Raw genomic sequence first — 111,360 nt, 5'->3', positions numbered from 1 at the left:
GTGGTTGAGTAGTTATTTAGCAATATATCTGGGTTGCGCGAAAAAATATCGTATTGATGGTAATATCGTATTGAGCGTCGGCACTCGCCTGCGGCGAGTGTCAGCGCAGCTGACTTAGCTTAATAAGCTAAGCCTTGGCACGGATATCTTCGAGGGCTGGCTCCCCAACATGACGGCAGCGGACATTTGCGCCTTGGGTCCTTCGACTCCCAAATCCTCCAAAAGAAAAAGCACTGACTGGTTCTTCTCAGACAGTCCTGCGACGTGGCCTGGTAGAATCGCTACATTGAACTGTCGCGGGTTGTCGCGCCTTGCTCGCTGACGTCGCTCGGCACACCTTTGGACTACCGGGGAACCGTGACCTTCTTGAAGCATCCATACCTTACTCACATTTCTTAACGAGTGGCTGTTTCCCTTTCATCTCACAATCCACAGTCTTCTTCTTGCTTCAATTCTTCTCCCTGTAGACTTTACCTATTTACAACTATGGACACCCTACTGTGAGTGCCATGACCCCACTTTCCGCGGCCATGCTCCAGCAGCAGCGCTGCACATGGCCCCAAGAAAACATTCACTCACCATGCATAGCACCGCTGAGATATACGCAAACTCACCCCGCTTCCGGCGGCGGTCGAGTACAGCCGTCGATGCAATCCACGACCTGCCTGCTAGGGAAGAAATGGCGCCTGCCCAACTCTATAGCACAGAGTCGGGCCGCCTCTTCCATTCGGGCAGGATAGTCATCGCCACCTGCGGACTCCCGGCTCGAGGAAAGACGCACACCTCTGTTGCCCTGGCCCGCTACCTGCGCTGGCTCGGAGTCAAGACTCACGTGTTTCATCTTGGCGACTACCGTCGCGCTACGCTAAGTCCGGGCATGGACGTACCTGAAGACTACTTCTTCCTCAACGCAGCACCACAGTCCGTCTTGCTTCGCAACAAGATTTTGAAAAAATGTCGCGACGATATCTATCATTTTCTGGAGAACGACAAAGGTCAGGTAGCCATTTACGATGCGGTCAACGCCATCAGCCAGGGCCGTCGGTCGTTAGCCAAGGAGTTCGCAAAGAATGGGATTCAAACAATCTTCATCGAATCACACTGCACAGACGAACGCATCATCCAGGAAAACGTTCGTCGTGTTAAGATTTCCTCACCAGATTACAAGGGTTGGAAGGACGAGGACGCAGTTCAAGACTATCTGGCACGTATTAATGCACGGATACCTCATTTCGAGACTATGGAGGAGACCGACCTACATTGGATCAAAATGATCAATGCTGGCGAGCGGGTTGTTGTAAACAACTGCGCATTTGGATACCTCTCACAGCGTATTGTCTTTTACCTGCTCAATCTGCACATCAAGTCACGGCAAACATACTTTGCACGTGCCGGAACAACGCGAGAGGAGGATTCATACAAAGCCGATGCCAATCTCTCACCAGAGGGTCACGAGTACGCAAGAAAGATGAGCGAAGTGTTGTTGAAGTACCGTGAGGAAGAAAAGCAGAAATTAATCGAGTCTGGAGCGACAGATGCGTCTCTAAAACCACTGACCATCTGGACTTCGACACGTCGAAGGACTGTCCAGACTTCAGAGGTTCTAGCTTCCATGGGATACCGGGTAAGGCAACGATCTCAAATGAGCCAGATGAACCCCGGTGTGTGTGAGAAGATGTCCGAAGCCAAGATTCGAGAAGAGTTCCCCGAGGAAGTCAAAAAGCACGAGGTAGATCCATACCATCACCGATACCCCCGCGCAGAGTCTTATCACGACCTTGCCGTACGCATGGAGCCCATCATTCTCGAGCTCGAGCGCGAAGAAAACGATCTTCTGATCATCGCCCACGAATCCGTGCTTCGTGTGCTTTATGGATACCTTATGGCATGCAATGCAGCAGACATTCCCAAACTCGAGTTTCCCCGTGATGAGATTATCGAGGTAAGTTTACCCCTTAACCCAAGCTCGTTTCTCATTCAAAACACTTACATTTTCTAGATCATACCCTCGTCCTACAACAACGTCGCAAAGCGCATCAAGATCCCCGACCTCCCCGAGTCAATGGTCCCCGGTAGTCCCGAAGATATTCAAATTCCCGTCCCACCAAGTGGCACCGTAAGTCCACTGTCTGGACTGGGAACTCCTCCTTCCAACGGTTCTGGCACTGCAACACCTTCGCAGCCGCAATAGCAGTATGGTCTTTAGCTCTTGAATTCAAAGTCATGTGTTAATTCTTGTTCGTGGTGGGAGGAGGAAATCGCAAAAAAAACGGATGTGAGGCAGGCCTTGATTCGTGGACATGGGCTATGTTCTGGCTATGATGACATGAATGGGTACTTGGCTATGGCGGCGTTGGGGCACTGGTGGGTACTGGTGGATGGAAGTGTAGACCTCGTTAGACCTATGTATATTCTTTTGGCATTCGTATGCAGTAGTATTCTTATTGAATCCTATTCTTCTGCTGGCCACTTATAATCATACAGTCCATGTCAAAAGAATCCGTAGGGATTCTTTGGGCCGACACATTTTGATCCTCGTATTCCATTGCAATCATTTTCCCTGTTCCAATCCCCTCATACAGATTCTACCAGTTGCATTGATAGCAAGGCAAACAGGTCCCAGGGCATAAAGCCCAAATAATACCAAGCACACTAGTAATCCCAACCTCAGGTCGGATCTATCCCAGTGTCAAACCGCGCCAAATCACCAGCGAACCTGGATGTTCGGATCACCACTCAAATCCGGACCCATCCACCTATCCCCTAGCCCGATACCATGAAACCGCATCCCATACCGCGATCCGTCAATCTGGCCCGGCGTCAACGGACGCGGATCACACTCCAGCTCCGGCACGTCGAGATCGAAAAGATGCGGGGTAGCCTTGAGCAAAGCATCGATGTCCGCGTCAGGGTCATGGATATCGGCATCAGTAGGATAGTAGTGATCTTTGAAGAGATCGAATTCCGGTTCAATGTCTTCTTTGGTGGAGGAACTGGGGTGAGTGGGACCTTGGACGGGTTTCTCGGAGTAGACTTCTGCGGGGGTGGGCCAGGATGTAGTGTCTTGGGGCTTGAAGCCGCGGTCGTGCGAGGTGTAGTCGTGGAATACGAGAGCAGGGTCTGGCACGTAGGATGGGCGGCGGATAGATGGGTAGGGTGCATCGTCTGGGTAGATATCTGCGGAGGAAGGCTCGGGACCTTGGTCGGAACGCTTGGTGCGGGTGGCTGCTCGGGGGCGAGTGGCTCTCTTAGGTGGCAGGCGGTTTGCATGGCTCCTCTGTTGCAGAGCTTGGACGGTGGACTGGAGGTCGCTGAATCGGCGGGGGCGTCTAAACGCTGAAGGTCCTGCAGTCACGAGTTGCGGCTCCAAGATATCCGCAAAGTTGGTGCCGCGCTTTTCAGCAAAGATCTCGCGGGAACTTTCTCCGATAAATCCAGGAGGTGGTTGTACAGTTCTAGTAGGCCGATCTTCTTCAACAATCTCACGGGGACGCTCTCCAGAAAATCCGGGAGGTGGCTGTACAGTTCTGGTAGGCGGATATTCTCCAACCTCCCGCTCTTGTTGTATGCCAAAGTCATAGCCATGAAGATTCTGAGGTCCTATAGCTGTATGATCTGAGACACCCTGCGCGTTAAGAAAGCGGGCTAGAGCGTTAGCAGTAAACGGCTTACCGAGAGCTCGACCCATGAGCTTACCATGAAGATTAGTGCTAGCAGGACTTTTGAAGTTGGGGAGATTGCTGGGGCGTGTCGTTGAGTCGTCGGCGCGCGCCTTTACCTTCCCCACTATGCCGGGAAGTCCAAGACTGGTGCTAAGCTCTTCGACTTCTGGGGCACTGAAGCTGGGCTCATAGCGTTGTGCAGGCCAAACCCATCGTGACTGATAGGGCGTTGCAGTGTGGATGGATTCCGTCGGAGTACCGGGGTTCTGTGCTGCTTGGTTTCCAGCTTGACCTAGGGCTACGCAGTGTTTGCATTAGCACTGCATGTTTGAGCGGTGCTGGGCCTAGTCTTACCATGCAGCATATCATGAAAATCGGCAAATGACATATCCAGCTGGTCCGACTGAGTGCGTGTAAGTTGCGGGACACTCGGTCCACTATACTCCTGGTAGTCAGGGCGCATCTCTCGGGAAGGCCGAAAGGGAGAATCTTCTATATTCAAGTCACTGGCTGATGGCTTGAACCCCGTGATGGAAAATAACCACCTTCGTACATTCCCGGGACGCTCAACCTCTGCAGAGAGTTCATGCGGGGAGTTAGCTTCGTATCAATATCTGCCGTCCCAATTTTGGCCGGCGTCGGACTGAAGGTGGCTGCTTCAGGGTTAAACGAGGCACGCCTGCGCGGGAGTTCTGGTCGTGTTTCTTCCATGCTGTCGATATTGCTGCTGGGTGCCAGTTGAGGGTAAGAGGAGGGACATTCAAACGGTTGTATAAAAACTATTTTTCAAGTCCATTGTGCTGCAGTGAATGCGGCAACCAATTAGATGGTCAATCACCATTCACTCTTGTTTCTAAATTGCACAGGCTGAGCTTGAGTGTTTGCTGCATATTGGCAGCAATTGGATGGGTTTGCATCGAGCAACCGGACTAGGAGATTTCTTTGTGTTCGAGGCCGGAGCATGACGATGGTAGCTTTGACGCCGGAGTGACTGGATCTTGTACATGGCATCATGTGGGGGTTGACACAGAGGTCTCGTGGTGAAGGTGAGGGTGAGGGTGAGGGTGATGTGGGAGGAAGGGCAGTCCTTCTCAGGCTAGTGTGGATGAGCGTGGCAAGGTCGGGCTTCGTAGTGGTTGCGGGAGGATGCCCAAGAGCATGGTGTCGGTGCCAAGTCAGAGGCGATGTGTTGTAGTAAGTCAATCTGCCCCCACGATATCCAGGCGGGCGGGTGGGCAGGCCACAGCCAATAGGCGCACGGGCAGGTGGCCATGACTGACGCGCGTGCGACTTTTTGTAGTAACAGGCCAATAGGGGGCCAGCACGATGACGCGCTTGCGCGCCTCGTTCAACAGGGCTGAAGGTCCATCTCACAGTTTAAAAAGTGCTGCCGTACGCACATCTTCTGCCCTGGCCTCGATCCGGATCGCTGTTGTCCTTGTCAAGTCTTTTCCTCTCTTGGTGGCTCCAATCCTTTCTTCCTGCTTAGTTTTTTTCCGAGTTCCCCTCGCCTGGCTGTGGTCCACCACATCACGCGACCCATACCTTAACCCACCAGCAATAATGCACATACGCTCCTTTACGACCCTCAACCACCAAATTCACCAACCAAACCATTGTCTCCATCATGCCGATGATGCTCACCCCAGAATACATGCCCGCCATCCTGGACAAAAAACAAACGCTTCCCGGCTCCTTTTACGGTCACCCAATACGGACAGCTAGTAAATGTGGCCATGCAATTCACCCTTCGAGTTCGACACATGTGCCATGGTGCCCTCGATGCGCTCTCTCCCGGGCCCGTGCAAGGTCCGACGCCGCGTTGAAGAAGCTGGCCAGCCAAGGGGGCTTGAAACCCCCCGAGCCCATGCGCAACCAGCGGTGGAACAAGGCCAGAAAGGGGTATTTCATTGCAAAGCAGCGCTTTGAGAAAACGAGGAGAGACGATCAACTCCGCTGGGAGCGGGAACAATTGTGGGACGACGCACACAGACGATCAGACCCGCGGTCGGCCCAGGCAGCAGTCCTATCCCAGAGCCCCTCGCTCTGCACCATCTGTGACTCCATGTCAGCCTCGTATCCAACCAGTGTACCCGAGGCGCAGGCTGCAGCGTACAATGTGGCTTGGTGGGAAAAGGCCGTCGCTGCCCCTATCACGTCACGGCCCCTCGACTCCAGCACACCGCCACGGCCTCCGCCTCGGCCAGCATGCACCACCACTCAGCACTGGCGGCCGCCAGCAAAACCACAACAAGGCAACCCCGAATTGCTCCAAATCATCAACAACCACCGCCACTATATGCAGCAGCAAAACGCCCTCCGCGAGGCCTGGAACGCCCGAAACAAGACAGAAGCAGCGGTGCGCCTCAAGCACGGCCTGAGCCCCGACTTTGAGATTGCCGCCACCTTCTGGGACTTGCCTATGCCCGGCTTCTTTAGCTGGCGCAACTACCGCAGCATCCAGGAACAGGGTCGCATGGCGGAGCGCCGAGCACGTGGAAACACGACGCGGCCTCGTCCTCCGCGCAGCTCTCTATCCTACTCGGAGTCGTCGGAGCAAGTGCAGGTCGAGCCGGAATTCATCGAGACGCTGAAACAGCGTGAGGAGCGCGAGGAACTGGAGCGCCAGACGGCAAAAGTCGCGGGCCAGGTCGGCTACTTGTACTTTGTTGGTGGCGGTGGTAGCGTCAATGGTTTGGAAATATGGCATGATGACGTCGAGCGCAGCGACAAGAACCTCGTTGTCCGCATGCGGCGATCCCCGTCTGATACATCTGGTAGTGAAGACTCGCAGGACACAGACGACGATGACGATGATCCCGATTGGATGGACATCGATGTCCCATAGATTCAAATAACTCTTTCTTTCCGCATTCAAGATTACCTCAGGTATCAAAGCAAATATAACAACAAATAAAAGTAAATAGCAAAATAAGCTATTCCATCACCCACCCACAACAGTGTAAACCAATTGAAAACAGAAAAAACTCTACTAAAGAGATACCAATGTAAAATTTTGTCACGAAATGATGAAGTGATGTCTTCCCGCTCCCAACCCCTCTCACCCCCCTCCCGCATTTTTTTTGCCTGTCCAAAATACCCGCGCATTAGCCCCGGACAACGGCAAATCTCCCGCTGCCGCTAAACCCTCGTTGCCGCGCAAGGCCGTTGATCAGCGATAAGGATGTAGCCTGTTTATAGAAAAATTGGGTTGGTGCTAAAATAAAGTGACACCCCCTTGCCCAGCTTATGCCTTATCTCATGGTCTCTCCCAAGAACAACAACAAAGCCGGGAGGTTGAGGAATCTAAGTATAGCAATTTTTTTGGAGTCAAGTTTCGAAGGACCTGGGTGGGAGACATTGAATTTATGTAGGTATAGGAGACTACTAGGTAGAGAAGTAAGACTAGTTCCATATGGACGTGCCGTCATGGCCGTCATCCAGTCATGATTGTGTGGGTACTTACAGATTCGACACCAAGCAGGGGGGGTATACCACACCGTGACTTGAACAATCACAACTCCGTCCTCTTCCTCGCCTCATCCTCCCACTCTGCAGCCTCAACCCCCCGCTTAAGGTGCACAAACTCTCCTTCCTCGTCCAGCCCATCCCCATCACCTTTACTCTTCGCCTTCTCTGCTTCCTTTGCATTCGCCTCTTTTTGCATCTGCTCATCCACCTCCTGACGCTCCACAATCTCTGCTTCTTCACCTACTTCCCCAATCAGGGGTCCCTCGCTTTCTTCATACCACTCTGTGTTCTCCGTCCACTCAATGATTTTCTCCTTGGCTGTCTCACTGAGCGTGTAGTAGCCCGGGTTATTGCGGGGATCGAACATGGACGTGTGCGCCCATGTCTCAGCCGTAGCTTTATCGTTTACAGCAGGAATGAAGAAGTTCTTTAGCTGGCCTTTTGGAAGGTTGCAAAAAGTGCGGTCTTTACCCGCGACTTTGCCTGTCCAGCCGTGCTCTTTGTTTTCGCTGTTGATAGCATGACCCAATGTGGTATACATATTGCAGAAGCCAAGCTCGTGCGTTGTAGTAAACTTTGCAATCTTCTCTAGTCGCTTACGCAATTCCTCAGGTCGCGCAAGGACGCCGACGAATTCCAGGTGCGACGTTGCCCATGCTACGCCCTGGCTGATCTGGTCTTTCTTCATGTATGCTGCGGCACCACCAGCTGCAATGGCTCCTGCGGCTCCTGCAAACATTGCCATTTTTCCGTAACGCTGCCATAAAGGCGCTGATGCTGCATCCGCGCTTGGAGAAGTCGCGGGCGCAGGGAGCATCTTGCTTGTATCGGCCGTGCTGGAGGCCGTGTCTTTGGCGCCCCATCCAAATGCACCGGCGAGGTTGGTGTACGCAGAGTATGCTGAGCTCGCCGTATTCCAGTGCTTTTCAGCGCCATGGGCTACCACGCCCGGCGCAATACCTAGATACGGCGTGTCGAAGGCGAGGATACCTTGTATGTATGGGAACATGAGTGTCGAGTGTTCCGACAGCGAGTCGGCGCCCGTTTGCGAATTCGACTGTGAATGGATCGGCTGTTCCGAGAGAATGGAGAGCAGTGTTTCTGCCGCTACAATGCCACCCATGGAATGGCCCACCAGGATGGTCCGCACCGAGGGGTCGACTGTGGGCGAGGGCGTCGAGTTGGCCACCTCGAGATCGATGATCTTGTCCTGGAGCCATTCCTTGAATCTCCCTACACACTCGTGCAAGTCGCCTCTTGTCTCAAATTGGGGATACGTGATTGTGAGGATGGTGACCTTGGGCAGGGCATGCTGGAGCAGCGCCTTCACGTGGCTCGGAAACGTTCTGAACGTCTCATCCCCGCCCTATTACTCGATTTGTCAGTACATGTTTTCAGTGCCCAGTTTCACTGCCTTCAAACCGCCTAGTGCTGTAATGGCGCTGCTGGTTGTTTATGCTGAGACTGGGCCTGGCCGCCACCTGACAATGACGTATGGCACTGGTCCCGCATGGGTCCGCGACGGAGGGAAGCAGACGTACCTTGAAGCCGTGGATAAAGCATAGCAATAAAGTCTTCCTCATCTTCCACGGCTGTGCTCCTGCATGGTGGGTCCAGAGTCAGCGGAAAGGCAGCCGACAATACGGCGAGCGGAGCGGGAATGGGCCATTACGTCTAGGGCGCAGGTGGTGGCCACCCCCACTCGCTTACTTACCACCTCGCATGGGTCGCCTGGGTTGGCCGGAGCAGTCTATTGCCGCGGGCTGAGAGTAGGACCGCAACGCATGAGCCAAGACGTCACAAATATACAAAATATGGCCTATAGTGTACGGAAAAGTATAGAAACTAAAGCATACAAGAGTGTCATCTGTCAACTGACGAGTCATGAGCTGGCGTGCTTCTGTTTGATTCATCGTTGCGTATAGTACTATGTCACTATGGCACGAGACCAGCTGCCTCTGCCTCTGCCTGGGTCTGTGGCGCTGCTCTACAGCCCATTCTGCTCTGCATCGTCGTACACATGTCCATTGCTTCCAATCTGCTGAAATTCCCAGCTAGCTGTAGTACTAATCGATCTTGCAATCCATCGGTACGGGTATATGGTACAAATCAAACATGCTAATGCCCCAAACGCCGTGTCGTGAGCCGTATATACAACGCTAAGAAATAAGAGAACAAAAAAAAGAGTGATATGCAACTATGCACAGATGATAAGGAGGAAGGCTGTCGCTAGGAGAGCTGCTGCGGCACCACCATATATATCTTGGTGACTTGATGAGCCTGTTGCGACAACATCAAATGGTGATCCGCCGCCTGAAAAGGCATTGGACAACTGCGTGCCTGGCGCGAGCGATGGGTCGGGAGCGTTTGTGTCTTCGGGCGGGACGGCTACCGTTGTAGTTGGGGTCGATCCCGTTGCATTTGGGTCCAGAACCAGGCCGTTTGTTGAAGAAATCGAGCTAGTGGTTTGTTCGCTTTGCGTGTCGGTCGATGAGCTTGACGGTGTCGGTCTTGCCTCAACTGTCGAGCTGACTGAGCTTGTCTCTAATGTTGATGACGACGACGATGATGATGATGCCCTTGTGCTTGTGGATGACCTAGACGACTGTGTGCTCGTCGTTGGAGAGTCTGACTTGATGGTCGTTACGGTAACGCCAGGACACAGACTCGCGATACCCAGTCCATTCTGGAAGACACCAATGAGACTCAGCTCGCCCACGTCAACGTCGGCGCATCTCTTTTTCACACTGTCTCCGATCTGGTTGAGACCCCGTACGCAGGAAGCGCTACATGTTGCGCCAGGCTGAAAGTCACCCGGTACGCATCCAGAAATGGCCGAATAGTAGACAGTGTTGCAAGCCGAGGGGAGGTTGTCGATCCGTGGAATAAAGGCTGAGAGTGAGACGGTCTGAGCAAGGGCGGTAGATGCGCAGAGCAATGCCAGTGCGGTTGCACGTAATGATATCGATATCATTGTGAGGTTTGTCGTGGTAGGTGAAGGGTCGGTGTGTAGATTGGCAGGTCTGGTGTGAGGAAGCAAACGTATACGAGCGGCGATATCTGGGCGCACGTTCAGGCGTCGTTTACCGAACGCAAAATGCCGATGGAAGAACGTCTTCCGGAGGGGATCTGAGACGACTGCCGTTTGAATATGGGCTATGACGTTCTTGAGACGGTGGCGCCTGTTCCTAGTCTAGTAGATAGTTTTGAAATATGCTACCAGTCCACTAGAGCCTGAGCGTCGGCGCAATGATCTGGCAACTGCGTCTTGCTGTAGACAAACTCTATTCGATTTTCTTGTTGGCCAATACGTCAGGGAGATAATGATGCCAGAGATTCGAGTTCTCGAACAAAGTTGGACTTGACACGGAGCAGACGATGGCCACGCTCGTTCTTGCGAGGAAATGGCAGTAAAGAATGTAGAAAGAAGCAAACGCGAATGCACAAATGAATGAGCAAACTCAAAGTTTGACCCCAGGCCTGCAAAGAGCGACTTTGTTCCCCAAACGGACTGATCAACATTGACGACGCACAGCGTCAATCAGGAATAGAAAGGAACGCGGGAAGGAAAAGAAGAGGAGGAAGAAGGAAAGAAAGAAGCAGCCAGTGGCGCGGGACGAGAACAAGGAAGGAAACCGAGGAGAGCCGCGATCTTCGTGATGTTCAGTCGCTCAATAACTCAGCTCAGGTCGCAGCTGACCTGAGCCCGGACCGGCCAACAACTTAAGGCAGATCTACAATAAGCCCGTCGAGATAGGCCTCGTCGCCCCAACCCCAGCTCCATCTACGCGTCGTGCATAGCAATTGGCGGAGCAGGCCCCCTGGAGGATTGTCGTGTACCTGAGTTTGGTGTTGCAAGTGGCCAAAACCCAGTCTTCTGAAACAACGGAGTTAGCGCACGTCGTTAATAGCCAGGGCAGCGCGGCCCCTAATAGGCCGACGCAGGCACTGCAGGCGTTACAAGTCGCGAGCGCGCTTCAGGTGCAGGTACCCGCAAGCACGAAAAGAACCGTTGGTGGGAAGCTTGTGTCGAGGCCAGCCTGGATTAAAATGCTCGGCGGCTGCTGAAGTGGCGAGCGGTCCGCACTCATCCGTCCATTGTGCCGCTTTGGGCGCTTGCAGTCAGTCGGGGCAAGGTGCGCGAGTGAGCGAGAGAGAGACGGAGAAAGATAAGCCATACTTGGCCTCAACGGACAGAGAGACGGAATTAGACACGGCTACCATTACTAGTCGACTATGCACTCGTGTATCAACAAGGAAACAGAGCCCAGCCCAGCGACATTCAGCTTAGCAGCCACTAACTACTAACCCAGAGCTTAGCTCTGCCTCACACCTGCCACCACCGGTGAGCGGCCTCGATCATCCCAGGACGCCAACCGCCAAACGAACAACGACAGAGGGACAAGATTCGACCAAAAATGTTTCGACGTTTCCATATAGCCTCGACTATAGTTCTCGAGTGCATTGCGCGATCCTGAATCTCGCAACACTTCCCAGCTTGATCCCGGTGGTACGACCTTTAGTCCATGACGATGACGCTCCGGAAGCGCACCTTGCCACTTTCCATATGCTTGACCGCGTCCTCCGCCTTATCAAATGGAAACTTCTCAATCATGCACTTGACCCCTTGACGCTCCGCAAAGTCAATCGCTTCCTCGCTGTCCAGTGCGTGGCCCGATGGCCAGCCGTGGACAGAGCGGCCCCCCAGAACAAGGCTCACAGTGTTGATCGGCACGTCGCCCACGGGCGCAAGAACAAGCATCTTGCCCAGCGGCCCGAGTCCGTCGACCAGAGGGCCTATGATTTGTGGATTTGGTGCTGTGACGACAATGAGGGATGCGCCGCCCATCTTCTCGAGTCCCTCTGCTGCCGACTCTTTGGACGTGTCGATGTAGTCCGTCGCTCCCAGTTGGAACGCAAAGTCCTTCTTGTCACTCGACGACGATAGCGCTACCGTCCTGTATCCCATCTTGCGAGAATACTGTAGAGCGAGGTGTCCCAGACCCCCCAAGCCCTGAATAACCACTGTATCGCCCTGCTGGATATTCATCTTGCGTATCCCATTGAACACCGTAACACCAGCGCATAGCAGCGGAGCATACTCAGCCGCATCCGCATCAGCAGGAATACGTACCGCGGCTTCGCTGCGAAGAGTACAATACTCGGCATCTAACAACACCCTCATGTGTCAGTTCCAAAACTCTTTACTCAAATAAATATGCAGAATGTACTGTCACATCAACGTAAGGGAAAACTCACATCCTCCATCCTTACTAACCCCATTTATATCCTTCTTATCGCATATCTGGAACAACCCCCGATTACACGCCTTGCACACGCCGTCATGCCCCCCATGCCATCCTCCTCCAACCCGATCCCCTACCTTCCACTTCTGCTCTCCTTCGCCAACTGCAACCACGGTGCCAATCACTTCGTGTCCCGGGACACGTGGGAAAATGTGATCGCCGAGGTGCCCTTGTTGAAGAAATACATCAGAGTGACATATACCGCAAGCCTGTACTTTGATGAGGACTTCACCCGCATTCGGCGAGGAAACAGGGACGTCTTTGATAGTCCAGGGTGCACCGACTTTGCCGATGACGACAGCGCGGCACGAGGTGGGGATGTCTGATGGCATTGCGTATGAACCTCGTCTTCCTACTATTTGAAATCGTAAAAGGGAATTCGAGATGTACAATTGAACGACAAGTGAGAATAGTATCCAAATCAGTGTCAAAAAGCAAAAAAAGGAGAAAAATATGTGACAGCCGTTGTCCCGTCTTTATCTATAACCTCCAGTCATGTAATCATGATTACATTGTACTAACCCCCGCTAAACCACGATACAGTGGAACTCCGCAATCAAGCAACATAGAGCGCGCTATCAAGCTACCATTCGAGCATTCCTGTCTCGCATGCAAGCAACCCACCCCCTCTCTCTATCAATGCAGGGCGTTAAACTCTCTCTCACACACACACACGTGTGACCCCACGATCGCCCGACAATACGCATTACATACTTCGGTTGCATTATGCAAAATCAGCCTTAGGCAACATAGAGCAAGTTCACATAACTGGGTGAAGATTGTCTTCCCCCGCGCCCCAAGTATGCAAAGTCAGCAGGTTGGTATAACAGGTAGTTTGTGTAGTCAGCGGCGTGCAGCAGGCGTAGTGCGCAATCATGCATGCATACATGCATACAACTTCCCGCTATGACATAACGAGCGCGGAGTTTGCGGACTTAGGATTGGTTAGTGAGTGTTGGGTAAGAAGCTTGTGTTTTTTTGAAAGAAGGAATGGTGGGGGGGTATCATTTGTTGCTGTGCTATGAATCAATCCTGATGCATGGAGAAAAAAAAAGGCTCGAGTTCGTGAGGTTTTTACCAGGCGTCAAAGTTGCCAAAACCAGTCTTGGCTTTCTTCTTGACAGGCGCTGCGTCCTCCTCTTCATCTACGAAGCCTATAATCTCGTCTTCGTCTTGGTTCTGCCTTTCTTGTTTTGCTGCTTGGAGGTACTTGCCTACGCCCATACCATGACTGCTGGCGTTATCTACAGTGCCGTCTGCGCGTATGCGCTTACCGGTCCAAGTAGTCTTGTCGTCGACGGTACCGCCTTGCCGTTTGATTTCCTCGGCCTCGAGTTCCTTGTTTTCCTTGTCTTTGCGCTCTTTTTGCCACTCTTCAAAGGGGTCGACGAAGACGACTACGTCTAGTATTTCAATGTCGTCCACAGGCTTATCTTTTTCGCCTACTTCGGCGGTTTCCATGGATCGTAGTGTCGTGTCCAGTCCTCCGACTACACGCGCAAAGATGGTGTGTTTCCGATCGAGATGCGGGACTGCTCGATAGGTGATGAAGAACTGGCTTGTGTTTGTGTTTTTGCCCTTGTTTGCCATGCTTAGCACGCCTCTGGTGCTATGCCTTTCGGGTCCCTCAAACTCATCTTCAAACGGCTTACCCCATACACTCTGTCCACCTCTTCCTGTACCTGTAGGATCTCCACCCTGTATCATGAAGCCCTTGATATTTCGGTGGAAAATGGTATGGTTGTAATACCCCTTCTGCGCCAGCTTGACAAAGTTCCATACTGCGCGTGGAGCAAACTCTGGCAAGAGCTCGATATTCAGCTCACCCAGAGTAGTCGATATCCGCGCATAGCCTTTTTGTTTTACACGCTTCGGCTTGAGCATGTAATCTTCGTCGGAGAGAAGAGCGCGCTCGCCTGACGTGTGCGGTGTGACGCCGGTGGATGTAAAGGATGCTGCAGCTTTACCAGAAGTGTATACTGCAGCGTTGTAGGCTGGCTTTTTGGGCTCTGCGCTGCTCGCGGCCGCCGAGCCATTTCGTGGGAGGTTGGCAATAGCCTTGGATGTTGTTCCGCCTTGCTCCTTGATCTTCCTGTTCTCGCGCGCTTTCGCAACGGCTTCTTTTGCCTTAAGGATCTTTGCTGCATTGCCTAATGCATCCCTGTTCACGCTGCTCTCATTCTCTGCCACTACCGTATCTCCATCCTTGACATGTTTGTATGAGCTAAAATCTCTTGACTCAATGCTCTGTGGGTCCTGTAGTGTGATGATGTCCTTGCGTGTGAAATCTTCGTCGCTGACTAGGTCCCGCCAGTTCTTTGCCTTGATGTTCAACCGCTCCACAGTATCCCAAGCAAACACATTACCGCTCTTCTTCAGCGCAACAACGTGCGTGTTGTCTGTCAAGACCTTGTATGTGACCGGGTCTACGTATTCGCCATCTTCGTTTTTCGTAAAGTGCAGTGTAATAAGATCAGCGCGCTTCAAAGGCGATCCGTCGATGGGGTTCGTGTTGGGGTGTTTCGACAACCAGGTGAGGATGTGTGTGAGGTCGAAGATCGTACCCGATGAAGTACAGACGGGGTCAGTAAAGGGCTGGAGCGAGACGGCGCAGTAGTTGAACGGAAGGCGCTTGAATGTGGAAGATAGGCCGGCAGCAGACGCTCGACTTGCGCTGTTCGCGCCGCGCGCGTTTCCAAACGAGTCGGCCGATGACCACTCCGAGTGGGTAATGTAAAGCTTGTCGGTTCCCTTTCCCATGTCGAAGATAAGTTATTTACAGGATTAAGAACTGAGTGGTGTTGAATGGGGCGCAAAACATGGAAGCGTTGGAGAGGCGACGCGCTGCTAACTTTTGGCCGATCCATCGTCGTTAGCGCGACTCCACATTTCCAGGGCTCTCTGACTTGCCATGGAACAACGTCATTCCCTGGCTTTGTCAACCTCAACTTCAAATGTCAATATCAACGTGCAATAGCATTATCCTTTTTCGTACGATAGCATGTAATCGATCCACTGGGAGCATGAAGCGCGGCATATATAGCGAGGTAGGTCGGACCTGCTCGAGCTTGGTCCCTCATGTTGAGCAAGCATGAGCACATTCGAGGTATGTTGACAAATTTGAAATATGATTCATCATAACCCTGCGGCCTCGCAGCCTGTATGCTGAGATTACCTCCATACCCGACAACATTTCATTACTACGCCTGCTTTATGCATTATTCATCATCACAAGTAGGGATAACGATATACTCCCTCATGTTGCTATGATTCGTTCTTGTCATATAATATGTGAAGTATGCGGATCCGCACAGTCGTAGGGCCTAACTTCTCCTCATATCCAATTTATTTAGCCTCTTATGCTTTGCGTCTAGAGGGCCTTGGCTGATTGGTGTAAATGATAATGGCGGAGGTGGCTGCTGTGGCTGGCTCGAAGGCTTCGGCGACTGTCAGATAGCAGGACGTTATTTAGTCGCCAGGATAACCTAGTACCGTATGAACCACGCTTTGTGCACATTTTGGAGGATTAAACCAAACTGTGTAGCCTCAGGTAACAAACACGGCCAGCATTGATGCTATTTTGATATCAGTTAGTATAGCGGTAGACAGCACGGCACGCGTTGTTTACAGAATAAGAAAATATAGGGACACAATAGGCTTGCAAACATGAAACAAAGATAATAGGGAAGCCTCAGAGAACACCAGGATCTGATTAATACTAGAATGTTGGGAGCTGAGACCTGTTGGATGTTGTCTTGGATGTGGCCAACTTGGTTGGGATGGGAGATGCATCCTTGCATGTTTTGTGACATGGAATTTTGGCACCGGTCGCCACAATTTGGTGTTGTGCGTCTACACCTAAGATGATTACAGTATATGTGGCAAAATGCATGTCAAACATATGATAGGGATCGACTAAGCTGCCAAGCCGTGCGCTGGAATGATCGGTCAAAGCAGAAGTGTTGGACGGTGAGCCTCGTCACGGGCTTCTTGTCGCTAGCTGGGCATTGGGCTTCCTTAACAAGAATCCGGCCGTCGGTAGGACGGAGCCGTAGCTTTCGTAGTTAAGAATAACAACGCAAACGGTTTGGATTACCCGAGAGATGTATCCATGTACATCGATGATGCAATCTTGATTCCCCATAATTGATCATCATCAACAAAGGTCGCAGCGACACGTGTAGATAGCATGTACTTATCTGCCGCGCCATCATATGCCCATGACCCATGCCGTGCGACTGCACAAAACACAGTGTCTGATGGCGTAGTACTTGGTGTGGCAGCGAGCGCCATCGCCTGAGGGCGGCAACAATGCCACGATGAAGGATGCAGATATCCGGAGAGTGGTTTATTTTTATCGCCTTGCTAGCGTCCGAACGGGGCGTTCGAAAGGAATCCTGTATGCTTTCCTTCTTTCTTCAGCAACGGAACGCACAGCCCCTTGCCATGTCGCCTATCTGGTGGGGTTCGTTGGTTTGTTTTTGGGGAATAGGGCAGGCTGCGGGTCAGGAACACAATGATAAGCTTTGTGGTCTTCAGCCACGTCAAGATTGCGTACGAAAAGGCCGTGTTAGTGTCTTGCGCTGATGATGAGTGTGGTTACAACGAGAAGTGAGCGGAAAAACGAACAAAGCGAGGCCCAAGAAAGCGCTAGTGCGTACGCTTTGGGCCTAGTGAATACATGTCCAGTGGGCAGGAAGGGTCCACGGGTCTGCGCAGCTTCCACTTCACCACAGCTGCACGGCAGCCACAGTGCAATTAAACACACACCCTCTTCCATCACGCTCTTCCGGATGGTTTCCATTGAAACCACAATAACATGTTTATCAACCCTGTCCGTTCTCAATCATCCATCATGGTGCTAGAGCCAGTTGCAATCTTATCACTTGCTTTTTCTCTCGTTAGCTCCATCATCTCTCGACAAAAGACCCGAAGCGTAAGCTGGCCATGAGAAAAACTCCCTTAGATCCCCCTTTCTCGACAATGTGGATCTCGATCGGTTCCAGGAAGCACCGCATTGTGATCACCACTGCTCGGGGCAAGCCACAGGTATCCCTGCGTTTGTCTTTGGATCTGCCGAGCTCCAAAGCCCATCAGCTGGCCATGTCTTGGTGAACGCCCGATTCTGTTATGATCTTTGAATAATGATGGTGTGGCTGCACGTGGTGCACTGCCTGGCTTGCTTAAAGCTTTCGTGATGCCTCTGCTTCTGTGTTCGACAGCTTGAAAGAGTTCTCCCGTATCAATATGTTTTCTTCATCAGTCACTCGCTCATATTTCTTCATCAACTGCTTAATTCTAGGCTCTCGTGCCGCGCCATTCGCTAACTACACCACACCCAACACCACTACGACATCGTATCTACCCTATCCAACTTCTCTAGACCCTATTTTAGACGAGTATCCAGTAGATGATCTGCTTCCCCCGAACGACAAGGAAGAAAGATGGATCAGCCCAGAGTACAAATGGATCTTTCAATACCCACTTCCCATACCCCCAGTGAAGGAATCAAAATTGTAGGATACTCACCAGTCAGATCATGATTGAAGACTAAGACAGAACAGCACCTACACCAACAATGTCACAGGCGCCATCATCGACTATTACGAAGTCGATGTCAAGGCCATCAAAAAACAAATATATCCTGACCTCCCACCTGCCGATATGTTCTCGTATGATGGGCACGTGCCTGGTCCAACTTTCAAGATGCGCAAGGGTCGAGGTAAGATTAGTCTTTAGCCTACTCGTACTAAGCTAATGCTCCATTTCAGAGGCTGTTGTACGGTTCAACAACGTCAGTCCAACAAATTCGTCCGTCCACGTGCATGGCCAATACAATCGTGCTCCCTTTGATGGATGGGCAGCAGACTATGCGCTGCCTGGCCAGTACAAAGACTACTACTATCCAAATGCACAAAATGCACGAACAATCTGGTACCATGTCAGTCAACTCTAAATTAGTTGCTACCAAGGACGAGCTGATATCCATAGGATCACACCGAACATGAAACCGGCGAGAACGTGTATTTCGGACTTAATGGTTTCTATCTATTGAGCGATGACGAAGAGCAAGCGCTTGACTTGCCAGATGGCGACCTTGATATTCCACTTGCTATTTCTGCAAAGCAATATACCACAAACGGATCCCTGATATACAACACCAACAACCACACTGGGCTTTGGGGTGATGTGATTGAAGTGTAAGAAAATCTTTACAGGTTATCCCATGGCGACTAATCATTTCGGCAGCAACGGACAGCCTTGGCCATACCTAGAAGTGAAGCCATGCAAATACCGTTTCCGCGTGCTCGATGGTGCTGTCAGTCGTGGTAAGTCAGATCATGTGATCTACATCGTAACCAGCGTGCTGATTCACAATAGCATTCGACGTTTACCTCAAGGAAGACGGAAGTAATGAAACACTGAGCTTTAATGTCATTGGTTCAGATTCCGGTATGTCGATTGATTGATATATTCGGGTTCTGCTGATTTTCTTCTCAGGTCTCTTCCAGCACCCAGTAGAAACCAAGAACCTTGCCCTGGCTGAAGGTGAACGTTATGAGATAATTGTCGACTTTGCCGACCACGCGGGCAAGAACATCACCATGTACAACGAGCGTGGTATGGCTGGAAACCTCGACTTTGCCGCAACTAATCGCATTATGAAATTCATTGTCAGCGACTCAGACGACAATTCCATAGTCAACGATCCTCTCCCGACTGAGATGCACTACATCCCCCCGCCACCAGAGGCCAATGTCACAAAGAACTTTACCTTTTCCCGTGTTAACGGTTCATGGGTCATCAACGGTATCGGTTGGGTAGACATCGAAAACCGCATCCTGACGCGACCAATCCTAGGCCAGGATGAAATCTGGGAGTTGAGGCACGGAGGTGGAAATGCCTCGCATCCAGTTCACATCCATCTCGTTGATTTCCAGATCCTGTCTCGCACTGGAGGAAGAAACACGGTTATGCCATACGAAGCAGCAGGCATGAAGGATGTTGTTTGGGTCGCTCCTGGTGAAGTTGTCAGAGTCGTGGCAAGATACGCACCATGGAAGGGTGTCTATATGTTCCACTGTCATAACCTCGTCCACGAGGACTACGAGTAAGTTCAGAGCCTTCACCTCTTGGATACATCAGGACTAATAGTTCAAAGCATGATGGGAGCATTCAATGTGACTCAACTCGAGAAATGGGGATACGACAAGGACACCATTTTCATTGATCCAATGCAGCCCGAATTCCGCCCCAAGAACATCAACTCGGCAGACTACACGGAGGAGGCTATTATGGAGAAACTGGATTGGTTCTACCACACGAACGCATACAATAGGACCATGGCTTGAGGAGACGGCATGTGTACATAGAGCCGCTCTCAAGTGGATGGTTGAGGAGTGACGATGCATATTCCCGTGCCCTTGTGCACCTCAACTTAGATCATAGAACGCATTACCACGACTCTCGCTTACACGTTTCTGTAATTATCAATCTTTTTTTCTTTGATAAAAATCACATTCTTTACAGCCTCATCCTCGAGTCTCATCACGTGCCAAGTGTTGCGACACCGAGTGTATTGACTTGACACTGTAAGATATTGGGCGGGAAAGCATTAGTGCAGTAAGTTTCTCATGAGTAATATGACACATTCCAGAATCTTCACCGACATCTGACAACTCGTATTCTACCCCTTGTACTCATGTCATGGCGGGAGTGAAAGCACCCGGGGCCGAGAGCCGATTAAGCCATTAATCTTTTCCTTCCTCTACGTCGCCGCCTCGATTCACAGTCGACTCATCTCCAAATATCAGGCTTGTTATTAAGCCCTCCGTGACCCGTAAACATGACACTTGTGTGTGTCGCAGCTTTATGAGCTGAAGTATACGCAAGCACAAACAACGATACCTGATGCCCAAAACCAGCTATTCTTATCAACAAGAATATGCTTACTACGAGAATATATTATTGCGCCCCCACTGCCAACTTAGGTTATTCCGAACTTTGACCAACAGGACGCATGCGAAACACTTGAACCTCACATCACGCCATGTAACGACATCGTCTCACCCTCTCCCCGCCAACGTACTTCCGCCTGGGCACTAAGAAAAAGAGACAGAGAAAAAAAAATCCAAAACAAGACTATTGCATGAAATTTCTGTCCAACATACTCAAAAGGCCTTATTACGGGGCATGGGGAAACGGGACGATTCCATAGTATATTGCGAAATGAGAAATAGAGGGATGACGGGGGCCAGGGTAGCGGACACCGCCCCCACAGAAAACCCATATTATCCCGAGACTTGAGCTTGAGGTCTCCACGATCTCGATAAGATAACGAGAAGAAGAAGGTGGCTGGGACTATGACTGGGAAAAGGGGACTGGGGGGACCCAGAGGGCCAGGAGGTATGATGACCACCATCCTTCCATTTTCCGTGTCCAACGATTAAACTAGGAACCCCCCAGATCGTCACCCCGAAAAAAAACTTCCACACGAGTCGCGATGTCAAGGGTTGCCTGTTTAGGCAGGATATTCGGGGGATCGGGGGGTTTACCGGGGGGAAAGAAAGTGCAGAGAGAAAGAGGGCTTGTCCATGTTTCACTTTCAACGTTTTTAACTAGCAAGGGGTGTGGGACTTGGTTAGTGTGTAAGTAAGTAATCCCCGGTAGTTAGTTACCGCCGTAACGAGAGAGAGAGAAAGAGAGCACGCCATACTTAATCTCTGCTGCGATCGGGCCCCCCTTGCGCTACTACTTACGCAAACAGTCTAAATGGATGTGAAGGGAAAAGTGCAGGGTTGTAACTTGACAAGTTTGACACCGATTGATGATGTAGATCAGGGTTTGTCATGTAAACCTTAGCTAGCTAGCTCAGCAGCCTAGCGTACGTAGTAACCCCGACTATCTTGTCCATCGCAATACCAACGATAAAGACCAAAAAAGGGGGTCCATCAAAGTGCCTGTCTATGTACATAGAGTTTCGAACTACTTACAAATTCCGCGCCTTGCAACGAGAACAAAGGTTACACCACCAGCAGCCTCCATCGCCCATCCCCCCCCCCCAAAACAGCACTAGCGCCATCCCGCCCTCATACTTACGCTTTAGGGCGAGTGTGCGGCGGGCATGCTACTCGAGAACTGTGATACGGTAGCCCTACGTCTACTTGAAACCCTCAACAAAAAAACTTTACCCATCCACAACAAATGTCATCATCAAACAAAAGAAATCCCAGAAACCGTAGCCACGGGTTCCAGAATTCCAGAACAATTCCTCAAATGAACGCCCGAAAAAAAAACCCCCGGCAGGCAGGTACATATACGTACATGGCTAATTTCCCACGCGAACACAGGGCCTGGATGATGTAGTAAGACGGGGAGAATACCGGTCCTCAGGCCCCATTCGCCCGTTGTTTCTACGCAACGTATCAACCGGAACGCAACGTCGTACCGTATACCCTTCTACTCAACTCTGGTCCTCAGCCCCATCCACCCGTCGCATCCTGCGCTCTACTCCGGTCTCCAGACCAACCTGCGTACGTACGTACGTACGTACGCTACTCTACCACGAACGCGTACCCGAGTCCTCTAATCTCAACTACTACTAACAAACGTACTGAACTCCCGCCTCCCCCCCCCTTTCTCCTACGTACACGCACATATTCATCCTCGACTCACATGACTCAAATCACCGTATCTACTTTACTCTGGTCCCGCCAGGCGACTTGCTCTGCCCATCACGACGCGTACACGCATCCTCTAATCTCTCGTGAAAAAAAACGCTCCCCCTCCCCCTCCTCTTCATACTTCTTCCACCCTTACTTCCACCCCCCACGTGACTTTCCCCCACCAACTCCACGTGCGTACCCATCCTACCATACACTTGCATCTGCCGTATGCCCCACTACTAGCACTACGTAGCTTACAAAATCCACGAGTAATGAAAAAAAAAGTGGGCGGGTTGTCAGTATGTCGGTCCGACTGTGAGGTTGTTGATCAGTGGATTCACATGTCGTTGGCGCCGACGGGGGGGCAGAGGAGGGGGGAGGGGTATTTTCAGCCGCTTAGCGCGGCGATGCTTGGAAGGGGGGGTGATGGGATTGTTAGAGGGATGGAGGTGTGGAGGGGTGGTGATGCTGGGGTGGTCTTGGGGGTCAACAGGTTTTTTCTTTTGTGGGAGTGCGGTTATTGAGAGGTGCAGAGTGATTGAGAGGTAGAAACATGTCGAGTTTTACAACTTGTTCATGGGGATGAGGAGGTAATAAAGAATACATCTGAATTGATGTTGGTTAATCACGAACACGTAGTCCATGTCATCTAAGAGGAATCTATCATCTACAGCGACAAACGCTATTCTTCTTAGTATTTGTAAAAGGAAAGAAAGAAACCAGGACCCCAATGCGCCATACACCTATGCTATGCTGTACAGGATTTAAAAAAAACATATCGAGAATCAAAAAGTCAACCATCTATTCCTCCAGCACACCTGTCGCCATCATGCTCTCCTTTAGAGCCTTCTTGTACTCGCGCTCCATGCCGTGCTTGACAGCGTCAAGGACAGTGTTTACTGTGGCCTTGGGCTCGAAGCGAGGCTTGGTACCGTCTTGGAAGACACCAGTCTTGACCAGGATCGAGTACCAGTTGGCGTCGGGGTTTTGCTCATTGTATTCATTTGTACCGCGAATGTCTGATTCTGGTGTGTCGCCTACAAAGTAGACAGTGGAAGGAGGCGAGTCGATACCGTGGGTGTCTTTGCGCCATTCCTGGAGCAGCCGAGTAGCGAACTGGAAGGTGCCGATTTGTGGCTTTCCAAATGCAGTTGTCTCAAGGGTACGGCCAGTGACTGCCTTGAACATGGCCTCCAAGGAAACGCGGAGAGCACCCATACCAATACGGGTAAGGTCGTGCGAAGCGCTCCAGACCACGTCGTTGTGCGAGAAGAAGACTGGCGGGCCTTCGTCGTAGTTCTCGGACCTGGTGCCAAGACGACCCTTCTTTGACATGAGTAGGTCAAGAATGATCTGCTGGTCCGACGCCCAATCACGTGAGTCGGCGAAAACGAAAATGGCCTCGATCTCAACCTCAGCAAAGTTGCGGGTTCGGGAGTTGTTGTACTCTTCCTCTGTAAGCTTGCGGAAAGGGGTAGTATCTTGGTTGTCCTTGATGATGTCACCAGGGGTTACACTGAGGTCGTGTTAGAAACAGGTATGCGGGCGGAACAGCGGACGAGACTTACACATCCTTGAATCCGTAACCTTCGGCGACAATGCGGCACTTCTCTCCCTCGCCACCGACGACCAGCACAGTACCATACTTCTCGGCCATCTCCCTCATTGGAGTATGTCCACAAATGAACTGGCCAGGCGAGACTTCAATCTCTAGCTGCTTGCTCAGTTGGATGCATCGCTCAGCTTCGGTCTTGCCGCCACCATTGGTGACGAAAATGTATGGGACTTGGATGCCATATTCATTGTCACCGTTGAGCATCTTCATGGCCTCAATGGCTTCTGGAATGGGACGGCCACCACGAATGAGGACACCGTCAATGTCTATGCATAGTTAGAACTATTTCGCTTCACATGGGACTTAGTCTAACGCACCAAAAGCAAATGCATATTTGTCCGTGACAGATGTTTCAGGAGGAGTCAGATCAGGTGATCCAGGGGCGACAGCATCAAGGTGACGTCTGGCAGTCTCGAAGCCGCTGGCAATTTCCGACTGTTTGGATGGGGCCATGAGATGTTGTGGGGGCACAACGACGGTCGGGCCCATGTTGATATTCTCGCGGGTAGCCTCTACTGCTGAGAGGCGACGCACGAAACCGCTTCCCGCTACGGGAACTGCAAGAGGTGCCGACATGGTGTAAGGTAGTTTTGTACAAAATTTGTTCCAATCACGAAGGTTTGCTAGAAAACGATCTCCTCTGGAAGGTGGAGTTTGGAGGCTGTGGCGAGTTGATAGCGGAGGAAGTTTGGTGGTCTTTATAGCGTGTGAGCCCGATAGTCAGGTCGATTCTCCAGAAAACCCCTCAAGTAAGCGGAGAGAATAGTGGGTATGTGGATATGTGGGAACGTGGAGGTGGGTTGTAATGCTACATGGTTGGTTTGCGCAAAGATACCGAGTGTTTTATACCAAAGACGAACGGTCAATCCAAGCTGAACCCTAGCATTGCTAGAGTGACAATCTTCATCATTAGTGGCATAATACTCTGCACGTCTACGTCGATTCACCAGACCTTGAACATGAGAACTACTAGTTTAGGACTTTGTCGGTGAGTATTGCGTAGAGTGATGGCGTCACCCGGTTGAAACAAGCGCAAGGGACGCTTTAGAACGTTGAGTTCGATGGCAGTACAATATCCCAGCCGTGTGCTTCTCGACATGTGCTTGGAGATTGTGGCACGTTTCTCGATGCTGATTCGATACATACGACAGTGATGTTGCAATAATTGTGGGTATACGGCCGAAGTTGTGCGGCTGCTTGAATTCCTGGCAATCTTGGATTACATACTTACAGCCGTCTCATGCGCGCCATGTGGCAGACGGCCGCGGTTGGTGTTGTCGCTGTGGAACGGTGTTGCAGAATTTTGAAGTTCTTCGGCGCTATGATGTCACTGATGATTAGGTTGCATGTCGCTACGCCGCATGAGAGCATACATCCTCACCGGCCGGAGGTGCCCGCGAATGAACGTTCGTCAGGGACTCAGGGACTCTGAGTCGCCGTGTCAAACACTTGCCAAGTGTGAAAATGGACACGAACGAAATGCCAGCCGCCCTGGTCTTTTGGCGAGGACAAGCCGGCCTGCGTTCTCGCCAAGCTTCGGGGACTTGATGAGGCAACTTGAGGCTCAACGGAGGCTGTCTCGGCAGACATGCCAAACGTTGAGCCGTCCTGTCAGGGTCTGGCGCGTCGCATCAAGGAACGGCATTAGCATCCGCCGTATAGTGCAATCGTTCGTGCTTGCGATATTGTGATAGCAACAGCAACAACAGTTTGCGATATCCTCGAATTGACGCCCGCACCATCGTCCCATCTCTTGCTCCGAGTAAAACCGCGCGCGCGCATCTACACAGCCTACACACAGTGGATCGCTAGTACCTAGAGTAGGACAGGTATCCACATCCAAGGCACAAGCATGGGTCACTTGACGTAACTGTACATGACCCTATAAGCCGCCCGGTGCTTTTTGCAGAGTGGATGACGGTTGTAGGTATGCGACTTGTACGTGAAACCGGGCCAGGTCGCAATAAAGGTAGCAATGAGGCATTTCTGCAAGACAGAAGTGACGCTGGCCATGTCAGTTCTCTCGGCCACGACAACAACGACAAGACCAAAGACTGCGTATGCTACCAGTAAGTGACATTGGCGCAACAGTGGAGGATGCAGGATTGTCAGGCAGCCTCCCAATAGGACTACGAGTACATTTAGTGGCTAGTCATCGTACGCATCCCTGGCGCATAAGGGCGTCTGCAAATGCCGAGAAGCCGTTTAAGACCGGAAGCAATCTGCAAGAAGTAATGATCGGACGACGTCGCTGTTGAAGGTGAAGGGATATTCGCTGCGCTGTTGCCGCTACCGCTGCTAGCGTTTGGTGTTTGGATGCTGAAGAGATGGAGAAAGGACCACCAGAGCAGAGAAGGCGGGGTGTGGTATCGAATCCACATCTCCACGCCTCCACGTCTCCACGAGTTTCCTGGAGCGGCTCCGGATTTGCAACCAGCGGGAATTAACCAGTATAAGTTCTATCTACACACCAAGTTCCGCGGACTCACCGCAATTTCTGGCACATCGGTCGATTGTCGCTAGGGCGGCGCTATGCCGTCCTAAAGTGCTTTGCTCTGCAGGTCTCGGGCATGATTGTGCGAGACTTGCTTCACGCACCAGGTTCCCGTCGCAGGGACTCGGTTCAGCTGCCGTGCTCCACTGTTTTTGCGGAGGGACGAAGTGGGAGTGCTGATCGGTTAGGGGAAGTGGGCCCTCTGGTCTTTGGCAGTGTCGCTGTCGGCACAGTACAGCCGAGTATGTCGCGGATATGGTGTTTCACCGATTGTGAGGGTAGACGGATGTGGATCGGTGCTTCGAGTATCAAGTGCTATGATAAGTGTGAGCTCTGAGGCGGAGAGAGAGAGAGAGAGAGATGGGTGGGGTTGTTGGTCATGGGAAGGAAGGAGCACCTTGCATCGAATAGGCAGGAGCAGGACCGAACCACATGCGTTGCGATTTGCATCGCTGCCCCGCGTTAAGCTCCCACATGCCTTATCCATCTCCACATTACGAGTAAGACTTATCCTCTGAAGCCATGAATTGGACAGGTGGTTCACTGCAGCGCACTAAGAAAGCCAACTCGGGCATGCTGCAACGGCAGAGAGCGTATTTTGCCAAGGCACGAACAAACCTTCAGAACATACCTCAAACGCCTGTTGCTCCCTTTATCCCGAGTTATCTTCGCGACAATAGCAAATCGGATTATCTAGCGGTTCCTTCATTTGAGTTGATCTCAGACCGACGTAGGGGGTGCTCTGTGAGAGGTCGAGAGGAGCCAGCACAGAGTGAGGGTATACCTGTACTAGACAAGTGGTGCGCGATCAGCAGGCATCAAGTATCTCCACACGAATCACCCATCAGGCGTGTCGCTCACCATGACATCCAATCGGAGACCTCACCTCAAGCTCAAGAAGGTAGTTGTGGCGAGCAGATCCATGATTACTTGCGTTGTGTTTACACAAAGAAACTGACGGCAGAGTAGACTTGAGTGGCCCGAAACGCAAGGCCCCAGACAAGAATGTGGAGATGCAACTGCTGGAGGCGAATAAGAAAAGGCTGTTAACACGGGCAGATTGGATCGGCATCGACGCTTCAAAGCCAGTGCAACTGCAATTTGTGTCGTGCAAGCAGAAAGAGAAGATTGGCAAGCGCAGAAGAACGAGTGGAAAATGCCGCGCGCAGAGAAGACAGTGTGTTGAGGGAGAATTAAAACCAAAAAAGCCTCATCTTCAGCACCGGTCCTTTGCTAAACTCTTGGAAAGTCGTGCTAACCAGGACGGACCCGAGAACATACACATTCGCATAGGCACAGAGGCATTGACAGATGAAGAGTCTGATCAGCTCGAAGAGTGTGCGCAATCAGAAGCTTGTTCAAGTCCGATGCTTTTTAAGCAAGACGATTTGGTTTCCCACGTCGCAGCGACATGTGAAGATGCTCGGCACCATGGCGATGCTTCAAGTTGTGCGGAGTCTGTTGCAGGTAGAGACAATTGCGACAAGTTGCACCAGCAGCAGCTGACAACAGTGAATGTGGACGAATGCAATAGGTCGACATGCAGCTTTGGGCCCGTTGACCGTGGTCACAATGACGAGCGCAATCTGCGTTTTGTGTTTAGGGGCCGGGCCTCTCCCATGGGTCTACGTACTCACCACGTAACGGGCAGGCAAAAGATGGATGAAACACAGCTACTCGAAGAACGAGCATCGGCATCCACATGCCAGGCCAAACATGTGCATCGGGTCACCAATGACAGCGAGGACCCAAGTGCATACGCAATCGTCGATCAAGAACCCTGGATGGCGTATCTCGCAATTTCCGACGTTTCTTCACGGGAAAACGATACGGGAGTTTGCACCAAAGACGAATTGCAGCTTGACGAGAGCATTGCGGGAAATGAGAGTGGGTGTGATACAAGATGGTCAAAGGGCGCCACTCAGGGCCTGGAAGAAGAGGATGGTGAAAGTTTTGGGGTAGCGTCAAAATGCGAGTGTTTGGCTTCGTTGGGGCGGGGTATAGTAGGGAGAGCGGCAACAGGGTATGTGCCGGAGATGAAAGGCATTCGCGCAGACCAACCAAATTGGAGCCATGTACAAACTTTGGGCGAAGATGAGAAGGAGTGGCAGGCGTTTGTCTTGGGTAGCGACCAGAGTCAATCCTTGCCAAGGGTGCAGCTGAATGCACGCCGACGTTTTGCGCAGACGGTAGTAGAGTATGCGCAAGAGGCATGTTCAGAGCAGCTGCCGCTATCCATTGCAGCGAGTTGCGCAAGCACCCCCGCCCGGAATGAAGCCGAAATTCCGTAGATTTGGTTCTTCCACACACACGACAGGGGACGAGATGCAGCAGATTGAATGCTACGGGTGAGGCCATGCAAGAGATATGTACGTATGTACAGAAGGAATTACTTTGGGGGAGATGTTGAGGAGACGAGAAGTGTTGGGCATTGTGAGTCAATGGTTAAAAGGTGAGGCGGTAGGTGGGCAGTGAGTGACTGATGCATGTGTACTGGCACATACTAGTACATCTATCTACTTGGCTGCCTAGGAAGCAAGGCATGTTTAGATGTGGCTTGTCCCTTTGAACGTTCAGATGCAACGTCCCGTAGCAGCACTTGGACATTCGGGGCGACTCAGATTGGCATAGACGAAAGAGCGCCGAGTAAGGAGCAGAGTAGTGTATACAGGTATTCGGGCCGGGCGGGTATGAAGAGTGAATGGGTGGGTAGTGTACTAGGACTAGTAGCAGTTGCGATACCCCAGTCAGGCGTGACGACGGAGTGTATCGTTGTAGATCCCAACAAGCGGTAGCTAAGTAGACACGGACGTATGTACTTATGCCTAATCATCGTTTCAGCGGGGACGTGGGATGAGGCGGGACTAAAGAAGTGGATTGGCCCGTTTTGGCCGAGGAGCAAATGGCAAGGCCCATGGTTTGACTTTTAAAGTGGTAGGCTAGCGTAGCTGGCGACGTACCGTCGTGTTGCATGTCAGCGAATGAAGATGGGCAAGTGGCATTGTCTTTGTGTGTCGCTGACGCGCTACGTGAATAGGGCCCGGATGGCGTCGAAGCGTTGGAGACGTTAGCTGGTGGGTGTTGGCAGCGTTGGCGCCTTTTGGCAAGGGCAATTTTACGAGTGCGTGCTCGGTGTTAGTGTGTTGATGTGTGTGCGCAGGACGGACGCATTGAGAAGGGGCGAGTGAGGGAGGTGTACTGTAGGAGGGAGTGTAATACATGGCTATGCTAAGAGTTTGACGAATGCAGCAACTTGAGTATGGATAGAGGGCACGCCAAGATGGGGAGCAATGCGAACACCTGCAGAGGATGCGTCAGAGTCGGATCAACATGCATGTCGTGGGTAGTAGCAATTGTTTGAAGAGGGAGGGGAGGGGGTGGCCCGGGGCAGGCCGAGTGACGTGCGGGGCTCTATTTCTGGGTGAGCCCTATGAGTTGAGAGGACGTGGTGACCGGGCATCCTTGTCTTTTGGCCCAAGTGGACTCGGACCGGGGCAAAGGATGGAAATGCCAGAGCCAAAGCCAATGCCGGTGGCGGTGCCAGAGTTACAGGCGGACAGGCGGACAGGCGGACAGACAGATGGACAGACACGGTGAAGCCCAAGGGCAGGCGGTGGTCATGTGAGGGCGCGGGGTGCGGTGATGATTCAGAGCAGCGTGCAGTTGGGGCGAGCAAGAAACGATTGGACCCAGAGGACGGAGAGGACAGAGGACAGCACACCGCCAGCCGGTCACATGGACTGGCTGAGTGGCAGGCAGGTCCGGATAAGGGCGAGAGGGCCACGACGGCAACAGCAGACAGTCCACAATTGATGTGCGGGGGGCGTTGTGGCATGATTGGCGCTCGGACGCCAGGGGTAAAAAAAATCCTTTGCCTTCTCGAAGCCGTGGAAAGATGACTAGCCGGGCGACCGTCACGCGACTCGGCGAGGCAGCAGTAGGTAGTAGCAACTAGATAACAGCACAAGCACAAGCACAAGCAGCCATGGGCCTGTCGTGGGCATGGCGAGTCATCGGGGGATTGCACAAGGGAGCCGTGAAGCAGCCGGGCGGGCAGGAAATTGGTGGCTCGAGGCAAACTTTGGCCATGACGACGGCGGATCCCTGGCCTCTGGTTGCGCCGTCGTTGGTGATCGAACCGTTGTGCCGGCTTCGCACTTTGTTTCACCCTGCCCGCGCGCCACGTGTGAGCCTATCGAGGCGCGCCCACAGCCACACATGGGGCGCCCCAGCCCGGCCAACAAGCGGCTTCCATGGCACTCGTCCTCCTCACCCACTACTCTACTCGGGGGAGTCATGGTAATCTACCATGGACAAGCAAGTACAGCACAGCACAGCACAGCAATAGCAAACTGAACCCTCACCGGTGGGTCAAGACACGAATGACCCACGCACTTCATGGCCATTGTCCTTTGTCGGGCCCGTGGACGCTGCTGCCCTACACCGACGTCTGCAGCTGCATACACACCCGACAATGATGATGTTGGTGGTGATGGGTGATGACGATGCAAGCAAGCACGCTGCCAGCCTTGCCAATGCTGCCTTCTCCTCTGCTTGCCTCAGTTTCCGGCATGGGATCCCCCTCTTTGGCCGGATGTAACGGCAGCGCTACAGTGGCTGTACGCACTTCTACGTGCATGGAAATACGTAGTAGCTGGATGCAACTCGCCCTCGGCCTCGCAGGTCGCCTGTCAGCGGGAAGCGGCAGCGTAGGCGCAGGCGGCCGCCATGGTCCTCCTTGGTGCACATGCCTGCACCTCTCTCTCTCTCTGCCTTGGCTCACCTGGCTGCACACTGGCATGCAGGCGGGCGTGATTGGCAGCGGTGCAGCTGGCGGTGCAGCAAATGGTGGATGGTGGATGGGACAACCTTGGGCTGCGTCATTGTCGACGCCGTTGCTCAGTGGGGCCTGACCAGTGTCGCGGCTCGCACTGGTTACCGCTAGCACACGAGACAAACAGGGAAGAGGGCTTTCGCAGCCCGAGTTACCATGTCTTGACGCGGACTTGGGCCCGACCGACAAGGAGGCACGGAGTCAAGGTCAAGGCATGCTGTCTGTGGCATAGGCGTGTCGTTTGCAAAGTTAGCTGAGAAAAATTCCGTCTGCGGCTTGTCTGTTCCTGGCCGCCGCCTTGCTGGCCCACTGCCCTGCCGCTGCCCGCTGCCCTGCCCACGGGCCTGCCCATATACATAGTAGTCCGAATACCTCCTAACAGAACACACACACGCACACACAAAGCCTGCCCGCTCCTTAGCTGTTAGCATTAGTCCGCCCTGCACTACCCGCTAGAGCTAGCAAAACAATTACACCCACACACGACATTACTCTACCACACACTCACCCACCCCCGACACTCCTCACTCGACCACCACTACCACCACCACCACCACCACCACCACCACCACCACATCACCCGCCTGCCACCGCTGCTGCTGCTGCCACCTATTACTTACTCCTCTTTCTCAACCCATCTCTCTCCACCCCGCCCAATCCCCTCTCGGCATCCGCTGCTGCAGTTGCCCGTCCTTCTCCGCACATCATCCCACTGCGTTTTTAACGAGCCTGGTGCGCCCGCCCTGGTCTGCCGAATCGCTTGCTGCAAAAAACCCCAACCGCCCCCCACGACTGCTCCGGAGTACTTCAGATCGCACAGTATCCATGCAACGTGCATGCAAGGCCGTCTCCCAGTAATCCCAGCTGACCTCCGCCTGCACCTCGCGCAGCGCGCGCTTCCTCGTCCAAACTCGTCATAGCCAAACGCATTCTGTCAGTCTCACGATGCGATCCAGTTCCTAGCCTGAGCTCTGCCAAAAAAAAGGACCCAGCAGGCTGTTGATCCTATCTGCTTTTATTCCCCAGTGGCGCCCGCCCGCCTTGACGCTCCTTCCACACATCCACATCCACACACACTCACATCCACTCACAACTCCCGCACACACCCCCTCCTACTCCAACTCGCCCTCATCCTCCTGCTCTCACCAATTGCCCGCGCCATGAAGATTTACTAGCACGCCCCGACATCAGCCTTTTGCTCTCTCAGACATCCCACCACCATGTCACTCCTCCACGACTCCTACGCGCGCCCGCGCATGCCCTCGCCCTCGCCTAGTTACGCTCGCGCCATTAGCATTTCCGCCCGTGGCAGCCCGGCCCTTACTGCCTCTTGCCTCAATGGTTCCCTCCAGTCAACCCCAGAAGGCATGGTGCCCATCTCGTCATCGCTACCCGCTATCCCTTCCTACACACTGCCAGAGTCGTTGCTCCCTCCTCCCGTTCAGTCGCAGCCAACTTCTTCGCCATCGGCCATGGCGGAAGCCCTAGGCAAGGGTCCAGGCCTGATTCGACGAGTTAGCCGGGGCGCCCAGGGTATCCCGCATCGCTTCCGTCGCGGCAATTCGACTGCTCAGCGCGACAAGAGCTCTGGTCCCGTCATTATGCGCCGCCGCAGCGACAGCAGGACTGCCGCCGACGGCGACACAGGCATCTCCGACTTTGACGCTTTCGAGGAAGAGGAGGCTATTGAAGATACATACGAGCCCATCCACGGGCTTGGCATCACCGGCCCTTCGCCCAGCTTCAGCTCAATACCCGACACCGCGGTCGTAGCCCCGGTACGCAACTCACGCCTCGAACAGGGCACTGTTTTGAAGAAGATTACCAAAAAGGAAAAGAAGGAAATCAACCTGCGTCTGGACCTGGAATCCGCAAAAGTCTTCTGGGACCCCTCCAGACCCTCAAAGGCCTTTTACATTGATGATGTAAAGGAAATCCGCTCCGGTCCAGAAGCAAAGCACTATCGCGAAGAGTGCGGACATTCAGAAAACTGGGCACCATACTGGTTCACCATTGTATACACCGACACAACACGATCAAAGGGCCGGATACGAACCATGCACCTCATCGCACCCGACGTTGGTGTCTTCAACATGTGGACCCAGACACTCGAATCCGTGTCACGTAACCGCATCGACCTGATGGCTGGCCTCATGGGCTTTGCCGACAAGAGTGCCAAGCTCGTGTGGCAAGGCGCAATGAAGAAGCGTGAAGGCGAAGAGTCCCTCGACTTCCCCAGCATTGTTGAGTTGTGCCGCAGCTTGCACATCAACTGCAGCGAAGCCACTCTTCGCATCTACTTCCAAAAGGCCGACACTCAGTCCACTGGAAAACTCAACCAACAACAATTCTTGTCTTTTGTCAGGCGCCTAAAAGAGCGCAAGGACATCAAGACAATCTACAAGTCCCTGACATCAGGCTCCAAAATCGAAATGGACAAGGTTACCTTCTTCTCCTTTCTCCAACAAGAACAGGGCGTCGATGTCAACGCAGACCTCGAATACTGGACCAACACATTTGAGCGCTTCGCACGTGCCACCAAGCCTCGAGCGCCTGCCACACCTGTCGAGGGCGGTGACATTCCTCTGCCCCTGGCCATGAACTTCTCGGGTTTCCAAACATTTCTCACGTCTGCCGCAAACTCTATTCTTCGCCCGGTTGGTCGCCAACAAAAACTCGATCGACCATTGAACGAGTACTACATCTCTAGCTCTCACAACACATACCTCTTGGGCCGCCAAGTAGCTGGTGAATCTAGTACAGAGGCATACATTACTGCACTTCAAAAGGGCTGCCGATGCCTTGAGATTGACTGCTGGGATGGAGCAGACAACGTCCCCGTCGTCATGCACGGCCGAACTCTAACCAAGAGCATTCTCTTCCAGGACACCATCAAGGTCATCAACAAGTACGCCTTTACCGAGTCGCCATACCCCGTCATCCTATCGCTCGAGGTTCACTGCTCGCCAGTCCAACAGTCGGCCATGGTCAAGATTATGATGCAAGAGTTTGGCGACAAGCTGGTGCTTCAACCCCTGGACTTTGAGTCGCAGAGCCTGCCTAGCCCTGAGGAGCTCAAGTACCGCATACTCATCAAGGTAAAGGGCGCTGCGGGTGACGAATTCGACACCAGAGCGCTCATTGGCGAAATCACGTCACGAAGGCAGCGCAGCTTCAGCTCACCATGGTCACGACCCATCATCATGAACGACAATGCTATCCCAAACTCGCCCCTTCTCTCAAGCCCGCCTTCGATGAGCCCGCCGGAGCGATCAGCTACCTTTTGGGCAACCCCTCGAACTTCAAACAATACGCTACCCACCTCAACAGCTGTAAGCTCGGCAGAAGACAGTGACAGCCCTAATGTAACTGCCGCAGAAGCTGCCGAGCTGGTTGACGACCGAAGCAAGCCCAAGAAAACCAAGACGAGCAACATCACCAAGGAGCTAGGAAGCCTCGGAGTCTACACCCGCGGTGTCAAGTTTACGGACTTTGGCAGCACGGAAGCCAACACCTTCAACCATGTCTTCTCCATCAATGAGCGCGCCTTCGACAAACTCACCAAGCCTGGAGCACGTGAGAAGCACCTACTCGAAGATCACAACATGCGCTGCCTCATGCGCGTATACCCGCACGCCTTCCGCATCAACTCGTCAAACTTTGACCCTCTCAAGTTCTGGCGTCGCGGTGTGCAGATGGCCGCTCTGAACTGGCAGACGTACGATCTTGGCCAGCAGCTGAATGAGGCCATGTTCGCTGGTGGAGACGACCGCACGGGCTACGTCCTCAAGCCGGCGGCACTTCGCCTCGAGTCACAGACACCAGTTGTTGGTCACCGCAAGGCGCCCAAGAAGCAAGTCAAGTTTACCGTACAAATCATCTCGGCTCAGCAGCTGCCTCGTCCGCGAGGTCTCGGGCAAGAGGCCAACATCAACCCATACGTCGAGTTTGAGATGTACTGTGCTGAAGACATGGGTGCAAATGCTACAGGTATTGGAGGCCAGGACGCATCAGCACGCAACGGTCACTCGGGTATTGGAAACCCTCTGCGCAAGCGGACGCGCATTGTTGAGGGCAACGGCTATAACCCCGAGTTCGGCAATGAAATCGACATGACAGTGACAACAAGATACCCCAGCCTCGTATTCGTACGCTGGACTGTCTGGAATTCGCTTGATGCACGGACCACGAATCACGCGCCACTTGCTACCTTCACAGCCAAATTAAGCAGCATCCAGCAAGGCTATCGTCACCTTCCTCTCTACGACAGCAACGGCGAGCAGTACTTGTTCTCGACCCTCTTCTGCAAGATCAAGAAGCAGGACATTATCGATGCACCTGAAGTCTCGAGCGGCACTTCGTGCGGGTCCTCGATTGACCCTGGCAGCCCCCTCCAGGAGCCTACCAACACCAAAGCGAGCCGCAGCTTCGTCAGACGCTTGATCAGCCGTGCACCTAGTGAACGCAGGAGGCGCAAAGAAGAGCTGCACCGCACAGGAAGCGAGTCACGCGAATCTGACCTAGACCCCATTAGTCGCTCAAGCACAATGGAGCGATAGTCCAAGCTCCAGATACCGCCTCACTCCTAGGTGTGCAGCTGACAGTGTCGCCACGCATATCTGTAAGCACGAGTTCCTCGGCCTGCAGGTGGTGCACCATACAACTAGCAGCATGTTGTTCACCCCACATGTACTCATATTTGGCCGTGCGCCGGTTTCTTACTCTTCTAAGAAACCTGACGCCATGACATGGGCCACGGCTATGTGTCCCGCACCTTGACCCCAAACACGGATATGCGGAACAAAGCTAAGAAAATCTCGGGCAACGGCACCATGCGTATGCTCCCGCTTCCGACAACTATCGGATATCCAACAGAATCGCAATTACTACTGCTCGGCCCAGCAAACACCGCTTTGCACAAAAAAAACAAAAAGTTATCCTTGATTCTCAGTCTGGTCCTGGGCGTCGATCGCTTTCATCCTTGCCGTGTGTATTCGATTCTAGCATATACCCTTTTTTTTCGCAACAACTTTTTTATTTCTTTTCATTGTTTTTTTCCCGGGACCGGAAACATTGGAGTAGGTGAACAATCATAGGGAAACTATCATGGTTTGCCGGCGAGCAACCGTTTTTGCATCTTGGCGATATCCCCATAGACTTTTTGTTTTCAACTTTTCTTTTTCTTTTTTGGAAGGGCTTCATTGCTCGAGTAACCAACCTCCTGTACAAACCTCTTCTTCTTCTCTTCTCTTCTCACTCTTCTTCTTACCAATACTTGTTTCATTTTTTCTCTGTAGCCATAGTGGGCTTGACGACTTTACGATGTAGCTTATTCTGGCATAGCCTAGTTAGCAATTCTGTAGGGCAGGATTCCACATTTTTTTCTTCATTTTTACAAGCGCTTCAACCGTTGATTCTTCGGTGCCCGCTTTTTTTTCCTTCTTCACTTTTTTTTCGTGCGCGTGGTTTTTTAATTGGAACCTCTTTTTTCTTCCTTTCTGTCCTTGTCGACTCACAACTCAACACATATGGGGCCGGGCCCAACAAAAAGATTTGGAGTCAAGGGCGGTGTGTAACCATTTGTTGAGAATTTTCCATTCTATTCTGGTTTGTCGTTCTATTGCTAATACTTGTGTATTTTTGCGCTCATCATTTTCTTTCCTTTGTCTGGTTGGGTATGTGTGTATAGAAGGATTCCGGAAGTGGGCCAGTGAGGCGGTGGTGGGGGGATAGGCGTAAACGGAAAGGATATTTGGCTGGCCTCAAGGGGTTTCTTCGGCATCGGTTCCAGTTACACCAAGGGGACCAGGGGGGCCGGAGCGGGGTTTACAAGCAAAGGAAAACACGGTGTTCGAAGTCGAACCATTAGGAACAAAAAAAGCTACCAGCTTTTTTTTCCTTTCCGAATTTTCCTAATAAACCCCCGAAGAAGGCATTAAAAAACTACACTCTGATAGAAATGACAAATACGACTTATTTTCAAGCGTCAAAGGAAATCAAACAAAGATTCCTACGCTGACCATGCATATACCGCCTCTCTCTCTTCCACTCATCGCGTGCGCTGTACCTTTTGCTACCCCATGTAACCCTTTCCCGCCTCGGACCTTTGCCAAACCAATAAAGCCGGAAGAGGGGAAGCGTCCGCCATAAAGCGGGGGGGGGAGGGGGTGAGCAGAAAAGGCCCCCCAAGAAATCCATACATCAATAATACTAGCAACATCGGGAATATCACACCAAAAAAAAGGCAATTGCATCACAACCTCACATATCCTCACCCCTCCATCCCCTTGGGAGTATCGTACCTGCAAGATCTACATTCTCCCAACGCAACGATTACACCTTCATCCACCACGTGGTTACACGTGTACGTGCGGGACCCAAAAAAATCCCGCTTCCATCGCCTCATTTTTTTTCCTTCCTGTGCATCAGGACCCAGATTTAAAACGTGTATTACGCACATACACAACTAAAAAAAACACGTCCATATATATAGCGCTTAATATACCAGAAAGAAAAAAACCCGGGAGAGACAGGGAGACCGGGAGACGAAATATAACGAGTGCGTATAACGACTATACGCATTATACGCGGGTAAAGATCGATAGTAGTAGTAGTAGTAGTAGTACCGCGTTCTTTACTACGCCCCCCGCAATTATTATTTTTTTGTTCTGTGCGGCAAATTTGATAGTAATGGTGTGATTGTGCGAAAAGGGAAAAAAAAAAGGCAAATGTGATATTGCAGTGGAGAGTAGAATAGAGTAGAAGTAAGCAGGTAGGCAGGGGAAGCGTATAGGACGCGCATACGCATACGCATACGCTTCATTCTTCTTTCCGCCTCGCATGGTTTACAAAGACAGAGAGAGGGGGGGGGGAACGTACCACGGCAAGGGGGAGCATCGGAAGGGCGAGATACTGAGTAGGGGAAAAACTACAAGGCTAGCGGACGGGAAGACACAGAGAAGGGGGGGGAGGGGATGCGAACGAGGTTCCCCGCATTTTTTAACCTTGTCAGGGCGAAAAAGGGCAAGGGCAAGGGGGGATGTGTGTTTGAGGGAATTTGGATTTGGGTCTGTATGCGAAGGGGAGGGGGGGCTCGAGCAACACGAAGGGTTGTCTGGGGGATGTTTTGACATGGGGCGGGGGGAAGTAAATTATGGCGCGTTTTTTTTGAGCTTTGAGGAATGTTGGATGCGGTATTTTTTTTGACACAAGGGGGGGGCGGGACGGGAGTGTGCGGGTAAGGGAAAGAGATAGAGAGAGAATGAATACGTATTTGATATATCGATGAATTGCATATTCTTCAAGCATGCATTCTTACGTTGCATGTCGGCAAAGGGGTATTGATGTAATCGTAATGTCAGTATCGGACACACAACCCTCCCTCCACAGAAAAGAAAAAAGTACTGAACCAGAAGACAGAGACAGGAAAGCCCACTACCACCTAATGCAATTCCTCCGGAATTCCCCTGTCCACAATATCGAAAAGTGAGCTGATTTCCCCAATTCCAATAACAAGATTTTTTCTTCTCCTCACCAAAAGAAGAAGAAGAGGTAGGCTGTCGGACGATCTGGGACCCATGCTTGTGTCCCGCGCGCGCGCCCGCGTTCCCGCGCAACGCAAGTTCGAGGTTGGGACTAGGCTGGGGCGCGGGAACGACCCGGACGGACACGGGGCGCAGCGGGTAAGGTTCAAGCACGCGCGTGCGCACGCGCGGGGGTGTGTGGCAAAGAGGAGAAAAGAGAATAGCAGCGCGACAGAAAAGTGAGGTAAGCTCGACTTCCTTTTCCAGCCCGTTCAATGGCGCGCATTCTAGGCTTGCGGAGGGCGAGTCGGACGGGCGCTGGCTGGACTGGGTTCTATTTGGAAAATTTCCCTCCCCCTTTTCCCAGTTTCTTTTTACCTCGTTCAACAGATTTTTTTGGATTTGGAGTTCTACTTCTTCAACTTCCGATAGTTTGTGGTGTGTCGTGTGTCGTGTGCTTTCTCAATGGTAGTCGCGGGCGCGTGGGATACTCCGAGAATGTGGAGAGGAGGAGACAACATGCTTGCGCGCGTTTCAAGCAACCCCATGTAAACACCACGACCTCAGCACATCCAAAAAGCCAATCCAATATTGCTCCTATGGTCTATGCTCAAACTCCGCCTTCACTGATGTCGTGCGACCATGCTCGGATATACCGCGGCTGTGCTTCATGTCCATGTTCTCACCAATCGCAACACCCTGGTCCGCCCGTCTCACGTCTTCGTGCTCCTCTTTTTTGGGGGGTTTGCTCTCACTAATACTGCACCTGAAGCGCGAGGACGTCTCATCCAATCGTGAATTACTACGGAGCAAACCGCATCTTTTTTTGTATGCATGTATCCTATATTTACCGAGTCATGGCCGGCAGCAGCCGATGTCAAAGCGAGATAATCACACTTGCTTGGTCTGCGCCTTGCAGCTGCATGCCCCGCTTTCTCAGCTTCTTGCTCGGCGGGAATATGTTACACAGCATGCGCGCAATACGGAGCGCACGGTGAGCGTTGCGTGAGCGGGCGGAGGCATTAGCCGTGTTGGTAGGGATAGCGATGCAATCACCCCCTCTTGCTCTCTATCTTTCTCTCTCTTTGCTACGCGCCAGAGTTGATACAATAGTCTTGTATCTTTTCCTTCTCATTTCAGCAATTAGGCAGCATTGGCAACAAGGTGATGCTCACTGCCCAGTCTGACTGTCAGGCTCCGACCAAAGATAAAGAGAAAGAAGAAGGCTGCCTGCAATGGCATGCAGCCTTTTCGGCAACAGGGCCGGACCTCTCACAAACGTGCATACTGTAGGAATAGGCAATACAGTCTTGTGCCTTGCGTCCTGCGTGCTGCGTGACATCGGAATAGGCCCGAATAGCCCCCCATCTATGGCTACGTGTTACCGCCTGCATGGCAGCAGAGGCTGAAAATGGATGTGGCTGCACAAGAACCTTCTAAGCTTTCGGATCGGACTTGTACTACTGACCTCGATCGGTAGAGAGCATGTCGTGATAGTATGCCATAAGCTGAATTTCCATTTTGATTGCTGCTCGCAGTAGTTTCAAAGCCAAGATGGCCATGTGGCTATCTCGCTTGATGTCTTTGTGTGCCGGTGGCTCCAAGGTGCGAGATATTGGCGCTACTGAAGTGTGAGGCTGCAACACATGTACAGTCCTATTCCTATATTAGACGTCATGCCGCGATGAATGGGGCTGGATATCCACCGGTATCCAGTTGTTCTGCATGGCCATGCCGATCCACCTGCCCAAACTGCGGAGATGGACATGTGCGACATACCAAGAGTTTCGCAGTACGACAACCGAGACAGGGTGCGCCATGCGAACCTGCATGGAATCAGACGCTGAGCAACGTGGTCCCAATTGTGGGGGTTGCATATGGGCTGATAGCCGATCGCATGTCAGCATCGTGGTCCTATGGTGAGAGATTCTGGCTTTTGCAAATGCGGTAGCCTGCATGGTGCTAAATGCACGGCGTTGTCGTCTGACATTTTGCAAATACGGCTCCAACTTCCCCCACACTCGCATCAAAGATGTATGCTGTGCTGTGGAATTATAGTGGAAGTGCATATGCACAGGCAAATGCACGCAAGTACAAACCTGCTTTGTGCAAGTCTGATCATCATGACGGGACAGCTGACAGACTGCACATTGTGAGCTGGACGCAATATATGGAATCACCGCTAGCAGTAGATGCACAAGGCAGCCGTTGACAAGTTGCATATGCAACAACGTGATCAAGTTGAACCGCACAATGTGTGTAGTGGACAGCTGGTGCTGGGACTTAGTTAGTCTTGCTCTCGCTGTGACAAGCAGGCAGACCAGTAGGCAGACCGGCAGGCAGCCCAAGGCGAGAGCGCTGGTGTCGACGGTATGGCACTGACAACAGAGATCTGGCCACTGCACTAGCTGCCAACACTTAGGAAGAGTATCAAAGATGAGCCATGTGATGACTTGGACCCTATCGATCACATGCTCTCATGGTATTGAAAGACTCGACCGCAGATGTATGGGGATTGGAATGAGTAGCTGAGACAATGTGCAGCCATATAGGAAATATAAAAATCGATCCTGATATGATGGGCAAATAGGAATACCCATCTGTCTTAGCTCGGTTATAGCCGTCTTGTTGTGTTAAATAAGTCGGATTATCAGGATGGGCCGAAGAGACATGGAAGCATTGGGTTGCCAACTGCATTTTCTTCCTTTGGTGGGAGACCGAACGCATTGTTTATGCTTACATAAGCCCTGATAAGAGGATGTGTAGAAGATGGCCTCTTACCCAAGCGTTCTTCCAAGGAAAGTGTCAAGGGCAGACGGTGCGAATAGCTTGTACCACAGGCCTGTAGATTATAGCGGGTAGACGAATGATGATAGATCCTAGATTTTGGCTAGTCCAGCATGTGCTTTGTGAGATTTTTCATTTACACCAATGGGCCTCGATGCATGGTTACAGCGGCTGTCAATGACGTGTGTGGGGCAATCGAACGGTTGTTGGCGATGGCGGTCTTTCTGCTGGGCTCTTGTAAGTTAACATGTCCTTAATTGCAGATTGATGACTGTGTAGAGGGATGTGGTCTGGTGTTTGCATATGCAGTGCTTGATGAAAAGAAGGTACGGTGTTGGGAGTGGGCATCAAGGCAAACGTGGGAGAGAGCACGCGCCAAGGGCAATATGCTCCGACATCCCGACCCCGCTGGACTTTGTTTCAACACAATCTTTGTCCGCCACAATCCATCTACACTCAGTCGCAAACCCACACGCGCAACGTCAAGGCCTTGTCGCGCTGGCAATGGTGTGAGCAGAAGAGACGGACATATTCTCAGCTCCTGCTGTCCATCAACGCCATCAACATCACCCACTACCACCACCTCGAAACTTTGCATTTGGCCCCACGAATTTCCAGGCCCAACCGGGGTTGAGTGAGGCCTTGAGCGCCACACGACTTAAATTCGACTCCGGCCGAGACTACGACGAAGACGACGAAACCAACGACCACGACCACGAATATGGAGGGCGCCTTCACGCACATGGGCAACCACCTGGTGTCGGACTCGGCGGCCACAATCAACGCCGGCGACGTGGATGAGGGCATTCTGGATGGCGACCTCTCCCGCGGCCAGCTTTCGCGCAGGCGCCGCGCCGATGATGACGAAGAGTATGACGATGATGACGCTGAGAGCATGGCCAGTATGCCGGTAGGCGGCCGAGAAGGCCAGTCGGCCATGCGTGCGGAGGATGCGGAGGTTGAGCTGCCGGCCCATGCGTGTACGTAGGAAGGAAGTGGGCGGGCACGACCAAAGGCTGTACTGACTGACCGGTTGCTTTAGGCGCGTACTGTGGCATCCACAACGCCGGGAGCGTCGTCAAGTGTCTGGCCTGCAGCAAGTGGTTCTGCAGTGCCCGTGGAAACTCGTCGTCATCGCACATCATCAACCATCTGGTCCGCGCCCGCCACAAGGAAGTCCAGTTGCATCCCGCCTCTTCGCTCGGCGATACGACACTCGAGTGCTATAATTGCGGCACCAAGAATGTCTTCCTGCTCGGTTTCATCCCCGCAAAGTCGGACACGGTCGTTGTGCTGCTCTGTCGCCAGCCATGCGCCGCAATGCCCTCGCAGAAAGACATGAACTGGGACACATCGCGCTGGCAGCCCCTCATTGAAGACCGTTCCTTCCTTCCCTGGCTTGTCCCTCCCCCAACCGACCAGGAGCAGCTCCGCGCCCGTCATCTGAGTCCCCAGACTATTGCAAAGCTCGAGGAACTGTGGAAGGACGACGCCAATGCTACAATCGCCGACCTCGAAAAGGGCGCCGGTCAGGAGGAGGTCATCGCCAAGGTCTTGCTTCGATACGACGACGCCTACCAGTACCAGAATGTCTTTGGCCCCCTGGTCAAGATTGAGGCCGATTACGACCGAAAACTTAAGGAATCCCAGTCGCAGGATAACTTGGTCGTGCGCTGGGACATGGCCCTGAACAACAAGCACACGGCTAGCTTCATCCTCCCTAAGCTTGAATTAGGCGACGTCAAGCTCGCCGTCGGTGACGAGATGCGATTGCGCTACACTGGAGAGCTCCGCCCACACTGGGAAGGTGTCGGCTATGTCATCAAGATCCCCAACAACCAGTCGGACGAGGTCACCATTGAACTGCGCACCAAGGGCGACCACAAGTCAGTTCCTACCGAATGCACTCACAACTTCAGTGCCGACTATGTCTGGAAAGCTACCTCCTTTGACCGCATGCAACATGCTATGAAGACGTTTGCTATTGATGAGATGAGTGTTTCTGGCTACATCTTCCACCGTCTGCTTGGTCACGAAGTGGCAGCAGCCCCTATGAAGGTTACGATTCCCCGCAAGTTCAGCGTTCCAGGCCTTCCGGAGCTCAACAACAGTCAAAACAATGCTGTAAAGAGCGTCCTCCAGAAGCCACTCAGTCTGATTCAAGGCCCTCCTGGTACTGGAAAGACAGTTACGTCCGCCACCATCATCTACCACCTTTGCAAGATCAGCGGTAGTCAGGTCCTGGTTTGCGCACCCTCCAACGTTGCCGTCGATCAGCTGTGCGAACGTATTCACCTTACTGGACTCAAGACAGTTCGTGTAACTGCAAAGTCCAGGGAGGATGTCGAGTCTCCGGTTGGTTTCTTGTCCCTTCATGAGCAAGTTCGCATGAACGACACCAACGTCGAGCTCAACAAGCTGAACCAGCTCAAGAACGACGTAGGCGAGCTCTCAAGTCAGGACGAAAAGAAGTTTAAGCAGCTCACTCGTGCGGCTGAGCGTGAGATTCTGAATGCAGCCGACGTCATCTGCTGCACCTGCGTTGGTGCCGGTGATCCTCGTCTGTCTAAGATGAAGTTTCGCACTGTGCTTATCGACGAGTCGACACAGTCTGCAGAGCCAGAGTGCATGATTCCATTGGTCCTGGGATGCAAGCAGGTTGTGTTGGTTGGTGACCACCAGCAACTTGGACCCGTCATCATGAACAAGAAGGCTGCAACAGCTGGTCTCAACCAATCTTTGTTTGAGCGTCTCGTCATTCTTGGATGCTCTCCCATCCGACTCCAGGTCCAGTACCGTATGCACCCGTGTCTTTCCGAGTTCCCATCCAACATGTTCTACGAAGGCTCTCTCCAGAATGGCGTCACGATGCAAGAACGTATCCGCCGCGATGTCGACTTCCCCTGGCCAGTTGTTGATAGTCCAATGATGTTCTGGTCAAACCTTGGTGCTGAGGAAATCTCGGCTTCTGGAACTTCCTACCTCAACCGGACCGAAGCCCAGAATGTCGAAAAGATTGTGACCCGCTTCTTTAAGGCAGGCGTTCAGCCTAGCGACATTGGTATCATCACTCCATACGAGGGCCAGCGCAGTTACGTTGTCAGCTCCATGCAGGCAACTGGCAGCTTCAAGAAGGAGAACTACAAGGAGGTTGAGGTTGCATCCGTCGACGCTTTCCAGGGTCGTGAGAAAGACTTCATCATCTTGTCCTGTGTACGTTCCAACGATCACCAGGGTATTGGTTTCTTGAGTGATCCTCGTCGTCTCAACGTCGCCCTCACTCGTGCCAAGTATGGTCTCGTCATTCTTGGTAACCCCAAGGTCTTATCCAAGCACCCACTGTGGCACTATCTTCTTCTTCATTTCAAGGAGCGCAACTGCCTCGTCGAAGGTCCCTTGACCAACCTACAGGTGTCGCTTCTCCAATTCAGCCGCCCCAAGCAGACATATCGCGGGCCTCAACGCTACCAGATGGCCTACCAGCACGCCAACGCCATGACCTCTGGTCGCCAGCCAGGCTTCAATGGCAACAAACCTCGTCAGGAGTACAATGACAATGGCTCCATTGTGGGCTACATCCCAGATGATGTCTCTTCTGTCCACTCTTCTGCACTTGGTGGTGTTGGTGTTCCTTCCAACTATCCCCCCATGTTCTCCAACTTCCAAGAGTCATGGCCCCTACCTGGCCGTCCTAACGGAAAGGGCAAGAATGGCGCGCCCCAAAGCGTTGCTGGTGAATCCATTGCAGCTAGCGAGCTCACAGACACCCGTAGCGATGCGCCTGGCGGTATCAGTCTTTCTGGTCTGAGTCTGAACGACTACAACAAGCCCACCTCACTCAGCCAGTCAGACCGACTTAACCGCTTTGTGGAATCAACTCGCCAGGGTCCGAACGTCGGTACTGGCTTTGGTGCTGGTCGTGGGTTGCGAGGTGCACTTGGCGGCTTTGAAGATGATGACGCTCGCAGTGTCTCCACTGCTTTTGCCAGTCAGATTGGCACCGGTAATGGCTATGACTGATCACGCCTTTCTGATATAGTGGTAACATACCCTACTACTCTTACACGTTTTGGCTGCGAGCCTCTCTCTTTCACCCGATTAAGCAACAGACCGGATTTATCACCGGCCGTCCGACCTAGGACATGCTCTGTCGGCAGAATCAGAGCAGGCGACCGCCAGTGCGTTGGCACTGATATTGATATTAGGTCCAGTCCGTACTGCAGCTTGTGTCGGCTCCTCCAGACAGCATACCGCCATACCTGCGGCAATCCGTCGCCAGCACGTAACCGCAACTCAACCACATGTGAGCTTGAAATCTGCCGTACCTCCCAGATTAAGCCCATATGGGTGATGCGTCAAGATGAAGTGCGCAAGGGAGTAAGCCCAACTGCAGCCTGGAAGAGCTGAGTATCAAGCACACAAGACTTGAGCATTTCTTTTTACCATTTCTCACATTCCTTGTTTTTATCACCTCCATGTAGGTGTGGTTGACTTTTTATACAAATGCTACGAAGAAAAAAGGTGAGGGGAAAATCATACTCCAGTTTAGTTTTTTAAGTTTGAGAAGAGAATTTAAACCATGCTTGTTTCGAAGTGTGTCTGGGGTTCCATCATTGATATACGTGACTGTGTTGGCTGTCGCGGTGAACTATTGCCCCTCTTCGACCCCCCTTTTTTTTACATCAGCACAAGGCTCGATAACTGTGGATTACCTTGTTGATCTGAAGTTTTGCATTTCTATCAATACGCCTACCACTAACCAAGCTCACTATTTTCCTTCTCACGTACACATATGTAAACTTTTCTAAAACAAAATCCCTCTAAAACAACGAAGTGGGAAGTTGAAACGAACGCCTCGTATGGACTAAGCCTATTCCATTTCTTCTCATCTTTCCAACTACATGGGATGTGAAGCATAATCAAATACGACTTCAATTTTCCTTGTCATCTCACAAAAGTTCACCCTAGTCTCCTTCTCACAAAGTGAGAAATATGGTCCTCCGCTGCACTCGTTAAGTAAATAAAGAGATTTGTACGAATTAGTTCTGTGCTTGCTATCGAAAAGAGAGAAAGATAGAAAGAAAATTGGAGGGAAATGGAAGCGAGAAAAGCGGAGAAAGAGTGTTGGGGCGTGTAGGTAAAACTTGTACACTACTCATACTTCACTATCCTTTTTTTTTCTCCTACGAGAAAAAGGGGAACAGAGTTGATTTGACGGAAGGAAGAAAAGACGAGAAAAGACGGGTTGTGTCATAATAGACAATGATCATGAATAATAATAATAATAATAAAAACTAACTCATATAAATACGGCGTGATATCCCATCCCTCATACCAAACCAACCAACTAAAAGAAAAAATAATTATATACGTGGAGAAAGAGTCCCCTAACAGGTCTCCGTCTGACATGAAAGCTTTACGCTACCCCTACCCACGTATGACAACGTCTTTTGGGTATCACACACTCTTTCTTTTCGCTTTATACAAATTCTCTCCAATTCCCGTTCTCTTATTCCAACTTTTTTTATCTTTCTCTTTATCTCTTCATTTTTCTGGATCATATACATCTTTGTAACAAATATGAAAACGTATATAGCTCCCAATCAGAAGCAACAAACCTCCGCCACACGCGTGCCTTACATAACAGTACAGCACTTGAGCATCTTGAGCAACTTGGGTAGCCCCTTCTTGACCATCTGCTCGATCTCGTCGTTTTGGTTTTGCTGCTGATCATGCTGTTGCTGGTGTTGACCGCCATGGTGTTGGGGCGGGGCACCACCGTGGTGCTGCTGGTGTCCGGGGTATCCAGCCGAGGGCGCATGCGGAGGCGGGGGCATTTCGTCGACGCTGCCGCCCTGGAGGTTGACGAAGATTCTACCTTCGTTTTCCTCGGTGCGGTACTGCAGCCCCAGCTCGCGGCATACTTGCTCGACTCGCGGTTTGATCTTTTGCACGTGGTTCTTGCTGTGGTTGCCCTTGCCGACGATGACGTGTAGGTGGGTCTGGCCTTGTTGTCTGGCGACCTTGATTCTTTCCTCGAGCACGTCCTCTGCTTCTTCTACGAAGAGACCGTGAAGGTCAATTGTGTCGCTGTCAACGCGCCCTTCGGCATTGTTTTCCCGGAAGATAAAGTCGCGTGCCTGGCGGTTGTATTGCTCCATCTTTTCCGCGTGCTTCTTTCCTTCCTGTGAGAGCTCGTGGGCGGCAGCGCCATCGCCGGACTCGTACGCTTGGTGCGCACGGTCGAAACATGAGGAGCGTTTGGCGGCTTCTTGACGGGCGAGGTCGCGAAGGCGGTCATATTCAGCTTCCGCATCCGCGGAGGAGTGGTTGAGAGCTGGGCGTGTTTGTTAGTTGTTGTCGCAATTGCGGATGGGCGCGATCAAGAACATGGGGGGTTGGGTACGTACAGCGTGAGCCCAAAGCGGTCATTTGTATGGCTGTCATCTTGTCGCGATACCGAATATGTCAACTGGAAAGGGATGCAATGGATTAACACTGAGTTATTGTTGTTCTTGAGCGATGCACTTGGCGGAATCAAGGTACATAATAAGACGGGGCTCAATGACGCTAAGCGGCTGCTTGCAGGATGCGAGATGGGCGCAGGGTCCAGTTCTGTGGCTCAGCGGTGAAGATGGATCAGGGCTGCCGTGTGAGCCACGTGGTGTGCACGTAAATACGTGTTCGGCGCAAAGTGCGTAGCGCCATGGATCTTGACTGAAATTTTGGCCAAGCTCATGCGTGACACGCTGTCATTGGTGCTGATGGTGATGTTGGCGCGCCCATGTGAGCTATGTGCCACGCCCACCGCCCCTCATCCTCGCGAAACATTCGTGACATGAATGGAAGTCCAATCGTTCTTTTCTGACAGCATCGCTACCCGCAAGGGCGGTTTCAGAAACGGACCTTGGGCCCTACGAATACAATTAGGAATGCGATCAACCATAGGCCAGCAATCATGCCATAGAGCCTCATTCTATCCCACCAACCCTTGCCTTCAGTCATCTTCCGTAGCGTGCCCATCCTCCTACTAGCAGCATCCATATTCAACGTGTTCTTGTCTAGCCCAGCCAATGCTCGATCTACCACACTCTTGTCGCCCTCGAGCGTGTTTGAAAAATTTATCGATTGTTGCTTCAACAGCTTGGCCATATCGAGGAGGCTTGTTGTGAGCGTTTCCTGTTCATTCCTTTGGTACGATAGGAGAGCCTCTGTCTGCGCATGGGTTGGGTCGCCTGTCGTCGTTGTGGGTTTCGAAGGGAAAAGAGAATTGCCAGATGCTGCTTGTGCCCCAGACTCGGCTCCGTCAGCCTCTGGCTTGCCTCTCCGCCGCAGTTCTGACGCCAATCCCTGCGCAGCATTTTGGAGTGCTTCGTTGTTTCCTCCTGACGTTGTGATATCCCGTCCAGCCTCTGTCTTCACTCTTGGCGCATATGAAGGAAATTCATCTGCGTCTTCTTGATCGGAATCTACAGACCCATCCGACTCTGTATCATCTAGCTGGTTCAATTCGTATATCCGCTGATTTAGTTGCTTTATGAGCTCGCGTTTTTGCTGCAGATCGGTTTGTAGCTCGGATTTCTTGGACTTGGAGGGTATTGTCGAGGCCGAGTGCTCAAGGTTGAGGAGTAACGTGCGCGCATGTTCGATATTCTGGGGAGTATCAGTAAGCCATTTCTATAGATGTGGTCCATGTGTTTTAACCTACTGCGCTTACGCGTGCCCGCTCATAACTGGACTTTCGTAGCTCTGGTGACGGATCTGCCAATACTATGCGCTCTAGCCTCGAGAGCAGACGATTAAGGTTGATACTGGTAACATCGCCAAATCCTGGAGAGCGAGGTCTGGCAGTCATCGCTTGCTTTGCTATAGCGTCGTTGGATTGCTGGCGCGACGCGACCTGGTATAAATGACGAAGTGATGTGCGTAGCGGGCACCGAGGCTAGGAAGTAGTAGTTGCGCAAGTTTTCAGGATTGCAGTTACGAATCCAGCGTACTATAGCAGCAGCGGAACAGATCAGGCAACAGCAAGTAGGACGAAAGGTGGTAATGAAGAAAGGTGTTCGTTCATGGATATTTGGTGCATGTAGCCACAACGTCACTTTCACAACAACCAATAGCAACTTGGTGGGCCTTCCCCGCACTGGCCCACGCTCGGCCGCAGCCCACATCTCAGATCTCACGTATCATCACATGTATCAATTCAATCCCTAGGCTCATTTGTATGTTGTTTGTCTTTGAATTTACATCATACTGGTATAATACATGTTTGCGAGAACGCTATGTCGCATCATTTTTGATCTTCTGCTCTTTGAGCAAACCATGTTTGCCTTCTGGCCCCTGGCTTCATAAACACTCATCTCATCTCGTTGCCATGTCACACACTGAAACAAGCAAAAACTTATGATGATCCGCCCTTCGATTGCTGCGACTGTGTAGTGGGTTGAAGAGGTCCACGGGTGAAGCTGAGAACAATTAGTATTGCATTTGGAAGCACTCGATGAGTTGAGAATCATACTTGTTCCACCAAGTACCGATGATGCCGGGCTTTCCATATGCATCATGGAAGGATTGTCTCCGAGCCAGGCTCTCCTCATCCTGACGACGCTTAAGAGCCTCTAGGTTTCCAAATCTCTGGGCTGCCGAAGACTACACAATGTCAGTCACGGCTGCTCAATCAGCCAAGTATTCAACGTACCCTTCGGCGTCCATTGTAGAAAGACTCAGATCCGACAGAGGCATCAGACGCTCGGCGGTCGTTGTTTTGCTTTGGGGCTTCAGGCATGGTTGGGGTGGCATCATTGCCAAAGACCTTGTTGATTGGAGAAGACATGTGTGATATTTGATATGAATAGAAATCGTATGTAGATTTGAAATTGGACTGGGATGTGGTGATTGAGAGTAGATTGCAAATATGAGTTATTTTGAAGATGGGAATGCAAACTGCTGATAAATACCCCCTCAGTTCCATACTGTCGAGCACACGATCGCATGTGGCATGACCATTACGCAGACGATACATGATCGTACCAATCAGTGAGGGTCTAGCCCTCCCCCGCATTTTGACAGTGCAGTTTGGACCCTGAACGTCTGTAACGATGACATGAATGGCAAGCAAACGGCGCTATGCTGCACTTGCTTCTGCTGGCCAAATCTAATCAGAGTTCTGCAGCGAATCATATTCTGCTGATTTATCCACACTTGACGCGGCTCGATGATCTAAAGCGTGGATGCTAGCCAGACCGTTTGTTTACACGTGACATCGATCTTGGACGATAGTCGAGGCGTCGAAGACGGCGTGCAGGGTCCATCAACCTCAATGACAGATTCGGCTCTGTCCATCCTAAGGGGTATTGAGGCGCAGTCGGGGAAGGGGTATCGATCGCACTAGTTTTTGTAAGCAGATCGCGCCGCTCGTCATGGACCGACCGCTATTAGGTACGCCTATCGATCTTTGGGTAGTACAACAACGGGGGATTCGACCATGTGTTTGAAGTAAAGCTACTGGGACCCTTTCCTGGATGCACAACGCTGTAGGCACGCTATGACACCATCGAGAAGCTTCCACCGACGGCATTCAGCCGAGCTTTGCACGGGCGCAGGTGCCGTATCTCGGTATCGTTGATGTCATGTGTTTGGAAATTGTCGTTGATTTCGTAGTAAGTATGGCCAGTGCCGGCGGACATGGCTTGTGGTTAAGGAATTGCAAGTCGGCGGCTGAGTGAAGAATAACGCCGTCTGCGTCTGTTGCTCTGAGAGCCCTGACGTCAGTGGCTGACAAATAAGCGCGCGTTACCGCTTTTGCTAAGCGAGGGACAATGTCTTTCGCGCTCGCACAGCAGAGCAATCTCTTCCTCAACCCTCAAGCAAGGTAACCTTGGGGCAGACTTCCGCGAATTCTGCCGGACTCGACACAGCGTTGAGCCGTCGACCTCGTATTTCTGGCATGTGCAGCGGTTGCCGCTTTTTAGAGTTTTGCCGCCTCCAGCCGTTAACAGGTTGCGTGCTGTCTCCTGAGAGAGACGCATTTGCAACGATAGCTACTGATGCAGATCTTTCGGATACACAACAGCCGGGCCGATGAGGAATATTTTTCTAGCCGCCGCACGTGTCACGACTTGCCCTCCGCCCTTTAATGCGCCATCCGACACATGCTGCGCAAACTGTCTTGGTGCGACTCAAATCACACTGCCTCGACATTGGCATCAGATCAAGTTTTGTGGTGCAGTCTCGCTGCAGCTTTGCAGCAACGATGGCATTGGCCAGCAAAGGTACGTGACACTTGTCAACAATTCCATCCCCTTGCATGATGATACCACATTTTTAAAGCATAGTTCATCTTAGTCCAAAGGACACTGAGGAACCAAATAGCATTGTCTTTCGCTCCTATCTGATCACAGCCACCATCCCAACTTGTGCCATTGGCCGCTTGCTGTTACAACATGTTCTGACTCTGAATAGACTTCTCTGCGAACGAGCCACGTTGCCTTGAGCACTGTGCTATAGGTCAAGGAGGGTGGCCGGCGTTTGCCAATGAGGGCGTGGTATGAAGAACTGACGGTATATCACGGCTGCATGCTGTTGTACGCTGGGCATGGTTTCCCTTGGACCAGTGGCCGCCGCCTACGTCTGCATCACATGATGATTTTGGTCGTTTGCTCAGGTCAGGCGGACGTAAGTGTGCATAGATATGTATGTACAGTGTGCGTACATACATATAGTATGACGGTAAGTATGCATGCAGGTGTTCAAGTAAGTATATGTGTGTGTGTGTGTATGTTGTGAAGCATGGCCAGTTGGCCGCTGTGTGCACAGAGTGCAATTGCAACTGCAATATCATGGACGGCCAGGGGAAATGAAATTTGGCGGACTGGTGTGCCGGGCCCTGCGGATGGGGCGGAATGAAGGGAGCACCCAGCCGGTATCCCGCAGGCCTGTGGCATATCAATAGAAAAACGACGGTTGGCATTATTGCGCCAGCGCTCGTGTTGCCGCATTTTCCGCAAAGCTCAGCCCGCCGATGCTTTGTTTTTCTTTCTTTCTGAAATGGTTCGCAAGCATGGCCTCGGCACAGTTCAGGCAGTTCAGGTTTTGTGGTTGTTGATCGCAGAGCTAGACGAGGGGTGCATCCACATTGTGTGCGCGTTCGGCTGGCGGGTTCCCTGAATTTGCAGGTGTGACGGTGGTATCGCGTCGTCCCTCCGGCCACGCGGTTGGCTGCCACCCGTGATGATCACTGCTCCCTCTGTAATCCCCGACGGGCCCCTGGCGGCATTTCAATTTACCATCCCCTATTGCGACCCGCGAGCGACAGGAGCAGAGTATTACGCCGACACGGAAGCCCGTCCAGCGCTTGTGAATCGCGAGAGCGGCCAAGGGTGACTCGTGAACCGAGCGCAAAGTCTGTGACGTTAGCGCTTGACTCGGAGTGATAAGAAGTGCATCTCTCCCAACCCGGCCACGCACGCAAATTCATCCCATTGGCTTCCAAACCGCCGAAGACATTTGCTCGCGGCACTTGTGTGTGGGGCCTTCTCCTATGCGTTGGCACTCAAACCAAGCCACCATCCCGTCAGCAACCCAAGTCCGCGCCTGCATATTCTCAGCTCTCTCGCTTCCTTCTTTCCTCCTCAACACCACAGCTTTTACTCTCAACCACTGCCATCGCGCTGCAAACAAGCTACATTAGCAATCTTTCTTTGCGACGTTTGCTTGATCTGTCCAATACGATACATACACCATCAAAAAAACAAGAGCCCTTGCTCAGGATGACAATTCGGAGCCCAGACGGAGCCCTATCCAGGTACTTACTGCCCAACGGTTTTCTCCCCCAACTTGTTTTGCTTTGACCTTCCCCTTTTTCCTTTCAGTCTTACCGTTTTGCTACCGCCTGTCTTGTTACAATCATGTGTTTCTTTCCTACTGTTTTGACTCTTCTTCTCTTTTTGTTCGCCGCCACTACAGCCCCAGATGGATCTCCCAAAGGATGCCACAGGATACCTTCCATAGGATTTACCGCCCCGGTAAAGGACAACCACAAGGCCACTTTTCTTCAGTTCTACCAGGACCACATTTTCCCCAAGGACAATCTTCCCAAGATACGAGACACGTAGCACACTGCCCTTGCAGTGTTTGTAGAAACGACAATCACGAGGCCTCGATGCCCCCGATTCAGAGCTAAAATGCAGAGCTCTCGAAACGGCGGTGAACATACGAGAGTGGATCCTCGCTATTGATGCCCAACACCACACTGGATCAAAATTCTTGTGCGACAAACGGCATGCAACCCTGCATCGCCGTCAGGATTACGTAGGCACCTTCCGACAATGTCGTTCTTCTCTGTTGCTGTTCAACTAGGCTAAACGACAGACTACTGGTAATAAGGAGTGTACGCTTTCCCAAAGGACGCCAAGCCATGGAACATGTACCAAGGATCGCCCCATGGAACACGTGACTTTTATGTAAGATCACGTGCCGGGCCATATCCTGGATGCGCTAGCCCAGACCGGCCACGGTCATGGGTATGGAGATTCTTTGGTCGGACATGAAGTACGTACATGGGCTAGAGTCTGCCTATCCTTACCGACCCATTAATCGAAAACCAACTTGAGTGTGGTCAAAGGAGCACCTGTTGTTCTGGATGAGCTGCCCTGTTTTTCTGTGAACTGCTTCTACTGGATCTGGACACCTGCTAAGTACTCGACCTGGGAATATCATGTTACTGGTCAAATCACTCTGGACCCAACATGGATACGTCAACCTGGACATGCTATGGCCAATGATGCTGACCCTACTGGCTCCTTGAGGTGCGTGCTCACCACCATGTCTCCCGTCTACTGATCTTTGCTAACGTGAAGCTTTGCACAGGTTTCCTTCTGGCTACTGTACTAACATGGCGTTTTCCTTTGTCTTCAATTGTTCTTTTATCATTCAGGTTTGCCGTGAACGTGTGTTTGGTACTGACTCTGGCGTCCAGCGACTCTTTCTTCGATTCACCACCGGAGCCCGCATTCTACATCTCAAACATCACTGAGTGGAGAAAGGAGATCCCTGCACCTGTTGTTTCCGCACCGGACTTTCCTTTCTCTTCAGATTTCCAGGACATGAGCACATCAGACTTCTTTGAACTGAAGGATACTGTTTCTGAGTGCAGCATGGACAGCGCATACCAGAGCCAGAGCGGCGCCAGCCGGCGCGGACCCAGGAAGCCAGAGATGAACCGCCAGGAGAGCCAGATGAGCAGTCACTTTGTTGGCAGCGACATTTACTCACCGACAATGAGCTCGGACAACTTCAGTGCTTTCCCGGACACCCTGGACATGAGCCACGTGCAACAAACATCCACTTCCGGATCATGGGAACCCACGGAGGGTCCCCTCGCTTATGCTAATTACTCTACTGCTCAGGACTACACCCAGTACACAACATCGAACATGACACGATTCACACCCTCCTCCATCAGCGGCTCGCCGCACTGGCCAAGTGCCGATGCCCAGTTCCAGAACAACACTTTCCCATTCTCGTCATGGCCATCACACAACACCAACGATGCCATGTTCAGCACCCCCACTTCTCAGCGCAACTGGCAGAATGCTTCCCTCGATGCCTCTGAGCGCCCTGCTGCTGCACGCTACTCATCATACGGCTTCCAGCAGGAGTCCAGGCGAGCATCTACACAGGACTCGACCTTTGGTGCATTCGTCGCTACCCCTACTAGCACCACCAGTGTACACTTCCCTACGGTCGACCTTGACCAGTCAAGACTTGCCGAGTCTCGGTAGATATCCTTTTCCTCTCATCAAGTATGTTCGCTAACGCCTTTGAAAGCAATGAGAACGAGGACATTAAGGCAGCATCTGCACCTCAGTCGCTCGACGGACATGAAGACACACTCTCTCAGTCTGAGGCCGCTGACACCAAGCTCGAGGAGGAGCGCACAAAGGTTGCCCGCAGCCACCCACTATACCAACAAACGCCAGACAAGGATGGCAAGTACCACTGCCCCGAGGAGGGCAAGGCCGGATGCAGCCACAAGCCAACTGCTTTGAAGTGCAACTACGAGTACGTTCCCTGCCATCTGTCCTACTATATGATATGTGTCTAAACTGTTTCTAGCAAGTACGTCGACTCTCACCTCAAGCCTTTCCGTTGCAACAAGAAGACCTGCGTTGGTGTGCAGTTCTCCTCTACTGCATGCCTTCTCCGCCACGAGCGCGAGGCACACGGTATGCACGGTCACGGCGCCCGGCCACACCTGTGCCACTTCAGGGACTGCGAGAGAGCTGTGCCTGGTCACGGCTTCCCTCGTCGCTACAACCTCTTTGACCACATGAAGCGAGTGCACCAGTACGATGGGCCCACCACTGAGCCCTCGCCACCTGTGCAGGGACAAGCTACTCGCAAGTCTTCGTCGCGCAAGCGCAAGGCGTCTGCCGAGGAGTCTGGAGAGAAGCGTGCCAAGGTTGTGAAGCTCACTGCTGAGCAACAGCGCCAGCAACGTCGCGAGGCGCTCTCTAAGGAGTTCCTTGCCAAGAAGCAGCACATCATCGAGGTGCTCACCAACCTGAGCAACCCAAGCGACCTCGGTGACGATATCCAGCTGACAAAGGAGGTTGTCGGCCTCCACGACATTTGCACTCAGTACCGAGATGTCTTCGGTGGCTGAAGGAAGGATACGTCTGGTAGAGTCGGTCTGCCGTGACGCACCCAAGTAGGTTTGTCGTTTACCCAAGGACCCCTCTGCTATTGCTCTTTTTTCAACACATGCACTTTTGCGTTTTTGCTTTTCCGCGTTCTTCAAAAGCCGGATGGGATTCCCGCATGCCTAGCGGATGAAGGATCAAGACTTGCCACAAGTCTCTGGATGCCCATGACCCTGGATGGATGAACATTGCCGGATACAAGCCGCAGGATGCATAAAGCCCAAGGATTTTGTCCCAGCCGTGGACTCGGAAGCCGAAGGATTGCTGGTCTGCCGTTAAGGTGACAGCTGAGAACCCCCTTGAGGGGAGATGGACTGTGGTCCTTACTCATTGCAATATGGTTGGCATGAGTCTTGGTCGATGTGCGAGATTTGATTAATCTGATGTTAACGGAGGAGCCTGTCATCAGGCTGTAGTTTTTTGTACTTTCTTGTTACTGTATTTACGGCGTCGAAATGGCATCTAGACTAGGATCGGGAAGGGAGGAGGCGACCATTCAGAGAGGTCAGTCTTGTATTGGCCATCATTGCCCGCTCTGCGGAAGTTGGTGGCCCCTCCTCCTCTTGTGCTCTGTATATTTAATAGAGGGGCGTTTGTTTGTTTAATCCTCATCCACTGCACATGAGTTGTGAGAGCGAAGCTTCAGTGTGCTGTATCCTAATGCGTGAACCTCAGTCTCTCACCGGATGAGTGTGCCCCTCCAGTGCCCCTCCCCTCTCCCCACATGCATGCAGCGCACGCAGTCGGACCGAATCCCAGCTTATCGCCCAGCAAGGTTTTTGTCCAAGGCTCGGCCCTAATGCAGCAATCAATCACCAGCCCTCCCTACGTCATTCACTCCGCGCCAGGATCAAAGTTGCACGACCAAATTATCACGCCTTCTTTTTAGTCCGTTACATGCATGCATACCGCTTGTTTACATAGCTTCCATACTACGCACGTAAAAACTATGTAGCCAGCCCTTGCAACCAGCAAGCCGAGTCAGCCAACATTGCGAGACTCGCACGTACGCACGTACTACATCGAGAGAGAGACGGAGAGTCAGTCAGGTCTGCTCCATTTTCCCTCTTCCCTAGCCGATAATACCTCGGCCGACTTATTCTTCTTTTTTTTGGACGGGGGGTAAGCGCCATCGCAGTGTTCCGTCACGCACACACCCCCAATACCGTGCGTGTTGCGTGCTTGTTTAAACCGTCCGAACGGGTCATTTGGAGGAATCACCCACCTTTTTTTTGTCAGCCCAGAAGGGTCCGGACCGCCGCCATCAGCAGTTCGATTCAGCTCCCTCCACCCCCGGAAGTCAGTGGTGATTACAGTGCAGGTTTTGGAATAGCGAAAAGTAACAGTATGGTGGTGTTGGGAAGGATGCCCGAGGGTGGTGCGGCTGGTATGGCGGCGACGGCGGCGGGGATGTCACATGTCCGGTGGATGTGGTGGTGCAGAGCGGCGGCGGCAGCGGGTGGAGTGGGATTAGGAATCCGGCGAGGGGCGAGAAGCTTGAGCACTGCCCCGCGTCGTGAGCTTGTTGCGAGCGAGCCCGGCTTATTAACCTTGCATCATCGGCCTGCTGCTACCTCTACAGCTAACTCTACTGCGACGACTTTTGCTGCACCACGTATCGGCGCTGTACGATTGCTTGAGATTTACGACAAGAGAAGTAGTATTGCTGCTAAGAGCTGGACGAGAAGAGAATACGCGACCATGGCTTCTGCGACGAGCTTTTACGAGTTTAAGCCCAAGGATAGTGAGTTGCCCTCTGTCTCTCCCTCTCTGCTATTTTACCTCGATGGAGATGAGAAATAGACCTCTTTCGTCACTGCGAAAATAGACACAATCTCCTCTTTCCTCCCTTGCCCTTCCGCCCTCTCCCCTCACGCTCACGCCACCCTCCCCCTCAAGGCTCTTCCCCTAAAAAAGAGACTAACAACGACAACCCACAGAAAAGGGCCAACCCTACGACCTCTCCCAACTCTCCAACAAAGTCGTCCTCGTTGTAAACACGGCCTCCAAGTGCGGCTTCACCCCTCAATTCGAAGGCCTCGAGAAACTCTACAAGGACATCAAGTCCAAATACCCGGATGACTTTGAGATTCTTGGTTTCCCTTGCAACCAGTTCGGCGGTCAGGATCCCGGAACAAATGAGGAGATTCAGGAGTTTTGCCAGGTGAATTATGGTGTTAGTTTTCCGGTGCTGGGAAAGATTGATGTATGTACTCCCCTCGTTCCTTCCCCTCTCCTTCATGGTGCCGCTACCGTATTTGCTTGTCACGCGTAGACATGGGAAAAACCGAATACGCTGGAGACGGTTTGGCTGATATTTATATGAATAGGTCAACGGCGCAACCGCAGACCCCGCCTTCGAATGGCTCAAGAACGAAAAGCCCGGCCTCATGGGCCTCAAGCGTGTCAAGTGGAACTTTGAAAAGTTCCTCATTGGCCGCGATGGAAAGGTCAAGGGACGCTGGGCGAGTACCAAGAAGCCCGAGGATCTCAAGGCCGAGATCGAGAAGGAGTTGAGTAAGAAATAAAGTCTTTTTTGTGGGTGATATGGAAGGGAAATGGTAGAGGAAGAAGAGAGAGAGAGAGAAGGAGGCATTGATACCACGAAATATGCAACATTAAAGGGAAATTAGAATGAATACTTAATTGTTGGATTTGGAGGTTTTTTGTTTTCATGAATATGTCTATGCTAAGGTGATATGCCGTCTGTATCTTTCTTTCTTTCTTTCTTTCTTTTGGGTATTCGTATCAACACAAAAAAAAACGCCAGTCTACTTGATGCCATATACAAGTCTCTCAATCAAACGGCACTCTCCTCAAGCCCCTCACACCACCTTTCCTTGCCTCGCCCTCTGCTCCTACAGCCGCTGGTACACGAATACCACAGCAGTCGCCCCAACCCACACTCGCATGCACATGTCTCTTGCCAGCCTCATCATCAAACACCTGTACCTCGCCTCCCTCGGCGCCCTCGTCTTCCTTCTCCTTATCCGCCTCATCCTCCACACTCATGCCCTCAACGGCAGGCACCAAGCTGCCAAACAAAAAATGCTGCATAACCGGCAACTTTTCGAGAATTTCCTTGCGAAACATTTTGCGCATGCCGGCCTCAATCTTAGCCCAATTCTTGGCCGAGGAAATATCGTCCAGCATAGGGGAATGCCAGCGCAGTCCCTCGACATTCTTGACGCTATTCACAAAGGCAATTTGGTCAAGGTACAGAAACTCCTTGCCTTCCTCCTCCAGCACCAGCGCGTTGTGGATGGATTTCGGCGTGATGTACGGATGGTGCAGGAGCTGTGCTGCGCCGAAGAGGAAGGGCAGGAATTGGTAGTCGTCGAGGCCCCAGACGCCGTGGGAGCCGGCGGGTTCGAGGTAGTATGCTTCTTGAACGCGGCGCATGAGGCGCAGGTATGCAGGGAGGACGACGAGGGCTAAGGCGGGGAAGGTAGCTGGGGGCAGGTAGCCCAGGCGATTGAGGCACAGGAGCCAGAGGAAGAAGTTGAGTTCGTGTCCTGAACCGTAGTCGATGCGTTGGCGGTTGCCAAAGGAGTGGCGGAGGTACGTTGATACTTCATCGATTTGCGCGGCGTCGTGTAGACCGAGTTGCTCGTGCCAGGCCGGCAGTGCCTTTTCGAGCTCGTCGAGGAAAGAGCGGAACATGGGGTTTCCGAAGCGCGAGCCCGTGTCTTCAGGCGGGCATATTGAGAGGATTTCTTCGGCGGAGCGCAGGATCGAGACGATGGTTTTGATGGTTGTGCTTGCTTCGGAGCCGTCGCGCACGCTCGATATGCTTCTATCGCGGACGGCGTCGGCGATGCCGAAGATGAAGGCTTCAACGAGCGTGCATGTTTCGCTGTGCAGGAAGAGCTCGTGGTCTTGTGGACTGAGGATGCGGCGCGACGGATGGATGTATGTGTGCTGCGCTAGGTTTGGGGGCGCGGGGAGCGAGGGTGTCGGCGGGGGAGGGGCAGAAGGCGGTTCTCGCGTCGTGGGGGCGCGTCTGCGTGGAATGAGTTTGGGGAGTTTGGCACTGAGATCGGGCGGTGCGGCGGGTTGTGTTTGTGTCATGGTGCTGTAGTGAGTATGTTCAGGTTGAAGATATGTGCTTGTACTATGATGCTGATGTATCCAAGGTAGAGGAGAGGAGCGGGTCAGGGCGCCACCCTACGCCGTTGCGATGCCACACCAAGGGTTTGACATTTACTGCAGGGCAGTGTATCGAAACTTCGCGAACGTTGTCTGATGGCTAGCGTATGCGCTGTTGCCTCTATTACCCTTCAATCATACCACTCTTTTGCATCCCATGCTTATCCTCACGTGAGAATAGAGACATGCTATATCTTCGTCTTGTATCCCCGTTGGGCCTATCAAGTCTTTAAACAACCTTTATCTTTATCTAGATTTCTTCTAGAATCTTATATTGTCAACCCCTTTTTTCAATAGTAAAGTCTACCTTGATTTCCTAAAAACACTCTTTTGTGATCCTCTGACCCGACATCTTGCTCACTCGACACGATAGAAAAAATACCCCGGAGATGGACCAAGCTTTGGATTTTTGAAAAACAGAAAGACAGCAAGACTTCTCAGTCTGCACCGGTATGGAAACGCCATGGATAACGCCCTTCTAATAGATTTGCCAACGGGTAACCCAACAATGCTCTTTCTCGTCAAATGCTGCATACCGCCGCCTTTGCTTTACCGCCTAGTAGATAAAAGAGATATAGAAAAAAAAATAAGTAGTCTATCGAGCGAATTTCCTAGTTGCAAAACAATGCCTGAAGATGCAAAAAACGTCGCGGCCAAGATTCAAGAAACCGGTCAAAGGTCCGATAAGCGAATGACCTTGTTGTGAAGCCAAGAAAAAGGAGGATCAAAAGGAAGTATAGGTGGAAGTGCAACTGCTGAATCCATGATACAGCCGCCCTTTCTTTTTCTTAAGACGCCAATAGAAGAAAACAAAGAGCCTCCCCTTCTAATCGTCCAACTCGCTAGGAGCCTCTTCAAGTTTATGCCTCCGCTCCTCATCCATTTCCTTATACGAAGCCCAAGACAAGAGACTAAAAGCCCCAATGATTAAAAGACCGCCGACAATAGCGGCGGGCGTAAGTGGCGAGTTGAGTGGCGGAGGAAGCAACTGGTCGACTAGCGCAACGATAAAAATAGTAAGAAGTGCCGCGACCGAAGAGAGGACGGGCGATGTAAGGGAAATGAGGGCGAGAAAAGAGCCAGAGAAGGCTAGAGTTGTAAAAGTTAGCAAATATGTCTGGAAAAGCTGGAACAAAGGAAAAGAGAAGGAGACGTACTGGCATTTGCCAAAACACTAATAGCCATCATCCATGCTTGCTCTCCCTTGGGCAGCTCGAATATTTCCCAGCCCATCCAGTGGAGCAATGGTAATGGAATCCACAGCACACTCAAGGTAAATGCGCCAATCAAGCTGCCAAACAGATTTGCAAAGATGACGCCTTTGTTTGGTGCAGCGCCCTCGGGTGGACAAGCCAGCCGCTTGTATAAGACCTCGTAGAGACCGTACAAGACGCTACCAACGCCAATGACCAAGTTGCCAAAAGCGCGGTTCTCGGCTTCTTGTGAAGGCGGCGCCTTGTCACCGCCGGCCCCGCCGCCAGACTTGGAGCCGTGCTTTGCGGGCGCCTGGTCACCGTATGCCACAACAAAGACACCGGCAATGGCAATGGCGACGGCCAGGACCTTGCTGGCGCGCACCTTTTCATGGAGGATGGGGATGCTGAAGGCGTAGGCGAAGAAGGCAGAGCAGTTGTAGATGGCCGTCAGGTCGCTAGCAGTCGTCATGTTAACGGCGACATACCAACTGCCTCCTGCAAGAGTCAAAGCACATGTAATGAAAGCAGTCATCTTCATCATGTACTGGACGGGTGAGACTTGGGATTGCCGAGGCGTGGGGTGGAGCGTCTGGTGCTGGACCATGAGGGCCGTCTGGCGCAGAATGTGGACGTGTCTGCGCCAAAACGTCGGCCAGGGCTCGCTCCAATGCTGGAGACGGAGCAGGGCAAGAGTTGCAGGCCACAGCACAACCCAGGAGCCGTGGGTCATGTACAGCATGCAATACGGCTTCTCCCATTTGAGCTGGTGCTGGATGTACACGGCTGTCTCTGTCTGCACAGTGAAGCTGATCAGGCTCAGGGCCAGCAGGAAAGCAGCATACGTGTACTTTCTCCGTGTCTCGAGCTTTGCCTGTGTCTCTGGGTCTCGCTCGTGAAAGTGGTGTGTGCTCCTGCTTAACAGACCCTCGTCGACGGTATCGTCCTCGGTCTTGCGCCCCAGCAGAGGGGAGTTGGCGCGGCCATCGGGGCACTCGAGGGAGGGTCTCAGGTCGGAGGGCATGGCTGGGTCGTGGTCATCCCAATCGTCAAAGTCTCGGGCCGGATTGCGCGGCTGTCGTGAGGAGGAGCGTGAGCGCGAGAGATGGCGCGCGTTGGAGGCGGGAGCGAGGCTGAAGTCGTCGGAGAGGGTGTGGGCGAGGGCACGAGGAGTTGCTGGGGGTTTCTTGCGTAGAGGGATCGACTCAGGCATATAAGGCGGTTGTTGGGCAGAGCAAGAGGCCGCGCCGAGTGGCAGGTGATGGGTGAGTGGGCCTGGGGGGCTGCAGCGTGGGAGGTGACCAGGGGGGGGGGAAAGGTGTGGCGGTGTCTTTTTCTGGGAATTGATTTGCTTGGGTCCGGCGTAGGCGTCAAATGCTTAGTAGTCGTGACTGGCGACTGGCGATATCTGTCTTCAGGTGCCTGGTGGCATCGCAGCCGCGTACTACTGCAACACGGCCAAGCCCCCTGCATGCCGTAACCTCCGTGCAAACTCCGCTGACCTGACTCTCCACCTCCCCCACGGCCCAATCGCAGCTGAGCCCACCTGCCGCCTACGCGTCTTTTCCCTCGCATCCAATCTCCCCGTCTCAGCCAAGTCTGCGTCGAGCTGTATTTTCCATCGTGTTACTCATCGTTTACCCTATACAAACACCACAAGCCGCCTTTTGGATGGGTTTTCGTCCTCCAGACCCCTTGGCAATTTGACGTGCCATGCCGCTGTCCGGCGTCATCACGTCATACTTTAGCTGCATGCATAGTCGAATCACAACCCAGCTTCACGAGCGGCCTTGCCTGCTGTCCGCGTCTCTCAGATGACCAGACTCTGCATCCTCATGCACCATCAAGTGACTTGCTTGCCCTAGTACAGATAGATCGAAGCAGCCTCCAAGCCCCGTGGGGGACTCCAGCAGGTTATTTTCGACGTACTCCTATGTGCTGAAGCCCAACAATGACAGCATGACCGATAACAGAAACAAAAGTGATCACGATTCCGTGCGTCCATTAGGAACTAGCAGTTCTGTTATCTCGGTCGTAAAGTGCTCGTTACCCTATCAGTCCTCCCTAAATCATAGCCCAACAACCAAGAAAGAATGCGCCGGGGGAATCAAAAACGTCGGTGGCAGACATTTGACCAAGTTGCTCGAATCACACCGGGCTACCATCCAGTCCTTCGGCCCGCTCTTGCGTCTCTGCCTCTTCCAATTCCTGCAGGATCTCGGGCAGCATCGACTCAACGTCTTCTTCCCGCTCCCCTAGTGCTTTTGCAATCAGCTTCTTGTACGTGCCCTGCTTCTCGCTCATGCCCGCCACGCTCAAGTTGCCCACCACTTCTCTGACCAGCTCTCTCCGCTCCAGCTGTGCTCGGTGCAGCAGCAGCGCCAGACGCATCTTCTCCGTAATGTCCACTGGCGAGCTATCGCTGTTTTGCTGCGGCATGCTGCTGCACAGTCGCCGCAGCTCCGCCTTTTGCTCAATCTCCAAAAGCGACTCTGCTTCTTCCACCAGGAGCCGCAGCTCATCTTCTTGTTGCCGCTCCGCCTCTTCGTCATTGAGATCAATATGTAGCCCCTTTGACATGCTCTGCAGCTCCGCTACTTGCTTCCGTACAGCCTCTAGTTCTGCTTGCCGCCGCTTGACCACACGTTCGGCGTCGAAAAACTCTGCTTCTTTCTCTTGTAACTCTGCCTCGTATGCCGCCGCTAGTTCCTCGCACTTTTCCAGCAACGTGGGCGCTACTTTGGTCATCAAGTGTGAAGCAGTCTGTGACCGGTACTGCACTGACTCTCGGACTGCCATGTTAGGCACGGGTACCGACATCAGTGGCCCACCGTCAAAGTGGGGAACATGTCCGTTCAGTCGGTGCTCTGGTGCTGGCGCAAACGGCGATGACGAGGCCTGTCGCGTTCGGCCATGCATACGTCGTCTTTGGTTGAGCTCTCGGATCAGGTCGTCGGCAGTCTCGCCCTTCTTGTTCGGAATGTCCACTGCTACGTTTCGTCCCAACAGGCTTCGCACGCACTTCCTCGCACCGTTGCGTGCAGCAATCATAATGGCCGTGTCGCCGTTCTGATCCGCTGCATTCAAAAGCCTCGTGACTTCTTCCGGTATCCACGTTTCTGAGAGCTTGTTGATGATGCAGTCAAGATACCACCTTGCACAAACATACTTGTTTGAACTGCTCGTAGTCGCTGCAATGTGGTGAAAAACGGTACTGCCAAACCAATCTGTCCTGTGCACCGTTTGCTGGAATATCTTGACCATGCTCGGCATCGTCTCCTTGTCGAAGTTGTTGGTGAACATGACGGCGCGCATCAGAGGCGTCTCCAAGTTGTTCGACAGACAGTCTAAACGTGCTCCTCGATGTATCAGCTCCTTGACTACGCCAACGTCACCCATGGCCGCTGCCCAGTGCATCGCCGCATGTCCCTTTTCGTCAATCGGCCGGTCTAGGTTGATGCTTGGCGGTGGTTCTGGCCACGACACGGCTGCTTCATGGTCCAGTAGCATAAAGTAATCCAGTAGCTGGTCGGCCCATATCTGGTGTTGTTGGTCTAGTAAAGACATTTGGTCCATCCCTCTCTTCCGCTTTCTGTTACCGTCGGCCGAATATTGCGACATATCCATGAGATCGGCATCGCCCAGCATCGACTCCGAAATCACCGTCTCGTTGTCCGGTGTGTCCTCACGGTAGATCTGCGACCTCTGCGAGTTTTCATACGGGTCTTCACTGGCTTGCGACCGCGAATTGCTCATGAGTGCTGCACAATACATCAGCGCAAATTCTCTCACATGGTTGCATCGACGAGAGACTGGATAGATTCAAGCAAATGGACAAATTTACCATTGTGATTCGCAACCGCAGCTGCAGCAGCCGCCGCAGCTACAGCCGCCGCAGCCACCGCTGCTGCCGTCTGCCTGGGTGGCTTCATGCGATTTGACGCAGCCGTAGCATGCTTGGGCGCAGGAGGCGGGCTCCTGTCACCTGGCACATAGTCGAAGATGGCGCGCATCTTGTCCAGTACGCCGTTACGCTCCGCGAGCCCGCGCCCTTCCTCGAGCGGTATCCATGTGCCCTGGTATTTGCCATATCCACCCTGCACCTTCTCGTGCACGCCCTTTTGCACCTCGCGCTCCAGGATACGGGTTCGCGCCGGCTTGTCATAGTCGGCTACTTTGAGAATGTGTGTAGCATTGATCCAGTCATCGGCACGGCGGCGCATGACATGGTGGCCGTTGACATTGCACTCATAGACGGGGACCTGGGGCGAGTGTTAGCAGGGAGGCCGAGGTGGTGTGATGGTAGTAGCTGTGGCAGTCAAGTAGCATCGAGGGACATTGGACAGGCAGAGGGCGGGTTGTCGCTACGCACATTACTGTAGGTCGCCGAATATATTTTGCCATCGGGCGCCGGGGGCATTTTCACCATTCAGTAAAGCACAAGCGGCGTCTTGCAGGCGTGTCAAGTGATTTCGTGAAGGCGTGTCTGCGGTTCGCGTCAGACCTGGGGGGAAAGTCGCGTTGCAAGGGCCGCGGTCGCGCCTGCCCTGCCCTGCCAAGCATCGGGGTCGGGCGGTGGCAGCTTCCCTTTGCCGACCGCAGTGAACCTCAGCAACCTCGCCCGCAAACGACGCTCCCGCCCACCACTTTCCCCTCGTCCTGCGTGCCATTGACGACAAACACCACCCTGGGCCGCCAATATGACTGTTACAGAATCCATCAAGCATGCCATCGGCCTCGGAGAGCCCCGGAGTGAGTGCGCCCACGCATCCAGCCGTAATTGGCTCCGCATACCAGACACTGACAATTACGCAGAGGCTACCCGTGAGGAGATGAGTGCTGCTAAGCTGCCCCTACCCTACAGAGATTCATGCGCACACCTTCTGATTCCGCTGAATCGGTGTCGGTACGAGGAGTACTACCTACCATGGAAGTGCGAGGTGCGCAAAAGCCCATTTTCCGTGTACGTGGGGGAACCGCAGACTGACTGACTACGTTGGACAGAATGAGCGACACTCGTACGAGAAATGCCAGTACGAGGAGTTCAAGGAGCGCGTGAAGAAGATGGATGAGCTGAGGGCAGCCAAGGGCGGAGAGCGAAGCAATTAGAGCGTTTGCAGGTGCCCATGCAGGGTAGATTACGGAAATGACAGTCATGAGCGGATGCCGCTGCATGTATATACCGAAGCAGCAGAGGACACGCAATTTCAGCACTAAAGACACTCAAAGGCTACCAGACATGACGCCATGGCTTGAGGACATGGCAGCGACTTGGGGCCTTCTTTGAGCCCTACGAGACAGGCTTGATCAGCACTGCAACGCAGGTTCACGCTAAAACAAGACTCTAATTGATATTTGTTCCAAAATCACGATGGTCTGTATAGGCAGAGACAGATACATATGTACAGTCGGCTGTTTACAGCTTCGGCTTGGGGTCTTCCTGCGCAGCCCTGTTCCTCAATTCTTTCCTCAGAATCTTGCCAGATGGGTTCTTGGGTATCGCATCGACAAAATGCACGCCGCCTTCTAGCCGCTTGTACTTCGCAACACGCTCCGCCAGCCATGCTTTGATATTTTCCGCCATTTCCGGCGTGGCATCAGCCAAAGACCGAAGCACAATGTATGCGCGTGGCAATTCAGTACCGTCACTGACCATGATTAGCAGGTGTGCCTACATGTGACTGCAAAACTTACGCCTGTACTCCGATGACAGCAGCATCTTGTACCTGAGGATGATCTAGTAATAATGCCTCCAGCTCAGCGGGCGCAACCTGTAGTCCCTTGACCTTGATCAACTCCTTCTTTCTGTCCACGATATGAAAGTGCTGATTGGCATCCACGTATGCTGCGTCTCCAGTCTTCAACCATCCGTCTGGTGTGATGGTCTCCTTTGTCGCATCAGGCTTCTTCCAGTACCCCTTCATGACATTGGGGCCACGCACCCAGAGTTCACCTTGTTCACCTTGAGAAGCTTCAACCTTGCCCTGATCATCCAAGACAAGCTTCGCCTCGATGTTCGGATACAGTTCCCCTACGGAGGAACTGGGATACTGCATTGAGGGATAGTGGTTACAGCCAACAGTTGTGAGTTCCGTCATGCCCCACCCATTTCTGATGCTGATCTTGCCTGGTGGCCAAAGGCGTTCAAACTCTTGTTTGATTTGGCCACCGAGAGGAGCAGCGCCAGAGTTTACTTCCTCCACTGAGCTCAGGTCAAACTTCTTGGTTTCAGGGTGCTTGGCCATAAGTACAATGATGGGCGGCACCAAGACGAGATCCGTAATCCGGTATTTCTGCACGTACTCTAGCATTTGCAGCAGATCAAACTTGGCCATCATGTACACTGGGACCCGCAGCTTCAGGGCGCACATGCCGAACCAGGATTGCGCCATGGCATGGTACATGGGCAGGAAGATGAGAAACCTTTTTCGCTGCCGCAACTCTTCCCACCCCTCCTGTTGCTGTGGAACCTGCAACTGCGCAACGCAATTCGAAACGTAGTTCCTATGCGTAATCATCACGCCTTTCGCCATGCCCGTCGTGCCTGACGAGTAATTCAGCGCAACAACGCGATCCAGCTCCTCTGCGGTGCGCAGCTCCGGCCAAGTATATGCTTCGCCTCGTTCCGGTGTATCTAGCAGTTCCGTCCAGTGCCGAATGCGTCCCAGCTCCGAGTCGCGTTCCACCTTTCTACCTTCAAACGTCGCGGCTCCATCATCGAAAACAAAAATACGATCCGCACTCAACCCGACTTCTTTCGCGGCTGCGATCCCCGTGTCGAGACTGCCTTCTGCGCAGATTAGGAACCGTGCCCCGCTGTCTTGTAGTTGATATGCCAACTCCCGCACTACGTAGGTTGGATTCGCGCCTGTGAAGATGCCTTCAGCCATTATCGTACCCATTAATACAGCAGGGAAGAATAGCGTGTTCGACGAGAAGAGTAGCACGCGATCCCCCGGCTGCAATCCTGCGCGCAGCAGACCCGATGCGAAGCGCTTTGCATACTGCCGGTGGCCGTGTAGCGAGAGGAAATGCGACTCTGGGTTCGCAGCGGAGATGAGAATCGGTGTTTTGGGCAGCGGATCGCTCGGAGAGTCGAAAATGAAGGTTGGGAGGGAGACTTGGGGGACAGGGATGGTGAAGCGGGGTTTTATGGGCATTGTTGCTTTTGACTTTGAAGTAGTAGCTAGGTATCAGGTTCACCTAGAGATGTGTTAGACGTCTGTATCGCGTCGAGATGTTGTAGTAGCACTACTTCAACTACTACCTTTTTCCCTTCTCTTGTCCTGCAGCAAAAAACGACGAAGTCTCAAATGTTCTTCACGTGTTTATATTTATTTAGAATAAATTACATTATATACTGTCCTTTTTAAATACTCCTTTTCTCAGAACAGTAATCACGACGTTGCTCCCTCCACCCTTTCCCATACAGCATCGTATGAAGCATCACTGCAATCCCTCGGTTCTCCGCACGCTCGACTACCAAAAGCGGTAGTGACATGAGGGAAAGTGTGTCAGGTTGCTTGGTTCAACTGTTTTGCGTTTAGTGCAACAATGTGGTAAGGGTCGAAGTCGACTCGTGTGCGGCGAGTACGTGCGGGGCTTGTGGGCGCGGCCCGAGGTTACCGAGTTCTTGCAGGAAAGATGGGAAATGCGAAATGGGATGGAGGGTTAGTGTGAATAGGTTGGTGCGGTTTGGACTAAAGACTTGTGAGGGTAGTATTTGGGATTGTATGGAAGGGAGGGTTTTTTTTTGGGATAACGGGTGTGGATGTGAGATTCCGTGTAGTGTTTGGTGGTTGGTGGTTGGTTGGGGGATTATTTTGGGTTTTGAGTTGCGGTTGTTTCGGATCATAAACTTTATAAGACGTGGTGATTTTTTTCTCGCTCAACTAGGTTATCATCCTGCTACCCATCTACGTTGCTGATTTTGTTCGAGGGGAGTTGTTGTTTAGTGGGTAACGGTACAGTGCCCTGCGTATGATAGCGCCTTGCTAGTAAAAATTCCGATCCACACACAACTTACGCTTAACGCTGATTTACCGCGCTAGTAGTAAAACTAGCCCTCTTGAATTATGCTAAATTATTAATTGACGTCGTGTTTTAACTGCCTACATCATGCGAATATGTTCCGGATTTTCCTACCATCGCAATTTGTCGGTTCCTCGGCTGCTACGGTGCACGGCACAGGAGAGCCCGGATTGTTGAGGAATCTAGCATCTGGGGCTCCACGTGGACAGATCGAACATGCAGAAATCGCAGGGCCTTTTGTAAGACCTAAAGCGTGGAAAGTTTAGTGTAGTACTAAATAGTACGCTTGCTAAGCCGTACAGCGGTCATCCCTGCTTCTCCCCTGTAGCTTGCAACGACCGCATCAGCTGTAATCATCTCCTTCGTATTCGGAAGCATGTCATCACGATCTAAAAGACGGTGTGATGTTCATTTTAGGTTGCTTAGAGGGTATATTTTGACATCAGAGTCACACGAGCATCTTTCTTGGAAGTGATGTCGTGTGGGTATACATCTGGCACTGGGCGCTTGCAGTTAGTGTTAGTCGTGGAATAGCCACAACTGATTTCAACAATCTGTATATATTGTACAACTCAATTTTGATAAACATTATCCTAAATTCTAACACACTACCCATACGTATCAGGATATATCCCAACGACTTTCACGTCAAAGAGTGGCGTAGTCCAATGCCCATATACTACAGTCTCGCGCACCGTCTACAGCACAGTATACTACGATGTCAACATGAAGAAATTTGATGCAGAGACTAGAAAGACTATGTGAATTAAATGAAGAGAGCTTGTAACACCATCCGTTATGCCACGTCCGTTATGTAACACCATCCGCTATGCAACTATTCAGATATATGGGCCTCAAAGAAAAACTAACCCTGGGGTTGAAATGGAGATATTCTCAACATAGGAAAGTACAAACTGAGAAAGAGAAATATGGAACAGACTGCCTCACACTACACTCATGAGATGTACCGATTTGGATGGTACATCTCCGGGTTGAAGTACGACGTCACAGACAGCCCTGTCTTCTTGAACGAGCATGTGATATAGGTATGCAGACCAAGTTCAGAGTCGAGAGATCTATGTGAACTACAATCACAGTTAGTTGTGAAAGCAGAAGCTCTACATGCATACTTACAAGATATCCGAAAGTGCTTGGACGTATTTATCCGCCATCGCCGACTGTCCGCGACGCTCAAAGTACGTGGCCAACCCCTGGGCAATGGAGAGATCGTTTTTGGCATAATGACGGACAGGAATATACACTTTTGGAACTATATCGTGTGACACCGGTTTGATCTCGAAGTAGTAGAGGATACCCGAGGTCCGGTGTGGGACGTTCGGCAATTCTTGGTCCGAGGAAAAGTATTCTGGCAGACCAAGGACCAAAGACCACAATTCGCGCAAGCTAGCTAATGAAGTGGGGTTGAGAGGCTTACTGGCACCCAGTGAAAGCATTCGACATACGCTGTCGAAAGATGTTTCTCTGTGACGGACGTAGATCTTGACTCGTGACTTGACAGGGACGACACAGTCGATGCCAATGATTTCGATCTGGGGACGACTTGGACTGGTTTTGGAGAATGTCGTCAGGTCGGAGTTGAACCTGCGAAAGTTGTTCATGAAAACGGGTCCAAGATGCGCCTTGCATGAGTCGATTGCTTGGACCACCAGTTCGGGAACCGGCGTATCTGTCTCGACTGCCTTCAGGCCAGGGATAAAGTAGGCCTTCAAGGAGGGAGTTCCGACATCGAGATCGAAAGCAACAAAGTGCTGCGATCGCCCGTTTACCGAAATGTGTTTTGTGTCGAGCTTTTTGTAGGTTGTGGTGAGAGCCTCAGAGAACGCGTCGAAAATGGTCAGGTCCAGACTCTTGTGGAACGCTGGCCGGAGCGTATCTATAAGTTGGAATACCATCTTCTCATTCAGCGGGTCGGCTGAGTTACCCGCATGTTTTCCGATTGGCTCTATGGAGAAGCGAACGCGTGACTCCCCGGCTGACATTCCCCATTCCCAACTCAATTCAAGAGGGGAGCAGTCATCCGTCATGAAGCTTTCCCATCCGTTTGGGTGGCCTTCGAGTGAGGGTCTTCTACCAAGAGCTGGTAGAATATACATGTAGTAAAACAGCAAATGTTTATGCTGTGTATCTTGATCGTACCCAATTAATTCCATCATGCGCGCAAGGATGGGCCCGGTCGTTTCCCACCAGAAGCGAGTATCTTCGTCGAAAACAGTCAGTGATTCATTGAGGGATAGCCATACTCCCAGGGTCTTTTGCTTCGTCTTCTTCGGTTCCTTGGGTTTCCTTGCAGCAAGGCTGCGAATTCTCCGAAAGAGACGAATAATCTGCATTGTTCTTTGAATATTTGCTCGAAATTCGAGGGAGAAAAAACAATAATAATACATATGCATATGCAAATGTCTCACAGGAATGCGTCATTTGTCCAACTAACCATCACACCTTGTACACGTGTCGCTGTCCCCGCAGGAGGCAAGTCAGCCCAAGGGAGGGGTGTGGGAATCTTACATGCGCAATCGTTGGTCGCAGATTGAAAAGTCTAGTCCAGATCGGCCTAGGTCTATGCACCATTCACGCGGGTGTATTAGACAAACAATGCTGATGGTTGTGAAACCAACATTTATAATACATGTTCCGTATTTGCAACACAGATTTGTTGTTAGTAATATATTCAGAGCTAAGCGGGCTGTCGGGATCTTCTCGGCCGAAAAGAAATTCATGTTTGGCTGCTTTTCTTTTTTCAGATTCGCGGCTTCGTGATGTGTAATATCGTAGTAATATCTGAGATAGTCGATAGCTCCTTCGGAACACCATACCATAGCAGCACTAACACACCGCCTAATTCTATAGACCGGAAGTGAAACTACACCGCCCTAGCGGTATGTTTGGTTCAAAAAACGATCGATCTTGTAATTATGCAAGTACAATACTAGCGTGGAAATAGAACCGAAAATGCGGTGTTAGAGAGAATGCGAAAGTTGTCTGAATTTGGAGGTTGATTGACTCGATAAAAACTGAAGGATCTATAGAGTTTTAGTTATACAGATGTAAAATACTTCGTGTGGGGTTGGATGTGCATTTACTAATAGAAAAGGTCCACTTAGGATTTTTTTCCTGAGCTGCTGATCACACAGTTGTCAGTGGACCTATCATTTGCAATGATTTTGGAAAAACCCAGAGATATCGGCTTTTTCTACCGCACCACTCTCTGAGACATCTCCTCGGGGCTTTCCATTTTTATTTTTTTTACCATTTTCCTTTTTCTCACATGGACTAAGATTAGCCCGCACAGAATAACGGATGTACTTCCCAATTGACAGCCACACTCCAGACCTCAGGGGATAGCTTTGAGCGGGATGTTTGAGTGGTTATTGTAGCATGTGCTCTAGAATACCTCAAACGTCGGTGAGGTAACCGGCCCGTTTGGTTTGTCTGCACCGTTGGCATTCAAAAGAGTCATGTGCACAGCAGCCATCTTCAATTCGGGGTTTTTCGGAACCTGCGTGTCCAATGCAAACACACAGTCCTCACATGGACCATCACAGTCTCTTCTTTCACGATCAGTATTGCACCATTAAGTTGTGGGAGCATCATGAATGCTCAACTCACTTCGTGAGCACTAGGATCTCCTTTCTTAAGAAGCATCACAAAAGTAGCGGCTATGTCGTCAGCAATGAACCGAAGAACGTGGGGAGAACTAGAGATGATATCTTGGCACCGGGCGCCAAGTATCTACTGTCAGACATTAAGAGATGCGTATACGCACGGGCACAGTACACGTAGGTTAAGCCCTGTTCTAAGTCGTAAACCGACTAGTTTAGCTTCTTCGCAACTTCTAGCGTACTGTGTATTTTCCATAGCCCTAGCAAGGCGAGTCAGTATCGGTAAGAGCGCTAGACTCGGACACGTCGGTCTGATGGAGTGATGTTGAAACCCACGTGCACTTGCATTATCTCTCGCGGCTATCTGCCAAGAAAAACAATATTTTCTTAGAGGCGATCTGGAATAGCACATATGTCTTGTCAACCACGAATTCATCGCTGAAGTCTTCTGTGCCCCACATGCAGAGTCGAATTTCGCTGCAGCTTTGACGTGGATGGAAGCGGTGAGAACATGTCACTCTTGATGCATTGTCGTGACAATATACATACCTTTTAGAGACTTGTGGACTAGTCTAAAATATATGTTACTAGAGTCAGAGGTGCTAAGGCAACACGAAGGTTCTGTCGGACAAAGCGTTAATGGAGTCTTTGACAGCCATTACAGCCAAAATATATCACTTAAAAGGTGCTACCAGGCATAAAATAACAGTAGAGCTTGTAGTTGAATCATAGAAAATGGGCTTCTCTGTGCTTGATTCTCTGAGTTTTGGGTAGCTTTAAGAAGAAGGAAAAAGCCCTCTGATCACTGCGGAAGCCATTTTCACAGCCAAAGCATCGCGTGAGAACATGAAAAGTGAAAATCATGGTGATTGCACTTGCTGTTTACATTCCTATCCTGCCTTTTCATAGTACTTGACACAAGCTAAAGGTAGTGTTACGTCCCAGCGATTTTCATTTCTGATAGAATGTACTCATACGGTACCTAGTCTCTCCCTCATATGGTCTAAGATCTGCCAGCGCTTGTTCTCCTTCCTTTTCAATGGTTTTCTTGATTCTATCACTTCGTGGCTTGATGCTTACTTTGAAGATGTTTGGACGCATGTTTAGGCCATTGCTGCGATGTAGTCAGCTTTAAGTTTGTGAGTGGAAATTATGATCGACCTACGTGTAGTCATATATGTCGATAGGAATAGGCTTTCCACTTTCGTCTAGCGCTGGTTCAATCTTGAAGCCCCAGATCAGTCGCGCAACCGTCAACCATGTTCCCTGTTCAGCAAGTGCCTGTCCTGAGCACACTCGTCGTCCCCAGCCGAAAGTCATGTATCCACGTTCGCCAGGAAAAGGCCGTGAGTCTGGATGGTCTTTCAGGAACCGGTTTGGATTAAACCGATCAGGGTCCGGAAACTCGCGTTCATTATGATGGATCGCCCATACATTGCCCTGCACCCACGTCGACTGTGGAATCAGGTAACCCTTGTAATAGTCATCTTGCACTGGTGCATGAGGTTGCCCACCAATAATGGCTACAGAACGCCAACGGAACACTTCTTTAACAAAAGCGCGTATGTAGGGTAGGTTTGCTTCGTCCTCGAACGACGGGCTTCGGTCTGGCCCTACCACACGGTCCAACTCTTCCCTGGCTGCTTCAAGAGTTTCCGGGAAAGCACGCATCGCAAGTACCGCTGTGATGAGGGTACTACTCGAAGTATCCGACCCTGCACCAAATAGGTTGCCAGCCAAGGAGGATATCTCTTCCTTTCTCAATCCGTGCTTTTCTTGTTCCCTAAATAGCATCTTTACGTAGCAGTCATCGTGACCTGGCTTCTCATTGGCTTCGCTCGCTAGTGAATAAAAGAAGTCATGACCGCGATGTGACTTTTTCTTTGACCCCATTCCGTGTTTCCAGGGTGCATACTCCGTCGGCACACGAGCTAATGCAGGGAATGTCTCCATCAACATTGGAAATGTCTTGCCAGGCACATTGAGGTCGGCGGCGCGATGCATCAACGCAATTACTTCTGTAATGATAGGATCTTCCGGACTTGAAACTCGCCTCCCAAAGCCAATGATCGACACCACACTCGTTGCGTATCGCTCAAAGTGCGCTACATATTTCTCGGGGGTGCGAAGCAAGTCAAGAGCAACGACTTTGCTCTCGTCGTTTTGAAAGCTACGATATTTCTTTACCTGCTGAATGCCAACACCTTGGTGTGTCAACTTACGCAGCATCCGAAACCGTTCACGTTGAGCCGGGGTTGTAGTGATTAGGTTGACAAGGTTATTCTGGCCCGAGCCCAGCTCTGCAAAGACCAACATGCGTGGTCGCGAGCAGTATATGCCTGCCCTCTTCTCGAGAAGCTCGTTCGCTGTCCATGCATCATTAATCCATACAGTTGGATTTCGCCCGATCCAATATGTGATAAGTGGTGTGTTCAATTTCTTGGACAGCTCTTCGAAATATATCCATGGTTTGTTGTCGGGTAGTTGGAAAGTGTTCCCGACGATAGGGTATGGGAAGGGCCCAGGGGGCTTCTTAGCATCAGTAAGGTAATTAGTCTTTTTGTCATTATGACTTTATTTACCATCTTCGATCTCATGTACAGCATCCAGGTATAATCCGCGAGAATACCGAGCGCGACTATCCCGAAGACTGCGAGGGCGACGTTTCCAGCACCAAATTTTGATATACCATGCTGCAAGTAGTGGATAGGTAGCGCCTCGAAAAGTTGCTCAATCGCCATGTTGCCGAAAGGTGTGTGCTCTTCCTGCTGAGGTGTTTAGACAAAAGACGCTTGAGCTTTTGGGTGTACGTTCGTCAAGGCAAATCAATACAAGCTACAATGCATAGCACTGATCCACTAATGTATCCGATGACCTAAGATTCAATATCGGCTTGCAGATTTACTACCGCCATATCTTTCTGCAACTCCTAGTGCAGCCCTCTCTTGGAGACTCACTGGCGCGGAGCGGGCTACCCCACATCCCGGGGGTGGGGCATGAACGTCGGGTAAAGTTGAACCTTGCGAAGACTGCAACCTGTTTGAAAAGGCTAGTAGAGTTGGAGGCCCTTATTGGCTGTATTATATCGCCTATTTAAGCATCTGTGTATCTGGCGTCACCAATGGTGTCTATAGGAAAGGTAATAACTAGACAAAGTTTCATTGGCTGGGATCACATTGCGACGTTGACTTGCGACGTGATTGAGCGACATGTTGGGTATTATCGATCTGCTGTATGTTTCAGCCATTGATTCGTTCTTATGAACACCGAGTATTAGCACTAGTAACATTACACAATCGCTCATCATTGCCACCCATAGTAACCATATCGCTGTAGCGCTACGCCAACAACATTATGGAAGCATTGTGAAATTGGGACTGCGATCTTGAAAGAACAAGGCTCGAAAACAGATGATGTGCGGAGAGCATTAGTATAGCTCGTTGGACTTATCAACAGCAAGTATCAGGTCAGCTTGGCATGATAAATAAAAATTCCATGATGATCCATTAGCAAGTTCTCTCAGTGTCATGTCTCACTAGAACCATGGTCCCAATTACCCCTATAAAGTCGTGATTCTTCATGCGCACAGACGGAAAAAAATTATGCCACTTTTTACATCCTTACGACGAACGAACAAGTCACTGTGGCTCCGAAACTTCAGGAAAAGTGGTATGGATAAGGACTTGGTCATGCTTGAATGTTTTGTCGAGGAAGAGAGAAAACCGTTACAAAGCTTTCGTAAGTTGGATGATCTACCTGGAGAGATATTGGGCATGATCTCTGGGTATTTGACGAAGAAACAATTGCGCGAGTTTCGAAAGATCGGCAGCCGGTATATCGCGCAACACATAGACCACGCCTTTGTAAATGCGATATAATCCCAGTTCAGTATACCCATCCGCTGACAAGTAATTATAGGCTCAAGCACACTTCCGCCATCGCATCTGTAAGACGACCAACCACAGTGTCAGAAACCTCGAAAGACTGAGCATCCCACGATTCGTCAAGCATATCCACACACTGGAAATTCGTCTTGACCTCGGATCTCGTATTCAACCACTGAGAGAAGAAGAATTACCAGTTCTCGATGAACTTGTTACACTGGAAATGCTCGATGAAGCAAGACTCTTTGCTGCTGTTGAGGACATTTTCAAACAAGCACTGCAACTACGGGAACTGATCATTCGAGCACCAGAAGGCCAGGTTTACACAAAAGACGGACATTTAATGGCTAGACCAGTGCCTGAAGACTATGAGGAGATGTGTGATGACGAGTTAGAAGGGCTCTTAATTCTACATTCTGGACAACATCAAAGCATTGATGCCTATACCATTTGCGATTTTGTCTCCCAACTGATACGCTGCACACAAACGACAGCGTCACGTCTTGAGATGCTCAGAATCTTGGATTTTGCGAAATCAGAGTGGCAGTCATGGCTGGCTTCGGCAGAATCGATACTCGACGGGATGACATATGTCCCAGTTCTGCAGAACTTGACCACCATAGATTTACAGCTGGAGATGTTTCCTAGCAGGGAGAACATTTGCATGTCAAGCCTTGTCGAAATTACCAAGCAGAATGCCAACCTGAAGGTCTTGAAAGTACGCACAAGCCCGAGAAGCATTAGGTACTACCGCACCAGCAGCGAGGATTGGGCGCCGCTACTTCAACAGCTTGGCAGCGATCCACCGTTTCGTCTCCGAACACTTGAATTTGATGGACTTATCTCGAGTGAATCGGCACCAACTCTGGACCGTATTGTTAACACACATAACCCGACTCTTCGCCGGCTGGTCATGGAGCATACTAATTTCCACTATCCAAACACCCTCCATGCTCTCTTCAGCTCTCTGGCCAGGTCAAATGTGAACTATTTTAAATCAAACTGGCTGTACCTCCATCGAGGGTATTACCTGTTAGCCCTCAGGGTGTACTTTCAAACAATTTTCGACGAGGTCATTGAGCCGACAATTCGACATATCGATGAGTGCGACGACGAATCTTGTTGGGACTGGGTCGAAGTCTTTTGGGACGTCAGCAGTTTTGACACCCCATTGGTCTTCGACAATGAAGATGGCTGGCATGGAGAGGGTTGGATGAGGCATTGCTTTATGAACACGGTTGCATCCATTAATTGCGGGGCTATAAGAGATTATTGAGGAGGATATTTTTCAACATTAGCAATAGTTCTGTAGCAAAAAAGACGGGGGATGTTTGGATTACCGCTCTCAGGACAGAAACACATGGAATACTCAAAGTCACGCTATGCGCTTCAAGGTTTATTTATCCACCCAATCACCACATAGACAAGAATCTCTCTGATCCTACTGATGGCACTCTGAGCCGGGGCCAGCTATCCTTGCAAACAACATAATGCATGATTATGGAGTTACACAATTATGTACCCATCCATCCCAGCCAACGGGATAAGTTGGCGCGCCCCACAAACTTGCCCCACATGAATGTCTCGGGTAGTAGCATACCCTCATCTTCTTTCTTGTATGGTGTTGACTTTCTTGGCTACGAGAATGGCCACTATCGCAGCTCTTCTAACGCAAATTCCGCCAAAGCTTTAACCAAGCTGCTGACCTTGCGGAAATCAGTGAAGATGCCGAGCAAAGATCAATACACAAGACAAGGCGGACCATGCATGAGCGAACAATGAAACATTAATAAAGCTGATGCGATTCTTGATTGTTTGTTCCTGCATCCAAAAGATCTAGAATTTGCTTAGGCATAATCATGCAATACGTGGGAATGAGGAGGAAATGCCATTGGCCTAGCGAAACCAACTGCAGCTTGAACACTCCATTCTAAACTCAAATTATAGCTACGGTGAAGCGGGGTACATATGCTTCATGACCACTATCGGCAAATACTGCAAGTCGGGATTAGCCCACCGGTGTCGATCTGCCCAGTTGCATCCAGAAATGAGTGTACAATCGGATTGTGGAGGCCCTTGCACACCTATGTATGAGAGGTTGTCAACAACCTGATTTCTCTGGCTACCAATCTTTGTCTCTCCCATCAGCTTTTTCTCATTTCTACGTGGAACTTTGGAAATAGTCATCGAAATGCCAGAACTCGACAGCAGTCTGCTGTCCAATTGGAAATGTGTCGCAGCATGCACCCTGGTCTCAATGTCAACTTTTCAATACGGCGTTGACTTTGGCGCCATCGGTGGACTGCAAGCTATGCGTGGCTTCCTTGAAGTCTTTGGACATCCTGATCCCGCTAGTCCAACTGGCTGGAATATCTCGACTGAGCGACAGCAGCTTATGTCCTCTCTAATGACTCTGGGCGCCTTCGTTAGCTCAGGATTTGCAGGAGTTGGGGCGAAGAAATTAGGAAGACGACACTGTTTGTGGCTAGCCAGTGCGCTTTGCTGTATCAGTAACATTGTCATGATGACTACGACAAACACGGCAGGATTGTATGTTGGCAGACTGTTTATTGGACTTGCGAATGGCTGGTACATGACATTCTCGCAGTTGTATATTCAGGTAAGACTACAATTGGAACCCTACTCACCACCATGATTTGGTTGCTTAATATCGCAACAGGAATCTGCACCAGCCCATTATCGCGGTCTTCTTATATCCGTATATCAAATATGGGTTTCGATAGGTACCCTCGTAGGCACCGTGGTCGACAACGCAACGCACGATATGAACGGTCGCAAATCGTACCTCATCCCATTAGGGGTGATATTCATCGTCCCATTCCTCATGTCCGTTGGTTTGTTCTTCATCCCCGAATCCCCACGTTGGCTCGTTCTGGTCGGGAAGAATGAACAAGCTGAGAAATCGCTGCTTTGGATGCGTCCGAATCCAGCGAATGTACACATCGAAGTTGTCGAGATGAAGGCAGCCATCGATGCCGAGAAAGCTGTCAATGCTAGTGCAAGTTTCATGGATATCTGGAGGAACCCAGTCGACCGTCGACGCACACTGCTATCTATTGCCGCAGTGTCGACTCAAGCTGCATCTGGTGCCATGTTTGTAATTGCGTATGGCACATACTTCTTCCAGGTAAGTCGCAAAGGTTTCGATCTCACGTAAATACTGACTTCGATGCAGATGGCAAACGTCGGCAGCCCATTCATGAACACGTGTATCTTAATTGCTGTCGGTATCGTTGCGGTAACGGTCAATAGCTGTATCATCTCCAAAGTTGGACGGCGGCGCGTTTTCCTTATGACCGGTCTATCGATTTGTGGTATCACCCAGATGATCATTGCAGCTGTTTACCATGTTAATCCTCGCACTACTCGCACGGGAAAGGTACGTCTTATCTGAGCTAAGAACTGATTCTTGCTTTCCATACTAACGGAGGCAAGATAATTGTTGGAGTTTCGGTGGTTTACATTTGCGGATACAACGGCATGATTGCGGCTTATTCGTGGCTTGCTGGCGGAGAAATCCCATCACAGCGGTTACGGTCATATACCTTCGGCGTTGCATCTGCCGTTGCCTTTGCCGCTGCTTGGCTCACCACTTTTACAGCACCCTATTTTATCAATCCTGAGTCTCTCAATTGGGGACCAGAATATGGTTAGTTCCCTTTCTTGAATGCCTTGCCATGTTCACGCAAATGCCTTCTACAATAGCACTAACTTCCCGGCTAGGTTGGATCTGGGGACCATCCTGCTTTATCACAGTCGTATGGGTCTACTTCTATCTACCAGAGATCAAGGACCGCACACTTGAAGAGGTCGATGAGATGTTTGAAGCGAGACTTCCAGCACGCAAGTTCAGAAAGTATGTATGTGTTGGTCATTATGTACAAGGTAGAGATGAGAAGATCGAACGGAGTGACAGCGAGAAGAACGAAGCTGTACATCAGGAAGTTGTTAGCGTGGGGAAGCGTGACTAGGATTGTCGATGGACGATAAAACAATCTGCTAGCTTGTTTCTGATCATGTGGTTGTATCATCTCTTTGTTAATCATGAATGGAATCTTTTGCTCGTCTTTTCGAAAAATCCACTCAACATGTTCATAAACTATGAAAACTACACCTCGCCACAAAGTGGATCTTAGGACGAATGAGGATGTATGTGAGAGTATTTGCATGCGTTGCATTGATAAGAGTAAAGATTACAGAGGCGACTAGAATATTGTAATCTCTGAGATCGTTCGTCAAGCTTAGACCGGAACTACGTGGCCACGCTCGTAGCCTTCTTGATCGCCTCATCTCCTACTTCTTCCGCATGCTTCTGCGCATCATGCAGGAATACCCAATCCTCTCTTGGGAACTGTATGATAGTAGGGTCTTTCTTCACCTTCTCCCAATCCGTCTTGTGCCACATATCCCTAGTAGTCTCCCCAGTCTTCTGCACCGCTTTCACACGTTCGTACCGTACATCTTGGTATGCTCTCAACGCTCCTTTCACATTCCCTTTACCTGCCTTCCTCAGCAACACTGCCAGCGTAACACTGTCTTCCAACGCCTGAGTTGCGCCTTGTGCGCTCGTCGGCAAAAATGGGTGAGCGGCGTCTCCTAGTAGACATATGCGACCATGACCGGGTGCAGATCCGTATCCAGAGACCCAGTTGGGCAGCGGATCCCGGTAAACAAGCTTCCAATCTACCAGTTTCTCTTCCGGCGTCTTAGAAACGATTTTCCAGCACATAGGATCCCAGCCTTCAAGGACCTTGCGCACGTCTTTGAGATAGCCAGGGAATGACCAGGACTCCTTGATGTCATGCGAATCGCGGTGGGTCAAAACCCAGCAGCAGTCCGAGCCATTCTTTATTGTACTGAAAAGAAAGTGTACATCTGGTCCTATTGTTGATGTTAGTTGCTACCACTTATCGCGCACTTAGATCAATGGTTACAAAGGACAAAGGAAGACATACCAATCCAGCCATTGAATGTATCACCATTCTCACAAAACTGCTTAGTCTCCGGATCCGCAATCATGTCTTTGTTCGAGAACCATGCTCTCCAAACCGCATACCCACTACTCTTTGGTTTGTCCTCATATCCGAGCACTAGTGTTCTGGCTTTGCTTCTGACACCATCACTTGCCACTACAACGTCGCCAGCCACTCTCGTTCCATCCGCGAGCACAACGCCTGCTTCCTTCTCATCCTCCCAGTAATGCTCGATCTTTTGTCCCAAGTTGATTTCTACACCAATCTCTTTTGCATATTCAAAAACAATTTCATGAAGCTCACCCCTATGCCCGTTGAAGTTCGGCACCTCTTCATTGCGCGGTGGCGTCTTTTGATTGACTACTATCTCTCCGGTATCCCACTTGTGAATGTTGAAACCATAATTAGTCAAGTCGATGGAGACCTTGCGCATTTCACGCGCAACGCGACCGTCGTTCCAGCGTGCGAAGATGCGACCCCCATTAGGTCCGAAAGTAATGATGTCGCCAAGAACCTTGAGAGAGGGGAAAGACTCGTAGATTACAGGTGTGTGGCCATGACGGATGCATTCTATGGCCGTGGACAGGCCACCAAAACCTAGTTGATCTTTTTTAGAAAGTTGACATGTCGTGAACCCTTGGCTAGTATGTACCTGCACCGACAATGATTACTTTGATGCCTGTTTTTGGAACAGCGTCATTGGCCTGGACTCTATTGCCATTTGTCTCCAAAGAGGCCATGTTTTGTGATTCGTTTTTGTCTATTATTTCACGGACTAGGGTTCAGAATGAAAAGAAATGTCACGCCCAGAATGTAACGATGAAAGAATACGACGAAACTGATCGCGGTACTCGATATGGAAGTAAACTTCATTCCCGAAAGCGCGGGGCAGTACAGCCCGCCACTTCCCGAAGGCGTACGGTACTATCTGCCGATCAGTGAGCTTGATACCTGGATTCAGGCATCCAGGCGACATGCCTCCGATGACCTGCACACTCACGCGAGCATAGACACGGCACGTCACTCTGCAGGCTCATTCGCGGTATATTGATTCCGTGGAGAAGAGCCTGGATGATACATACACACGGGTACGCAGATCCGTCTAATAAGAGCCAGGCGATGTACATGCCCCACATGGTGACCAGCTTCCCCGCTTGCGCTGGCTTTCCCCGCATCCGCGACATGCTCTTGAGCAGTCCTAGCCCACACAGTCCTTGCTTTCAGAATGGGGCGCAAAATCCTTGCTGTTGGACTACTATAATGCAAAACGGCTATACACCATGTCTGCAATCCCATTACGCCCTACTACTGATAATAAGGTGACGAAAGAGCTATAAACCAACTAGATTGCGTTCCTATTGTTGACAGAGTTGTTCTTCTAGGTCTGCAATCAGATTAACTCTAAGAACTTTTACTCTTATTAGTTGCAGATACAATAAGATATTATGAATCTCTTTATTTGAACAGCGTCTCGTCGTGTAACAAACACCAGATTCTCAACTGGGATCTCCATTGAATCACCTATAGTTGCCAGCTAGAAGAGCCAACCAAACTAGCTAGCAGTGAGGAGCCTGAGGACTCAGAAGCCGGGAGTTGGAAGAGCCGGAGGAGCGACCAGTACACGTGCCACTATAGCTTGTCTAATCCAAAATAAAAATCTGCTTACCAAGATGTCCAAGTAAATGAAAAACAGATAGCAAACCTACTATGGTATCCTTTAATGCTACTATGTGGATAGAGAGGCTACAGTTGGCTCAGTTCTCCACATTGGGGGGGGGGGGCTTTATGGGTCTAAACAGCGCTAATTGGCTGGGCAAAAATCGATTCCAGGCATGGTGTACGTATGCAGGACTGAAACTCTCGGTTCGCCAATGCGGTGCAGTGCAACAGTGACTCGATACATCATACATAAATATTAACGCAGTAACCCAGAGGCATATTTACGATTTCAAGAAAGCCTCAAGTTTATGCAGCATCCGCCATGGTGACTTTGACACATCCAGAATGGAACCAGGAAACGGGCGGGCTAGAGGTTGCCAAAGCCTTTGCAGATCAAATTCGTGGAAAGAACGGTAGTTTTGCTCGAGCCTCACACTAAGTTAGGTATTCAACTAAACAGTCGATAGTTCTGATCACTGGTGTATCTCCAACAAGCATTGGCTCTTCAGTTGCTCTCTCGCTCGCTTCTCAGGCACCAGCCCTCTTGATACTCGCCTCACGCACCGAATCGAATCTTGAGCAAGTGCGCAAGGACCTACAAGATGCCTACCCCGGAACTGCAACTAAAATTGTGGTTCTCGATTTAATGTCGCAAGACTCCATTAAAAAGGCTGCGAACAATATCTCGCAGTTAACAGATCGCCTTGACTTGATCATCAACAATGCAGGCCTTATGACCAAGACTCGTCGGACGACTGCGGAGGGCGTCGAAGCCCAGTTTGGTGCCAACCACATCGGTCACTTCCTACTCACCAACCTTCTTGTACCCCAACTTCTAAAGTCCGCTGCATCAACTACTTCGGGGGCGACACGTGTCATCAACGTCTCATCGCAGGGTCACCACCTGAGTGGCATTCGTTTTTCAGATTACAATTTCGAGAAGAGCAACGAGGAGCTTCCGGAAGAAGAAAGATACACGCCCGCTTCCCCTGTTTTTGCTAATATCCCAAGCCGCAATGGATACCACGGATTTGCAGCATACGGCCAATCGAAGACTGCAAACATCTTGTTTTCCATAGGTATCAACAAAAGGCTTGGGGATAAAGGGATAAAGAGCTACGCTCTTCACCCCGGAGGTAAGTATTCACTTTTACAACAATTCAGAAGTTCTCTCTGACGTGCGTAGCGATACCAACCAACATGAGTCGTGATCTTGATTCTGATTCTGAGGAGCTAATAGCAATTGGAAAGACAATGACTTTGATAAAGAATCTTGACCAAGGCGCCGCAACAGTGTTAGTAGCAGCACTGGACCCGGCCTTGAACAGTATGAAGCCTCCCAAGGCTTTCTGCATGAAAGGCTAAGCACTGACGTTTGTTTAGTAGAGCAGGGAATCTTCCTCGATGATTGCCAAATTCGGGACGCAGCGCCACACGCAACTGATCCGGACAAGGCTGAAAAGCTTTGGGAGTTGAGTGAGAAACTAGTTGGGACCAAGTTTGAACTATGATGCGATGCCACTTGGCTGTTGAGTATGCAATCAAACAACCAAACAAGACACTCTCGCCCATATCCATATCGCTCTTGCTTCAGAAGTCGCTGATAGACACAATTGATAGAAAAATAACAAACAGTTATTCAGAAAGCATAATCTCATTATCTCTCGCGTAAAAGACACATGTGTGGCAGGTACAAGTCATCCAACACCTCATCGTACACTATCATGCCTATCATTTCCCAAAAGCGTTCCATACTCTTCCATATCTAACCAACATCACTAAAAAAAACGTAACCACTTGATCCTCTTCAATCCCTACAAACCCCCCTGAGGATAATACGGATAGTGTTGCCCAATAATAAACTCCTTCTCCTCACTCGGCATCAACGGCCCGTAATCCCTATCCACGCTCATGTTCAGATCCGCATCCAAAATCTGGGTTAATTCCTCTCTTATGTCCAGCAGCGACGGCCGATCATGCGGATCCCAATTCACACATCGGGCACAAAGTTTTACAAGTGCAGGCACGTACCGCAACAACGTCGGATGCGCTTCATAGTCAAACCTATCATTGATGATGTGCCCTTCTATCGGCGGGCAACGCTCCGGTCGCGAGATGTAGTCGGGGAGGAGGCCTAAAAATGCTTTGGGATCGTGGATGGAATCCTCGAAGCCGTTGGTTAGCAGCCAGAAGAGAACGGCGCCGATCTGCCAGACATCGGTTTTTTAACCTATCGGATACGGATTCTTCTCTTGTGTTTTCTCGTACAACTCGGGCGCGTAGCGGTGGTCGAATCGCTCGTTGGACCAGGTGTATTGGTCGGGATTATCAGGTGGAGCGCGGTCCCCATAGTTTAGATCGTCGTCTTCGACTCTCTCGTGCGAGTAGAATGCGAGTCCAAGGTCTGCAAGAACGAATGTTGGGAATTCTGCTTTTGTGGCAGAAGGGGAAATGAAGATGTTGTCGGGTTTGATGTCACGGTGCGTGATTCTTTTCGCTCCTGGAGCCATGAGTTCGTAGTCAACTTGCCCGAAATGCAGAATCTGGCATGCTTTGGCGAGGGAATCGATGATGTCGCAGATCAGTCGCTCGGGTAGTATGGGGGGTAGTTTAACGTCTGGGGCTCTGTAGCAGCGTAGTTTAACGTCCCAATGGTAGCCTTCGGGGTCTTTGCTTTCGAGAGTGGGTGGCGGTGAGAAAAGGTTCATCAACTCCAGATCGGGCATTCTATCACATAGTGCCGAATAGAGATTTCCGCCTTCGTAGTAGGCGAGGTAAATGCGGTATCTGCGCTGGCGCATCATCAGTCGGTACCCGTAGTGTTCAATGATTGTACCATGGCCATAAACATCGTTGGCGCGGTTGTTGTCGACGAGTTGGTGGATTCGGATTTCTCGTGGGATTTGGTCGCGCCAGTTAAGGGGATCTCGCCAATCGCCTTTATTCATTCGTGCTTCTTTGATGACGAATCTCTAGGAGCGTATGTGTTAGCATGTATTCACTATTCCGCGATAAGACACACGATAACTCACTCTTTGAATTACATTTGTTGGATCTACTTGGCACCATAATCCCGCGCAGCCATATGATCCATGTCCCAACCACTTCGCTCCACGCATATCTGTTTCATCTCTTACCGGCCACTGGCAAGGCTTAGTCTAGAAAGATATTTGTGTTTTGCGAGACGAACTTCATTGTCATGTCTCGTGCTTCATCAATTGGATCAGGATGCCAAGGTTCTTGAGGCCAAAAGTCGTAGGGGTAGTTGTTCCGTGGTCGTGGTTGAGGTAGAGGTAATGGAGGTGCAGCTGGCGCAGGAGGGATCGGATTTCCTCGTGCATCACGTCGTAGTGGTAGAGTCTTATGGACTCTTGCATGAGTAGCGTCCTGCACGTTGTAGGGGTTTTCTGGTATTATGTCGCGGCCTGGAGGCAAACCATACAGTTTATCTTTACCTTTGCGTGCCGAATAGTAATCGCGCGTGAGTTGGTCGCCATCCCATATTGTCTCTATCGTGTAATGTAATTGGACTTGAGATCGTTAGTAAAGAGTTGTTCTTATCGTAGAATCACATACTGGGAGTCCAATGTGGTCTATGTGCGTCTTTGAAGGCTCGTGCGGCGTGTTTAAAATATGGCTTGGGTGTCACCCAGGGAGGAACACGCGGATTGTTTTTGTTTTTTCTCGCCATGATCTGCGCGATGAGTCTGCGACGGTCAGATTCACTATTTCTACCCAGAGAGTACCAGTAATCTCCAGAGTTTGCAGATTGTATTTGCCAGCATGTTTTGCAGTGCGAAAACCGAACAAAGGGTGCTGACAGTGGCCTTAAGTCAATACAATGAGATAGTCCGCATCACGTACAAAGTAACAAAAGCACAAAGGTGAGGACACGTTTTCGCTTGGTCCTTGCACATTTTGAATTACTCTCCGTCCCTAAAATACCACTATTTTCAAGATATGCTTTTGTTGGCCCTGGTAGACTGACATATTAAAAAAGCATGGTGTAACCAAAGGCAGAAATTCACCTTCGGAATCACTAGAAGAGTAAATCTCGATCAAAGAGGGAGGGTACCATGTACACCAAATGCCGAATAGATGTCCCCGTGCAAATCTTCCCTCGACTCCATGATATAAGCTTCAAATCATGTTTAAGACCCGAAATCTGCGTCTGGATGGGCTGGGAGTCTGGTAGTGTGATACTGGCAGTCTTCCTGATGAGCTGAATTACCCACCATGCGGATACCTCGCGGACCCGCATATGGTGCGCGGCAAACGTAGCAGAATTCGAACCCGCACTTGCCTGCTGAAGTTTAGCATATATATTTAGTATATTATTCAGAGTTTTTTAGAGTCTTACAAGTCATGTGGTCACATCCCGTCGTTTTCTCAATCTGAGATCCACATCCTGGACATTTCTGCGCTTTCTCTTTAAGCAGTGCAACACTGGCCTCTTCTTGTGCTTGCTCAGCCTCGGTACGTTTATCATACTCTGCACAAGTCTCGTTCTCGTGAAACGGTATCACGGGCGTATGTGCAGTGCACATCCGATATCCACAACCGACACATCGGAATATCGGACCTCGTTCGCCTAATGTAGCAGTGTCGTGTATCTGTCCTGAAGAGCACCCTGGTGCAATACAATATATAAAATCTTCCTGGGTACTAAGGAAGCTGCGCAGGGATAATTCGTTATAATGATTAAATACCTCGGCCGAGGTATACTTTTGTATATCTTGATAGGTAATCAAACCTGTACAGTGGCTTGGACATCGTATCTTCTGGATATCTTGAGTTGCAACCATTTCCTGATCTAGCCATCGAAGAAGGCAATTGTGGCATACGTCTGGTGTATGATTGCAGGAGCTAAGGTGAGGGAAATCTGGGATTGGGATTGATTCTGAGCATACTGAACATTTTCGTACGCCGGGCGCTGAATCGTTGATGATAGTGAAGTCGTTTTTACTAAGCCCGTGAATCGTTTGCTTAGGAAGCTGACTCGGCAGATTGACGTCCTGCTTAACCGAGTTGCAAGAGGTTTCCGACGCTAGGTGTTTCGATGGACTGCTGGGAGCGTTGGGAGTACTGTGAGCTCTGGGAGGAGTAGTCTGATGATGATTCTCTGTCTTACTCGGCTTGCTTGTGCGGGGCTTTTGATTCGGTACATTAGGTGCCGTATCACTCGCTTTTCTCTTATGAGCCCCATCTCGCCGTTGCTGACGGGATACTGAAAGTTTATCACGGCACGTCTTGCAGTGTTTATAGTACCCGTCACCTTTTCTCTTCTTGTCTGGATCAGCCAAGGGACTTTTACATGTTCCGCAACGAAGAGGTAAGTGCGGTGTATTTGGTGTCGACGATGGGACGGCCGAGCTGGCAGGGGCTGGCTTTGGCGGTGCCATATTATTATTGCTGTAGTATCGTTGGTGGTTGGTGGAAAAAGAATGGTAGAGATAGAAGAGCTTGTTGCAGGTGATGGAAGGGAGTCGGGAGTTGGAGACTGGGCACAGGTTTATGTGAGAGAAAGATGGAAAAATCACTGTTCCGTCTTAAGTAGTGAGGGGTGGCTTTCAATCAGACCCCACAGTAGAAGAGAGATGTGTGCGCTAATCAGTTCCATGAGTGAGAGAAGAAATGTCTTCAGGGGATCTCGGAGGCAATTGAGAGTCAAAGCTACTGATCAATGTCAGCAGTGAGTGAGAAGTGTAGTTGCCAATCGATCTCACTACTTGACAACACATAACGCCCCAGTCTAAATATGACCCATGATCTCATTCGATCTAGCTTACAACCCAATGCCCATTGATCGGAGTGAAATTGCTGATATCCTTCTATCCATAACACAAGCAAGATAAACATCTGCCTTCGCCCTACTCACCCAGCCCCACCATCACAATCATAGCACAGTAAATAACTCACAACATCCATTTGCTTCTGACCTTAAAAGACGGCTCATGATATCAATGTTGCATTATCCCATAGCACAATTCCTCCTCTTGTCCACAACTACGAAGCGCTGAATAGCCCAGCATTCATCTCCGAGACATCTCCTTTCCACCAAGAACTCCCAAGCATATAGATCAAAAGAATTTGCTTCGCTTCAAAGAACGCACATATGGAAACACATGTAGAATTTACTCTTACACCTATTCAGCTGAAAGACACCAGCATTACTCAATCTCGAACAAAACCCCATTCAAAATTTTCCAATTTCGTCATGGAAATGACCCTGGTCCTGACCCATATCTATGACTCCACACTCCAAGTGTGTGCCTTCCTTTATCCCAAGAAGTGCCATTGTCCCCAATGTTCCCAACCCCTCTCTCATTTTCCCCACCCGCCCTCAATCTAACCCACAGTTCCGATACCCATCCATCCCCACCTCCTTCATCTTCCATCCCTCCATTCCCCCAGCAACGCTCCTTCCCCTTGGCTAATAATACCAGTTCCCCAGCACCGCCCAGCCACGAGCCACACGGGAACGTGCCGAGCTAACCGGAGCACGCGCTGCGCCGCAGTCTTGGCGGTGCGGCGCAAGCGTCCCCCCACTATTTTTGCACCGCCCCCCCTTCCCCCTCCGTACTTTCATTTGCCGGGAGGGAGTGTGTGCGTTGTGTGTTGTATATAGGGAGGCCTGATTGAGTTGTGACGTATTATATTTTTCATAAGGCCGACATAAGCGGGGTTTGATTCTTCGTGGGCGAAGGGGTTGAGTGTTTCCTTCCAGCATTCTGTACGTGATGCTTTATCTAGTGGTGCTGCTGGGACAAGAAGAATGATACTCAGCCAAGCATTGGCTTGCGCAATTGTCGTATGCGAGTGTAAGCGATAGCGTTTCGCGGTCGACATGGAATTTTCTGCATTCATCTAGGCAGGGCGTGGCGTCAAGGAAGAGGCTGCAGCATTGTGCGGTGCCGATTTCCTTTGTGCATGCATTGCTTCCTGAGGGATGCAGGTTGAGGTTGTCGACGAGGAGGGTGACGATGTCATCGGTTGCGGTGGTGAAGGAGGGGACGAGGTGGTAGAAGAAGAATAGGATGCAAGAGCAGATGAGGAGGGTTGGAACGAACGGTGGGTAAACGGGTGTGTATTTGAGGTTTGGTCCGGTAGCGAGACGCATATCGTTCTGGTCGAGAATGTTGCCTTTGTGTCCTTGCTCTTTTATAGCATGAGCCCCTCTTGTAGACGAGGATGCTGAAATGTGAGAGGGTGAAATGTTATATCGTTTGCCTGCTGTTTGTCTGAAATGGAGTACGTTGTAGTTGCTGTGCTACACCAGTGGAATTGCAACCTCTAGGACGAAGAGGGAGAAGGGATGAAAACAACAAGGTGACGATCGCTGCACGAAGAGGGCCGATATAAATCTGACTGTGGCATTACCGCCATGCGGCCCATAGGCACGATAGGAAACTGCGGCTAGTAAGCAACTAGTTCGTGCCCGTTGGAGCGGTAAGACGGCGGCGCTAATGTACACTCTGTGCTAGAGCTTGGCTTGTTCGCTAAGTGCGACGCAGGAAGTGGCTTCGACGTGATTCACCTTACCCAAACAAGTATGAGATGTCATCTTACCCAAGATGCTTGGCATTTGCACGAAGTTAGTGTGGCCGTACGTGCTGCCACAGGGGGAGATTTGATTCGACTCGAGCAGAAAACACGGACGGCATGTAATCCGGGGTAACGCACTGGCTCAACGCACTGGCTGAAGCGCATTGGCCTCCAAAGTGAATGGTGCTGACGGCTGAGACTAGGCGCTCTTGGAGCTGACCTCACTCACTGCTGAGTAGAGTTCTTGTCACGGCCGTAAAAACGCCCGAAATGCCTGTGGCGCATCCGGTGCATCCACGAAGCTTATGTTTGATGTTTTGTGTCTTGATCTTGGATTAGGTTGACGACATTTCAGGCTCAACCCAAGCGATGGTTGCACCTGCTGCGAGTAAAGACACAAAGTCGCCCATAGAAGCGTCCGAAAGACTCGACCAAGTTCATGCTATATATGTGTGAGACGTTTTAGGCTTGGCCGATGTCCCAAGACACCGGCGGTATAATGATATGATGTAAGATGTAGTGAAAATCGTTCTACGGATTGTACGGATTGCATAAGCAGCACCTCTATCTGACCAGCGAGTCATGGTGCGTACATACATGTTGGGAAACGCGAGACGCTGACCCTGGAATACGCATCGTTCACAGCTCGGATCGAGAACTTAGAGTTTGATAATCTGTCGGGTGCCAAGTAGATACATCTGTAAGGCTAGTCCCAAGAGATCCTGGGCAGGTCAGCGTGGGTTTCAGGTTAGCATTGTTGGAAATGGTGAGACTTACAAAAGCATGATGCCCGCGCCAGCGAACATTGCAGAGAACTGCAATAGGGTCTTCCTTAATTCCTGACCCTTGTTGGGGCCAGTCTCCAACAACTCGGGAATAACAGCAACAGTGCCAACATATAAGAAGGTGCCGGCAGTGAAGGGCAGCAACATATCTCCCCATTGGAGACTGGTGCCCATGAGACCTGGGCCAGCAGAGACAGCAGAGCTAGAGTTTCCGCCAAATTCTTGTACAGCAATGCCAATGCATGTTCCCAGGAAAGCGCCAACAGCAGTTACAAACTGAGCACCCATGGCTGCGCGCTTGCTAAAGCCAGATTGAATCAGGAGCGCAAAATCGCCAACTTCATGGGGAATCTCGTGGAAGAAGACGGCTACAGTGGTTGTGGCGCCGATTGTAGGTGATGCGTAGAAAGAAGAGCTGAGGGCGAGACCGTCGGTAATATTGTGGGTAAAGTCCGCAATGAGATTGAGGTAGCCACCAAGCTTGACACTGGCGTTGATCTCCTTCTCTATCTCTGGTGGTACGTTTGCTTTGGCAGTTTTGTTGTCCGCAGCGACGTTGCGAGCGCGGACTGCGTCTTTTGATCCGTCGACATCGACCCCCGTTGCCTTGGCAGTAGCATCCACCTTATCATGCGAGTGCCCATGCGAATGGTCGTGTCCACCCGCACCTCCAGTCGCAATGCGCAGTCCCTTGTCCATGGCCACGAACGTGATGAAGCCTACCATGATGGCAACGCCTAGCAGCAAGTTTTTGTTGGGCTCCACCATGACGAACTTGACAGAGTTGGGCTCATCTTCACCGAGAAATATCTCTGGCAGCAGGTGGAAGAGCGTGTCACCCAGCAGGCCACCTACGGCGAATGCCACCATGACGGACAGTGACGAGGGGTCGATGTTGGGCGGACATAGAGCAAGGAGGAAGTTGGGGGGACCAGAAATGTAGAGAGTTGCCAGCAGGGAATTGACTGCAGGGCTTCCAGGGAAGAGAAAGGCGAAGATTTGGGCGGTGAGGGAAGAGGTGGTGGGGTTCGAGGCCACCTTGTGCTGGTTGAGAGCTTGCACGAGGGGACATTCCTAATGACGCGTGTCAATGCTGGCTGGGAGATGCAACACGAGGGTGTCGTTGTTTGTTCAAGTTTTGATGAGCTGTACTATAATGGCTCTCGGTACACGGTGAGGGGGTTGGCGCATAGGGTGAGTATCGTACCTGCAACTGCTCCTCAATATCGTGAACTGTCAGGTTCTCTACTGGGGTGCCTGTCTCGCCCTTGACTGCTGCAGCAGCCACGTTCCAAGCGAGCACTCCGAGAAAGATTGCTAGGGACAGAAGGGTCCTGTTGCGACGCGACACCATGACGGCACGTGAATTGATCTCAATGCCGGAATATGGGGTGGTAGAAAGTTGAATTGGTGAGCTAAGGGGTCGCTCAGAGTGTACATGTGGGCGCAACTGCACAGTGGCCTCAGGCGTGTTTCGGGGGTCCGCCTATCGATAAGACTAGCGCCGAGGCCGCAGAAAGTTCGCCAAAACTTTTGGAACATGCGACTCGCGACGTGACCCTCCAACAAACCACCCCCCGCATACCCCCAACCACGTTCCAATCTAGCAGACATGGGTCGCGAGCTCCAGAAGAAAAAGAATAAGTCTTCAATCCCCAAGAAGCGCCAAAAGGGACCGTCCAAGAAGAAGATCCTGCAGAATCCCATCATAGCGAAGCACTGGTACTATGCGCCTTTGCACTCAACATCATTCTGAAATCTAACCACTGCCTCAGGAACCAGAAAGAAACACTATCACAGAATTATCGCCGTCTAGGCCTTACGGCCCGCCTCAACCATGCCACTGGCGGCACAGAAAAGACCATTGCTCTCCTTGGCCTTAACGACGAAAAATCATCGCGCGCCGACACAGCCGCCGGCAGCACTGCCAATGCTCTGAATATTGTCTCCAAAGCGAAGAAACCTGAGAACATCCCAACAGAAGAGATTGAAGTCGAGCGCGATCCCGAGACTGGTGCCATTCTTCGAGTCGTCGGTACGCTCGAGAACAAGAACAACCCACTCAATGACCCGCTAGTCGAAATCGAGGATGGCGAGGAAATGCAGTGGAACGGATTCGCAATGGTACCTGAACACAAAGCGGATGAGCCGGAGAACCCGGTCATCAAGCAGCTGGAGGAGGCAGCCATGAATGGCGCGAGAAAAGCACCCAGAGGCCAGAGCCAGCGAGAACAAGAGTGGGTCGAACGATTGGTCAACAAGTACGGCGACGACTACGCTAAGATGGCGAGAGACCTCAAACTCAATCCCATGCAACAGACAGCAGCAGACATCAAGAAACGGGTTGTCAAATGGCAGAAGTCACAAGCAAAGGCATAAGGGATGCGGTCAAGCTTTTTACTATGCATGGAAGCAGGCGTCGGGGCGTTTTGGGGCATGACTGTACGTAATGCAACAATCAGCATTCAAATTTACATCACAGAGTTCATCAACCTTGTAAAATGATTTTGCCTCTGAGAACAGGCCCTGTATGCTGATCATCCGTATCGTGATTTTAAAGGGAATGACTCGCCTCCCGGAACACCCTGAGCTACTAGTCAGTAAACCCTGAATTCAACCCCGCAACACTATCAATCGATCTCAGACCTCATTACAACGCTACCACCGCCCTCGAGCCTGATGTCACACGTATATGAACAGCAGTAACACCCTCTAAGATGTCGACCTCTACCACAACCAAGTCGGCAATAAGTGTTGCCGACGAAAGGCCCGATGTGCCAAGTCACTGCCCGAATACGAGCCTTGCAAAAGGCCCCCTACACATTACCTATACGAACAGCAAAGCAGAACGCCATTGACACGCAAAAACCTGACTCGGGTTGACTAACGGCTTCGTCGATCACAGCCCAAATCGCTCGGGCCAAGCAGTACATCCAAGCCGCTGAAGCGCGCATGCGGCATTTAGAAGCAGCCCACAGCAGCGATATAGGAGCGCTTGCCCAACACCACGATGCGATCACGGATGCAAAAGACGGTGACTCGCTTATCGGTGTTTCGATCGAGGTTCCGCCTTCTGGCCTGCCCGACTTCACTTGGGATGAGCAATTGTAGGGCAGCGCTCCAGCCAAGACGGATGTTGGCGGCACACATGCTTCTACCTTGTCAGCTGACGGTGAACGGGTAGCTGATGGCATTGAATAGCTGATGGTGGAAGAAAATAGGGCCGGCTACCTGGGACTCGGTTTATATGTTGCAATGTTGAGACTACTGCACTCTGGCGTGCAACCTTCCTCGTGCATAGTGCCTCCTGTATCCAACCTTGATATCACTTTACCAGACAATGGACGCTGGCTGTATAGTACTCCATTCTAAGGCGTTCTTGATATAGGGAAGGTTCACTCGAATGCCTATTTCAGCTTGTACCGCGAATTCATATCTTCTTGTGGAAGAACATGCGTTTAGTGCTCAATGCACTGAAGTTGTTTGCTGGTCCAGCAGTCGCAGCTGACATGTGCCTTTATAGTTGTTGCTATGTACAACCATTTTGGACTTACTCTCTACATGCCTTGAAGGCTATGCCTCCGCATTAAGGTCTATCACTGAGATATTTCACTGCTGGTTTCATTTCGAGTTTTGATATCAACGAAAGGGGAGCGAGCTCAGACATGTTCAGTATATTTCGCTGATACACGATTCTCGTCAGGCTGAAGTATAGTAACGGAACTTCCTCAACAGGCAATTCCGAATGTGAAAGATATGGAGCAAGGTTCAAACCATCTCCATATTCTGCTGATCGGAGGCGTCTTCTTTCTCTACAAGCTTTACATCATGCACGGCTCACCATTAGTCAGAAATATTCGGATTTCCCTTCAGTTTTAGATATTTCCTCGCAGAGAAAACACCACGTGATCCTTGAAGAGACGATCAACAAACAACAAAACACTGTGTTGTTCTTCCAATCCATGACATGTTATCTGCTCAGACTGACTGATGAAGCTTTTCGAGTTCAATAGTATCAATTTTCTTGTTGAATTCTGTACAAAAGGCCAAGATTCGGGGTTTGTGAGGTCCAAATGCGGGGGGAGCTGGAGTGGATGGCGTCCGTCAATCTGATGCGGGGTGGATCCTTGACGCACTCCCTAGTCCTATGCCAACGCACTTGAAGCCAGTATGAATTCAAAGAAGAGCAGGTATACCCACTTCGAGATACTGATCCTTCGATAAGGAAAACTTATCTTCGATACTTTTCTTACCCCTCAGTGCAACTTTGCACATCCACAATGCCTCTCGCCAAACCATCCAACACCGATGCCCCTGTGCATTCCCTCTTCTCCCTCAAGGGCAAAACCGCCGCCGTGACAGGCGGTGTCCGAGGCATCGGTCTCGCAGCCTCGCAAGCTCTCGCCGAAGCAGGCGCCAACGTCGCCATCCTCTACTTGAGCACCAAAGACGCGGACGCCATCGCCGCGCGCATCGCCTCCAGCACCGGCGCAACAGTAAAAGCCTACAAGGCTTCTGTCGAAAACAAAGACGAAATAACTAGCGTCATCAATACAATCGCAAAAGACTTTGGCGGCCTAGATATTGTCGTCGCGAATGCAGGCATCGCAAATCATCGTCCGGCTGAAGACTACACCGAGGAACAATGGCGCCACATCATGTCCATTAATCTCGATGGCGCCTTCTACACCGCACAAGCTGCTGGCGTCATCTTCAAAGCTCAGGGCCACGGCAACGTCATTTTCACTGCCAGCGTCTCCGCCATCTTGGTCAATGTACCTCAGAAACAGGCTGCGTACAATGCGTCCAAAGCGGCTGTCGTGCAGCTAGCGCGGTGTCTGAGTGTCGAGTGGGTGGACTTCGCGCGTGTTAATTGTATTTCTCCCGGGTTCATAGATACGGATATGCTGGATGTGCATCCGAGGGAGTGGAGGGAGAAGTGGTTGAGTATGGTGCCTGCGGGGAGGCTATGTGATCCGGGTGAGTTGAAGGGGGCGTATGTGTTTTTGGCGAGTGATGCGAGTAGCTATATGAGTGAGTTGATCTTCCCCTTGTTTTTTCTCCTGTTTTTTTAGTATGCTGCGTTAAGGTTTACTTGAGATATATGGAAGCTAACTAGTGACATAGCGGGTGCGAATCTGGTTATCGATGGTGGTTATACGTTGCCATAGACTCGGATACCACCCAAAGGCATTGTCCCTTCAAATTGAGCGAATAATACACCAAAGCCTCTGGTTCTGGAGTTATGATATGCATTGCAGACTGCATACATCTTCCTGTACTACCTTCACTTAGGACAAGACTATCAAAGACACCGCCATTGCGTAAACCACTCAAGACCTCTGGACGAATCCCGGACAAGAACCTCACATTCCCCTCCCATCACCCTACCTCCCCAAACACCCACATCTGCACTCGATCTCATCCCATCAATCAACCTGCACTATACCGAAAACCCCCCTCTTCTCCGTCTCCCAGGCCCAAAATCTCACTCCACACCTCTTCCTCGCCACCCCGTTTGTCCAATCCCCACGTTCCCTCTCTACGCCGCGTCATGAGCTATGCTGTCATATTGGTGTCGTGATACTTAAGAACCCTTTCGCTACCATGTATGCATGTACGAACCGGAAGCGAGCGGATACGCCGCCCGCCCGGTTGTGTCACGCTACGTACCCGCTTAACGGGCTTCTAGAAGGTTTGTCAAGGGAAAAATGCTTCGGTGGGTAAGCTTTGTAAGAGTGTAGCTTCTTTGATTGGGGGCGCGTCAGCGGGGTGTGACGTCAGTGGTTGGGTGATTGGTTTGGGGGTGATATGGGGGGTTGGAAGGGCTGAGGATCGGGGGTTGTACTATATTGGATAGTTACTGCATTGGGTTTATGTAGTAGTATAGTGTTCTTGTACAATTCGTTGTATGTGATGGGAAGATGGGAAGAGCAGTGTTGATACAATTGTCTGGTAATTTTTCATCTCGCTCTCCTCGCGTTCCCCCAGATTCCATCCCAGCACCGTCCAAACCACGATCACACCACCCCAGCAGGAACGATTCAAGAACGGTTCTTCAGAGCCACATGATGCACCGAATCAGCAGTATTACTACAGTATCATCCGCACCCTTCCGCCCCACACACACGTCGCCATCGCCATCGCACACCAGCCAACACCCGGTCTCGTGGCCACCGGGGGGGGTCCAGGAAGCGGGGAAAGAAAACGAATGAACATGCAGTCAGCAATGAACAAGAGCGAATTAGAATCCCAGATTCCGAGTTGACAAATGGGTTGCCTGCTTTCATGCTCAGGTATATAAGGCGGGGTGGGTTACGCAATGTAGAAGAGCCGCAAGATGCCTTGTTACGCCTGAGTTCTTTTTTTGAACCAGTACTCAGATCTACTACTAGTTAATTGTTAGCAAAAGATTTGACAGAGGAGAATAGTAATGAACAAAATAAGGGAGAAGATCAAGGGGTTGACGGGTAGTGGACCGGTGGAGAAATCGTCGCGGTGGGTGGGTGAGCATGCTGGATATGATAATACACCGTTGCCTCGCCTGACCAGGGCGGGATTGGGGATGGGAGTTTTGGTGTCAATGGGAGGATTTGTTTTTGGGTATGAATACTTCTCTCTCTTCTTCACTATGCCATCTCATTACTCCTCTCCTTCTATTACTGCACTACTTTGCTCTTTTGCTAACATCTATGGTTGCGCAGCTATGACACTGGTCAAATCTCTGGTTTCCTGGAGATGGTCGACTTCCGACGTCGCTTCGGTCAGAGACACCGCAATGGTGAACTTTACTTCTCCAACGTGAGATCAGGTCTCATTGTCGCTTTGCTGTCCATTGGTACACTTTTTGGAGCGCTCATTGCGGCACCGATCGCAGATAAGATTGGTAGGAAGATGAGTATCATTGCCTGGTGTGGCATTCTCTCTGTGGGTTTCATAGTACAAATGACTGCAACCGACAAATGGTATCAGATCATGATGGGCAGATTTGTTGCTGGTCTAGGAGTCGGAGCCATGAGTCTGCTCGTTCCAATGTATCAGGTGCGTATACACGTAGTTGTGGTGACTGGCAGATGTACCGGAGGCTAATGACGTGCAGGCGGAAACGGCTCCGCGCCATATTCGTGGCGCTCTCATCTCAACTTACCAGCTCATGATCACCTTTGGTATCTTCCTTGCTGCCGTCTTCAACTATGCAGCTGAAAAGCACCAATCTGGTAAAAAGGCTTCATGGCTTATCACATTGGGACTTTCATTCGTACCCGCTGCGATTCTCGCCGTCGGTATCTTATGGTTCGACGAGACGCCCCGCTTCAATTTCCGCCATGGTAGAGTGGACAAAGCTACCAAGACAATGGTCGAGGTATATGGTGTACCCGAAAACAATTACGCCATCCAAATGGAACTCGAGGAGATGAGGGAGAAGTTGGAAGCTGAGAGCAAAATCACCAATAATCCTATTCAGGAATGGATCGGGATGTGGTCGGCGCCGAAGATGGCGTATCGTATTGCGATTGGTATGGGATTGCAGATGTTCCAACAACTGACAGGAGCCAACTACTTGTTAGTATCTGCCCCTGTTCGTATAGATTACACTGACACTTTGAAGCTTCTACTACGGCACCACTGTTTTCGCGGGTACCGGTATCAAGAATTCTTTCGTAACACAGATGATCCTTGTTAGTGTTCCTGATCCCAGAAGTTGCTTGAGGTCCAGACTAATCATTAGTAGAACGGCATAAACTTCGGGGTCACCTTCTACGGCTTGTATATTGTTGAACATTATGGCCGCCGCAAGTCACTCATTGCCGGTTCGTGCTGGATGTTCATCTGCTTCTTGATCTTTGCGTCTGTTGGCCACTTTTCGCTGGACCGAGAGAACCCAGAGAATACGGAGAGTGCGGCAACGGCTATGATATGCTTCGCCTGTTTCTTCATTTTTGGATTTGCTACGACCTGGGGCCCGATGATGTGAGTATATCTTCCTTCCTTAAGACGTCAATTGCTGATGATTGACTAGCTGGACAATCTGTGGTGAGCTGTACCCCAGCCGTTACCGTGCGAAAGCCATGGCATTGTCAACAGCATCAAATTGGTTCTGGAATTTCCTACTGGCGTTCTTCACCCCATTCATTACTGGAGCCATCGACTTCCGCTACGGCTATGTCTTTGCTGGAACTAATGTACTTGGCGGCCTCATCGTCTACTTCTTCGTTATCGAGGGCCAAGGCCGTACCCTGGAGGAGATCGATACGATGTACTTGATGGGAGTCAAGCCTTGGGAAAGCTCAAAGTGGGTGGTACCTAGTCTTGAAGAGATGAACAGTAAGACAAGGCAGCAGCTTGAGGCGTTGAATCCAGAGTTGGCGTTGAAGAAGGAGGTTGCGAGCGGCGAGAATGGTGTCCAGAATGGCGCCAGTGCAGCAGAGATAGAGAAGAGTTCTGGAGACAGTGATACTGCTGGGGAAGCGAACAGGGAATCGACAGTGAAGGACAAGGACATCGAGCCGTAATCAAGATACTGGGCTCAATCACTTGCTGGGATTGTCCTGCGGTGAGGTAGAGCAGTCCCATCTCGTTCGTCATGTACATAATACGGCAAGCCTGGCCCTCATGGCCAACCTAATGAGCATATACGTATATCATCAGCATTCTGAAATTGTGAAATACATGAGCGTTAACTCAAGGATTGTCAACTTTTTTCGACTGGGCATGGTGTTGTCGATGACATGCTTGAGGCACGTGAAGACAACCCCGCTTCGGATGATTCGGCTGAACAACGATCCTGGATCCTTGACTTTGGCAGGTTACGATACTGTAATGTTGCGAGGAGTGGGCGGCTGAGTGTTTGTTCGGGAAATTCTGGGTCTTACAGCGCCATGTCATGGGATGACCACGCGTAAGGTAATGTTTAAAGAGCTCGGGGGTCACTGCATTGGTCTTGTGTCTCCTCACACCACATGTTTTGACACTTGACGTAACCTCATTCAGCGCTGACAGCTGCAGTGTACTTACCGTAAGAAAACATCAACAGACATAAAATGGATTTCGGCCTGGCCGAAACACGACTTTCTTAGGCCGCCCAGGGAAAAATCATCAAGTCTAGTCTGCACCTAGTCTCGGCGTTCCAAGCCGCCACCATTCAGGCCAAGAACCCTCTCCAGCCAGGAAGATCAGATAAGATGGAGCTTATTACTAGTGGACGAACTATAAGACTCCAACACACGGTACATAGGTGCGCCATGTGGTCATCGCACAGACTCGCGGGATGGGCTGAGGCATGGTCGCGTGGTGGAAGTCTCGTCGGCCAAGTCACCGCTCTCCTTGGCGGTAAAATGAATTGCCAATAGCACACCGCTGTCGGTCAACCCGTTCGGGTGAATCAGCAGGGTTGCAAAGCAGGGTCGATCAGATAAAGTAGCGTCCCAGCCGTACCATTGTCTTGGGAGTTTCCGCGAAAACTCGATTTTCGACGCGCCCTCTCTTTCACCACTGGTTCGACTATCTCTTTTTGTTGGATGCGATTATGAGGGACTCGATGCGGCCTGATGAGGGTCTTGATGGCCAAGTTCTTCAAAATCGAACTGATAATCCAGAGTTTGGAAAAGATGCGGATTACGGCCATGAAACATTTCCGGGCGAAACTTCGGGTCGAGGTACCACTCAGGCTGGTGTAAAGCGCATCGAGGCTGTGAGCAAGGCGTGGACAAAGGCATCGCTCATCGTCGCCTATGTCTCGTAAGTTGGTTGTTCTTGATACATTGTCAACAAACTAACCTTGTGTCCAGCCTTCTCCTCATCGCCAACGTCACCTCCCTCGAGATCCAGGTCACGGGTGCCTTGGTACCATTTGCAACAAGTGCCTTTTCTGCGCATTCTCTGGTTTCTACCGTCACCGTTGTACAGGGTGTGGTTGCCTGTAAGTACTCATCATTTCGTGTCTATGAGCAGCCAATAATGAAATTATGTAGCCGTCATTAAACCTCCAGCGGGAAAGATCGCCGATGTTTTCGGTCGCCTGGAGTCCTTTACTATCATCGTCACTCTGTACACTCTCGGCTATATAATGCAGGCCGCCTCCAATAGCGTTCAAACATTTGCTGGAGCACAAATATTTTGGTCGATTGGCTTCAACGGATTGCAGGTCTTGCAGCAGATTTTCGTAGCCGACACCACGGACTTGCTGAACCGTGCACTATTCTCAACCTTATTCGATCTACCTTTTCTGTGGACGACCTGGGCTGGACCAGAGGTTGGACAGTCGATTCTTAAAAACACTACCTGGCGGTGGGGATACGGCATCTGGGCTATCATTTTGCCGATTTGTTTCATCCCATTGGCAGTCAGCCTCTTCACGAATCAACGGCGAGCGAAGAAATTGGGGTTCGAAGTCCCTAGCCCGTTCCGAGGTAGTAGCGCCTTTCAAGTCATCAAGAACATTTGGTTTGATCTTGATGCTGGTGGGCTGTTACTATTTGCTGCTGCCATCTCTTTGATCTTACTGCCACTTACACTAGCTCCAAATGCCGACGGGAAGTGGACCAACCCAAGCATGATCGCTATGCTTGTAGTTGGCGGTGTGTTACTACTCTTGTTTCCGTTGTGGGAGACTAGCAAGAAGCTAGCTCCAATCGCATTCTTCCCACCTGGGTTGTTCAAGGAGCGAACCATCATCGCGGGTGTCTTGATCGCATTCTTCTATTTCAGTAAGTCATAACCAAACTTGACAACTGGGCATTACTGAGAATTTGACAGTGGCATTCTACATGTCGGTCTTTCCGTACTTCTACTCCTACCTGCAGATCGTTCAGGGCGAGTCCCTCACTGCCGCCAGCTATATCACACGAGTATTCAGCTTCAGTTCGACAGTCTCGTCGGTCGTGGTCTCACTCATGATCAAGTATATAGGCCATTACAAGTACTATGTCACTTGCGGATCTGCCATCTACCTCTTGGGGATGGGCCTCATGCTAGCCTACCGCACGCAAGACGCGTCTACAGCTACGCTTGTAGGTACTCAGATTGTGATCGGTATCGGCGGTGGTTTTCTCAACGTCCCGGTACAACTCGGTGTCCAAGCATCGGCTTCGCATCAACAAGTTGCAGCGGCAACGACCGTGTGGCTTACGCTCCTTGAAGTTGGTGGCGCTGTTGGATCAGCTATCTCTGGCGCGATTTGGTCAACTTACATTCCTGCAAAGCTTCAGCAGTACCTCCCTGAAGCAAATGCAGCAGACTGGGCAACAATCTACGGTAGTATTACAGTGGCTGCGGATTACACCACCTATCCACCTGGCTCACCAGTTCGCATCGCGATCAACAGGGCATACCAAGAGACGATGCGTTATCTCCTCATTGGTGCCCTTTGTTGCGCTGCGCCTATCTTGCCACTGACATTCTTCCTCAAAAACTATAAGCTCAACCAAATGGATCAAAAGGTGGTTGGTAATGTGGTTGGAAGTGCGGAAAAAAAGGATAGGGGGAAGAGCTGGAAGTTCTGGCAGCGTCGTTAGTACGCAAGGTTGAGACAGAAGGCTCCTTACTCGTAACAGCACCTCTGTGGCGGCGGGAATTCCCCGACTGCCATCAACAGTTGAATTCAATCCATGGAATTACCACATCCGGCTCCGTCAATCTTAATAATTATTTTACTATTGCTCGTGAAGAAGAAAATCCCGCATTCGGCCACCCGTATCTCCGCCAAGCGTATGTTTCATGGTCCGCGATGAACCATGAATCGTGGGTAGCCTGCCAAGAACCGGTACGACGTTACTGAGACTTGGCTGCGACTTGGGTCTGTAGCTTAATTCGAACATGGAAGGTGACGAGTATCACGTCTCAAGGATCACAGCTTTGCTAGATTCGGTAAGTCACTGGGTACGTACGCGACTCCACCGCATAACAGGGCGAACAGTCGCATCTGTCAACCAATGCCTGCTATGAAGTTATCTGGATCTGCGGTTTATCGAATGTCCGGAGAAATGCTTGTGATGTTGTCGACTTACCAAGAGGGCCGGAGATTCATCACGATTCGAAGCCAAATTTGCAAGAAAAAAGGGGATTCCTCATCAAAAGATTTGAGATTTGAAAATTTTAAATCCTCTAACACATTCACAATCCAAGCGTCGTTTTTTTAGGGCTCCTTCCACAATCAATATCCATACATAACCATCCGTGAAAAACTCCTCAGTCTCCAGATCTGTTGTATACATGAGACCTGGTGATACTCGCCGGTAAAAAGAAAAGAAAACAAAAAAACTCCGCGCTCAAGTCCGTTGCAACATCATCCCGCTACCGATTTGTATTCGGTAAAATCTTGTAATTGCGAGTGGGGGAAAAAAGGAGTGCCGATGGAGGGGAAAAAAGCCAAGGTAATAGTTATATCACTTAGACTTCGGTGATGGCGACAAGGGTCATCTTGGGCGCATCTTGCTCCTCGACGACCTCGTCGCGCTTCTCCTTCTTCTCTGAGCCACCGGCAGCAGCAGAGCCAGCGGGAACGTTGACACCAGGGTTGACAATGATACCGACACCAGCGTTCTCGGTACCGAGCTCGACCTTGGGCTGGTCCTTGAGGGCCTCCTTGGCGTAGCCGAGAGCAGCGTTGAAGCCGGCGAGATCGCGCTTGATCCACTGCATGGCCTCCTCGACGGCTTCCATCTTGGGCTCGACGGGAGCGCGCTTGGCGAGGATGTCGTTGATAGCGCGACGGAGATTGGATCGTTTGGCTGGTGCACCTTCAGCTGGTTGTCCTGCAGGTTGTTCACCGCCAGCTGCGGGAGCGGCGCCCTCACCTCCAGCCTTTGCTGCTGCTCCTGAAGCCAATGTGGCCATCAGTTCTGATGCTGATTCTGTTGATCCCAGCGAGATTTCACCATCACCGACCACCAAGGCAGGCGAGTAGGCTCCCAAGTTGATGTTAAGGGGGACGGCAGCGACGGTGGCGACGAGCGCAACGAGGATGTGTTGAGGAAGCATGTTTGCGGGTTTTGGGTTTTTGAAATCTTTCGATTAAAGAGTAAAAGATAGGAGTTGTCGGGTAGTGATGTTTCACAAAAATATAGAATAGGTGATTGTAGTAAGTAAATTACTTCGCACGGCGAGGATAGTGAATGAAGAGTATGTGAAGAAGTGAAAGTGAGTGACCGGACTGAAGAACAGAAGAGTGTGGATTGAACATCTTCTTATACTGTGTATACCCAACTTCAACAGTGACTACGGACGAGCACTGTCACATCCTCTGCCAAGATACGTTAACCAGCTTCAAAGTGGTATGAAACTTTAATGAAGCTGTGCCAAGTCCTACAAGCACAGCATGGCAGAGCTTTACTTCTCCGACCAGCGTTGCCAAGCTTCCTCGACTGTTTGATGTTGGGTTAGAACTGTTGTAAGGAAAGGCTAGTGCAGAATTCATGCTAGCTGGCGGATTCAATGCACAGGGATAACACCCAAAGCGGGTCAATAGCCAAGTTCTTTGGCCTCACCAAAGGCCGAGGCCTCAATATTGATGGGGGCCTCAATGATCGCTGTGGAGTATAGGTAGTCTTAAAGTTAGACTGGTAAGACGCTTCTATAGTCCAACTGTTTAGTGTAGGGATAGTAGCAACAATTCGAATCAACACTGGATAGTAATCGCATAGCAGCCTTGCTTCACGGACATTGGCAAGCAGATTGCCCTTAGAGACGTCAAGCCCAGTGACTGATCACGGAGAACTATAGGTGTTGCCAAGCTGAACCCAAGGCCATGACACCTGTAAATCGCGGGCTGAGCAGCAATGCTTGAGTTTCCAAGCCTGTCGCTGCTCCACGAGGCTGAACTGCCAAGTATATGTGAAGCGGAGATTCTAGCGAAAAGGCGTCTGGGGGGGTCACCTACCGCAACAGGTAACAATAGCCGTTGCCTCAGGCATGGGTGGTTGGATTTCGTAGGTGTTCGTCTGAGGGTGATTGGAATCCAGACTGACATCGCTCGGCGATGTGCTTGAAAAGGCTAAGCCTCCAACGCAACACTTGGCGTCTTAGCTGCGTGGAGCGGAGTACCAGGGTTACGACTCGGAAACGCAGTGGGAGATTCCAAGACGTGACAGTTGCTTCGCGTATTGTTGACTTGTGGAGCCAAGTGACTCCGTTTATGGCTTAAATCCAACTAAGTTGCAACACTTGAAATGCTTGGCCCATGGGGAGGCCGCTGAAATTGCTCCCTCTCCAGACACATAGTGGGGCCTGATATCGAGGCCTGAGGTGCTGCTTCTTGTGAATGGGCAACCATCTGCGGAGACTGACGCGCGCCCGCGTTTGGCTGACGCGTGTCTACATTGCCGTCGATCGTTCTTGCAGCTCCATCGCCATTTTGAGATATACTCTAGGTATTAAGGCTCAGTGGCTTGGTATCAGACTTAGCTGCCATTGTTCAGGGGACGTGTCAGGCCCTATAGAGGGGGGAAAGTAGTGCGGCGGGGGCGAGGAAAGGAGAAAGGCAGCAAGAGACGGCAGTGGTTGTCTGGGGTTCCCTCAATTCCCCTCTGCGCGCAGTCTCGACCTTCAAACTCCTGCACTGGCAGTTTTTGCCACCACCAAAAGGGATCCCTGCTAGTGGTCGCGTGTATATTTCCGAAGACCATTTGCCGAGATACATCGAGAACTTGTTCTCATTACTCATATCGCGCTCAAGCATCCGCCCAGCTGTACCAAGGCGGTTGATACTTAATTCCAGAGGACGGGTACGTCCCCACGGGTAGTTGCCATGATGGCAATGCAGCGCCAAACTCTATTCAAGCTTATATGCGCGCCGTTTCCGACCGGTAGGTTTCCGAGCGGTACCCGGGACTGCGCGATGCTGGAAACTATTCCGATCTTAGTTAGTCAGAAATGGCACGAATCAAAGGAGATCTCGAAATACCCTGCACATGCATCAGCCGTTTCAACGGAACACTTTGCGCCGACTTGAAACACGATGCACTTCAACCCTCTTGAATCACACACGTGTGGCGGAATTTCCCAATGGTGGCACAGACGAGGAATGTCTGCTGTCACCGTCATAGGGAACCGCGTATACGCGCCAAACTACTTCACAGCCGTTTGAAATGCATTGAACTCAAAGTTCCAGAACTATTCCAACGTGTCAAGCTACTGGGCAAGACCTGGGACCTCAACTTGTCATTTGTACCAAAAGTTCGGGGAGAAGGAAAGCCTTCAGTAGTGAAGCAGGGCTGTTCAAGCAGACCCGCTACAGTAACCCCGCGCTATGCAAAAATTTCACAACCTACCAGCAGTCCTCGTAGAAGCCACTGAGGCAACTGAACATTCGGTTGAGCTCACTAGTGTGCAATTGTTTCTATATTAATTTTGCAAATTTCAAAATTTCCATCGAACAAGGCTCGGTGGTGTAGTTGGTTATCACGTCAGTCTAACAACCTGTTAGGCCCACTGAAGGTCCCGAGTTCAAACCTCGGCTGAGTCAAAGCCGGAGCTTGTATGCGCTTCATCTTTTTTGCAATATTTTTGTGCTTGATGGTGTTGAGTAGTCGAGTCGAAGACGACTGGCTCGTGGCACCTTTTTTGCGTTTGAGGAGTATCGTGAAACATGAAATTTCCCAGCTAGTCATCCTCATCATTGAGGCATGAAGAGCCAAGTTCATTGGCGCCTCACTATTATCGTGTAATACCAGAATGTTGACGATCTAGGTTGAAGTCTGGGAACTCGAATGGGATGGTCATCGAGCAGTTTTTATCAACATGAAAAAAAAGTAGCCGTTGCAGCAATATGCTAGTAATCACGTTCTTTTGGTCCAGGGTATCAGCTTGGAGCAAACTGGACGGCCCATCCCGTTCTCGACGTATCACAAGCGGGAATAATGCTGGAGAGAATAACGAAAATACGCCCTTATTGTGCCGAGGCAGCAGAGTCGAGCTTACTGATGCGACGAATATCCAACGACAACAGTTACGTCAAAAAAACAGCGCAGTGAGGGCACAGACAACCACCCCAAACAGCACTAATTGTTTCAATCACACATTATACGCGCAAATCACATAGGAACACTTGAAATGAGATTTTTTTTTACCACTACGAAGAAGCTAAGGAATACTCCCAGTCGAGCGCTCAGACTTTGAAGCTATCGGCGTTCTTCTTCACCACATCGTACGAATCCGACCTGAAGTTGTCGTCGGTGTAGCTATTACTATTCGCCCCGAAATTAATCAACTTCTTGCCCTGGCTCCACTGCGGCCAGTTGTCAAAGTCGTTACCGACATTTGGATCGAGGTTGTGGACGAAGGAGAAGTAGTAGCCTCGGATTGTCTTACGGGCGTTGTTGGGGAGAATGCCGAAGAAGACTTGGATAAGGTCTGAAGCGTGGAACGTGCCGAGGAGTGGGGTGCCGTGGTTGTAGGTCGCGATGTAGGACCATGAGGGCACGCCTGGGTTTACTTGGGTGTGTATCTCGGAGAGGAGGCGGCGGGTCAAGATGAAGGTCAGGTCACCGATCATGGCGGAGATGCGTTTGAATTGGGGAGTGAAGTTGTTGAGCAAGCCGGTGCGGAAGGGTGCTCCATCCTCGGTGGTGGTCTGGTAGCTGCTGACTAGATCTTCGATTTGTTGCCGAGTGGCACTGTTGAAGAACTGGGTAGAGAAGTAGTTTGTAAGCTGGCTGGTTGTGGTGATGTTGAGGGTGAAAATGCCGAATAATGTTCCCTCGTCTTCTTGGGTGCCGGCGATGAAGGGGACCTTGGTGTACTTTCCGGCTCTCACCAGGACATCGGGTGAATCTGTAAGAGTCTTTCCATCGGGACGTGGAAGGTAGGACAGATTTACTGTGGAGTAAGATGCGAGGCTTGGAACGCTATTGGCAGCATTAAGGAACTTGGTGTATGGGGTTGTGCGGAGACATGCCAGAGTATCACTTGCGCTCTTGCATCCAGCTTCCTCGACAACCTGTCATATAATTAGCGTCAAGAGCATGTGCTTGACTAATGGAGAACTTACCTTGTTATAGACAGCTTGGCCCTTTGGACAGTCTACGGGATCCGCAGGAACAATGGATCCGGAGTTCATGATTCCTGCTCTGAAGAGAGGCTTGCCTTTGTAGGTGTTGTCACCATTGTAAAGTAGCATCTGGTCCATCACTGAGATGGATCCAGCGCTCTCTCCCCAGATTGTGACCTTGGTTGGATCACCACCAAAGGCAGCAATGTTATCTTGAACCCATTCCAATCCTAGTCGTTGATCGAGCAATCCGAGGTTAGCGGAGCCGTCCTGGAGGACTTCTTTTCCAGGCAAGAAGCCAAATCCTCCGACGCGGTAGTTAACAGCCACGAAGATAATGGGCTTGCCTTGTTCAACAGATTCGCGGACCAGGCTGGTTCCATCGTACATTTGAGTTGAGCCAAGTTGGAAGCCACCGCCAAAGATCCAGAAAAGTACCGGTAGCTTAGCGTCAGGCTTTGTGCCGGATGGCCTCTGAACGTTGATGGTCAAACAGTCCTCTCCAGCATTGGTGACTGTTTGGAAGAAGGGAATGTTGAGTATGTTTCCCAAAACATTCGAAGGAATGCTTGAACCGTCTACGCTAAGGAGGAATTGGGGACATGCCTTTGGTTGGCCGGTACCATCAACCGTTCCAAGGTCGGCAGTCAATGGCTGAGGCGGCTTGAGTCGTAGCTGGTTGATAGGTGGCTTTGCATAAGGTATTCCTTTGTAAGACTCGACATTTAGAGCGTCGACACCGACAACAGTGGCTTTGGGCAAAGGCGCAATCACTGTAGGGTTTGCACGCTTGGCGAGGGTCGCTGGAGCCGCGTAGGCCAATGGGAGGAGAGCTAGGGCCGCTAGAAACTTCATGATGGAATACTCTTTTCCACAAGCCCTGCTATGGCACAAAGTGAAGTTGAAAAGCTTTGTTATTTTCTCATCAACGGCCAAGTAGCATGGTACTTAACCACTTGGTGGATGCAATTTCACAAGCAAGCAAGTCCCTTCTCAGGCACCAACCTCGGGCAAAAGGTACATCGACGATGTCCATGTGATGGACTCCCTGTGGACTTTCGATACGATTCCCAGAATTACCGTGATCTTAATAGTAACCTTGCTCCGATAGATACTTCCCTGGTTCCTGGAGTGCAGGTCAGCCTCTATTGGGTGGAGTACCCTCCATCAGCCTCGCGTGAGCAGTAGGGTTTGTAGAAACGATGAATACAACCTATCAGATCAGATCGCGCTACACATCAACCAGGGGAAGTATCCAGAAGAGGGCTGGGCTATTATTACATGGCTTGGGGCGCTTACTCGTACTACTTCGTAGGTCATGGGGCTAGCAATCACTGAACGGACGAATTTGGCACACCATAAATATAGTCTCGCGAATAGTGCCAACGGCAATAAAATGGAGGGTAGAGAAATTCATTCCTGTAATTTTTTCCTGCTCTCTGCCTTCTGGGCAGGATTTTTTTCGAAGAAGTGTGAGAGAATGCGCTTCATTCACTTTGGTGTGGTGACGTATGTAGTGGGATGGATAGTACGGCATCGTTATCCCGGTCAACAAAGTGTAGTCCCCAATCCGTTTTTCGTAGATGATCCGAAGCTTGGCCAGTTGTCATCTGTCAATGCATTAACGGCGGAGGTATTGCCTCTACGGATTGGCTTGGGTAGTCCCGCGTGGCTCAAAATGCGGGGTAGTGAACAGGGGTGGTTTCCCCATACTCTGACTGAACTAGACTGCCGATGCATTTTCAAGTATTGTTAATTAACAAAGACGCCTCGGTACATTTTCTCCGTCGCTATAAAGCAAAACTTTATACCACATGTGACAACGTGACGGAAGATCAACCCTACAACGAACAATGTCCGAGCATCTAGTAGTACAATCGTGGAGTAAGCAGCCATCCTTGGCAACAGGAACCGGTGCTCAATGGGTCAAGAGATTCCGGCTGCTACCAGCCGTGCGTGGGGATTTCTGCGAAGCATACGAAGACTTGTGGGGTATGGTTCTCGCCGAAAAAACATGGCTCCTTAGGTACAGCGTACTCAAGGGATCCCCGGTCATGATCAGTCGCTCGCTCCTTTTTCCATACGGCCGTAAATAAGAGAGGAAGGCAGAGTTTGATAGTGTCGCTTTGTGTTCCTTGTCAATTTTTCCAGTAAGTCATAAGCACTTGCGATGAGGGCGAGCAGCAAGTATCAATTGTGAGTTCTAGCAGCTGCCGCCAATGAGATAGAAACAATCCAAAATATTTTGGTCTTCTGAAATATGTAGAAATAATCGACACTAGTGTTTATTTTCAATTATTGCAAGTCATTCTTACTACAATACTGCCCAGAGTCACGTGAGGCGATCCATGTTAGACATTTTATCGATAACGTATTCCACCACCGAGAGTGCCACCCCACCGAGTGTGCCACTTTTTCTTGGCATCGCGAACTTCATGTACGACAAACGATGCCTCA

General features: G+C 50.9%; 42 protein-coding genes across 42 annotated transcripts; 16 read left to right on the top strand and 26 right to left on the bottom strand.

Moving 5' to 3' along the window:
- Positions 1–486: 486 nt before the first annotated feature.
- COCCADRAFT_37066 (uncharacterized protein) lies at positions 487–2,191 on the top strand (the record flags this gene model as incomplete). The annotated part of the gene is made up of 3 exons (XM_007714419.1): positions 487–500; positions 589–1,942; positions 2,000–2,191. The coding sequence occupies 3 exons, from the start codon at positions 487–489 to the stop codon at positions 2,189–2,191; spliced, it is 1,560 nt and encodes a 519-aa protein (XP_007712609.1).
- A 513-nt stretch (positions 2,192–2,704) lies between these two features.
- Positions 2,705–4,373, bottom strand: COCCADRAFT_5323 (uncharacterized protein; the record flags this gene model as incomplete). Its single annotated transcript, XM_007714381.1, has 3 exons — positions 2,705–3,960; positions 4,017–4,235; positions 4,307–4,373. The coding sequence occupies 3 exons, from the start codon at positions 4,371–4,373 to the stop codon at positions 2,705–2,707; spliced, it is 1,542 nt and encodes a 513-aa protein (XP_007712571.1).
- Positions 4,374–5,289: 916 nt separating this feature from the next.
- COCCADRAFT_26530 (uncharacterized protein) lies at positions 5,290–6,510 on the top strand (the record flags this gene model as incomplete). The annotated part of the gene is made up of 1 exon (XM_007714386.1): positions 5,290–6,510. The coding sequence occupies one exon, from the start codon at positions 5,290–5,292 to the stop codon at positions 6,508–6,510; it is 1,221 nt and encodes a 406-aa protein (XP_007712576.1).
- A 666-nt stretch (positions 6,511–7,176) lies between these two features.
- COCCADRAFT_5321 (uncharacterized protein) lies at positions 7,177–8,716 on the bottom strand (the record flags this gene model as incomplete). The annotated part of the gene is made up of 2 exons (XM_007714380.1): positions 7,177–8,499; positions 8,675–8,716. The coding sequence occupies 2 exons, from the start codon at positions 8,714–8,716 to the stop codon at positions 7,177–7,179; spliced, it is 1,365 nt and encodes a 454-aa protein (XP_007712570.1).
- A 614-nt stretch (positions 8,717–9,330) lies between these two features.
- Positions 9,331–10,107, bottom strand: COCCADRAFT_37061 (uncharacterized protein; the record flags this gene model as incomplete). Its single annotated transcript, XM_007714418.1, has 1 exon — positions 9,331–10,107. One exon carries the CDS (start codon positions 10,105–10,107, stop codon positions 9,331–9,333), a length of 777 nt encoding a protein of 258 aa, XP_007712608.1.
- A 1,545-nt stretch (positions 10,108–11,652) lies between these two features.
- On the bottom strand, positions 11,653–12,771 carry COCCADRAFT_26527 (uncharacterized protein; the record flags this gene model as incomplete). Its single annotated transcript, XM_007714385.1, has 2 exons — positions 11,653–12,302; positions 12,393–12,771. 2 exons carry the CDS (start codon positions 12,769–12,771, stop codon positions 11,653–11,655), a joined length of 1,029 nt encoding a protein of 342 aa, XP_007712575.1.
- Positions 12,772–13,513: 742 nt separating this feature from the next.
- On the bottom strand, positions 13,514–15,199 carry COCCADRAFT_96910 (uncharacterized protein; the record flags this gene model as incomplete). Its single annotated transcript, XM_007714417.1, has 1 exon — positions 13,514–15,199. The coding sequence occupies one exon, from the start codon at positions 15,197–15,199 to the stop codon at positions 13,514–13,516; it is 1,686 nt and encodes a 561-aa protein (XP_007712607.1).
- Positions 15,200–17,686: 2,487 nt separating this feature from the next.
- Positions 17,687–19,791, top strand: COCCADRAFT_96914 (uncharacterized protein; the record flags this gene model as incomplete). Its single annotated transcript, XM_007714416.1, has 8 exons — positions 17,687–17,955; positions 18,004–18,161; positions 18,211–18,380; positions 18,431–18,639; positions 18,689–18,768; positions 18,821–18,892; positions 18,941–19,550; positions 19,602–19,791. 8 exons carry the CDS (start codon positions 17,687–17,689, stop codon positions 19,789–19,791), a joined length of 1,758 nt encoding a protein of 585 aa, XP_007712606.1.
- Positions 19,792–20,477: 686 nt separating this feature from the next.
- COCCADRAFT_96930 (uncharacterized protein) lies at positions 20,478–20,729 on the bottom strand (the record flags this gene model as incomplete). Its single annotated transcript, XM_007714415.1, has 1 exon — positions 20,478–20,729. The coding sequence occupies one exon, from the start codon at positions 20,727–20,729 to the stop codon at positions 20,478–20,480; it is 252 nt and encodes an 83-aa protein (XP_007712605.1).
- Positions 20,730–22,226: 1,497 nt separating this feature from the next.
- Positions 22,227–22,628, top strand: COCCADRAFT_96927 (uncharacterized protein; the record flags this gene model as incomplete). The annotated part of the gene is made up of 1 exon (XM_007714414.1): positions 22,227–22,628. A coding segment is annotated over one exon (402 nt), but the record flags the coding sequence as incomplete, so codon positions are not given.
- A 277-nt stretch (positions 22,629–22,905) lies between these two features.
- Positions 22,906–24,295, bottom strand: COCCADRAFT_37057 (uncharacterized protein; the record flags this gene model as incomplete). Its single annotated transcript, XM_007714413.1, has 3 exons — positions 22,906–23,620; positions 23,673–23,985; positions 24,037–24,295. 3 exons carry the CDS (start codon positions 24,293–24,295, stop codon positions 22,906–22,908), a joined length of 1,287 nt encoding a protein of 428 aa, XP_007712603.1.
- A 1,994-nt stretch (positions 24,296–26,289) lies between these two features.
- On the top strand, positions 26,290–26,550 carry COCCADRAFT_96902 (uncharacterized protein; the record flags this gene model as incomplete). Its single annotated transcript, XM_007714412.1, has 1 exon — positions 26,290–26,550. The coding sequence occupies one exon, from the start codon at positions 26,290–26,292 to the stop codon at positions 26,548–26,550; it is 261 nt and encodes an 86-aa protein (XP_007712602.1).
- A 185-nt stretch (positions 26,551–26,735) lies between these two features.
- COCCADRAFT_96923 (uncharacterized protein) lies at positions 26,736–28,504 on the top strand (the record flags this gene model as incomplete). The annotated part of the gene is made up of 3 exons (XM_007714411.1): positions 26,736–26,943; positions 27,183–27,673; positions 27,794–28,504. The coding sequence occupies 3 exons, from the start codon at positions 26,736–26,738 to the stop codon at positions 28,502–28,504; spliced, it is 1,410 nt and encodes a 469-aa protein (XP_007712601.1).
- A 1,719-nt stretch (positions 28,505–30,223) lies between these two features.
- COCCADRAFT_26522 (uncharacterized protein) lies at positions 30,224–31,977 on the bottom strand (the record flags this gene model as incomplete). The annotated part of the gene is made up of 6 exons (XM_007714384.1): positions 30,224–30,517; positions 30,682–31,122; positions 31,203–31,391; positions 31,441–31,453; positions 31,668–31,839; positions 31,917–31,977. 6 exons carry the CDS (start codon positions 31,975–31,977, stop codon positions 30,224–30,226), a joined length of 1,170 nt encoding a protein of 389 aa, XP_007712574.1.
- Positions 31,978–32,267: 290 nt separating this feature from the next.
- COCCADRAFT_5314 (uncharacterized protein) lies at positions 32,268–35,606 on the top strand (the record flags this gene model as incomplete). The annotated part of the gene is made up of 1 exon (XM_007714379.1): positions 32,268–35,606. The coding sequence occupies one exon, from the start codon at positions 32,268–32,270 to the stop codon at positions 35,604–35,606; it is 3,339 nt and encodes a 1,112-aa protein (XP_007712569.1).
- A 4,631-nt stretch (positions 35,607–40,237) lies between these two features.
- Positions 40,238–40,825, bottom strand: COCCADRAFT_96959 (uncharacterized protein; the record flags this gene model as incomplete). Its single annotated transcript, XM_007714410.1, has 1 exon — positions 40,238–40,825. A coding segment is annotated over one exon (588 nt), but the record flags the coding sequence as incomplete, so codon positions are not given.
- Positions 40,826–43,244: 2,419 nt separating this feature from the next.
- Positions 43,245–43,733, bottom strand: COCCADRAFT_96921 (uncharacterized protein; the record flags this gene model as incomplete). Its single annotated transcript, XM_007714409.1, has 1 exon — positions 43,245–43,733. One exon carries the CDS (start codon positions 43,731–43,733, stop codon positions 43,245–43,247), a length of 489 nt encoding a protein of 162 aa, XP_007712599.1.
- A 1,634-nt stretch (positions 43,734–45,367) lies between these two features.
- Positions 45,368–45,700, bottom strand: COCCADRAFT_96982 (uncharacterized protein; the record flags this gene model as incomplete). Its single annotated transcript, XM_007714408.1, has 1 exon — positions 45,368–45,700. The coding sequence occupies one exon, from the start codon at positions 45,698–45,700 to the stop codon at positions 45,368–45,370; it is 333 nt and encodes a 110-aa protein (XP_007712598.1).
- A 1,293-nt stretch (positions 45,701–46,993) lies between these two features.
- Positions 46,994–49,212, bottom strand: COCCADRAFT_96903 (uncharacterized protein; the record flags this gene model as incomplete). Its single annotated transcript, XM_007714407.1, has 4 exons — positions 46,994–47,694; positions 47,914–48,091; positions 48,264–49,010; positions 49,066–49,212. 4 exons carry the CDS (start codon positions 49,210–49,212, stop codon positions 46,994–46,996), a joined length of 1,773 nt encoding a protein of 590 aa, XP_007712597.1.
- Positions 49,213–49,758: 546 nt separating this feature from the next.
- On the bottom strand, positions 49,759–50,190 carry COCCADRAFT_96969 (uncharacterized protein; the record flags this gene model as incomplete). Its single annotated transcript, XM_007714406.1, has 3 exons — positions 49,759–49,822; positions 49,876–50,006; positions 50,056–50,190. The coding sequence occupies 3 exons, from the start codon at positions 50,188–50,190 to the stop codon at positions 49,759–49,761; spliced, it is 330 nt and encodes a 109-aa protein (XP_007712596.1).
- Positions 50,191–53,880: 3,690 nt separating this feature from the next.
- On the top strand, positions 53,881–56,022 carry COCCADRAFT_97010 (uncharacterized protein; the record flags this gene model as incomplete). The annotated part of the gene is made up of 4 exons (XM_007714405.1): positions 53,881–53,906; positions 54,334–55,134; positions 55,185–55,418; positions 55,473–56,022. The coding sequence occupies 4 exons, from the start codon at positions 53,881–53,883 to the stop codon at positions 56,020–56,022; spliced, it is 1,611 nt and encodes a 536-aa protein (XP_007712595.1).
- A 1,738-nt stretch (positions 56,023–57,760) lies between these two features.
- On the top strand, positions 57,761–58,587 carry COCCADRAFT_96925 (uncharacterized protein; the record flags this gene model as incomplete). Its single annotated transcript, XM_007714404.1, has 3 exons — positions 57,761–57,803; positions 58,000–58,265; positions 58,390–58,587. The coding sequence occupies 3 exons, from the start codon at positions 57,761–57,763 to the stop codon at positions 58,585–58,587; spliced, it is 507 nt and encodes a 168-aa protein (XP_007712594.1).
- Positions 58,588–58,855: 268 nt separating this feature from the next.
- COCCADRAFT_37046 (uncharacterized protein) lies at positions 58,856–60,130 on the bottom strand (the record flags this gene model as incomplete). Its single annotated transcript, XM_007714403.1, has 1 exon — positions 58,856–60,130. One exon carries the CDS (start codon positions 60,128–60,130, stop codon positions 58,856–58,858), a length of 1,275 nt encoding a protein of 424 aa, XP_007712593.1.
- Positions 60,131–61,034: 904 nt separating this feature from the next.
- On the bottom strand, positions 61,035–62,425 carry COCCADRAFT_37045 (uncharacterized protein; the record flags this gene model as incomplete). Its single annotated transcript, XM_007714402.1, has 2 exons — positions 61,035–61,297; positions 61,366–62,425. 2 exons carry the CDS (start codon positions 62,423–62,425, stop codon positions 61,035–61,037), a joined length of 1,323 nt encoding a protein of 440 aa, XP_007712592.1.
- A 1,124-nt stretch (positions 62,426–63,549) lies between these two features.
- Positions 63,550–65,821, bottom strand: COCCADRAFT_37044 (uncharacterized protein; the record flags this gene model as incomplete). The annotated part of the gene is made up of 3 exons (XM_007714401.1): positions 63,550–65,162; positions 65,246–65,663; positions 65,774–65,821. 3 exons carry the CDS (start codon positions 65,819–65,821, stop codon positions 63,550–63,552), a joined length of 2,079 nt encoding a protein of 692 aa, XP_007712591.1.
- Positions 65,822–66,101: 280 nt separating this feature from the next.
- COCCADRAFT_96998 (uncharacterized protein) lies at positions 66,102–66,510 on the top strand (the record flags this gene model as incomplete). Its single annotated transcript, XM_007714400.1, has 3 exons — positions 66,102–66,153; positions 66,217–66,341; positions 66,406–66,510. The coding sequence occupies 3 exons, from the start codon at positions 66,102–66,104 to the stop codon at positions 66,508–66,510; spliced, it is 282 nt and encodes a 93-aa protein (XP_007712590.1).
- A 307-nt stretch (positions 66,511–66,817) lies between these two features.
- On the bottom strand, positions 66,818–68,561 carry COCCADRAFT_97005 (uncharacterized protein; the record flags this gene model as incomplete). The annotated part of the gene is made up of 2 exons (XM_007714399.1): positions 66,818–67,049; positions 67,096–68,561. 2 exons carry the CDS (start codon positions 68,559–68,561, stop codon positions 66,818–66,820), a joined length of 1,698 nt encoding a protein of 565 aa, XP_007712589.1.
- A 1,826-nt stretch (positions 68,562–70,387) lies between these two features.
- On the bottom strand, positions 70,388–71,783 carry COCCADRAFT_96963 (uncharacterized protein; the record flags this gene model as incomplete). Its single annotated transcript, XM_007714398.1, has 2 exons — positions 70,388–70,517; positions 70,567–71,783. 2 exons carry the CDS (start codon positions 71,781–71,783, stop codon positions 70,388–70,390), a joined length of 1,347 nt encoding a protein of 448 aa, XP_007712588.1.
- Positions 71,784–74,003: 2,220 nt separating this feature from the next.
- Positions 74,004–75,793, bottom strand: COCCADRAFT_96975 (uncharacterized protein; the record flags this gene model as incomplete). Its single annotated transcript, XM_007714397.1, has 3 exons — positions 74,004–74,166; positions 74,218–75,581; positions 75,635–75,793. 3 exons carry the CDS (start codon positions 75,791–75,793, stop codon positions 74,004–74,006), a joined length of 1,686 nt encoding a protein of 561 aa, XP_007712587.1.
- Positions 75,794–77,312: 1,519 nt separating this feature from the next.
- Positions 77,313–78,212, top strand: COCCADRAFT_37039 (uncharacterized protein; the record flags this gene model as incomplete). Its single annotated transcript, XM_007714396.1, has 1 exon — positions 77,313–78,212. The coding sequence occupies one exon, from the start codon at positions 77,313–77,315 to the stop codon at positions 78,210–78,212; it is 900 nt and encodes a 299-aa protein (XP_007712586.1).
- Positions 78,213–79,127: 915 nt separating this feature from the next.
- On the top strand, positions 79,128–80,928 carry COCCADRAFT_37038 (uncharacterized protein; the record flags this gene model as incomplete). The annotated part of the gene is made up of 5 exons (XM_007714395.1): positions 79,128–79,556; positions 79,617–80,084; positions 80,133–80,336; positions 80,393–80,606; positions 80,681–80,928. 5 exons carry the CDS (start codon positions 79,128–79,130, stop codon positions 80,926–80,928), a joined length of 1,563 nt encoding a protein of 520 aa, XP_007712585.1.
- A 281-nt stretch (positions 80,929–81,209) lies between these two features.
- COCCADRAFT_5298 (uncharacterized protein) lies at positions 81,210–82,670 on the bottom strand (the record flags this gene model as incomplete). Its single annotated transcript, XM_007714378.1, has 3 exons — positions 81,210–81,838; positions 81,913–82,527; positions 82,583–82,670. The coding sequence occupies 3 exons, from the start codon at positions 82,668–82,670 to the stop codon at positions 81,210–81,212; spliced, it is 1,332 nt and encodes a 443-aa protein (XP_007712568.1).
- A 1,241-nt stretch (positions 82,671–83,911) lies between these two features.
- COCCADRAFT_97004 (uncharacterized protein) lies at positions 83,912–85,100 on the top strand (the record flags this gene model as incomplete). Its single annotated transcript, XM_007714394.1, has 4 exons — positions 83,912–84,002; positions 84,057–84,725; positions 84,776–84,916; positions 84,973–85,100. 4 exons carry the CDS (start codon positions 83,912–83,914, stop codon positions 85,098–85,100), a joined length of 1,029 nt encoding a protein of 342 aa, XP_007712584.1.
- Positions 85,101–85,403: 303 nt separating this feature from the next.
- On the bottom strand, positions 85,404–88,991 carry COCCADRAFT_37035 (uncharacterized protein; the record flags this gene model as incomplete). The annotated part of the gene is made up of 8 exons (XM_007714393.1): positions 85,404–85,732; positions 85,820–86,561; positions 86,622–86,741; positions 86,776–87,098; positions 87,166–87,283; positions 87,825–87,892; positions 87,950–88,012; positions 88,721–88,991. The coding sequence occupies 8 exons, from the start codon at positions 88,989–88,991 to the stop codon at positions 85,404–85,406; spliced, it is 2,034 nt and encodes a 677-aa protein (XP_007712583.1).
- A 1,343-nt stretch (positions 88,992–90,334) lies between these two features.
- COCCADRAFT_96979 (uncharacterized protein) lies at positions 90,335–90,709 on the bottom strand (the record flags this gene model as incomplete). The annotated part of the gene is made up of 1 exon (XM_007714392.1): positions 90,335–90,709. One exon carries the CDS (start codon positions 90,707–90,709, stop codon positions 90,335–90,337), a length of 375 nt encoding a protein of 124 aa, XP_007712582.1.
- A 1,198-nt stretch (positions 90,710–91,907) lies between these two features.
- COCCADRAFT_96990 (uncharacterized protein) lies at positions 91,908–93,273 on the bottom strand (the record flags this gene model as incomplete). The annotated part of the gene is made up of 2 exons (XM_007714391.1): positions 91,908–92,993; positions 93,127–93,273. The coding sequence occupies 2 exons, from the start codon at positions 93,271–93,273 to the stop codon at positions 91,908–91,910; spliced, it is 1,233 nt and encodes a 410-aa protein (XP_007712581.1).
- Positions 93,274–93,531: 258 nt separating this feature from the next.
- Positions 93,532–94,298, top strand: COCCADRAFT_97000 (uncharacterized protein; the record flags this gene model as incomplete). The annotated part of the gene is made up of 2 exons (XM_007714390.1): positions 93,532–93,641; positions 93,695–94,298. The coding sequence occupies 2 exons, from the start codon at positions 93,532–93,534 to the stop codon at positions 94,296–94,298; spliced, it is 714 nt and encodes a 237-aa protein (XP_007712580.1).
- A 1,901-nt stretch (positions 94,299–96,199) lies between these two features.
- Positions 96,200–97,090, top strand: COCCADRAFT_26499 (uncharacterized protein; the record flags this gene model as incomplete). The annotated part of the gene is made up of 2 exons (XM_007714383.1): positions 96,200–96,953; positions 97,047–97,090. The coding sequence occupies 2 exons, from the start codon at positions 96,200–96,202 to the stop codon at positions 97,088–97,090; spliced, it is 798 nt and encodes a 265-aa protein (XP_007712573.1).
- Positions 97,091–98,352: 1,262 nt separating this feature from the next.
- On the top strand, positions 98,353–103,432 carry COCCADRAFT_37030 (uncharacterized protein; the record flags this gene model as incomplete). Its single annotated transcript, XM_007714389.1, has 10 exons — positions 98,353–98,522; positions 98,624–98,960; positions 99,019–99,482; positions 99,529–99,598; positions 99,652–99,890; positions 99,940–100,428; positions 101,451–101,657; positions 101,708–101,838; positions 101,891–102,171; positions 102,665–103,432. The coding sequence occupies 10 exons, from the start codon at positions 98,353–98,355 to the stop codon at positions 103,430–103,432; spliced, it is 3,156 nt and encodes a 1,051-aa protein (XP_007712579.1).
- Positions 103,433–104,306: 874 nt separating this feature from the next.
- Positions 104,307–104,897, bottom strand: COCCADRAFT_97002 (uncharacterized protein; the record flags this gene model as incomplete). Its single annotated transcript, XM_007714388.1, has 1 exon — positions 104,307–104,897. The coding sequence occupies one exon, from the start codon at positions 104,895–104,897 to the stop codon at positions 104,307–104,309; it is 591 nt and encodes a 196-aa protein (XP_007712578.1).
- A 637-nt stretch (positions 104,898–105,534) lies between these two features.
- Positions 105,535–105,885, bottom strand: COCCADRAFT_96999 (uncharacterized protein; the record flags this gene model as incomplete). Its single annotated transcript, XM_007714387.1, has 1 exon — positions 105,535–105,885. The coding sequence occupies one exon, from the start codon at positions 105,883–105,885 to the stop codon at positions 105,535–105,537; it is 351 nt and encodes a 116-aa protein (XP_007712577.1).
- Positions 105,886–108,021: 2,136 nt separating this feature from the next.
- Positions 108,022–109,758, bottom strand: COCCADRAFT_26495 (uncharacterized protein; the record flags this gene model as incomplete). The annotated part of the gene is made up of 2 exons (XM_007714382.1): positions 108,022–108,852; positions 108,904–109,758. The coding sequence occupies 2 exons, from the start codon at positions 109,756–109,758 to the stop codon at positions 108,022–108,024; spliced, it is 1,686 nt and encodes a 561-aa protein (XP_007712572.1).
- Between the last annotated feature and the right edge of the window lie 1,602 nt (positions 109,759–111,360).

The sequence above is a fragment of the Bipolaris zeicola genome (assembly GCF_000523435.1).
Source record: "Bipolaris zeicola 26-R-13 unplaced genomic scaffold scaffold_80, whole genome shotgun sequence".
Classification (NCBI taxonomy): domain Eukaryota; kingdom Fungi; phylum Ascomycota; class Dothideomycetes; order Pleosporales; family Pleosporaceae; genus Bipolaris; species Bipolaris zeicola.
Note: the sequence above shows the minus strand (reverse complement) of the source record. Positions and strands in the feature narration are given on the sequence as shown.